This window comes from Heloderma suspectum, chromosome 1 (genome assembly GCF_057233095.1).
Source record: "Heloderma suspectum isolate Gila_16-S chromosome 1, 16-S_ref, whole genome shotgun sequence".
NCBI classification, from domain to species: domain Eukaryota; kingdom Metazoa; phylum Chordata; class Lepidosauria; order Squamata; family Helodermatidae; genus Heloderma; species Heloderma suspectum.
This window is the reverse complement of record NC_139458.1, coordinates 330,116,139-330,260,317: the sequence shown is the minus strand read 5'-3', so window position 1 is coordinate 330,260,317 and position 144,179 is coordinate 330,116,139. Positions and strand designations below refer to the sequence as shown.

General features: G+C 44.0%; 3 protein-coding genes and 1 long non-coding RNA gene across 9 annotated transcripts in view; 2 read left to right on the top strand and 2 right to left on the bottom strand.

The window, feature by feature from the left end:
- Window positions 1–2,936: 2,936 nt before the first annotated feature.
- Window positions 2,937–7,623, bottom strand: FABP7 (fatty acid binding protein 7). The gene is made up of 4 exons (XM_084827428.1): window positions 7,546–7,623; window positions 5,740–5,912; window positions 4,452–4,553; window positions 2,937–3,202 (listed from the first exon to the last, which is right to left on the bottom strand). The coding sequence occupies exons 1-4, from the start codon at window positions 7,616–7,618 to the stop codon at window positions 3,152–3,154; spliced, it is 399 nt and encodes a 132-aa protein (XP_084683554.1). The 5' UTR covers window positions 7,619–7,623; the 3' UTR covers window positions 2,937–3,151.
- A 15,654-nt stretch (window positions 7,624–23,277) lies between these two features.
- Window positions 23,278–91,399, bottom strand: PKIB (cAMP-dependent protein kinase inhibitor beta). Of its 6 annotated transcripts, none has more exons than XM_084827429.1 (4): window positions 91,254–91,399; window positions 49,540–49,684; window positions 25,698–25,920; window positions 23,278–25,270 (listed from the first exon to the last, which is right to left on the bottom strand). In XM_084827429.1, exons 3-4 carry the CDS (start codon window positions 25,843–25,845, stop codon window positions 25,185–25,187), a joined length of 234 nt encoding a protein of 77 aa, XP_084683555.1. In that variant the 5' UTR covers window positions 25,846–25,920; window positions 49,540–49,684; window positions 91,254–91,399; the 3' UTR covers window positions 23,278–25,184. The 6 variants fall into 6 exon arrangements, with proteins under 6 accessions (XP_084683555.1, XP_084683556.1, XP_084683557.1 ...); XM_084827430.1 differs by lacking the exon at window positions 91,254–91,399 and adding an exon at window positions 80,760–80,954 and having other exon boundaries at window positions 25,698–25,875; window positions 49,594–49,684; XM_084827431.1 differs by lacking the exon at window positions 49,540–49,684.
- Window positions 91,068–99,237, top strand: LOC146359488 (uncharacterized). Its single transcript, XR_014786672.1, has 4 exons — window positions 91,068–91,582; window positions 95,541–95,650; window positions 96,023–96,122; window positions 98,793–99,237. It is a non-coding gene; the product is annotated as an uncharacterized LOC146359488 (long non-coding RNA).
- Window positions 99,238–141,504: 42,267 nt separating this feature from the next.
- The window catches only part of SERINC1 (serine incorporator 1), a 14,211-nt gene continuing 11,536 nt past the window's right edge, over window positions 141,505–144,179 (top strand). The window contains exon 1 of the mRNA XM_084827427.1: window positions 141,505–141,676. Within this exon, the coding sequence (XP_084683553.1) occupies window positions 141,638–141,676 (39 nt within the window). The 5' untranslated portion in view covers window positions 141,505–141,637. The remainder of the gene's footprint in view (window positions 141,677–144,179) is intronic.

Sequence of the window (144,179 nt, the reverse complement as noted above, 5' to 3'; positions counted from 1 at the left end):
TGATTTTCATTTACCATACACGACTTAATGACTCAACAACAACAACAACAACCACCTAACCCCTGCATATATTCTTCTGAATTTTTTCAGGCAACTTACCTATGGACACCTCTACTACCATGTATGTCATGTTCATACAAATTGACCAAAATAGCTTTAAAGGCATCTAGCATAAACAATCCTATACCTCAGCCTTCCACATTCTGGGACCCTCCAGATGTTTTAGATTTCAGTTCCTATCAGCCCAAGCCAGCATGGCCAATGGTCAGGACTGTTGCAAGTTATAGTCCAAAACATCAGGTTGGGAAAGGCTGCTGTACCTATTTGTCTAAAATTTGGCAGGCTCTGTCCATTCAGAAGCAGCTACCATGCCAGCAAATTTCATCAAATTCTTTTTAAAATAAGATCTGTCTGTCTGTCTGTCTATCTCCCTTAGTTGATTACCCTGTGATAGTCAGTGGAGAGATACGTGAAGGTTTGGACTTTCTGAAGTGAGGTTCTGTTTCAAACCTAAGGTGAAGCAGGTTGTGCCTCAAGCAGTCCAACTTGACTTGACCCACTATCTGAAATGCCAAAGCAGGATCCAAACTGAATCTTGTCTTCTGTGTACACCCCTATCTTGGAGGCACCTTGGATTTTACACCAAATTATGGGCAGTCTGCCAGCGCCAATCATGTTGCGCTAACAGGAATGACCACTAGCATGACCGGAAGCTAGCATGTTATAATGCAACTGGGAACTAGCCCAAATTAGCGCTTCTGGAATGGGACATGTCAGCGGAACTCCCTTCCATGTAGGGATGTCAGAGAATTCCGCCACGGATCTCGGTGAGGCCAAATGCCAGTGCATTCGGCCCCCCGAACTCCGTGGCGGAACGGCCTGCCCCCCCGCCCCCACCGGATCCCCCCCGGGACAAGACTTACCTGGGGTGGATCTTCCGGGCAGCGGCGGCTGGTCTTCCGACCGGCTGCCGCCGCCATTTGCAGTCTTGTAAAAAAAAAAAAAAAGACATGATAGGCTACGTAAAGATTTACGTAGCCTATCATGGCTGGGTTTAAATAATTTTTTTTAAAAACGACGTGATAGGCTATGTAAAGATTTACGTAGCCTATCATGGCTGGGTTTAAAAAAAAAAACCGCGTACGCAAATGGCAGGCATTCCTTATTTTTGGCCGTCTTAGTCTACGTAAATATTTATGTAGACTATGACGGCAAAAATAAAGAGGAACGCAAATAGCGTAGCGGGCGCTATTTGCGTCCCTTTTTGATTCGCCGTTTTAGCCTATGTAAATATTTACGTAGGCTAAAACGGTGAATCAAAAAGGGACGCAAATAGCGCCCACTACGCTATTTGCGTTCCCCTTTATTTTTGTTTTTTTGTTTGTTTTTTTTCCCAGAGCCCTCTGCGGCCGGAAATCCGGCTGTGGACGGCTCTGGCCTGGCTGGGCCTGGCCGGCTGCTCTGCGGAGCTGCCGCGGAGCACAGCCGGCTGCAGAGGATTCCGCGAGGGAGGAATGAATCGCCTCCCCCACCGTCGAGGATTCCGGGGGGAGGGACGGAATGCCTCCCCCCCCATCAACATAATCCGCGGAAAGGTAAGTGACTTTCGTACATCCCTACTTCCATGAGCTCTACAGACTTGTCCCATTCTGGAAGCACTAGTTTGAGCTAGTTTCTGGTTGTGCTATCAAGTGTTAGCTACCCACTGTGCTAGTGATCAGTCTCACTAGCACAAGGGCAGCATTGGGTGCATGCTATCACAAGATTTGGGATCTCGGCAACATAGTAAATCCACTATGAACCTATTTCTAAATGGATGTGCTCACGTATGGACCCTAAGAGTAGGAAAAGTGAGAGCTTGGGCAGGCTAGGAAAGAGCGTCTACCAATGGTAGAGCATCTTTACCCATGAAAAAATTAGATATATGTCAAGCAGTTTCCCCAAAACTACTGTGGCTAAGGACTGCACATCCATTTTTTTTTTACCCATGCTATGAAGAATATCCTTAGCAACAGCAGATATTATTTGCTCTATGTCCACTAGGAGAGCTCATTGCCTTGGATGAGGGCAAGCTTTCTCTCAGCAAAGACACATAGGACTCTCTTAATCTCACCAGGTCTGGGACTGGTTGAATGTCCATCTGTTAAGGATATCCTGGCTTTGGCCTGCCCATGTCTTTTCTTCCACTGCTGTCAGGCAGGAGGATGCTGGAGAAACTCTTCCTGAAGAGCTCAAGCAGTGTGACCATAGCCTTCCCAGTTCTTCCCAACTGATGTCCCATTGGAGACATCAAGCAGAAGAGGCCATAGACGCCAGCACTGCTGCTGCCCTCAACATGGCTGCTGCCACCAACAAGTAAAAAGGGGCAGAATGCTGCAGGGAGGAAGCAAGTTCATGCAGGAGTGGGGATAAGGGTGAGGAAGACTAAGGTTAAGGGATTGGTATGTATATGAAAGATGAAGAATGTGTGTGGGGGTGACAGAAAACATGTAGGTGTTCACATGAGAGAATGTGTAGATATGTGAGAAAAAATGTAGGAAGAATGCATAACATATAGTTTATAGTTTATGAAGAATGTGTGTGGGGGTGACAGAAAACATGTAGGTGTTCACATGAGAGAATGTGTAGATATGTGAGAAAAAATGTAGGAAGAATGCATAACATATAGTTTATAGTTTATGAAGAATGTGTGTGGGGGTGACAGAAAACATGTAGGTGTTCACATGAGAGAATGTGTAGATATGTGAGAAAAAATGTAGGGGAAGAATGCATAACATATAGTTTGCCCCTTACTATGATTAAATACTGAGTAAACAGACTATCCTACTAAAATTGTTTTCACCGAACTACTGCACCATTAGTATAAAGTCATAAGAATACCTTGGTTCCAGTTTCATTAGAATGTTATAAAATGTTCAACATTATAGACAAACTTTGAAGGAGATAAGCAAGAGTTTCAGAGCTTTATTGCAAAATTTTACTTGTGGCAATTTACAGAGCAAGAATTTGCCAATTTGATGGCATACAGTTAACAAACTAGCCCTTGTTTTTTCTTCATTGTCAGCAATGTTCATTTCAGAGATGGTGAACTGAGGACAGTTCTTCATTTCATCCAGAATTATTAAAAACTCAGACAAAAGACTGTCAAATTCTATGCTTTTTCATACTGGCGAACAGCAACAATATCACCAAAGGTGAGGGTCTGCAAAGTAAATGAGAAATGGATCAATTAGGATGAGTATCATCCCTTGGCCATAATGCAAAGGACCTTGAATTTTTTTCAACAAGCCGTAGTTGTGGAATTTAGACTTCGTTGAGAAATTTGGAATTGGCCACAAAGTTTCTGCAGTATCGTTCCACTAAATAAAGACTGCCAACACAGCAAGCATTATCAGCTGAAAGAGTGCTCAATATCTATTGTGCTATAGCCTACTCTACAATCTTTAGCATTTATTGCCCAGAACAAGCTGGAATTTTCATATCTAGCCTGACAAGCCTGTGCAGCAGTCATAAGTGTAAAGACAGATGTAACATTTTAACAATAGTTGCAAGAGATTCATCACCTGCAGTTTGGGTCTGAATTTGCAAGTTGCCTTGTATGCAGTTGAGGCTGGTGACTCCAGTGCCAGTGGGGCAGCTCTGCACCTTGGATAGCTCCTTTAAAGTTCTGAGTGGTTCTGACAGAAACCCAGAGCAGATTCATTGCCCCACTGACATCAGAATCACCAGCCTCCACTGCTTGTATGCCTTTGTTCCAGCAATTTGAATTCTGGTTGAACTGCCAGCCTTGCCCCTCTCATGTTTTACAAATCTTTTAAAGTGGCATATGAACATTTATCTATTTATGGTTATCCTTTTACCTTATAAAAATGTATCATCAGTGTACTACTGTGTACTACATTATTACTTATTTCATCAACACATTTCATTAGACAATTGCATGATGATGTTCTAGTAAAGAAACATTTACCAAGGGCTAAGAAACAATGCAGAACTTTCTATGAACCAATGAAGGTTTCAGCTTTGATAGAAGATAGGGAACAAAATGTAAGTTTCAAGGGAAACTAAGGGGTGTATGTTGAGAAATCTCATTCATTTGATGTCCAAAGAAGACAAGACATTTTTCTGTCAATACAAGATTTTCTGCAATATGGGATTGCTGGAAGAGGAATGAAATTGCATTAGAACATTCCCAATCAAGGCTGAATTAATGTGGTTGCATTAAAATATTCCCAGCTAAGATGGCTGTACATAAAAGATTGTATTTTAACCCATTAAAATCATTATCACTATGCTTTATCATGAACAGTGGAACTAGAGACGTTTCTACTTCTAAACATGTTCTTTTGAAATTATAATTGCTCAGTACAGAAAAAAAAATGCTCTGTCAATATGTTTGAGACATAATAAATCCAACATGAGCATATATAAGCTCAAGAAACTTTACTTACCATGACCATTTTACCATCTTTAATTTCTCTTACAAAGTTTGTTTCTTTTCCATCCCATTTCTGTACGTGAACTAATTTATCTCCATCCATGGTCACCACTGACTGTGGGCACAAAACACACACCCAAATGATTTCACTTAAAATGGCATGATGTATCATGACGATTACACAAATAATTCTTAGCATCATGCAACACTTTCAAAATCCATTGATTATCAATAGCAGTCTGAAGTAGTGTAGATTAGTTTCAAGCAAACTACGTTTCAAATACCTCAACTATAAAAGCTAATATAAAAGCTAAATTGATCCTTACATGTGTAGTTGGTTAAAATAAAATAAATTTTATCTTGTACAAATGGGTTGTATCCAATGTTAGACCTACTTAGAGTAGACCAATTGAAATGAATGGGACTTAAGTTAGGCTGACATTGGATACAGCTCAATATGTATTTATATTGTATAATTCATAAAATGTATTTTATTTCCATTATATCCAACAAGATTTCATATTTGACCTGGTGTAGGAACCCTTTACATACTTCAGTGAATTGGATTCCATGTTTAATAGAAATATTTCAATTTAAGTCATGCAGCTAAATACTAAGGTGGAGTTACGGGTCTAGCACGATCCAGCCCAGAAACGTGGGCTGTGGTCAGGGCAGAAGCAGGACCCACTATTATCCAGCAGATTCTGGACTTTTCTAGAAACAGCAATGGAACGGGACATAATCCAAGGATGTTCTTCTGGCACACTATGCCCACCTCCTATGGCCAAAGTCCTCTGACATTCAGAGGGGGTAATGACGTGGCCACGTCCAGAGGCCCTGGGAAGATGAGACAAGCATATGATCACAGATTAACATCTCTATCCTAAATGTCTTTATTTAGAGCCAAGTCCCATTAGTTTGTATAGAACTTCCAAGGAGGTATGCTTAGGGTGCAATCCTATGCAGGTTTAGACAGAAAAAAGCCCTACAACTCCCAGCATTCCTCAGCATGGCTGGCTGGGGAATGCCTGGAGTTCTAGGACTTTTTTCTGTCTAAACCTGCATAGGGTTGTGCCCTTAGTGTCATAACTTAAATTGTAAACCAAATTAATAAAACCCTCCACCTTCATAGTTTGCAGAATAAGTTGAAGTCAAAAGTTATTACTTTTGTTTAAAATTACTTAGTGTTCCCTTCAGAGACAACAGGCAAACGACTACGTTCTTTTTCTTTCCTGTAGACTCTGGAAAGATCAGCTTAAAATAAAATAAAATAAAAAGCACACGAGCTTTTTCTTGCTTACTTTGCAGTTCCTATCATCTGCAGTAGTTTCATCAAATTCCTCTCCCAGTTTAAAGCTGATTTCTGTGTTCTTGAAGGTGCTCTGGGTCTTGATCACCATTCTGTCTCCCTCCTTGCAGATGATCACAGTTGGTTTAGTAACATTTCCCACTTGGCGAGTAGCAAAGCCAACTCCTAAGAATTTTTTTTAATTAAAGGAATGTAACTGGATTTTTTAATATATTGGATTCTGAAGGTTAAATGTAAGGAGAAAAACTTGCCTAGTCAAATAACATTTCACCTAAGAAACATTTTTTTCTGCTTATTTATTTTATTCACATCCCATGGGGGGGGGGGTTGCCATGGCATGTTCAAGAGTTAACAAAATCAGCACTGCACAAAGTACTAACACCAGGGGTTGGATCCAGGATCTGACCTCCACTTGATTTTTGAGGACCCCCTGTCCCCCCAACACCAGAGTTCACCCCATTCAGCAGGGTCTTCTGACTCTGTGTAGCATTTTCAGGGACTGGAGGGCTGCCATGAGAAGAAGAGGGCAGAGAAATCTGGATCCAACCCCAAATCATGATAAAATTATTATAACAAATGTAAGAATTTTAAGGCTGCAGTCTTCTGCTCAGTTATACAGGAGAAAAAATCAGTTGAACTTAATGGGACTTAATTGCAAGTAAACATTCAAAGGATAAGAAGACCACATGAATTGTCTACATTTCAATGAAATGTTCATTTTTCTATTTACACAGAGATTCCCTCTCTTCCAATACTGCATAAGGGTGCAATCCTATGCATGCTTAGACAGAAAGAAGTCCTACAATTCCCAGCATACCCCAGCAAGCATGGCTGGCTGAAGGGATGCTGGGAGTTGTAGGACTTTTTTTTCTGTCTAAACGTGCATAGGATTGCAATCTAAATAACTCACCAAATTGTAATAATGAAGATATAGAGCCATAAGTGCTGCATATAGTTATCTTGTCTACTGGCTGACGGCTACATGTTTACTGACACAGATTATATTTTACTCTTGTATAGCCCTGATTTGTACCGGCCTTTGTTATTGCAAGAGATGACATTTATATCCCATAAATGATAGAGCTGTACAAACTTGAGCAATGCACTTTCTCAGTGCTCCTCAGGCACTTCCTATCTAAACTCACAGAAATCATTCCCCTTCCAAAACGATTTCTCTTATACTGTTAGAGAATTAATTGGCTTTTCAATTCAGTTATGATCAGATTTAAACTGAGGCTATTTCAGTCCATTTATTTTCAATGGAACTTTGAAGTAAGTACATTTAACATCATATTGTGAGGCTATAATTCCTGAGAATATTTATTTAGAAGTAACAACCATTTAAAGAACACTGTCAATCTAATCCGAAGTACATTTATATCCCAATGCTAAATATATTTACTTTCAAGCAAGTCCACTTGGTTTAAATAAACCTCACTTCCAAGCGAGCATGCTTAGGATGAGACTCTTAGTCTAAGTCACGTAAGTTTTAATGACACTTACTTCCTCACAAGCATTTTTAGGCTCCCAATCTGTATCCACTTAAATGTAAGCAGTTTGGATGAACTAGGTCGTGGATTAGCTCATTCAGGTCTAAATTATAGTACTTGTTTCATCTTAAAATATTAACATTGTTCTTTTTTTTAGTCAGTATTACTAGCCTGACCGCACGCAAATGCATCCTTTCAAAATCCCAAACTCTCTGACCTGAACTGTGCTAAGGAAAAATGGTCAAACATTACAAGTGTAGATTCTGCCACTGACAGGACAACTTTTTAAAGCAGCGTCTTCTACATACCTAGTCCCTTCATGTACTCATCAAAGTTCTGGCTGTCAATCAACTTCCAGGTAGCACAAAATGCATCAACCATCTTAACTGCTGGATGAGACAGACAGCTGAATCGAAGCTGGTGCAAGTATAGTTGTTACTATTCCTAGTACTGTATTAAATCCTGTATGTTCACTCCAGCTCAACCCCTTCTTTACTGAGAAAAGAGGCATGCAATCCCCCAAATAACTTCAATTACAGACTCCTCCCAGGACTTCCAGTTGCAGCTTTGAGGCACAGGGTTGCGGGGGGGGGGGGATTTTCTGTCTGATGATTGGATCAGGCCACTGTGTCAACAGAGCTGGTTGGACTAACCATCTTATTCAGCCCAGGAAATTTAGAGGAGGGAGAAGAAGAGGCTTTGCTGTGAGTGAGGAGAATGTAAAAATGTGTGAGGGTCTTTAAAGTTCTGTTTGAAAACTTGGCAAGGGACATTGCAGCCTCAAAAGGACAGCCGCACAATAAGACATTCAGATTCATTTCTGCGGAAACTGCTGGTGACAATGTTTAAAAGACACTGGACTCTTAATCCCCTTGTAACCCCCCCCCCAAGCTTTAACCCCTTATCTCCAAAGAACAGCAAAGTATAAAGAAGAAGAAAAAAGCATTCACAGATACACCCCACCCCCCAAAAGGGAGTGAAAGATATCAATAGGTACATACTGAATACATATACTACATTATATATAATTCTATATTATATTTAATATATAGTAATATATATTATATATTACTATATTACTATATAGTAGTATAGTAATATATAATATATATTATATATTACTATATATTAAATATAGTAATATATAGTAATATATAATATATATTATATGTAATACATATATTACATACTGAATCTTGCTTATGGAGACACCATCTATGGACGTACCCTTTCCCCAAAGAAAATGGAGAATGTTTAAGAAGAAAACAAGATATTGTATTTAATAAAGTGCTTCACCATAGTTACAACAATGCTACTTAATGGAGTGTGCACAATATGTTTTGTCTTGTGACTGTGAACAGAAACAGGCCCAAAGGTTTGTGACTTGTTAAAACTGACTGTCTTTCATAGGGGATTGGAATGCTAAGGAAGGAAGTCAAGAAATAACCAGGATAACAGGCAAGCGTGGCCTTGGTGTACAAAATGAAGCAAGACAAAGGCTAATAGAGTTTTGCCAAGAGAACACACTGATCATAGCAAACACTCTTTTCCAAAAGCACAAGAGGCGACTCTACACATGGACATCACCAGATGGTCAATATCGAAACCAGATTGATTATGTACTTTGCAGCCAAAGATGGAGAAGCTCCATCAAAAGTCAGTAAAAACAAGACCTGGAGCTGACTGTGGCTCAGATCATGAGCTGCTTCTTGCAAAATTTCGGCTTAAATTGAAGAACGTAGGGAAAACCACTAAACCTTTCAGGTATGACCTAAATCATGTCCCTTATGAATATACAGTGGAGGTGAGGAATAGATTTCAGGGATTAGACCTGATAGACAGAGTGCCTGAGGAACTATGGACGGAGGTCCGTAACATGGTTCAGGAGGCAGCAACTCAATCCATCCCAAAGAAAAAGAAATGCAAGAAAGCCAAGTGGCTGTCTGATGAGGCTTTACAAGTAACTGAGGAAAGAAGGGAAGTGAAAAGCAAGGGAGAAAGGGGAAGATATATCCAACTGAATGCAGAGTTCCAGAGAATAGCAAGGAGAGACAAGAAGGCCTTCTTAAATGAACAATGCAGAGAAATCGAGGAAAACAATAGAATGGGAAAGACTAGAGGTCTTTTCAAGAAAATCGGAGATCTCAAGGGAACGTTTTGTGCAAAGACGGGCATGATAAAGGACAAAGAAGGCAGGGACCTAACAGAAGCAGATGAGATTAAGAAGAGGTGGCAAGAATACACAGAAGAACTATACAGGAAAGATCTGAATGTCCCTGATAGCCATGATAGTGCGGTCACTGAACTTGAGCCGGACATCCTAGAAAGTGAAGTCAAGTGGGCCTTAGGAAGCACTACTAACAACAAAGCTAGCGGAGATGACAGTATTCCAGCTGAGCTATTTACAATCCTAAAAGATGATGCTGTTAAAGTGCTGCACTCAATATGCCAACAAATTTGGAACACTCAACAATGGCCGCAAGACTGGAAAAGGTCAGTTTACATTCCAATTCCAAAGAAGGGCAACGCCAAAGAGTGTTCAAACTACCGTACAATTGCACTCATTTCACATGCCAGCAAGATTATGCTCAAAATCTTACAAGCTAGGCTTCAGCAGTATGTGAACCGAGAACTACCGGAAGTACAAGCTGGGTTTCGAAGAGGCAGAGGAACTAGAGATCAAATCGCCAACATTCGCTGGATCATGGAGAAAGCAAGAGAATTCCAGAAAAATGTCTATTTCTGCTTCATTGACTATGCTAAAGCCTTTGATTGTGTGGATCACAACAAACTGTGGCAAATTCTTAAAGAGATGGGAGTACCAGACCACCTTACCTGTCTCCTGAGAAACCTGTACGAGGGTCAAGAAGCAACAGTAAGAACCGGACATAGAACAACCGATTGGTTCAAAATTGGGAAAGGAGTATGACAAGGCGGTATATTGTCGCCCTGCTTATTTAATGTATATGCAGAGTACATCATGAGAAACGCCGGGTTGGATGAATCACAGGTCGGAATTAAGATTGCCGGGAGAATTATCAACAACCTCAGATACGCAGAAGATACCACCCTAATAGCAGAAAGCGGAGAGGATCTAAAGACCCTCTTGTTGAGGGTGAAAGTGGAGAGTGCAAAAGCTGGTTTGAAACTCAACATTAAAAAAACTAAGATCATGGCATCTGGCCCCATCACTTCCTGGCATCTAGAAGGGGAAGAAATGGAAGCAGTGACAGATTTTATTTTCTTGGGCTCCAAGATCACTGCAGATGGTGACTGTAGCCATGAAATTAAAATACGCTTGCTCCTTGGGAGGAAAGCTATGACAAACCTAGACAGCATAGTAAGAAGCAGAGACATCACCTTGCCGACAAAGGTTCATATAATCAAAGCTATGGTTTTCCCAGTAGCAATGTATGGCTGTGAGAGCTAGACTATAAGGAAGGCTGAGCGCCGAAGAATTGATGCCTTTGAACTGTGGTGCTGGAGAAGACTCTTATGAGTCCCCTGGACTGCAAGGAGGTCAAATCAGTCAATCCTAAAAGAAATCAACCCTGACTGCTCATTGGAAGGACAGCTACTGAAGCTGAAGCTCAAATATTTTGGCCACCTAATGTGAAGAGAAAACTCCCTGGAAAAGACCCTGATGCTGGGAAAGATTGAAGGCAAAAGGAGAAGGGGACGGCAGAGGATGAGATGGCTAGATAGCATCACTGATGCAATGAATATGAATTTGAGCACACTCTGGGAGAGAGCGGAGGACAGGAAGGCCTGGCATGCTATGGTCCATGGGGTCATGAAGTGTCGGACACGACTTAATGACTGAACAACAAGGCAGCCACCGTGGCAGTATGTTAGATGGTCTGTCCCATCCACCTCGATATGTTCTTTAGATGCTGACATGGTATTCTATGATACTAAATCTGGTAGCGTCTTCTTCAAATAGCCCAAGAAAATCAAGAAAACTAGAGAAGCATATGCAGTAGCAGGTATCCCATAAGTTACATCCTGCATTTTAAGGTAGTTGATCTCATCGTGTGGGAGAGACAAATGTTGTACTCTGTGCCATTGCTTACTTTAAGAACTTTATCAACATTACTGGCATTTGCATGCTCTTATTTGTTTTGGTTTTTATCATACAGTTACAAAATCACAATATTCAGCTGTTCCCCCAACTCTTGAACTCCATACCAGACAGCTAAATGGAAAATCATGATGAATGATTTAGGGTGGACAGGTGTCCTACTTTACAGAGGGCAGTCCTTTGTTTGAAGAGCTGTCAGAGGGCAGTCCTATATTTGAAGGTCTCCTGTATTTGAAGGGGCACCCTGTCAAAGTCTGGTATAAAGAACCAGAAAAAGAAAGCACAGGGGCCGTGAAGTTGCTCATCAACAGTTAACACCTGGAGAGCAGATTGAGCTGGCACACAGGTCACCTGCTCAGTGTTCTCCACTATGGTGAGGTGTATTGTATTTCTATTTACATTACAGTTATTATTTCTAAATTTGCATTTACACATATAAATTAGTGTATGTAAATATTATTCAGATTGGCATCCTCTTTTGTCCTATTTTTGGTGATGCATTTCCTGTCTTTGGCAATGTGAAATGGCTACCCTACTCTGGAAACAAGATCTTTCTGTGATGGTCAGGCCAATTCTATGGCCATGCTACGCTGGCAGCTGCTAAGCCACAGCTATGTTAGCCTTTCGATTTCGCTTGTGTAACATAGTAGGGCAGCTATGCATTCTCAGCAGCAAAACAGAACACAAAACAATACCAGTAGAAAGTTAGAAACAAGAGATAAAGCATCCACTCCCACAGCATCTCTAGCAATTCTCCTACAGCCCATCAGTCACAATGCTTCACACTGTCCTGCCTGGCCCAGACTCAGGATGACTCTTCAGATGAAGAGCCTTACATTGTAGAGCCTGAGAACCATGTGGAACCCGCCGGGTGCTAGTGCTGCCCCAGGCCCCTTCAGCATCTGTAGGAAAGCTACACCAGGCCGTTCAACAGTGGTGAACTCTGAGGTACCCATGGACAGGGTCCTTGAGAAATGTGCCTAATCCATGGTGCCAGAGGAGGAGGCTGAGCAACTGCCAAGCCTGAGAGAGCACCAGCACCAGATGGTGTAGGCACAGGCCACTACTTGGAGGCAAACATGTGTGCCTCAAGGCCCCAAACAACCAGGATCCTCAAAAGTAAAGAGCAAGAGCAAGGGTCTCCTCAGCAGTAAGGAAGCTCTGGACCTTAGACTAACAGCTTGAACTGGAAGACTGGCTATACAGGCTTTCAGGTGTGACCTGCAAGCCACTGGAACAACAACCTTATTTCACCTTCCAGTACCATGACAACTTGGTTCCTTGACCTTGTTACTGTTTGGACTGGTCTCTTGTGCTGCTGACCACTGGTCCCTGATAAGACCCTGCTTTTGGACTTCTTTTTTTGTGGTAATACAGTGCTCTTGACCTTTTGCCTGCTTTCTAACTGTGCTTTGACCTTTAGCCTGCCCGCTGACTTTGCTAAATGGATTTGCCCCATAGTTGGCCGCAGGGCTGAGGCTGTTCCAGCCATAGCAGGATACACACCAACGATGCCCTCACACTAGTCACGTAAGGAAGGCATCCATCAAAGCATGCAATGGCAAGGACATGATGACAACATCACAGAACCCACTTTACTCCTCTTCCCATACACAATGCATGTGCCTGCTCTTAGGAAGAACCCATGCACACCTCCCAGAACCTTCCATGGCCTAATAGCTAGGAGGCCAACTCACAGCTGCACCCACATGCTCTAAGGGCTCCCCTCGGAGAGAGGTCCAATTCTTTTGCAGTCCAAACACCATCTAGAAGTATTCCGCTGATAGAGCCAGGGCAATACAGAGATGAAGGGAGTGCCATTCCTATCATTGTTGTTGTTCAGTCGTTAAGTCGTCAAGTCGTGTTCGACTCTTCGTGACCCCATGGGCCATAGCACGCCAGGCCTTCCTGTCCTCTGCTCTCTCCCAGAGTGTGCTCAAGTTCATATTCTTTGCATCGGTGATGCTATCTAGCCATCTCATCCTCTGCCGTCCCCTTCTCCTTTTGCCTTCAATCTTTCCCAGCATCAGGGTCTTTTCCAGGGAGTTTTCTCTTCGCATTCCTATCATACCAGTCAGAATATTTCATAGCCTTGTTGTAGGTAGGACCCACGGGCCTCCCAAGGGGCGGGCTGGTGTCCTGCTTTGGGGAGCAATGATTTGACACAATGTTGAGAACAACACACAGAAAGTTCATACAGTGGTGTGGTGGAGCCAGCGCTCACAGGAATGCAGTATCAGCATTTTTTTTAGAAGCAGGGACACTGATGTCATCTGGCAACCCCCTCAGACTTCCCTGTTCCCTCTGAGCTTAGCTGCAATTCTCACAATAGGTAGTGGGTGGAGTGGGGGAGAACAAGGCAATGGGAAACAGGAGAAGTGGGTTTGATTCCCACTCCTCTGACTGGGGCACCAGAAGGTAAGGCCTACCTTTTTGGGAGTCCCGTAGGCAACAATGATTTTAGATGGGGAACAGGAAAGACAGAAGACCTATAAACAAGGTGATTTGGAGAGAAGTGCTCTAACCACACAGCCAAAAGAAAGGCTCATGATGGGATCTCTATCATTTCCCAATAGCTTAGCTCCCCTTCTCCCCACCCCTAACTTCCCAGGCATGTGTGTCGCACCCAAGTATTGAAGCTGTAGCTGGAGTACAGTGGAACAGCACCAATTCAGGAAAAATGGGGGCCCAGGTTCAATCCATGGCTATGAACTTCCTGGAAAAGGAAAACATATGAGAAAGAGCGATGAGATGGTTGGTTAGAGTGACTGACGCATGGACCAATAACATTGATTAAGTAACTGTCTCATAGTGTGGCCATACATCCTACTTTAAAGAGTACCATCCCCTATTGGAAAGACTTTCTGGTCCAAGTCCATTTTAAAGATCAAGACCTATAAGAAAGGAGGGCAGGGATCTGGACATTGCCCATCAACAGTTAGCACCTCGACAGCAGAATGAGGCCACCTGGTCACAGACTTCCCCACTATGGTGAGATGCATTATATTTCTGTTTAAACTAGAGCAGTTGTTTCTAAATTTGCATCTATACATATAAGTTTAAATAAGGGAATTTTATGTAAACCTATGTCCTTTTGTCCTCTTTTTTTTTTGTAATACATTTCTTCTTCTTTTGGCCATGTGTAAGTGGCCACCCTAGGCATACCTCGTCAAGGATGGTCCTAATTTTGCTCAGCCCCCTTGATCCCATCCAGCCTTGCCTCCCCCATGTTAATTTGGCTGGTTGCCACCATCTGCTGTTATCTAAAAATGATCCATTTCTAGAAAGAGAGAAATAGCTGCAGAATTCTGTCTTAATCTTGCCGCTTAAGATAAGCTCCCCAAACCTGTTTGGAAATGGCCCACTCCAAAGCATGTTTGCTTAAGCATCTGACTTGGTGAAATTCCATGGCCCAGGTGAAATTCCACAGACATAAAAGGCTAGAAGATAATATCTTAATATCAGTGGCTGTGTTGCCCCTGAAACATTGGAAGTGGGGGAAAATCCCCTCTCAGATTATCTTCATTGTCCACACAGAGACATGTGGGCTATTCCTCTGATTCACAGAATGCAACTGATATGTGGATTGTCTCAACTAAGTGAGCAAAAGCCAGACTTGGGCAGGAGGGACATATCCATCAACCAGCAATATGAGTACGGTAGTTTTGCTCCAGTGACATCTTGCTGTGCGGGTCTCTCTCCTCCCTCCCAGGGCAGCAGATCTGAACCTGTGATCTTCGGCAGTATCCAGTACTGTCACTGTGCCTCTGCTAGTTCTATTCTGTTTTCTTGCAGCACTACCTGAATATTTGTACTTGCTTTTCACAGGTATACTATTTAGCCCAATTAGAGCCTGATCCACAACTCAATAAGCCAGTTAGTTGTAGAACTATTACAAAGAAGAGTTGCATTTGGGGATCATGATACTTTTAAGACTCTTCCCAAAATTATATATTTCGGAAAGCTCTGGGAGTCTTCTGAGTGAGGTACGGAAACATGTCCTTGACTGAAGTGATTGTAGGCCTCCCATTATCTAAGCAGAGAGCTGATCCTGCCCATAAAGATAAGCTGACTACCTAAGGTGAGTCGCAGAAAACAATGAGTGAGATTTGGTTTATAGATGGGCTGCTGTCAACCAACCTAAATTTCAACAGAGGAAACAAATAATTTAGGGGAGTCTCAAGGTGCAGTTCTATGCATGTTTAGACAGAAAAAAAGTCCCACAATTCCCAGCATTCCCTACACAGAATATAGGGAATAAATATGCATCGGACTGCACCCGCAATTATGTTCAGTTTGACTTCACAAGCATCTAGCGCTCCCACTAGTAAAGCTACTAGTCTTTGTGTAAAATTTTGTGTAAAAATCGTTGGTCTTCGTGTAAAATTTTGGAGGCCAAACCCGACTCCCTGGAGGAAGCCAAGGAGGCTCCACTGGCAGAGGTCCCATATACATCACAGGTTGAACTTTTTAACATGGAAAACCGAGGCTGAATATAAAGAGCTGCCTTATACTGAGTCAGATCCATGCTCCATCTAGCACAGCATTATTTACCTTAGCCAGCCATGGCTTTCTAGGCTCTCAGGCAGCGATCTTTCCAGAATTCCAGCTCTTGCTCCCTGAGACTTCTTTTTAACCAGACACACCAGACCCGCAATCATGGCATCTCAGGTTAAATTTTCAAAACTCCTCAAAAGTGGATCACAATTTAAGCTGGAAGACAACGGAGGAGAAAGAAACTATGGCTGTGTTTGGATGATCACAGGGCTCAAAGAAGCCATCATGGTTTCGTCCCCTGCTGCCATGCATGTTGTGCGCGCAGCCACGATTTGCATAATTACCCATGATGCAGTGCAGGTTGCCGGGTCATCCGAACCTGGTGTGGTGTGTGGCAGAGGTTGCTTCTTTCCAACGCCACAGCCCCTACTACAAGCCATGGGTTGTGGTGTGGGGAAGAAACCACCCCACCCCTGCCGTGCACTGCGTTTGGACAACACCACAACGGCACCGCATCATGGGTAATTATGCAAATCCCAGTTGTGTGTGTGGCATGCATGGGGGCAGGGTGAGAAGCCATGATGGCTTCTTTTATCCCCGTCATCGTCTGAATCCAGTCAATGACAGAGTCTGCACAACACACCAACCCATGATGGGTTGTTTTCTGAAACAACTCATGGTGGGTTAGCCTGTCATCTGAACCTGGACTGTTTTTTATCAGAGTGGGTTGTTTGGAGGCTTCTTTAAAAAAAAAAAAAACATGGGGGGGATTGGGGGAGGGGGAATGTTTAATGCTCCCATTGTGCACTGGTCCTGATCCCAATTGGGACCATGTGCAGTTACATTAAAGGAAATAAAACTACCTGGCTCAGCTGTATGCAATTAATGTAACGTGTAATTTGGCCCTTAGAACTCTCTTCCTCCTACAGCTCTCTTGAAATTGTCAACCTATCCCTTGGGGAGCAGTCTCTGGTGTATGGACTCCATGGGGACTCATCACTTACATAGGTTACATATAGGGCTGTGCACCTCTTTGGCCCAAAGCCACAGCTCTGAGTCGAAGCGGGGCTCTTTGGGCTGTTTTGGGCCGCCTCCAAGGTGAGGCGGAGGGTCAGTCTGAAGCACTTTGGTGCACTTCGCCATGATCTGGAAGCCCAGCCCAGCCACATTGCTGCTGCCCAGCCCCCAGCTCCTTGCCGGGGTCCTCTGAACACGCGCCGGCAGCCGTCTTGTTGTTGCGCGGGGAGCCATTTTTAAAATGTCAACTCCCTGTATTTCCAGGAATAGATGCTGCAGGATCTATTTCTGGAAATACTGGGAGTCGCCATTTTTAAAATGGCTCTTTCCCCGGAACAATAAGACGGCTGCTGGCCTGTAGCCAGGGGGCCAGGAGCTGGCAGCTGCTTCTCCGACAGGAGCTCCTCCCCAGCAGCGTCTCCAGTGGTGGAGGTTCGGGAGTGGCAGCTCCCCCTGGAACAAGACGGCCTGGTGGTGAATGTCCAGACGGCCCAGGGAAGGAGCTGGGGGCCGGACGGTGCACTGGGGGCGAAGCGGAATTCGGATGTCCGAATCCTAGGGGTGCACGAAAGCCACTTACCTGGTCTCGCAGCTTGCTTCATGGTGGGGGGGAGGCGCTTCGCTGCTCTCCCCCCGAAGTTCAGGCCGGGGGGGGGGAGGCTTCCTTATAGCGTTGCCCTTATTTTCGCCGTAGTCTACGTAATCTTTACGTAGACTACAGCGACCAAATAAGGAACGTGAATGGTGGCTCCCTATGGGGGCCGCCATTAGCCGTACGCACTTTTTTTTTTTTTTTAAGTCACCCGTGATAGGCTACGTGACTATTTACGTAGCCTATCACAGCTGACTTTGCAAATCTAGCCGTGATAGGCTACGTTAATCGTCGCGTAGCCTATCACGGGGGCGTGGGGTTTTTTTTAGTTTTATTGGAATGGCGGCGGCAGCAGCCGGTCGAAAGATTGGCTGCCGCCCCTGCCCCTGACGAAGACCCGACGAACCGCCGCCAGGAGGGACATTCGGGAAAGGTAAGTGGGGGGGGGGGTGCAGAGAATTTCTCCCCGAAACGTGTTCGGGGGGCCGAACACGTTGGCGCTCGGCCCCCCGAAGTTTCAGGGAGAAATTCTCCGCCAACCCTACTGAATCCTGCTTCAGCTCCAGAGGCCAAAGTGGGTCGGGACCCTGAATCAGCCCAAAGTGAATCAAGCCCCTCTTGGAAACCCCAAAGCATCCCCTGAAGCAGATCGGGGGGTCCATGCACAGCCCTAATTACATATGTCTTGGGAGAGCCAGTGTAGTGTAGTGGCTAGAGTGTTGGAATGGGAGCCGGCAGATCCGGGTTCTAGTCCCCACTCGGCCATGGAAGCTCACTGGGTGACTTTGGGCCAGTCCCAGACTCTCAGTCCAGCATACCCCACAGGGTTGTTGTTGTGAGGATAAAATGGAGAGGAGGGGAATTATGTATGCCACCTTGGGTTCCTTAAGGAGGAAAAAAGGTGGGATATAAATGTGATAGATAGATAGATAGATAGATAGATAGATAGATAGATAGATAGATAGATAGATGATTAGTTCTTCATATGACAGAACTAACAAGCAGTGAGCTATGGATTCTTCTGTAGTTGGAGGAATCTAGAGAAATCCTGGCTTTTGATGAGAACTCTTTTTGATGAGAAAACATGACTACAAGAACATAAGAAGAGCCATGCTGGATCAGACCAAGGGTCCACCTAGTCCAGCATTCTGCTCACACAGTGGCCAACCAGCTGTTGACCAGCAACCCATAAGCAGGGCATGAGCACAACAGCACCCTCCCACCCATGTTCCCCAGCAACTGGTGTACATAGGCTCACCATATGAGGTAGCACATAGCCATCAAGACTAGTAGCTGCTGATAGCCTTTTCCTCCAGGAATTTGTCCAACCCCCTTTTAAAACCATCCAAATTGGTGGCCATCACTACATCGTGTGGCAGGGAATGCCATAGTTTAACTAAGCACTGTGTGAAGGTCTTCCTTTTATCGGCCCTGAATCTCCCCCCAGCCAGCTTCATAGGATGATCCCGGGTTCTAGTATTTTTTGAGAGAGGGAGAAAAATGTCTCTCTATCCACATTCTCCACACCATGCATAATTGTGTAGACCTCTATCATGTCTCCCCTTACCCTCCCTTTTTCCAAGCTAAACAATCCCAGCTATTGTAACCACTCATAGGGGAGATGCTCCAGCCCCTTGATCATTTTAGTTGCCCTTTTCCAGCTCTGCATTATCTTTTTGTAGGTGTGGTGACCAGAACCGTACACAATATTCCAAATGTGGTCGCACCATAGATTTGTATAGGGGCAGTATGATATTGGCAGTTTTATTCTCAGTCCTTTTCTAATTATGCCTCATGTGGAGTTTGCCTTTTTTACAGTGGCCACACACTGGGTTGACATTTTTATTGAGCTGTCCATCACAACCCCAAGATCTCTTTCCTGGTCAGTCACCGCTAGCTCAGATTCCATCAGGTTATACTTGAACTTGGGATTTTTTGCCCCAATGTGCATCACTTTACAGTTGCTTACACTGAACTGCATTTGCCATTTTGATGTCCATTCTCCCAATTGGGAGAGATTCTTTTGGAGTTCCTCAAAATTGTGTTTTATTTTAACCACCCTAAATCATTTGGTGTCGTCAGCAAACTTGGCCACTTCATTGCTCTCCCCTAATTCCAGATCATTTATGGCCACAGCATGAAGAACTTCATCAGGAGGGTTTTAAACTGAATCCTATGGGGCAGGGAGACATAAAGTTGGGGGTAACAATGGACAAAGGCTTATGCACCACAACGGAGAGAACATCTCTAATACAGCCCAATAATAGTCTTCCAAAAATGTAGGAAGAAAGCCAGACTATAAAGCGCATGGTCTTCAATGTCTATATAATAATGCTCAGAGTATGGGAAATAAACAGAACAAACTTGAACTCTTGATACAGGAGGAAAATTATAACTTGATAGGTGTAACTGAAACTTGGTGGGATGACTCCCATGACTGGAATACAGCAACTGAAGGCTATAACTTGTTCAAAAAGAACAGAAGGAACAAAAAGGGAGGTGGAGTCACACTATATGTTAAAAATACATATCTCTGCACAGAAATACAGGAGGATGAGCTTGGTAGCCCAGTCAAGAGCATCTGAGTTAAAATAAATGGAGCAAAGAGTAAAAGGAACATGGTGGTCGGTGGTCAAGATGAAGCTGGACAGCCATCTGTCAGGGATGCTTTGACTTGGATTCCTGCATTGAGCAGGGGGTTGAACTCAATGGTTTTATAGGCCCCTTCCAACCCTACTATTCTAATTCTATGAATAAGTTAAACATTGGTCCCAATACAGATCCCTGTAGGACCTACTGTAGGACCATCCCTCCATTGGGAGAATTTACCATTTATTCCTACTCTCTGCTTTCTGTTCTTTAACCAGTTACTCTTATTCTCCTCTTATTCCATGACTGCTAAATTTGCTCAGGAGTCTTTGGTGACAGACTTTGTCAAAAGCTTTTTGGGAGTCCAAGTAAACAATTTCTACTGGATCACCCCTGTCCACATGTTTACTGACACTCTCAAAGAACTCTAAATGTTAGTGAGTCAGGACTTACCTTTGTGGAAGCCTTGTTGATTCTTTTTCAGCAGGGCTTGTCCTTCTATAGGCTTACCAATTTTATCTTTAATAATGATTTCAATCAATTTATCCAGAACAGACGTTAAGCTAACTGGCCTGTAATGTCCTGGACCCCCCTGGATCCCTTTTTAAAAATTGGTGTTACGTTGGCCATTCTCCAGTCCTCTGGTACAGAGGCTGATCTTAGGGATATGTTATGTATTTTTGTTAAAATATCAGCAATTTCATATTTCAGTTTCTTAAGAACTCTGTGATGGATACCAACTGGGCCCGGTGATATATTGATTTTCAGTTTATCGATAAGGTTGAGAACCTTTTGTCACCATTGTTTGCCAGTTCCTCAGACTTCCTTCCTGAAAACTGTTTCACTGCTCTCTTAACTATGTGGTATTCTTTTAATCTCCAGATATCCTAAACCAGATTTTAAATGGACTTCTCTTGATTTCTGGTGTTAATATTATTCAGATTATTTATATTTATCTGTGTATCTTAGCAGACCAGCCTGAAGGTCCATTCCAGCTCACTCCCTTTTGGCCAAATGCTGAGAATTCCAGTTCACAGCCAATTGTTCATGAAAGCTATTTGTCTGGATGTAAAAAGCATCTGAGAGGCAGCTCCATATGTGTTTTTGCATGACATTGTACCTGGGATATCTCCCTGTGTAGTGTTTCCTACAGCGCAAGAGTGTCTGTGAAGTGTGTTGCTGTACATATGGATTGCCCTGCAGCAATGTGCTATGTGCCAGCACTGTAGCAGCTATGAGGTCTTGGCAGACCCCTGTCCAACATAGGTTCTGTTCCTCAAAAACCTCAGCTAGTATAGGCTCTGTCCATTCCAGCTGATGCCTTGAAAGAGATCAGTCTATAGCAGATTAAACAGCGGCATACCTGCCAACTCGTATCAAATGGATGCAGAGTGACACCTACTGGTTGCAGTGAGCAATAACAAGTGTATTATCTGTTCTCTAAAAGCAAGGGTTGGCCAAAGGCAAATTCCAAAGTCCGTCATTAGGGCGATATTCTTTATCAGGCCAACTCAAGGCTGCAAAATAATGTGCAAACTTATGAGTTCTTTATATGATAAGATGGTAAACAAAAAAAAATGTTGGGAGGGGCTGACGTTCAAGCCATGGGATCTAACTAAATGCACTCTAAAGATGGGATGTGGGAAGAAGCTGCAAGATTCAAATAAGGCACTACCAGGTGCTGAGGTAGTTTCAGGCTGCACCTAGGACTGTCCCAAGGGCTGCTGGGATGAAGAAACAAACAAACCATGCCTGATCCCCTGTTTGTGAAAATATATTCCAGCTGGTCTCTGCAGCACTGCACCATATTGGATCAGTAAGGCACTGGATCAATAAGACCGTGGAAAGCAGAAAATAACAGGGTTATTAACCCATGCAAAATAACCCTGCGTGACGACTTCCATATCTGACACTATTAAAGCACCATATGTATATACTCCAGTTCATACCATTTTGTCTTGGAAAATACATAGAAACAATAACTGACATCCAGAGCATCAGATGAAATTATGTGGGGTTTATTTTTAAGTTCTTTGAAGGAAATGTGACCTTTCTGAGTAAATTTGAGAAAAGTATTATCAGAATAGCAAAAGCCACATAATCTATCTCTGTCTCTCTCACACACACATCTTCTTAAAAAAAAAAACCCCAGTGGTGGACATAGAAGGTCTTAGCGGTATTAATCATATGGTACGAACTGTCAGACCTGTGGTGGTGCATGCAGAGGGCTGAATGCAGTACCTGCGTGCTGAAGGAGCAAGAGCAGGAATCCCCGCCTTAGCCACAGGGCACTGTTTGGTAGGGAGTGGGAGCTGCATGATGCGATACAATCTTCATATCGGGGGAGCAGCTGGCAGTGCCGGGCAGGAAGGCCTGTGCTAACAAGTGGGAAAATTCTGTCACTTTTGAGCCCATTATCACAGGCGATTGCTACTTAGCCAGTCTGTACAATTTTTCCAAGGTAATGTTCAAATGTTCCTTAACATCACACTTGACAGATCTCACCAGTTTCGACACTGTGTGACAGGTTTATATGATGCTGATGATGCACCACATGTAGCAGGGATGGTGATTTCTGGCACAATTGCCCCAACCCATCATGTTTTGCAACTGTGGTTACTTGAGCCAATTGTTCAGGCCAAGCAAAACCAGAGGGTTCTGGGAGATAGAGCCTTCCTACATGAGGCTTTTATTGTGAGCTTGTGATTCCTCATTCACAGTAGTTTGTGGGTCCTTTGCTTGACATCCTCCTCCCGCAGAGCCTCTCCTGTACCTTGCAACCATTATCACATTGTTGTTGCTTTCCTAAACAGCAAAGTCTGGTATTTCTCTGAATGGTGTTATAGAACCCTCATGTATTTTCACAATTCCTCTATATCACAGCACCACCTAGTGGTTGTATAATGGAACATATAAAGTGGCAGTGAAAGAAAGCCCCCAGAAAAAAACACATGTGAAGGAGCCAAACTTAATCCCGCAAAGAATCTGGAAGTAGAAGCTTCGGTAAAGGTGTGGGTTAAAAGCCTTATCTAGAAAATCCCAAAGTTGTCATTGCACCCCACTGAGAAAAAAATTAGATTGGATACAAGCTTAGTAATATGTTGAAATCCATGGGACTTGGGTCACTCATGACTAACTCAAGTCCCATAGATTTCAGTAGGTCTGCTCTCGTCTGGATTCAACCCATTGTTCTTGGTGCAAGAACTTACGGAATTGGGCTGTGAAATTGTTGTAGAAATAATATATACAGTTTATTTTAAATAATACAACCTTTATTATAAAACATGGATCAATCCTTTGGTACAGGCAAAATATATCAGGAAGAAAATGCTTTAAAAATCATGATTTTAACAGGATCAGTTATGAGCTGGTAAACCTACACCCTGACTCAAATGAAAAACTTGTGTCCTCAGTCTGCTGAAGACATGACTGGTGAAAGACATCATAGCCAGCCTCCCCAACCTGGTGCCCTCCAAAATTTGTTGGGTCTGCAACTACTGTAACTCCCATCATGGGTGTTGCAGTCCAACACATCTGGAGGGTGCCAGATTTGGGAAGGCTGCCATTGACCCAAAGAGATGATCACCAATTTCATTTTTCATGCTGAACATAAAACAACATTTTAAATCAGTTACAAATGCCACGAGAGAACCTCAAACTCAAGGACCCACAACAGTGTTGAGATCACTGAAGAAGTCAGATTTGAGAAGGGGGGAGCAGAGGATGCACTCAAAAGGAATGCAAAGTCCGAAGTGATCTCAATGCATCTTGACATTTTGAGGTGCAAGGAAAGAGCATTTTTCTTTTTTCTCTGAACAACTCTAGGTAGAGTCCAGACTTCAAAAGGGCATCATGAGGTTATAGATAGATGACATTCCATTTCCTTTAAAGATCAAACATACACAGGTTCTTATATAGCCCTAGATACTGGGGAAATTAAACTTTGATGTCGGGGAGGGTGGAGGAGGAAGAAAAAAAATGTTACTTTCAAATCAATAAAGTAGGGCCTTTGCAGACAATAGCACAATACATGTGCAGTTGTTATGAGGGATCCAGAGATCTTTCCTCTGTTTCAGGGAGAGCCATATTCCCCAGACTCAGTCTTCAATATTTCATTGCTGGAAAAATGTGTGACTCCAGCCAGCCTGTTGCCATTGTGATTACTATGTGGACGGTGGTTGCAATGAGAGCCACGGACACCTACCAGATTGTGCCCACGATGCCTTCTAATGTCCCCATGCCTGAAACATTATGTGAAGATATTGTAGGATTTATGCATTAAAAGATCTCTGTCTAAGGCCCTGGAGAACCTCTGCCAGTCAGAGTGGTCAATACTGAGCTACATGGACCAACAATCTGGCATAGTATAAGACAGCTATCTATGGTTGTCTATCTGTAACATTTTTAGAACTGAGGGCTTCTGCTGACTGTGCTGCTGAAGTGGTGTGGGGGAGTTCTCATGAACCCCTTAACCAAGGCCAGTCCAAGACGTTTTGCCACCTGAGAAGCTGACCAGACTGGCAGGTAAATCTAACTTCAGTACAGGTGATGGGGTAGCAGCATGTGTTGCCTGAGGCAACAACCTCATTCTGCCTAATGGTAGGGCTGGCCCTGCTCTCAACACAAAAAGCAGTGAACACCAGCAAGGCTATCTCCAACTCCACCTCAATGTCCTTCCATTGTGTAACCCTTTGTCCTTTTAGAAGTATACTGTTCTTTCAGGGCATCATGCTCACTTTGACCAAGCTGGTATGCAACAAGGCAAACCCTACCTACGTTTCGTTGGTATACTGTGCCACTGCCTCTGAATCAGGGCTAGTAATTTTTGTGTAAAAGAAGGACAGAGGATATATATTTATCATCTGTAAAGAGATTAACCAAACTGCAGTGTATTTTGTTGTACTTGATTACTTACACGATCCAAAAGGATATGGTGGAATGATTTTATTACAGGACTGAAAAAGGTCTAAAACTTTATATGCCTCTCCAGATATGGTCTGAGATTTGTACACAAATAACTTGTTTTCTGATGGACTAGGTAACATCATTGAAAACGTTCAATAGCCCCTTCTCCATGTCATCCAGCTACAAGTATTGTATAATTCAGAATCCTGTACACAGTGGGAGTGAAATCTGTTGGTATTTACCACAAAGCAAGCATTTCATTAATATTAGGAATCCATACTCTTTCCTTCTCTTTCTTGATTTTCCATTGTGGTGACAGAAGATGATGTTTCCCCACCTTCAGCTCCTTCATCTAAAGAGATGTGTACATGAGAAACAACATATTAGATTTACACTGAATAGTTTGGTCAAAGCAATCAAATCAGCAGGAGTTTGGATAAACAGAATTTTGAATTAATGTGTTGTTATGTTAATCTTGGACTACACAGAATTCTGAGAAATTAGAGGTGCTATAGGAAGCTTTGGATAATGATACCACTTCCAATATCCAAAGCTTACTGTAAAACCTTTCAGAAAAAAGCATGTGCCGAAAAAAATGCATATATTATGCAATCCATCAAAAGTAGTGTGCTCCTTTTTGGTTGTTGTTGCAAAGACAGTCGTTAGGAAATTATTTGTATATTGCTTTTCAAATAAAATTTCTCAAAGTGGCTAAATAGTAAAACCCTTAGCAAGCAAGGATGCATAATGCCCGGTTCCCAATAATTTGAAGATATTACCTTCTGCCACAGAGAGCTCAGCTAATTTGTGCGGCAGGTCCGACGTCCCAGGCCCAGCGGAAGAACCCAGGATGTCTGGTAAGGCATTTCGGCGGCCTGCCCTTCCCGATGCTGCAAAATCTGTGACCACGGGCTCCACATCAGTCATCTCTGAGTTCTTTCCTCATAGCAACATCTACTGAAAAACACAGGGAGTCCAAGGAAGATTCTCAGCTTCTATAGTCTAGTGTCGGAACATGAAAAAAAATCCTGTTATTTAACAGAGGAAGGCAGTTAGTCTTTTGAATGCCAAATGTCAGTCAGCTGAGGGAAGCACTGAACCAGTTGTTCCTTAGTAAATGTCAGAGGTTTCAATGCACCAACACCAAAATGTTATCCCAAGAATCTATTTCACTTTCCCCACACACACACTTTCCATTGATATTGCAACCACCAGTACTGACCATGCATAACAGGAAACTTCAGCATTAATGAATAGTAGAAAGAGAAGTACCCAGAGACTTCCTGAGAATCGAACTGTTTCTTTCTGTGAGTTTTGTGAGACGTTTTACCAGTCAGTAGGAAGAATGCTGACAATCTGACCTTATTGTCCTACCTCAGGGGAGCATCGCATGCACAGTTTTTAAGCAGAAACAAAACCTTCCCACAATTTGAAAGAGATACAAAAAGAATGCTTTGTTTCGAATGCATGTCCCCAAGATCAAGGAGCTAGCTAGTTAGTTAGCTAGCTGCAGGCACTTGACATAAGAAAATAGGTACAATAGGTTTTATGTTATATGAATGAGGGTTTCGTAGTATGGTAATGGTAGTGAGAACTGGTGGTCTGCCCTATGAAAGACTTCTAAAAAATATCAGTGTTAAAATAGATATTGTCTCGACAATATTTTAGATCAGCCTCCTCCAACCTGATGTCCTCTATGCCTTGCTCTCTCTATGGCTAGCTCTCTGCCTCTCTATGCTTGGAGAAGAGATGCCTTCACTCAACATCCAGTCATATGGTTAGGCTTCACAAGACTGTCACAGTCACAGTAAGAAACCCATAATGATATATTGTTGTGATGTGACTATCATAAGGAAAGTTAAGGTTCTGCTGTACTCAATATACTTGTTAAAATGCTTTAGCTGAAAGCAAGCCATAAGCCAAGGGTGGAAAACCCCTGGCCTATTGGCTGAATTTGACCTACAAGGCCTCCCCAGCCAGCCCACTGATGTTCAAGGGGAGGCCTTTTCCCCTCCTCAAAACCCTGCCCTTCAGAGAAGGGTGCTCCAATTTTTTCTCTGTGCACAGAGAAGTGGCTGACCAGAGAAAATGGAGCAATCTGATCATGGAGGAAGAGATCTAGTCTCTTCCTCCATCCCCAGATCACTTGCATGTCCCTCTGCACAGAGAAAGGGGCTGGCCCTTTCTCTGTGCAGAGAGACATCTATGAATGGTGTGTGTCAGAGAAACGGGGGTGGCCCCACTCAGTTTGGGCTGTAGCTCCCCCCACGGGATGCCATATAGCCCTGGAAGGTGTCTTGGGAGGCAATACAGCCCTTGCGCCAGAAACGTCCCCCACCCATCATAAGCCATAAGAGCATTTTGTTTTAAATTCGGAGTCGTTCAAGGTCTTACAGTGAGGTCCTATGATGTTACTCAGATGTCCCACTGAGTTCAGTGAGGCTTACTCCCAGGTAAGTTTGTACAGGGTTGTATCCTTAGGGTGGGAGTAAGCATCACTGGCTACAATGGGACTTGCCCCCAAGTAAACATGCACAGGCCTGTGCTGCAGAACCAGCAATGGCAAGGGCAGGATAGTGCAGTTAGGATTGGATCCAGAGTTCTTGTGAGATGAACTGCACTCACAGGATGCTCCTGCTGGAGGAAGGAGGAGGTGATTTTCCCTGATTCCTCCTTCCCTTTGAAAATCTGTCCTGGAGGGTTGGGGATCCTAAGAACAGTGTGAGAGGTGGTGTGGGGAGGCTACAGGGGAAGGGGGAATTGGTGAAAATCACCTTTCCTCTTCCAGCAGAAGCCTTGACTGGATCTTAGGCCTGATCTACATGAGCCTTTTACTCCGGAGCAGCTGCAAATCGAGGTTCTTCAGACATGTGACACGGTTGCCACTTCACAGCCATCCATGGGGTTCTCCCAGAAAATGCGGATTTCCAAGGAGGCTTTTTGCTGTGATGTTTTTTGTTTGCTGCTGGTTTCCCCACGCTTATGAGCCGTGTGTCCCTTCCCCAAACTGACTTCGCATTTTGCAGTAGGTGTGATGTAGGCATGAGTAGTGCTTGCATCGCTCTGTGACGTCCCTTTACTCCCCCCATCCTTTCACAGCTGCACAGTTACAGAGGCACAGAGAGGCGTTTTCATTTATTTAATCACACTTTTCCACATTTTCGCAGTTTCATATCTTCGCAATGGTTGCTTTTGGACTCAGTGCCCAAGGGCCGGGGGAGGGGGTTCTTGGGGGAGGACCAACTTCCCTCTGGCCACCATTTCGGAGCGATGGCTGGCATGTACCTCTCACACCTTGGGTGAGTACGAACAATCTTGAGAGTCTCAGGCTGGGGAACTGGCAAACAGTTGGTGTGGAAATGAAGGAGCACAGAACACCCACATTTTGCCTAACGAGGGACAAACAGCCACTGAAGTGTTGCACCCTCACACTCATGGGCCTGCACAGCTGTGCATTAAAGTATAATGGCAAAAAAAACAAAAAGAGGGCACGGTGGAGTCTGTTGGGGAAGCCTGCAGTAAATTGAGAGTGTATCATAGCAGAAGCTAATTCGAAGCTGCAATGTTGTGCAGTTGCGACAGAGTGAAGGGTGACAGCGGTGCCATGTAGACGGGGCCTTGGTCCCTTTCATGAATAGAAGGAGACACCTTGTTTGCAAAAGGGGCACTCTGGATCCACTCTGGAAAACCCAATTTCAAGTACAATTGTTTGATGAAGGTTGGGATGGGTTCCAGTTATGAGCCACTACCTCAGTTCAGATCAAGGGGAAGGGCCATAACTCAGTGGTATAGCCCCTGCTTGCATGCAGAAGGTCCCAGGTCTGATCCCCGTCTTCTCCAGATAGGGCTAGGAATGGATCCTGCCTGAAACCCTGGAGAGCCGCTGCCAGTCAGTGTTGACAATACTGGGCTGGAAGGACCAATGCTCTGACTCCGTGTAAGGCAGCTTCCTACGTTCCTAAGCTATTTTGTTTACAAAATGGGGAGGGGGGAAGAGAACTCTGATAGAGCAAAAACATTTCCTTTGTTGCATTTGAAAGGTTAACAGATTTTTAGTGATATGAATTTTATGGACTAAATCCCACTTTGTCCTATATGTGAAGTATTATGTTCGGTTAGCACACTCCCTGCCATATCTGAAGCCCTTCCTCCTCACACACTATTCCCAAGGCTCACCCAACCCCCAGGATCAGATTTCCAGGAGGCTAGGTGGATGGTGAGAAAGTCCTGTTCTGTGAACATGAACTCTGTTCCATTCACAGAAGGAAAGTTGGGATCCAAGCCATTATTTGCATGCACTACTGTATCTTAATTTAATATCATTTGGATAGAGAAAATGACGCTGATTGATTGACCCTTGCAAGTAGCACTAGCTGAACTTCCACATCTGCATGGATGAAAGTGGAGGGGGTGTGGTAGGATGAAAGGGTGTCCCTGTGTTCAATTCACCCACCTCCCAACAAGTGACTGGTGCAGAGCTGATGGCAACCATCTTAATTCAGCAAGCAGCCAGCACTTGGAACCACTTTCCAGCAAGGGCAATCTAGATGTGGATTATTACTGTAGACTTTAACTGGTTTAATCGATCACTATGTTAAAAGCAACCTTTTATGAGGAATGAGGAAACCTTTAAAAAGAGTCAGTAGTCCTATGGAGCAGTGGTGCTTTAGGAACTGAAGTCAAATCACATAAGGTCAAAATAAAGATGGAACTGGTAAATATTGCATTACTACTCTAAGCACTCAACATTTTCGTGGGAGAAAGGAACTTAGAGGCTGTAAATAGGATCAGGAAGTAGCATAACTCCACTCAGGATCTTCCTTTGTTATAAAGTTGTTAACATTTGTTAGCTGGTGTCACAGTGGCATGTTTTTCCCTTCTTGATTCTATTGGTCGGCTTGTGGTCATGGTCTGTTTGGCTGCAGTGAGAGAGTTCTTGTTTTATTCTTGCTACTTTTGTCAGTTTTATTTGGTTCAGACAATGTTATCGGTGTTCACTGCCATTTTAGAGATGATTTCTGTTTCACACATTTATGGTAAACCTTATCTGGGCACAATCTGGCAATCTTTAAAATCATGTCAGTTGAAGCACTAATAAATTCTTAAAATCCTATGTTGGCTAAGTCACCAATATAAGTAAATGCTTTGCACTTGTCTTTGGGATTTTTTTAAGCCTTTGGCACTCACAGAAGTCACAGCAAGGTTTTTCAGAGATGGGAACATCTTTTTTTAAAAAAAAAATTAAGATTTTCCCTGTCAAGTTGTGAGACATAAAGATAAATGCTCAAGAATTCACTGTCAGTTGTGAGAGTTCTCAATCTTTCCAAGGGGCTTTGATTGTATCTAAAGCATTTTTCTTTTGCAGAGTATCAGGGCCGGTGTATAAACTTAAAAGCGAATAGGAATTGCCTATCTGGGAAAAGGGTGTTTACATCATACTGTAAGATTTAAAATAAAACTTCTAAAACCGAATAAACTTGTAAACATTTGTCACAAAAACAAGTCTTTTGCTCCAACTGCCACGAATGCTTTGTATGAGACTATAGTTAATGATTTGTGGTGTTATTACGCCAAATACACGTTCAGGTCACCATTTCATTTTGACCCAGCTATGGCTCGAACACTTAGGCCAAATTATGGCGGGAATACAATACGGAGAATGGGGTCGCTGTTTCTTTTCTGGAGACTGTGGGACTACCTGGGTAGTTCCAGTGCTAGCATCAGGATTGTGCTAAACCAACGCTTGTACAATGTCACTAGTGCAACAGGAAGAACAGCAATTTCCCACAGAAATTTGGCAGCTTTTCTCCTTGTTGTGCTACTTAGGTTGCGCAAGCATTGGTTTACACTGGCACAACGTCATTAGCATTAGTGCTGGGACACCATTAGATACTACCCTCTTTCAGCAACATATCCCCACTGCCAGCTTAACTGGGGAATACAAGTCACAGGCAATTAATAGAGTTCATTTTAAGCAAATAAGAACCAAAAGGTGCTGCCAGATGAGGCTTTTATCCTACAGGCGACCTGCCATCATTCACAAAATTTCACAGGGGGTCCAGACAACATTGTAACTATCCTCTGTTTTTCCACTGCCTCTTCCATCTTTTTTGTTGTTGTTGCTTACAACAGCAAATCTATTACAGAGGGAAAGACTGAATAGCTGCACAGTGCCTTTTGACTGGTAACACTAGGAGACATCTGTCTGGAAGCAGCCAAAGTCTCAGGGCATCTCTATGCCAGCCTAAAACTGTGCATTTAAAAGGGGGCTTTCTGCTTCCATTTTAAATACAGGATTACGAGGGACTCCTTTTACATGCACTTCCTTCCCCCACCCTTTTCCCCTGCCTTCTCCCCTTTATCTGAGTCTTCCATATGTTTCATTGATCTCGCCACCTTCTTGCGGCGTTTCCTTCTTCACGGAGGGAACTCAAGTGAAACACAAGCAGGGTAGTTCGATACCCCATTATCTCCGATCCTTTAAAAAATGGAATAACGGTCGTTTAGTGCAGGAGACACCCTGGAGGTTAATGACGTCATCTAGAGGGCCCGCAAACTTCCGTGACCGAGCAATCTCAATAGCAGGATAAAAGCTCTGTGTGAAGAAGCCCTCAGTATCAGAAATACTGATACTGAAATCTTAGAGGATGCAAGTAGAGGGTTCTCCAATGAAGACTGTCATGTCAGTATGCCATCTCTCCCCCTCCATTATGATGAAGTTTGACATACATTTTCCACGTTACTCCCTCCCTCTGTCGCTCTTCATGTTCCCCTCCAAATACAAGCCTCGTACGCCTGAACACATACTGCTGGTGGGGAGAGATTGATAAAAATGCACCTGGGATAGTAAACAATTCCTTGGGAAATGTCATACAGCTCAATTGCTTCCACTCTACGCAGGATGCTGAAGGGGAAAACATCACTACTTGTTGTTTTTAGATTGTTCCGGTCCTTTTTGAAACCTTTTCTCTCAGTTCTAAAGATGATGCACTGTTCCTGAACCCTCAAAGAGAAGTCGATGTTTACATATGCAAAGGGCAGAATTTAGGCAAGATGGCAGGGCAAACATTTCAGATTGCAGGGGCGGGGGAATTCTCAGCATAGTTTAAAGACTCATTCTTGCATATATTCAAAAAAGCAGGGTTTTTAAGAACACATGTTATGATTAATTTTAACCGTTCATAATAATATAGGAATGTAATCAGCATGGGTCAGTCACCTCCCCTTACTTTTTTTTTTTTTTTTAAGCAAAGGGATTTGTGCCTTTTGACATGCATACCTAGTACAAATAGGCTCATTTACCCTAACTGGTGGCTCTTATATATGATGCCAGCTGCCTGCAGCATCACCCAAAAACAGTGGCAGTACTCTGTTCTGTTCAGCTGCTGTATATTTAAAAGATTCTTTCCTGGGTAATGTATGCATCCACTGCATGTGTATAGAGAGACCAACACAGAGGGTAAAACCTCTTAAGCACTACACGAGTCACATGGAGTTCTCCCATGGATTAGGAAGATTTTTGATGGCTGAACACCAAAAAAAAGTCACATCTAATTTAGGTTTTACACCTAAATTAGCCAAAGGAGAGAAATTAATGCCTACTTGTCCCAGCCTAGTTTCTGGCTGTATCTGTCAGTTAGCCATCTTTCTTCTGGGACAAGCAGCTAATGTACATGCACAGTGACCCACAATAAAGTTGAGATTTCAGAGCAGAAACCTCAACCAAGTGCCTCATGTCTTCTTTTTCATGATGCAGCAAAAAGAGCAACTTCACACATGCCTCCTCCTCATCCCACAGCCGTCCTAGCGGAGCCAAGGGCTGGATCCCTATGCTCCGTTTGCAATAGGTCTATTTTAAGGAAGCGTCGCCATGTCAGTATTATTCAGTAACACTTGAAACATCTTGTGGAAAGATAATTGCACATAATTTTTTCATCATAATGCCTCAATGATTCTTAAACTTCAATGGGCAATGTGACTCACAGGAATACACGACTGATTTGCAAATGGTTACATTTCGTAGTCAAAATCAAACACAGAAACCTGAAAAAAGCTAGGACTGTGCATGGACCCCCTGCTTCGCTTCAGATGCTGCTTTGGACCTTCAGAAGTGGCCCCACTTCACTTTGGACTGATTTGGACCCCATCTGCTTCGACTCGGATCCAAATCCAAAGCACTCGTTTTTGGCGTTTCCCCATTGACTTGCATGGGAAAACACAAACGGCCATAACTTTTTCACTTTTCATGAAACATACATGAAATTTGTATTTGTAAATTTGACACTTTTCATGAAACATACATGATTCTCAGCTCCCCTGGAGGGGTGTCCACCTGCCAAATTTCAGGCAATTTGGCCTGAAGTAGTTTTTGCGCTAGGCACAGGTGAAATTTGTTTTTTTCAAGGAAATCTCTCAAAGCAAAGAGCTATAACTTTTTACTGCTTGCACAGAAGTGTATGAAAGTTGGGGAATGCACAGCCCCCCTGGAGGGCATTCCACATGCCAAATCTCAGACAGTTTGGCCTGCTAGTTTTTGTGCAAGGTGCAGGTAAAATGTGCTGTTCTCAGAAACTCAAACCAAAGTCCATAAAGGGATAATCAAGTTAGGTGTTGAAGTGGTGAGGAGGTCACTATCTCTAAACTCTGCTGTAGGTTTCTTCAAAGTGCAAATAGTACTACTTTCCTATTCACAGTCAATAACCTCAGGGTCTCTTTGGCTGAATTGCCTGGGAAAACACAGGCAAGAATCAAACAAAAAAACAAAATTGCCTGGGAAAACACAGGCAAGAAGCAAACAAAGACAACAACCCTGCCGGGTGGGCCCAATGACTTGGACGAAGAGCAACAATAGTTGTCTGCTGGAGTGTCAGAGGCAGAAAGCAACACAGCAACCCTGCCAGGAGGGCACAGCAACATCTTGCCCACTTCTGCCCCTGCCAAGACCTTGAAGATGCCTTATATTGGGCTTGCTTGCTTTGCAACACACAGTGTAGGATTATATTATTTAAATAATAGCTGTTAATGTATGTAGTCCTTTGCCCACTGCTTTTGGAAATATGGACTGTGTGTACTCCTTTGACACACACTGTTTGCTTGTCCACACAGCACAAGCGCACACACGCACACAAGAGCAAAAGAAAAACAAACACTAAACTACAAGCAAAGGGGTGATGGGACTAACTATATTCCTAACAGAAGAGAAAGGGATTTTTTATTAAAAAAAAAAATTAGGGAAAAGAGATCAAAGATGGGAAGGAAAGGAATACAGGAATTGAGAAGGGGAGGTGGAGGGGAGCCAAGAACAAGGAAATTGAGTGTGTGTGTGTGTGTGTATTAGACAGAATCAAAGTAAGGACAAACTAATGGCTGAGAGAGAATTAAAAAGGTGTGTGTGTGGGCGGGGAGAGATAAGCAACTACAGTGAAATTTTCTGGAGTTTTAAATGAACAGACAGCAAGAATGAATGGTAAAGCTATTACAGAAGGGTAGGGTGGGCTGGGGAGACACTAACACAAGTGTCATAGCATGTGCTTTCTTCTCGGCTTCGTTCTGCCAAAGGACAGCGGGAAGGGTTAAGGCTTCCTCTGCCATGCCTGGCAGAGACTTGGGCTGTTGCTCTTGGTGGCCACAGCAGAGGCAGGATAGGACTGCAGCCGAGAGAGAAATGCCACAGAGCTTCCCTCTCAGCTCCCGTCCCATCCTACTGCTGCTGCGGCCGCAACCACCATCATTGCACACAATGGCAGCTCGTCAGGGCAGTGGGAGGCTGCTCAATTATCAGGTGGCTCGCACCCCCCAATGGTTCATCTTGCGCCCCCTCCTGGGGTGTGTGCACCCCACATTGGAGACCACTGCTGTAGCCAAATAATGTACAGACAGTCCTCTCCTCTCCAGTAACACCACCTCTCTCACAATGAGGAAACGGAGGCTGACTCACAGCAAAGCTCCCTCCCTCCTCCTGCTCTGCCTCCTCTCCCCTTCCCCCCTCCCTCCTCATCTTCTGCCCCTCCTGGTGGCTGGATATCTCTCAAATTGATACATTTTATGCCTCTGGCATGATCTTTCACAAGTTGATACATTGTCAGGGTGGAAACTGAGCCCATAGGGCCCCAAAGCAGTTCTGATTCTGAGGAAGGGCAACAACCCATGGGAGAAGAGCCAGCTCGTCTTTCAGAGGTGCAGCTGCAGGGAGATATTCCACCTGCCTGCATTCCTGAGATAGTGACCCTGGCAGTGAAAGAGGTGTTGGTGGATACTTGGTGCCGACACAGCGAGAGGCGCCAAATGGAGGGCGCCGAGAGGAGGCACTTTGCCCGCTTGGCGCTACGACAACGGTCGCGTCCCAAGGACCCATGGGTAAGAGGGAGGACCTCTCCATAGCCCATAAGTTCAGAGTTTTCCCGCTCTACTCCTTCAAATGGGGACCAACTGCCTTACCTGGAGCTTAGGCTGCTCTGCTAACTACCCCAGTGCAGTTCCTTGCTTAGTTGCTGGAAATTAGCATCTGAAAGAGTCATTAAGCTGTAATGGAATAAAGTCTTGGAAAGAATCCCTTTCGTCTGTGTCTTGAGTTGGCTATTGGAGGGGACTTTAAGGGGCAGCTAGGGCGCTCCTGACATACATTTTGGAGACAGCCTCTCTAGGCTGCTCAGAAGGCATAAGAAGAGCTCTGAATGTACAAGGCAGACTGAGGCGTCTAGTAGGGTAACCCACTTCAGTTTGGGGTGCCTCAGTGTTCTGAACTGCTTCATAGCAAGAAGAGGCACCTCCGAATCAGCCCGCTTTGCCTCGTTATTCAGGCTTTGGACCAAAGCAGTGCACAGCCCTAAAAAAAAAAAAAAAATCATTCTCAAAATCACATGCACCTGAATGGATGCTGAATGGCTAGCCCTTCACTTGCCCTGTCCCTCTGGGCCCAACCTGTACAACATTTGTCCAAAGGGAGAGCACAAGGCAAGTGAAGGATGCTGCCCTTTCTCCTCATACTTGTCCGTACTTGCAAATGAGGGCAACTGAGCAGCCAGTGACAACAAGGAGGAGGAGCAGCAGGGACAAGATGCTTTGGTGATAGGCAGTGACCCCCCTGCAAGAGTCAAGCTTCTGCAGGTACCCTAAAATACCTGCCCCCATGCCAGCAATAAGTAGGAGCCAAATACAAAATCTTGCCTAGAGAAGAATCCTGTTCAGTTGAAAGGTTATTCTATCTTGGTGATACAGATAGTCCATTAAAAGAAAGATCAGAACCCTCTGTGATTCTATCCAGGAACAAATGCCACTACTTTTTATCTTTCTAATGTTATCTATCCATTGGCTCATCATTTCTTATTCATGCAACTTGACTCATGTCTATTTCCCTAGTAAACCATTACACTCCGAAAAAGACATAACAACTAAAGCCGACCACCAATTCTTCTGTTTCCAGCCAACTGCTCTCTGCTGCAATAGGTTATTAGAACTGCTCAGGATCAACTGAAACATTTGCCCTTTTAAGATATGTTTGCTCGCTGTAATATTGGTTGGGTTTGTGCAAAGCATTCTTGTTGAAGTGATCTAAAAGATTTCATTTAATTGTTCTTTTAAAAAAAGATGGCAAAAGTTGGCTAAGATAAAATGGCAGAAGAGCTCGCGTTGCATTTCTGATCAGGATATTCACTCAAATGTATAAACAGCCAGTAGTTCTGGCACCTTGAGTGATCTGAGCAACCAAGATACCTGCTAGGATCCTAAGAATAAGAGATTGTATGTTTCTGTAAAGACCACAAATTTGTAAGTGAACAACAAAACTCTCTGGAGATAAAAAACAAAACAAACCACCAAGGGCTATTCAAATTTCTAGGAAATTTCACAAATTACCTGGAGTGTTGCTACAGAGTGATGCTCAACAAGAGAGCCAGTGTGGTGTAGTGGCTAGAGTGTTGGACTGGGAGACAGGAGATCCGGGTTCTAGTCCCCACTTGGCCATGGAAGCTCACTGGGTGATTTGGGGCTGGTGACAGACCCTCAGCCCAACCTGCCTCACAGCGTTGTTGTTGTGAGGCTAAAATGGAGAGAGGAGGATTATGTACGTCACCTTGCAAGAGGAAAAAGGCGGGATATAAATGCAATAAATAAATAAATAAATAAATAAAATAAACAAGGAGCTGCAGCCAATCAGCCTCCAGATAAATGTACCTCTGTCAAACACATAAACACATCTTTGTTCCATTTACACTTTAGATGCTTAAGTGTTTAGCTGAAATGCTTTAAGTGTACACCTAAAAGTACAGCACACGAAATTACCTTATAACTATATCTGTGTTTTTGTTTTCCAAATCGACAAGTTACACTGTGCAAAGAATTGTACAAAATCATAAAATGGCCCTGAGTTTGTGTGACAAAGAAAAGGAAATGGGAAATTAGTCACATGTTTTGGAGGCAGTAATGTTACGATTTTAAACATGTTTATTCATAAGTAAAGTATAGCGGACTGATTCCAGATAAGGGTAGCTCCCCACCCCACCCCTCATCATGTTGCATTACCACATGGAGAATTCTAGTGCGAATACAGTCTTTATAAGGGGACAGCTACAGCCATTTCTGTGATTGCCATGAGTTGAAAAAGGCCAGTTATACTCAAGCAAATGGATGTGGACGCCCAGGGCTGCAATCCCAGAAGTCTCACTGAAGTAAAAATATTACTTCTGAGTAAACATATACAGGATTGGGCTGTAGTTAACACTAAGGTTTTTCCATATGATCTTGTACCCAACTATGTGATCATGTGGAGAAAATGAGCACTGCTTGTTGGTGTGAAAAGGTTAGGGAGGCTCACTAACATTTATGTAGCTGAATCATGAAAATGTAATGCTGGTTGTATGGAAATCCTGAGCAGCATGTTGACATAACTTGTATACATTTTCATTTAGTACGAAATCATAATGTACATTTACACTTCATTTAAAAACATATTTTATGTCTTAACATGGCATTTTCTACATTTCATCATTTCTTTTTTCACATATGGCATGAATGCTCATCAAATACAATTTCAACTCTTTTATGTATTCTTCTAATACATGCCCTCAGCTTTATCTCCATGATGTTGTCCTGCTTTGATGATTTAAAAGAAATTATAAACAGAAAAATCTGTCTCATGCTAGGGTGACTCACTATAAAATTCAATTTGAAATGCAATTCTTATTCAGAGTAAGCTAATTCCTTACTATGCCTCTGTCCAGGGTCTGGTAACTGGAATCCAGATAGCTTCTAGTTCCCAATATATGAATTTTTATTTTTTGCATCTGGATAGTTTTGGGTGACCTGCCAGACCTACTGCAGTGCAGAGTGCAAGAAATTCAGGGCGGATCTGGATAGCTCAGCGCTGCTTACCTCTAAAAGCAGTGTACACATGGTGCAACATTTGTGTAAAATAACAATATAACAATAGTAATAATAGGAGGAGGAGGAAGCAGCAGCAGCTGTGTTGCTTACTGCCTCTGACACTCCAGCAGACAACTGTTGTTGCTCTTCATTCAAGTCAATGGGCCCACCTGGCAGGGTTGTTGTCTTTGTGTACAAGGGGTCAACTGCATTCCTGTCTGCTTCCTATTCCAAAAAAGGCTGTAGCAACAAAGTGCCCCTGTGTACAGCATAACAGTTTCCCCTCTGCTGATTTAGTAACTTCCTTGTTTACAACAAGGAAGGCATTCATCCCAGTAAATACAGAGAGACCTGTTTCAGATGTATCACACAGCTCCAGTGGCAGAGGTAGCTGTCTCTGAGGGTGTTTCCAGATGAGTCCTTTATCACCACCACCACCCTTTGAATTTAACATCTAAAAAGGACTTACGGAGCTGGAGCAAACTGTACTGTTGCCATGGGGATGCAGAGGGAAATGGACTCCCTGTGGTCAGTCATCCCCAACTAGGCCATACCCTGCAGGAATAATTGTGATGCATACGGGAGCCATCAGGTTGTCAGTCTCCTCACCTCTACCAACAGCCCCTGAGAACAATGAATGGGGGATGTGACGACTCACAACACAATGGTACAGATCCATGTGGCAAGTACTGCTACAAACCACAGCCAGGTGGAAATGATTTGCTAGTAGAGATTTGCTAGTAGAAATGATTTGCTAGTAGAGATTTTTTCCCCTAGAATCTATATGTACAAACCATTAGCACTGATGGAGGCTTCCCTCCCAAAGCAAATAGCAACTTCAGGGGACAATTTTCATCAGCACCATGGAAGCAGGGAAAGTGTTTAATTCTCCCTCCCCATCTGCTGCAATCCTGATGCTGCTTAGGCTTCCCTATGATTGCTATTGACTTACGCCTGTGGGAATTTTTGAAAGTACCACTCAGTTTTCAAGTTGAACATGGAATTTTCAAACAGGGCTGAGAAGGACAGCCGCTATCGACCTTCACTCTGCATTAGGAGAGCCTTTTCCTTCTTGCTGCCCCTAGAAATGTGATGCATTGGAGGCAGTGGTGGGTTTTTCTGTATTCTTTCCCATCCTTCGCAGCTTTCTCACAGTACATCTGCCTGTGCTGGTGAAGCAAGTGAGGGAAGAGATGGTGAACACACAGGTGCTCACAGATCTATAGAACAATATATGCACTTTTTGTATTACTTGAATTTGTATCAGTAGTTCATTTGTATAGCTGTATCATAAAGATACACTGCTGCATTGGACCCTTGTCTGATCCAGCATGGCTCTTCTTATGTTCATTCATTGAGCATTACTACCCTTTCCTCTGTGCTGTAGATTGATCTCATTGATGCTCAGCATCACAAATATGCTATTCTTTTGCTGTCCTTCCCCCCACCCACCCACCCACACACACTTGGGGAGCGGGGGGCTTGGTTGGACTACAACTCCCAACATGCCTCATCCAGCTATTCTGCCTGGGGCATGTCGTGGTCCAACCTATCTGGAGGGCACCAGGTTGGGGAAGGTTGACTTCACTTGGGTGTGTGTATATACATACATATATATACACACACACACACACACCCTGCAAAGTCTCTCTTCTCCAGTATTTTCTTATCTCTCTGTAACTCCTATCAAACATTCCCTCTCTCCTCCTGCTCAAACAGATTTAGGCTGCACAAACACAGTCATTTTATTTATACCCCAGGCAAATCCAAGCCCCCCCCCCCCCCCGTCTTGTATCTTCCCTTAAAAATCCAATCTCATATTTACTTTATCGGGTGCTTGCTGAGCTATTACACAGAGTTGGCATGTGATTTTATATTCAATTATTTCAGTCATAATGTCTTTCTTCTCTTCCTCTCATTAAAGTAATTTCACCTTCCAATTTTGTCTATTAGTCTTCTTTTGACTTTGTCATTATGTTTCTCCTCTTCTCTCTATCTAAATTTATAGTTCTGCTTTCCACCTCCATTCATTCTCATCTTTTATTTCATCCTTGGGTCTCCTTCATACCAGATCCTCTACTTTGCAGTTAATTTCAACACCGTTACTGTGAATTGCACCTCCACCACTACATAGGTGTTGTCCCTATTTTTCTTTCAAATAAACTTGTCAATGTTATTTGCCTTTCCCTACAACATCACAGAGAGGAAGGCCAGGATCTCTTCTCGATCATCCCAGAATGCAAGACACGGAATAATGGGCTCAAGTTACAGGAAGCCAGATTCCAGCTGAACATCAGGAAAAACTTCCTGACTGTTAGAGCAATACAACAATGGAACCAATTACCTAGGGAGGTGGTGGGCTCTCCCACACTGGAGGCCTTCAAGACGAGGCTGGACAGTCACTTGTCAGGGATGCTCTGACTTGGATTCCTGCACTGAGCAGGGGGTTGGACTCGATGGTCTTATAGGCCCTTTCCAACCCTACCATTCTATGATTTATTATCTATAATGCAGTTAAGAGTCCTCCTAATTCTCCTTACATGCCTTTTTGCCAGCCTATTTCTATCTTCCTCTCCACAAAATGCCTGCTGTACAGCTTACCGATGAAATGATAAGAGTCTTATATACGGGCTATTTAAAAATAAAGTCTGGAACCTATGCAGTGTGCATTTGAAATGGATGAGGAAAATAAGTGACACCAGCATTTGAGATGAGTGTCTTTAGGGGTATTACTGCCCCCTGCTGCCTCCCAACTTTTTAGTCAAGTTCTTACATCGGATATTTAAAAGATCATCTCACAGAGAGAGAAAAATGTCTTCACTAGAATTCATCCAGTCTGAACTCAAACATCATGTTTCAGTTAGAGTGCTATGAAAAGATTCACCGTTATGACTGTATTTTGTAAAAGAATGCAAGATACATAATTTGCACATAATCAATAGAATATGAAAGTACCTTGATTCAGGATAAACAAGTAATGAAGTTACTTTACAACAGCTCCTTCTTCTTAGTAAAGAGGCAAATATGTAGCATCTAAGGCAGGGATGAGCAGCCTGGTGCCATCCAGATGTCTTGGACTACAACTCCCATGAGCCCCTGCCAGCATGGCTGATGGGCAGGGGTTATGGCAGTTGCAGTCCAAAACGTCTAGAGGGCCCCAAGTTGCTTACTGCTGATCTAAGGACTGGGGAATTGGCATGTAACATCATTGTCTCTATACTGCTTTAGACATCATTGCTGCCATGAAGAACCAGAAGTCACAGAGTGCCCAGCTGCCCAAGAGAAGTTGGCTCCAGCTCCAGGGATAAAATTAATTATGTGTGGATGTGTGCACATGTGTATAGAGGGGCACTGCGTAACCTTGGAAGAGCAACATTTGGTGTGCAGTACCCTTTGGAGCATCTGGAATTTCAGTTTCCATAGCCTTTTTATCTTATGTTGATTGTGTGTAAATTTTCTTCTGCTGTAAGCTGCATTGGGGCCCACTGCCAGGCAGCAAGATGGAAGATATATTTTAAATAAATATCTCTGAATATGAGAGCACATAGGTAGGAATTCTCAGTGAAAACTAAAAAATGAATCCCGCAAGCTAATCTGATCGCAGATCCAAACAGAACAAACAGTGCCACTGGAAAATGATGAAAGAAGAGTATATATTACACTCATATACAAGGTATCTATAAAAGTAAAACCCCTTAAAATTATCTTTAGCTTCAGTAGAAACAGGCATAGACATTTTTGTTTACTTTTTTATTTATACAGATCGACTCAGTTGAGATGATCCTGAAAATGATGGGCTAGAGAACTGGAAATTAGCTGCAGGCTCATGTGTTCCCTTCTTCCCAGGAGCAGCTTACCTCTCCATTTTCTATTTAGTGCTAACCACAGTTTGCCAATGTGGATGTCCCAGCAAATTATGGTTAGCATTTGCCCTCCAAGCTAGAATTGAAGCCCACATCAAAACATAGGGTTCAATTCTGGTTGAAGGGCAAATGCTAACCATAGTTTGCTAATTCAGAGATCAAGCTAAACAGGGAGGGAAGCCATGCACAAGAGGCAAAGTGAGGAGGCAGTGCAAAAATCTACAGCTTGTTCATGATTATTCAAACAATTAATGGAATCTGAATGTTTTCACTGGTTAATGTTTGTTATATTTGTTGTTAGTTATCTCTGTTACTTTACCTGTGCAATAAATACTATCTATATTTACGAAGACTGCTTGTTCATCAGTCTCTGCCATGATTATCCTTCAGCCTCTCCACAGCCTGTGCTCAAACCAAGATATTACTTAACCAATCAACTGTACCTATGCCAACAGATGGCACAATAACTGCTCAGTGCTTGGATATTAAATTGTTGCTTTTTCTACCTACTTTACCTATGACCTTTAATACTTTTTCTGTAGGGTCCATTTCATAGAGCTGCATATTGATTTCTCATATTACTTATGTGCAGCTCTGGTGAGACAGGTTGGTTTTCATTGCATTGCATTTTATTTTATTAAATAAATACAGGAAGGAAAAGTGAGCAGAGAGATCTGCATAATCAGTAAATCCTTCTGTAACCCAATACTTGTGCTTTGATATATAGACTGGATCTGTGCACTGCGTGTTTTGAGGGACATCTGCTGAGAAAATAAGTTACACAAAAACCTCACTTTTTTACCACGAACACCTTGGAAAGATTTACCTTAAAAATAATAACAAGAAGAAGGTATAGATCTATCATTCTAGTTTCACATGTATAGAGATGCTTATTAATGGTAGCTTGGAAATAGCCACTTGCCTGCTGACCTGTGGCAGGTAAGAATAATCACCAAGCAACCAGGCTAGGAAGTTATTACAAACTGAAAGTGTTGATCCTTCCCCACCTCCTAACCCCAGGTTGTCTGTGTGCCAAAAGTTACTGATATAGGTATGTGTGGAGAGGTAAACTTTAAAAAAATATATATTATGGGCTAGTAACTTTTGTGGACTATTTCCAAGTCTGGGCTAATGCAGTATGCTATTGAATAATACATAGAGAAAGTTCAGATATCATGCCAAACAATGGCCTCTCATGAGTTCTGAACCAACATCATGCACCAAACTGTAGTTTAGGCTTTACATCTGAATGAAGAAATGAGAGTTTGGAATGTCACCCTAAACACAACAATATTTAGACAAGTGAATGATTGGGAAAAGCCAGTGTAAACAAGTCACTTTTTAATAATCATCTAAAACACGTTTGTCAGTGCCTGGTGTTCCACAGAGGGGGATTCATCCCAGAGGGTAGGTGCCACCAGAGAGAAGGCCCATTGCCGTGTTCATGCCAGATGGGACTCTGCAGGACGTGGCACAGACAACAAGGCCTCTCCTGGAGATTATACTGGTCTAATAGGCCTATAAGGGAAGGTCTAAGGGAAGATGATCTTGAAGGTAAACTGGTCCTAAGTTGTTTAGGGCTTTATATATCAATAATAATTCCTTGAGCCTGGCTCAGTAGTTTGGATACTGAGCAACAGCCAAGACCAAATAGAAGAAGTTGGGTTTAGATTTGGGAACAGGAACTGAGAATAATTCTTACAACTTCTGTGCTATTCTGGTTTTCTCAGTTCTTTATGATACCCACAAAATATTATATGACTTGGGAAAGAGATGTAGGTTTTATACTTCCTTTTCATAATGAAAACCCATTTTAAAAACCCTCCAACAACAACAAAAAGATCGCAGAAACCAACCCTATTTTCCTTAGTTCCCTGCACTTCAATTTTCTAATGGGAGTGGAGAACTGCTTCAATCCTGCGCCATTAAAATGAAGGACAAAACTCCCATTCATTTTTATAGGAGCATAATTGCATCCAAAGAGAATTATGGAGAGTGCTGTCCTAATTGCTCCTTTCAACCAGTGGTCTTCAACTTATGAGTTGCAGCCACAACTGAGTTATGACTTTGCATAAAGAAAGGTCACACTGAGATGCTCTCATGCCCTTTTGGAGAAAAAGATGAGAAAGACCAGACGAAAGATAAAACTAATAGGAAAGGTCTATGGACTCACTTGCTGGAAAAAGATGCCTTTAAACAACCAGGTAGCACTAGTTATCATGTACTAAAGTGAAACTGCACTCTGTCAGTTAATTTTATTATGGACTAAACAAACTAACAAAAGTCCCCACTAAATGCCAGACAGGGTTACAATGGATTGGACCTAACATAACTCTCCTGGCAACGGACAGGTTCCTTCCATTAGCAGGAGGTTTTTGATCCAGCAGAGCTTTGTCTGCAGGCTGAACAGAGGAGGAGGAGCAGGAAGCAATCTTTGCCAATGACTCCCTTCCCCCTGCAGTCCTGTATGTTTCTCCAAAAAACTGCTCTCACAGGTAGGGGGTTCTCTAGAACAATGTGGGTGGTGGAGCTAGCGGCTGCAGAGGGAAGAACGATATCGCCGAAAATCACCTTCCTTCTTATGGGAGTGTTCTGAGCTAAATTCTGCTCAGGGACATTCCTGCTGGCCGAGTAAAACTGGATCCAGCCGAATGTCCAGTACACAACAGCACTCCTAGGCATAAATAGGAATATTTCAACAGGAGTACTTTCTCTTCTTATCATGCCAAGGTTTTATGAGGAATGGTAGCTGCAAATACGTATCAGGTTGCATATACAGAACTCCTCCCTTGCAATAGCACAGCCATCAAAAGCCTCTGGACTTTTGTTTAAATATGGAATCTGAGAGTCAGTATGCTATCTTGGTTTGAATACTGACTTTCAGTGGTGCTGTCAGGGCAGGACTTTGGTGCAGAAGTCCAGGGCCCAGGGAGGAGAATGAGCAGGCGGACACCCAAACGCAGCAGGGCTGGCTTACCACATTAGGACATATGTGAAGTAACAGGAGTGAGCAAAATGTAAATCTGGATTTACCGGTAGATGTGTGGGCAATTTGCAAGAGCTCAGCAAAAAGTTCCGACTCCGAACTGTTTAACTACAGCAGCAACAAAAAGACAGCCGCTGTCCCTGCCAGAAATGCTACTGCTGAAATGAAGAAAGCATAGGGTAACCGGGAGTGAAAATTGTGTGGAAGGACTGTGAGCTCTGTTCAGTTCTAGTACAAAAACAAATTCCTAGGCTCAGAATTCTTTAATTCTAAGAGTCTGTCTTTTGTACCAGGGGGTTTGGGGAGTTCTAGTAAAAAATGAAGGAGATCCTGCAATCATGTAGTCTGCCCACCCCTGGAAGAGCATTAAGTCCTGAGTCTAAAATCACCTAACTGCAGTACTGCTGACCTTTGTCCAGGGAAACCTGGGTCCATATCCTTGCTCAGCCATGAAGCTATATGGATGACCTTGGACCAGTAATTTGCTCTCAGTTGAATCTAGCCAATTGGGTGGTTTGCCATTCACAGCTCTTTGGAAGAATGCAATTATTTATTTCTCATATCTATATACTGCTTTGAGTACCAGCACTCTCAAAACAGTTCACACTGAAACAATCATAACAATCTACAACAATAAAAACTAGACAAGAATTAAGTTGCCTCCTAAAATCCAGCAACCATTAAACACATAGCAGCAACGTTAATGTTGTGGCAAGACAAATGCCCTCTGGAAAAGCACACTTTTTGCTTGCAAATGGAAGAGGAATGTGAACTGTATTCATAAATACGGAAATAAATAACACATTGAAGGCTTGGGCTATTTATTTGCTTCTAACACCCAGCACCTATAACTTTCTTTATAAAAGCATTTGCCAAGTGTTGCCTTACAGACTAATTGAAAAGCGACTTTATTTTCATAAATTTGCATGTCATTCAGTAGTGTTTGCTGCAAATGTTTTTGCTGCTATCCTGAGATCCAGTCAGGACACCATCTTCATTTATTTTCCAGATATAGTTAAAAAGCAAAATGCAGAAAGAAATGAGAACACCTTCTGAGGAGATGTGGGGGGAAGGACAGTCGTACCTATGGAAATTTCACAGTTATACTGCATTACAGGAAAGCTAGCGGCCTTGCAGCCAAGAAACTGATTGATTGGTTCTATCAGTATTTGGAATTCAGCTCTCGTCCCCCTAACCTGCCTCCTGCTTGGCTCTCATTTGGCCCCTTAAGATCATCAGGTCACAACGCTGCAGTGATAATAAAAGTCATAATTAACAAAACTCCCGCAGTGTAACTCTTAAAGCAGGGTTGTGGAACCTTAGGCCCAGGGGTCCCCCAAAGGACTCATTCCCTTCCCCTGGCCTCACCCCCTTCATCCAACCACCAATCTTTGGTGGTTTCCAGTCTTTTGTACAGTTTTTTCCCCATTCTAAAAGTTTTAAATGCCTATCCTGTTGCTTTAAGCTACAACAGGCTGGTGGGTTTGTGTTTGTTTGTTTGGCGCCCTGCCCTTTTGCCTGTGGCTCCACCCCCTTTACTCTGGCCCTGCTCACCACTGGAATGCAGCCCCTGAGAACTTCTCCAAAATGGAATTTGGCCCTCAGGCTGAAAGAGGTTCTGCACCCCCGTCTTAAAAGCACAGCAGTCCTGTTAGTTAAGGTAGTAGACCCAAGAAACCCTATGTTGCCTTCACTCCCACAGTTCCCAACCTTCTCTTGCTTGCTTGCTTATTTCCTTACTCCCAAGGGTGCAGAGACCCTCTTATTCCTACTCCCCCTCCCCCAGTGAAGTTGTTCCTCTGTCCTACTTTCTCCATGGTTCCTCCTTACCATAAGCCAATCTCTCCACACCCATGGTTTCCTTGCACGTCTCTTTTTCAGCCCATTGTCTACTTTGCCGCACTTCCTTTAGCCAACCTTTTTCTTGGTCAGTGTAAAGTATGGGAGAGGGGGGTCTCAAACCAAGATTCCCACAGACGGTCTATGGCATCTTAGTGACTATGTCCCTAGGGCTCTGATTCTTCACCAAATCTGGCATATCTCTATGGGTCAAGGTTTCAATACCAGCCTGAATACCGTGAGCTGACCCATCAAGCCAAACTAGACCAACCAGACAATATATAGCCCTGACCTCAGCTCCTCAGTCTAAATGACTATCTGCTGAACAGACTCTTGCCTGGGCTGGATCCTGACCACTGGCCCATCTTTGTCCATGTTATCTGCCCCTGGCCCTTTGGATGCTGGTCTGCCTGTGCTGGAACTGGACCCTGGCTGGCCCTGGATCCTGAAGCCTTTCTCTCAGCCAGACCCCCCTGAACTCCTGTTTTCCCCACCCCTGTAGCATTCAGTTCCTTCTGACTTAAGTGTTATGACCATTAACTGTTCTTGCCTCAGTTCCCTGTCCCTTGTGAAAACTGTGACAGCAGTTGTTTCCTGGATGGTTTGGAATGCCTGTGTGGATTGTTCACACTAGCTCAGCACCAGTGTGAAACGCTTCACAGTCACAAACACAATACAAAAACAGGTAGATATATCTGTTTTAGGATCAAAGAGAAAAAGCTTCAATCCAATGTTGTATTATTGCCTCAGTTCTGATATTTTAGGCCACCCTTGGAATTTGGTTGCTCTCCAAATACATTATGCAAAAGCCTTGCACTCATATGGTTTCCATTAACGTTTCTCTGAAGGAAAGATTTCTTTACCTGTTACCACAGCTTCTAAAACTATGACTCACTGAGGGCAACTCTACATTTGAATAATTTATCTTGTATGCCTGTGCCACGGAGAGAAAAGCTGGTCTAGGAGTCAGTTTCATCACAATGCAGTAAACTAAATAGAGTCCCTGATTACATACAAAAGTCCAAAATTGATGCCAAGATACAATCCTGAGATTGGTGTCAGCCTTTCTACCAGAATAATGTTCTTAAAAACAGCTTTCCTGATTCTTACATTTACTAAGCATATTCCTCAGGGCTGGACAAACCTACATGCCAAGGTAGAGAGAGTCAAGCAGCCAGCTGCATGCTGGATATTTCAGCCCCTTAATCCTCCCCCAAGCCAAATGCAGGGCTGATTTGCTAAATCTGGGAGAAGAGGAAGAAGTACTTCTTTGAGTAACAATACAAGACTCATTACACTACACCACGCTAGGAGCAGATGTGCAACTAAAACAGGAGAGCCAAAAGCATTATACCTGTATTTTAAATTGAACATATCACTAGGTATTTTAAGCAAGTAATGATACAAATAAGCTCCCTCGTCAATTTCCAAACAGTGGACATGAGAAACAACCTGAGTCTTTATTTAGTACCTTTATAGGTAAAATCATCAACATTTATTGTAGTTCTTTGCTTCTTTTGTTAGCTTACAATTGTCCCTTGCCTTATCACAGGGAATCAGTGAGGTGACGTATCTCATTTGTGAAATGACCCAGGAATAAGTCCAAGTACATTTTCATTACCTTGCTGGAGAATTTGTGAAATTGCCATTTGGGGCATGTAACGTGGGAAAGGCAGCTGCTTCATGGTAGAGCACATGCTTTACATGTGAAAGGTCCCAGGTTCGATCCCCAGTATCTCCAGGTGGGGCAGGAAGATCTCCTGCCTGAAACCCTGGAAAGCTGCTGCCAGTCAGTGTCAACAATACTGGGCTAGATGGACCAAGGTCTGACTCAGTATAAGGTCATATGTTCCTATGCTACTTCCAATCTATTCATAATTGCAACAGGTGCTGACAAATCACACAGAAGGTTTTTACCCTAAAAAGGAGCTTAAAAACAGATTATTATTAAATCAATATTAAAAAGTTACTAATAAATAAGAGTAACAGTAGCAGGTAAGGATATAGCAGTTGCTTTAATTATTCCTTCTGACTTTCTGGGGCCCAGTGCTTGCTGTTCACCTGTCAGTCTTACTAAGCAACTAATACATCTTCTGTCTTTGACTAATTTGCCATTTCCAGTTCAGTTGACACTTCTGGGATGTTCTCGTAACATTCCATCCAGCTTTCATCTCCGTAGTGTCTCCTGCCCACAGATAACTAGTAGCTGGGTCTTAACTAGGGGTGCTTCAAGTCAGAGGGGTCCTAGCTTTAACAGCCAGAAGGTATTGTGTAGGTATTCCACTTTTTTTTTTTTAACTTAACGGAGTTTTTGTGGTTGGAAAAAAGACAGAAGAAGTAACATGGGATGGTTACAGCAGGAAGACAACATAATCTGGAACCCTCATAAAATTCCATAAATGAGGCAGGGTGATAGTGCCATAAAAAGCCTTGTCTAGTACCACCCTAGGTCTTAGATAAAGTAGGACGAGCAATAAATCAATAAACTGGCTTTTATTGAAAAGGTTGCCCTTCTCAGCAATCGTAGTGGTTCTAGAGACTATGATGGCAACCTACAGCCATCAAGTTGGTTACCAGAGTTTAGTTTTAGGGTGTTGGAAGATGGGTAGGAGCATTCCAGATTCTTACATCCTCTGTCGCTGTTAATCACAACCTTTGCTGTCTACTTCAGTTCTGCTGGACCCTCTTGGAGCTGATGTGGCTGCATGTCTTCAGCTATCTGGTCAAAATGAAAGATTTCGTTATTGCTTGGCTTCTAGGTACTGTAGATTCAGACGTGTATAATAAGAGACAGAAAATTGGATCCAAAGTTGCTGCTCTGTTCACATAAGGTGGGCCAATTTCTACAAACTCCCCCTCCATCTGCAGCCTGTGCACCATGATTCTCAATGATTCTCCCAGTTCCCAGAAGCAGATTTTCAGGGGCTGGAGAGAGAAGGGGAAGTGGGAAAGCCTTATTCTGTGAACACTCTTCTATCTATGGAACAAAAATTAGGATCCAAGCCAGAACGAAATAGTGACAAGTACAATAATAGTTAAACAAAAGTTATCTATTCTCTTTAGCAAGTCACTGGAGAATAAAAATAAAAAGGTAGCCATCTTGGTTCATAAGAACAAATACAAAAGTAACAGTAGGGTTATGTGACATTTTAGTTGGTCCTAATGAAGATATGATCCTACCAGGGAATAAGGTAAACACAAGAACGTCAATGGGAAAGGCTTTATCTAGTACAGGACATGCTTTGCTTGCAGAAGCTTTCAAGTTCAAACCCTAGGAGTGCAAAAAAACCCTATCTGAAACCCTGGAGAGCCACTGTCTGACTCAATATAAGGCAGTTTCCTGTGTTCCTTTTGGCCACAGCCTTCCTCTCTGGTTTTCTAATAAAGGAAGGCAATAATCCAACTCAGTTGCCTATCATGGCTACAGGGCCTTCGGAAGCCTGTTTTTATACAACATCTTTCACTAATGCTAAGGTCGGAACAGGGTGTTTTGAGTATTCAGTAATGCTGAGCTGGTTTCTGCCCTCAGATAAAGGGCATTATTCATTAAAACAACACAGAAGAGAACTTTGTTTCCCCTCCAACCTTTTTCAGTGACTGAAGTCACAAATGGAATATAAGCCTTTGAAGAAAGAGAGAGTGTAATTACTTTAAAAGTGGTAGGATGAGGAAAATGGAGAACTTGTTTCCTTGCTAGTTATTATCCTGGGTTTGGATGCTTTCCTAGTACAAATATACTTTTGTCATCTTATTTAAGAGATAAGTTACTATAGCAACTCTTAAATTACCTTGCATTGTACACCTGATACAGTCTTAAAAAAACATCTTGGGTGTGTGTGTGTGTGTGGAGAACTGCATGAGACCACACACACTCACAGTACTACGGTGGCCGCCATTTGCATTCCCTTTTTTTGCCGTGATAGGCTACATAAATATTTATGTAGCCTATCATGGGCTCCTCAGGGACGCAAATGGCAAAAATAGGGAAGCGAATGGCAGCCACAGACACGGCCGCCATTCGCAAAGCGGCGCGAACAGCACCAGGTAAGTGTCCCGTTTCGCGCGCCTTTTGTGGGGTGGGGGGGGTGGGGGGCTTCGTTCTGCCAGGGATTTTGGCGGGCCGAATGCACTGGCATTCGGCCTCACTGAGATCTGTGGCATAATTCTCTGACATCCCTAGGAGCAGTGGCCTCATCTAGCCAGGTCTCTGTAATACATGCCATGTCCACACCTTCATCCAGGATCATGTCATGGATGAGAGATGTTTTATAGGCAACGGACCTGGCATTACACAGCAGCAGATGAAGGCCAGAGGATGAAGTCACGCATCCCACAGCCATCCTTCAGCTCTGGACAGGCCCGGAACAGGGGACAGATATTACACATCTCTCCTCTGTTCCCCTTAATCGGCATGGCCTGCCCCTAGCGCTCTGCCAGCATCTCTGCCCAGCCTCGGTACGTTCTGGCCCCCAGAACTTCCCCCACTGCCTCTGCCAGGTAGACACATGCCTCCCTCACTTCCACCTATCAGGTGGGCACCCCACCCCTAAAATCACAAACACAACCTCAAAGCCCACCACCCACCCACAATTTTTAAAAACTACAACCCAGGCCCTCTGCTCCCTTGTGGCTCCCTTGAGTGGTCCAACCAAGTTATAAGTCTTTCGGGGTCAACCAAAAGCTGTGTGATCTTTCAAACGATGAACGATTAAACAAGTAATTTATTAAAGGGATATTTTGTACATAAGCACACTGTTGCTGTTACAAGCCTCTAAGGACTGCTTTTACCTCGGGCCAAATTCCCTATACCTCCACCCCAGCCAAATACCCTTACAACAATGTCCAGCTTCTGGGTACAGTCTTCCTCTGACACCAAAGCTCCTCCTGTTGTATTTCTGGCTGCTTGGACAGTTTGTCTGGGTTTTTACTGCCTGCTTGTATAACCTTTCTCTGGCAAGATCTCAGGGTAGCCTCTTGGCATAACACAGCCATCTGCTCCCTACTCCTGCTTTTCACCAGCCACGTATGGTTATCCCCCAGAGAAAGAAGAGCTTAATATTCAGGCCTTAGCTATTCACTTTCTCCTCAGCTTTCTCCTAGTCCTTTTAAAACATGCCACGCCAACCAGCAGACCTTCTCCCTCTCTGACTACCACAGACTGACTGACTCTAATGTCAACTCTCATACCTTAACTGTCATTTCCCAACCACTCTTTCTACCTAGTTAGAATCCCCAGCCAATCAGAACTCAATTTACCTGATCCAGGTCCCATATAACAATAGTCAAAGTGATTGTCTCTCTCTCCCCCTTCGGAATTGTCACTCAACAACTACTACACAGCAACTGCTTTGACAATAACAAAACAAACAAGGTCTACACAGACACACTATAGCCTCACAGAGTAAATGTAAACATTACATGCCACCAACAGTTATAAACAGGCATTTCTTCACATGGGGTAGGGGGAGAATGGAAAACCAGGGTGGAAGAGGAATACAATAGAGTATCCTGGAAGAAGGCATGGCTGGCTGGCACCCTGAACAGGAACACTCTGCTGCAACATTTTGTCGTAGTTCCCACTTATATACTTTCCACAGGAATATATAATTTACTATCTTTCTCTTCCTGTTCTAGTGCAGCCTTCCCCAACCTGCCCTCCTGATGTGTTGGACTACAGCTCCCATCATCCATGGGCATGCTGACTGGGGATGCTGGGAGTTGCCATCCAAAACATCTGGAGGGCACCAGATCTAGTGATGCTCTTATTTCTAGCCATTTCCACCCGTGAACAAGCTTGCAAGAGATAAAAGACACAAAAAACATTTGACTGTTTTGAATATTTTTAGTAGTAGTTTTGCCTTACAAAATAATGAAACAATGCCCTTTTCTCATAGCCTTTATGTCAAAAAGGTAGGATTGCTTTCCAGAGAAAGTACTTCACAAATGTTATCATACAGTCATGCAGTATTCTTATTTTATCATACAATATTACAATTGTGTAGAGGAGAGGGGGGAACTAGGCAAAGACACCAATTGCATGCCTGCTCCTGGAGTAGGTGGATGTCCCTATCACAGTGGCCATCCAAGGAAACCAGTTGTTGTGTGCGAGAGGAAGGGAGGCAGGCAAAGAAGCCATCACACAGCTGCTCATGGTTTTGTTTTTTAACTAGAAATGTTATATTTTATGAATGAATTGAACTGCTTTGAGGACTCTGGTCAAAAAGGGGGATACAAATCAAATAAATAAATGCAGTTAATTCTTCTCCTTATTATCGATAGTAATATGGTTCCATATCTTAAGACAGCAATCTTAAGCTGCCTTCCACACTGTATGCAGAAGTCCTGTGCTCGGTTGACTTCATGCAGACATATTGTGCTTTCAAATGCTTAAATACACGCACAATGATTAGAGGTCCCTTATCCCCTCCCTTCTTCCCCGAAGCCTCTTCATTGGCTTGCTTTCCTTATTCTCCTTCTTGCATGCCACGTCAGGACCATGACTTCAAGATGCTTATTGTGCAGAACATTCTGACACAATCAAAGAATGTGTCAGCAAATTTGCTAGCAATTGGGGATTCTATCACCTTTAGAAGCTCATTCCCCACAAATATATTTCCCTTTGTTGGAGCCTCTGTCTTAGAAATGAAGACTTTTGCAAATAACCACACCTGCACAGTTACTCACTCAGCATTTCATTCAATTTGTGCACTGATAGGTAATAAATCATTTCCACTCCCAACGTCCAGTCTGCTGTGTTATTCCAGTGCTGGCGTAATTAAACTTATGAATCCCTGTATCAAGCCCATCCTGGATATAAACACCACCTGCTTCACATCAGCATATCAATTTATTATGCTATAGAAATCCACAAGGTGAATGTCACTAGAGACCAATGAAATGGCAACATATCTTCTGAATCCACCATGATTCAAGCCATCAGCACTGTCTATATTCAATAGGACTGTGCACGGACCCCCTTCCCCAACCCACTTCGGAGGCCGATTCAGAGCTTTGGATTTTGCTCTGATCCACTTCAGACCGATTTGGACCCGATCTAACCTCTTCACACTCCGGATCCAAAGAAAGATTAGCAAAATCCAAATTATTCTGATTTTACATTTTCCCATTAACTTGCATTGGAAAACAGAAACGGCCATAACTTTTTTAGTGTTTATGTTAAATACATGAAATTTGGAGATCTGGCAGCCCCTACAGAGGTGATTGAACCTGCCAAATTTCAGACTGTTCGTTTTAATTTCAAATTTCAGATCAGTGGCTTTTGTGCTGCCACAGGTAAAATTGGCTTTTTTCAAGAAAATCTGTCAAAGCAAAGAACTATAATTTTTTGTGTGCTTCCACATAAGTGCATGGAATTTGGGGACCTGGCAGCCCCTATAGATGTGACTGAACCTGCCAAATTTCAGACAGTTAGGTCCAGTGGCTTTTGTGCTGGCCATGCATAAAGTTTCCTTTTCTCAAAAACTAAAACAAAAGGTAAAACAAAAACAAAAAAACAGTCAAGCCACAAAGGGGATTAGAGATGCTAATCAGAAGGTGTTTAAGGTGCCAATTAGGAGGTCACTATCCCTAATCTCTGGTGAAGGTTTTTTTGAAGTGCAAAATAACCACTCTTCCCTAGTACTTTCCTTTTGTCTGTCCTGAATCTGCCACTATTCAGCCTCACTAGATGACCTGATGACCTGTGCAATACACGTTACCTGGGAGTAAGTCACACTGAATTGAAAGTGAGTAAGCGTAACGTCATTGTTTTTTATTTAAGGACATGAACTTTGAGGACATGGTGTTAGCCCTTCAGAAGTAGCTGACAACCCTGCCAGGTTTCACAGTTAGGTCCAGTGGCTTTTGCCACAGGTAAAAGTTTCCCAGTGTTTCTTAAAAGAAAAAAGGAAAAAAAAAAAAAAGGCCATCTTACAGGAAGCTAAGTCATAGCCACCAGCAGTACCAGCCAGCCTCCACTCAAGTGGGCATGTTCAAGGCTGGCACAGACCCCCTGGCAGTGGAAGAACCATGCAGAATGGCATGGATGGAAGAACCTGGCAGAGGAGGAGGGCAGCAGCAGCAAGGAGGGCGCCACACAGGCACTGGGCAGGCAGGCTGGCAGAGAAACAGAGGCACCCTTGCAAGGCTGGCACAGTCCAACTGGTGGTGGAGGAACTGTACAGGACAGGCTAAGCTGGTGGCACCCCGAGATGCTTCATATTATGTACTGTGTAGTGCTTTGACCCACAGTATATATTGGGCTGTGTATTGGTGTACTGTTTTGGCCACACACAGTTTTCTTGTGCACAATAATGTGTTTACTGCACTCACACAGTGTACACACACACAAAAGACCAAAAGAAAAGCAGATATAGAAAAAGAAACCTACCTACACAAGCTAAGGGGTTGGGGGAAGGGGAGTACACTAACATTAACTATCGATCTGAAGTCTAACAGAAAAGAAAAGGCTGGGTTGTATTTTTTTTTTGGTCCACCACTCCTCCTGTCCCCCTCCCTAATCTTAAGCAAATTGTTACATTTCCCAGACAGGCTGTCTGTGCTTCAGAATCATCTGGATCGATCCAAAGTGCTTTGGATCGATCCAACCCACTTTGGACCAATGCATATCCGATTCAGATTGGATCTGATTCAATTCAGTCGAAATCACCCCACTTTGGTTCAGAATTCAGATCCAGAACTAAAGTGGTGCACAGCCCTAATATTCAATTATTTTTTTTAAGATTTGGTTTAACATGTTGTGTTAACGGCTTTCCATGTTCACTCAAGCTCCAAAATGCTGTGAGATAACTGTTAAGGGCCATGCCATGCCCATACGAGATCTTCCCCGTGACCTGACACAACAGTTTCCCAAAAGATGCAGTACAAACAGAGAAACTGGCTGATAAATTTAGCCCCAGCAAAGTCTGTGGGGAGGAAATTGACAATACCTGTCAAAATGTTGGAGTTCACTCATCAAACTTTAAATTCCTATAATTAAGCCATCTACCTCAAAATCAGCATGGACCATACCCAAACCAACCTCTCCTACGCTGTCCAGTTTCAATTCCCTCAGCCATTTTCTGAGTATATGCCACAGAACCTACTGCCTCCCTGATTTCTGCTTATAAGTGTGGAATATTATAACTCCCCCTCAATATAAGGCCACAACTGTGGCCCTATAATATGTGAACTTGACAACTGCAGTATTTATCTCCCTTTTTGAAAGCATGAATACAACCTCCATTAGCTTGTAACCCTGTATGCACTTACTGGAAGCTTTGCCGAGTTATTTATATCTCATTCTTCAAGAAGCACAGAATAGCACACGTAGGTTTTTTCTCTACCCTGACGCACATCCCTGGGTGGTAGATTAGGGGCTGGCACACACAGGGGCTGGCACACACACAGCCCTGTCTCCCTACATGCTTTGACCCCTTATGCATTCAGGAGAATGCCAGAAGAGGCCTCAAGTACTTGGGTTCTTGTGTGGCCCAGAGTCACACAATGAGCTGGGTAATTTTGAACCCAGATCTCTTTGGCTAAAAAGCCAAAACAGCCACTGCACAGTGTTGACTCTCATAAAAAGCAACTAACTGGCTCATCCTAGCAAGCTACTGACACCTGTTACAGCCTGTCATTTAATCTGTTGTCTCCAAATCTATAGCTCCTGTGCTAAAATTAACATAATGCAAATGAGCTTGGCTGCAGCTGATACTCGCACAGATGCATTTCTATGAGAAATGGAGAACCTTGGTTGCTTACCTTTCTCTATCATTTGTTTGTGCACTACTTCCCTTCTCTCACCTCCATTCTTGGAGAAACTCCAATTGCACAATACCCTTATTACCATCCAAAACTTCCTAAATCATAACTTCCTAACAAGATAATTTGCCACCATTCTATTGAACGTAATTGACAAGATGTTATCTTTTATTATCCACTTAAGAAAGCAAATTGAGACAAATAGCCAAAAAGAGTATCTCAAGACATCTTGGATCAAAGAGAAAGAATATATTTGTCAATACTAAACTGAAAACGTGCTTCAATTATCCATCTTTGGCAAGCATAAATGTCAGGAAACCATATAAGGTTCTCCTTCACAAGGTATTTGCAGTGGGAGAAAATGATAGGTTCACAAACATTCCATGCAAATCCATTTTGTTCTTCTTCGGGGGAGGGGGGATAATTAAAAATATTCATACCTTTCCCTTTTAACCTCTCCCACCAAGATAGCTAACAACAACACAATTATAAAATGTTGTAAAACCATTTTTAAAGTTCAGCCAAAAGAGAATAAATTACAGCAGCAAAACATCAGCAAAAGAGCACTAAAAAAATCTGCTTGTACTATATAATAGCCCAGTTTTGCCCTCTAAGAAGGGCATTCCATAACCACAATGAAAATGCCCTGTCTTATGAAACCACCTGTCTTTATCTTACATGATGGTGGCGTGGGGTGGGAGTGGAGACACATGGAGCAAGGCCTGTGGCGTCCATCTGAATATTTGGTAGGCAAATATGGGGCCCACTGGGCTCCTGAGCAAGTAGCCCTAGAGCTTACGAACGTAAGATGAGCCATGCTGGATCAGACCAAAGGCTATCTGTTCCAGCATTCTGTTCCCACATTATTTAACTTCATCCCCAATGGGAAGTCCACAGCAGGACATGAATGTGAAAGCATCTTCCTGCTCATGCACCCCAGCAACTGGTATACATGAGCGTATTGCCTCTGATACTGCAGCTAGCATACAGCCATCATGACTATTAGCCACTGATAGCCTTATTGTTGTAAGGATACATGGGGCTGTGGAACTAGGGATACCACTCTGAGCTCCATGCAGAAGTTTGGCATAAAAATGTAATCTGTTGCATCCAACGGTGGTCATTCCACAGCTGGAAGGCATCCATCAGTGGAACAGGAAGGGAGGCAATCATACTTCTTCAGTAACAGTCAATCCTTATTATCCCTGACTAACAGTCTCTCTTTCTGCATGTTGTAACAAGGATCCTGATGGCTGTCTTCCTTTGCTCCTTAGGTGCTCCCACTTTATCCAATGGAGAGCAAGTGGTTATTTTTGTCCAAAATGTTGTTCTTTTTCATTCACATCTCACTTGTAAAGTTGATATAGCTATTAATGTGTATTGTAAACTTTGGTATAAGGTATCCTAGCCAAATGGTGATTCTTGCAGTAATTACGGAGTCAAAATCCAGTAGAAACTGATTATAGATTATCTCAAGATAAGAAATAGATTATCTCAAGATGTCCAAGAAACAGTGGCCTTTGTGGCAATCATGTTGGGATAAACTGCCATCAGCCAGGGGACCTAGGACCACTGGAAGGCTGCATCTGCTGCTTCCCAAGAATAACATAAAACCAGGGGAACACCAACCTAGCCCATCTATCAGTCAGAGGAGGATCAATTGCAGAGGGCTCGCTTTCCCCTCCCTGTCAGAAAGAACACTCAGTTGGAACTGACAGCTGCCCTGGAACTGCAGAAAGAAGGGAAATGAATACCCTGGCCCCATCCATTGGCCAAAGGAACCAGAGTCTCATTCAAGCAAGAACAGTAAGAGAAGATCAACTTGGCCCAAAGTACATTTAAATGCCTGTTTATTGCTCACCACCTTGTTCTGGCCTTGAAAACTGATCTCCCTCCTCTTCCTTTTCCCTCCACTCTCCTTCCCTGGTGCGTCTTGTCATTTTGGTTTGTAACCCTGATGGCACAGCCTTTTTTTACTGATGTGAACTGCTTTGTCTGGAAAGTGGGATAAAAATGCAGTAAACAAATAAATAAAACATCTAGTTTGCTGAAAATAGGGTGGCAGCAAAGTTTCTTGCACACCAAGACCCTTCAGACAACCTACAACTTTTGAATTCCGACTATAGGTCAATTGCAAGAATCCATGCAATTATGGTATGTGGGTATGTAAACTGTAATGTGAGGTGATTTGAAAGTAATTGGATGAAGAGTGAGGTTAAGCTCATTTTCACCTAGTGATAGTAGCAAGATTAACAAAGGGCAGAAAGAAGACTTATTGTTCAGCAATGGTTATACAAGTCCTGGGTGAGAAATGAGTCACTGAACTTAGCTTAGGCTGCAACTCTAAACATACTTCCATGGATGTAGGTATCATTGAGTTCAATGGGGCTTACTTCTGAGTAGGCATGCATAAGAATGCATTGTTATTGTATGATGCATAGAAAGTGCAATGTGCAATTAATTATGTGTTTCATATTCAAACATGTATTGTGAATTTCATAATGGAAACAAAGACTAAAGCTGGTCATAATACTTAATATAAGTATGACATTTATACAATTTTTAATTTTTCTGTAGTCTTTGTTCTAAATACAATTATACTGAAATGGGGAATAGTGATTAAAATTATAAATCAAATTATGGAAGAGAACTACACTATCACTTGATAACTGCAACTGTTATACAATAACATGGTTTTTAGAAACAGCGATCACAGTAAAAAATGGTATTATTGTCTAAACATGCTACCTATCAATGGAAGCAAGGTTATCAAGTGATACTCTTGCCATGGTAACAACCAACCATCATTACAAATGATCAAGTTAAACAGGCTTTATGCAAATTTGGTAAAAGATGGGATGGATGTCTTCAAGTGTGTAGAGAGCAGGTGTTGTATAGGATCTGGGTATTGAAAAATTGGCAGTATAGCATTCCTGCCCCAACCATTGAGTTACTTACTGCAGAGGAGACTATAGATAGGTAAAGTCTATACCTTCATTATTTTAGCCAGGTGAAAATGAACCAGCAAAGGTTTAGAAGTGGAAGACTACTTGGTATTATAAATACATGCGCAATAAAGAAGAAAGCTAACAAAATGTAGAATTATGTGATAAACAAGAAGGTATTGATTTCTCAGAGTTTCACACAACAAAAAGAAATGCCTGCTCAGGGAGAGGTATATTTATGAGCCTGTAATGTTGGCTTGCTCGTTAGGAAGGCTGAAATACATCAAGGGAGATGACAATATTTTGCTATCCATCAAATAAGGAAAAAGAAGCACTGCACAGCAGCATGTTTGCTTTCTAGTTAATATATTATTAATGCACTCCAAGAACTCCCAGGTATTGCAATATGTTTAGCAATACAAATCTGGTGCAATTGAATTTAGGGCCCTTCACTTTTTCAGGTATGTTTGCATCTCAGAGCTTTTAAAAGGAACCCTCTTTATCTATTGCAGGCAGCTTCAGACATGATGGTGTTTGTATAATTTGGCAGTACTGTTGATCCATGCTTCTTCAGTAATGTAACAAAAAAAGTCAGTTTTGTCCCCTGCTTTCCTGACACACACACACATTTCCAGGCTGGTGGTGTGAGGGAGGAGATAAATGGTATCATTGGGGTGGAGATAGTTGTGTCTCTACTATAACTGATGCCAATAGCAAGAACACTTTTTTATACATGTAGCATATCCTAAAAGCAGTCTTCAGTCAGCAGTATTAAAATACTGACCCAGGGATAATTTAGTAAGGGTGCAATCCTATGCATGTTTAGACAGAAAAAAGTTCTACAACTCCCAGCCATGCATAGGGTTGTGCCCTAAAGTATAATCCATTCAACAGACAGCAAATCATCACTTTCAGAAAAGGCACATGATACCATCCATTTGAAATAGTACCACTTCAAAATGCAGGTAAAAAGATCACGATTGAATGCTCCTCTCCATCAATAATAAGTATGTTCAGACTGTAAGATCCACATTCTGCCATATGGCTAATTCATATAAATGATAAAAACACAGCTGCTACTTTACTGAGCAAGGACTGCTGTTTGCTCACAGCAAACAAGACGTGCAAGGGCTCTGCCACAGCTCCAGAGCAACTCTGCAAACATTAGTACAAACCATCCATGTCAACCTAACACTTAAAATGGCTAACTGATAATGAAGGTATTAATTCCCAGATTATTCAATAAGGTTCTTTTGTTGTTTATTCGTTCAGTCGCTTCCGACTCTTCGTGACTTCATGGACCAGCCCATGCCAGAGCTTCCTGTCGGCCGTCGCCACCCCCAGCTCCCCCAAGCTCGAGTCCGTCACCTCCAGAATATCATCTATGCATCTTGCCCTTGGTCGGCCCCTCTTCCTTTTGCCTTCCACTTGCCCTAGCATCAGCATCTTCTCCAGGGTATCCTGTCGTCTCATTATGTGGCCAAAGTACTTCAGTTTTGCCTTTAATATCGTTCCCTCAAGTGAGCAGTCTGGCTTTATTTCCTGGAGTATGGACTGGTTTGATCTTCTTGCAGTCCAAGGCACTCTCAGAAGTTTCCTCCAGCACCACAGTTCAAAAGCATCTATCTTCCTTCGCTCAGCCTTCCTTATGGTCCAGCTCTCGCAGCCATAGGTTACTATGGGGAATACCATTGCTTTAACTATGCGGACCTTTGTTGTCAGTGTGATGTCTCTGCTCTTCACTATTTTATCAAGATTTGTCATTGCTCTCCTCCCGAGAAGTAAACGTCTTCTGATTTCCTGGCTGCAGTCAGTGTCTGCAGTAATCTTTGCGCCTAGAAAGACAAAGTCTCTCACTGCCTCCACATTTTCTCCCTCTATTTGCCAGTTATCAATCAAGCTGTTTGCCATAATCTTGGTTTTTTTTAGGTTTAACTGCAACCCAGCTTTTGCACTTTCTTCTTTCACCTTCGCTATGAGGTTCCTCAGCTCCTCCTCACTTTCAGCCATCAAAGTGGTATCATCTGCATATCTGAGATTGTTAATGTTTCTTCCAGAGATTTTAACTCCAGCCTTGGCTTCATCAAGCCAAGCACGTCACATGATGTGTTCTGCATACAGGTTGAATAGGTAGGGTGAGAGTATGCAACCCTTCTGTACTCTTTTCCCAATCTTAAACCAGTCCGTTGTTCTTACTGTTGCTACTTGGTTGTTATCCAGATTCCTCAGGAGGCAGACAAGATGACTTGGTATCCCCATACCACCTTGCCAGAACTTGCCACAATTTGTTATGATCCACACAGTCAAAGGCTTGAGAATAGTCAATAAAACAGAAATAGATGTTTTTCTGAAACTCCCTGGCTTTCTCCATTATCCAGTGGATATTGGCAATTTGGTCTCTAATTCCTCTGCCTTTTCGAAACCCGTCTTGTACATCTGGCAATTCTCGTTCCATGAATTGCTGGAGTCTACCTTGCAAGATCTTGAGCATTACTTTACTGGCATGTGAAATAAGTGCCACTGTTCAATAGTTTGAACATTCTTTGGTGCTTCCCTTTTTTGGTATGGGGATATAAGTTGATATTTTCCCATCTGTTGGCCATTCTTGTGTTTTCCAAATTTGCTGGCATATGGCATGCATCACCTTGTCAGCATCATCTTGTAAGATTTTAATCAGTTCAGCTGGGATACCATCATCTCCTGCTGCCTTGTTATTAGCAATGCTTCTTAAGGCCCATTCAACCTCACTCTTCAGGATGTCTGGCTCTAGCTCACTGACCACACCGTCAAATCTATCCCCAATATTATCCTTCCTATACAGATCTTCCATATATTCTTGCCACCTTTTCATGATCTCTTCTGCTTCTGTTAGGTCCTTGCCATCTTGTTTTTGATCATACCCATTTTTGCCTGGCATTTACCTCCGATGTTTCTAATTTTCTGGAAGAGGTCTCTTGTCCTTCCTATTCTATTATCTTCTTCCGCTTCTGCGCATTGCTTGTTTAAAAATAATTCCTTATCTCTTCTGGCTAACCTCTGGAATTTTGCATTTAATTGGGCATATCTCCCCCTATCACTGTTGCCTTTTGCTTTCCTTCTTTCTTGGGCTGCTTCCAGTGTCTCAGCAGACAGCCATCTTGCCTTCTTGGTTTTCTTTTTCTTTGGGATGTGTTTTGTCACTGCCTCCTGAACAATGTTGCAAACTTCTGTCCATAGTTCTTCTGGGACCCTATCTACTAAATCTAGTCCCTTAAATCTATTCTTCACCTCTACTGCATATTCATTAGAAATATTAGTGAGCTCATATCTAACTGATCTGTGGGTCTTCCCTATTCTCTTTAGTCTGATTCTAAATGGTGCAATAAGAAGTTCATGATCTGAACTACAATCAGCTCCAGGTCTTGTTTTTACCGACTGCATAGATGTCCGCCACCTTTGGCTACAAAGGATAATCAGACACCAATCTGATTTCGGTGTCGACCATCTGGTGAAGTCCATGTATAAAGTCGTCTCTTAGGTTGCTGGAAGAGAGTGTTTGTTATGCACAGTGAGTTGTCTTGGCAAAATTCTATCAGCCTATGTCCTGCTTCATTTTGTTCTCCCAGACCATGCTTGCCTGTAATTCCAGGTGTCGTTTGACTACCCACCTTAGCATTCCAGTCTCCTGTAATGAAAATAACATCTTTTTTTGGCGTACTATCCAGTAGGTGCTGCAGATCCTCATAGAACTCATCTACTTCTGCTTCTTCAGCATCTGTGGTTGGGGCGTATATTTGGATCACTGTGATGTTAAATGGCTTACCCTGAATCAAATTGAGATCATTCTGTCATTTTTTGGATTGTATCCAAGCACTGCTTTAGCCACTTTATTATTATGAAGGCTACTCCATTTCTTCTGTGGTCCTCTTGTCCACAGTAGTAGATCTGGTGGTCATCTGATGTGAAGTGGCCCATTCCAGTCCATTTCAGTTCACTGACACCCAAAATGTCTATATTTAATCTTGACATCTCCCCAGAAACCACATCCAATTTGCCCTGGCTCATTACATTCCAGGTTCCTGTGGTGCGTTGATCTTTAGAACATCGGATTCGTCTTTCGCCACCAGCACCATCGGCTGCTAGCTGTCCTTTCGGCTTTGAGCTAGCTGTGTCATCACATCTGGGGCTAGTTGAACTTATCCTCTGTTCCTCCCCAGTAGCATTTTGACCATCTTCTGACCTGGGAGTCCCATCTTCCGATGGTATACTGACATATCTCTGGTTGTACTGATCCATTTAGTTTTCATGGCAAGAATACTGGGGTGGGTTGCCATTTCTTTCCCCAGGGATCGTATTTAGTCTGACCTCTCTGCCATGACCTTCCTGTCTTGGGTGTCCCTTCACGGTTTAACTCATGATGGCATTGAGGTGCTCAAGCTCCAGCACCACGACAAGGTAACGATCTCCTCTGCTGAAGCAATAAGGTTCTACTTATCTGTAAATAAGTCTACAAACATACATAACCATTCCATTGTTACTGAAGATAATGATTTCTCTAAAAAGGGAAATTAAGTCTGAAATGACCTGGGGTAAGGGAATAAAACCTGAAGAATTGCACGGCACTAGTTCTTCAGCCTTGTTAAAGAAATGGGAAAGAAGCAAATGAACTGCAATAGAGGCTTGGAGAGGGGTTTGATTTTTTGGCCACTAACAAGCATGCTTCTTCATACATCACATTCAGCAGACATCAAATAGCTCCTGTGAATCACTCCTGTGTTTACATACATTCATCAACTTTACAGACCAATGCGTCATAATGCACACAGGATAAAGTGCATATTTACTGTAGCCACAGAACTACGCAAAAGGCTCAAGGAATGCAAGAAAGAATTCTGTACAGGGAACACAGTATATTCAGAAACAGAGTTACACACACAAAGCTTTGAACTGGAGGTGTGCTTGATATAGACACAATACTAGAGGTTTTTTTCCTGGAGATTCAGGCTACTTTCATCTTGCAAGATTAGTATGAAAAACAGATGAGATAGAAATACATAATCTTTTACATTATGTGTATGGAGCACAGGGGGCTAAAATTATCTCCAGTTTCCTGCTAAGGTGCTGGTTTTAACCTGTAAAGCCTTACACGACTCAGGACCACAATACCAGATGGAGAACCGCTCCTGACATGAACCTACCCATACACTACATGCATTATCTTAGGCCCTCCTCCAGGTGGCTCCACCAAGGGAGGCTCTGAAGGTGGCAACAAGGGAGAAGGCCTTCTCAGTAGTGACCCCTCAATTATGGAATGATCTCCCCAACACCGACGTTGTTATATGGTAAGGGTTAAGACCCTTCTCTTCACTCAGGCATTCAGCAGCATATGATGAGTTTTAATCAGGTCCTGCATTTGTCTTATGGGTGACTGTTTAAAATTGTTTTTAGATATACATTGTCTCTGCATGTGCTGTCTGTTATATGTTTTATGTAAATGGTTTTATACTTTGTATGATGTAAGTTTTATGCTTTTTAATCTTTGTAAGCTGCCCAGAGAGCTTAGGCTATGGAGAAGTATAGAAATGTAATAAATAATAATACTAAGTATACATATAGGGTAGTAGTCTATTGTGTCTGTGCACGCGTGTGACCCACCAATTGAACAACAGGGCTTTTGAGGTTCTAAAGATAGCCAAAACTAGCCAAAATGCTTGTTTCTGGACTGGGGCAGGTCAGTGGAGCTCACAGAAGAGCTCAGGGAGGGGGCAAAGCGGCCCCTGGACTCCCCAAAGTTGCCCACCCTTATTATAGGAAGAACCTTGCTATGGGTAGTGGTGGGAGGGTAAGGATAGCCATTTTCAAGGCCAAAGGGTGCACTTGAACTACTATTTCTACTGTGTTTGAAGTGTGGGATTACAACTGGTTCCAATGACAGTTGCCCTAGGAAAAAAGTCCTTTTAACATCCTAAATATGCTTGAAAGGGGTGACTATGCGACATGTTTTTGTGGCGAAGGAAGCCTTGATTATAGAGCTTTATCAAAATATCCCATTGGTTACTTTCAATGTAATTTGCCATATAACCTATTAACCTGATTTGTCCTTGAGTTTTATGCACAATAATGCATCCATGTCCTAACCAAAAAAATGCTTTGGTCACAAACACGCCCTTTTCTGATTTGGAATGTTATATAAGCAAGCTCAGACCCATAGACTCCCTGATCTCAGAGGTTTGCAGAAGTACTTTACAAGTAGTAATCCCCATCGAAATACAGACTGCTAAACTGATGCTCAGTTCTTGGGCCTCATCCAGCAAATCCACACCACGTGCATTTCTCCGAGCAATTGAATAGTGCCACTGAACTAGACAAGCCTACTCACATGCTACAGTACACTGAAGCATGGGCCTTTTGTCCTGAGAGCCCCAATTCTTGTGTTTACTGCTGTTACTTGAGAGGTTAGCACTATTATTATGCATTACTGAATATGCACACATCTGGACACATGTACAAAACTGTGCATGTTGTCATGAGACACACATTTGCTAAAAGGGACCTTTTAACACTGGAAAATAGAGTGTCGATGGCTAAGAAGACAATTCCCACCCCCAGAAGATCCACACTCAAAAACAAGATTAAAGGCGCAATCCTATGCATGTTTAGACAGAAGAAAGGCCTATGACACCCAGCATGCCTCAGCACTGCACCCTCAAGAGGATAACACCGCTCTGGCATGTTTGTTGATTTTCCAGTGTTCTGGCTCACATGGAAAGCCTTCGCGGAGAGAGAAGGCTCTCCTGTTCAGACAGTGACACTCCACGAGAGAAGGTGTGCTCTCTCCTCGTAGGTTTGCCCTGTTCATATTTGCTGTAACACTTAAATAGGACTTTACCATAAATGTACACATTGCAAAGGCACAGAAGGAAACTTAACCTACAGGAAAGCAGCCTCCCACAACAGAGTGACGATTTCTCTTACAAGCCCTCTTAAGTCACATGTACCTACTTTCTGATGCAATTGGCCCTCAGTTATAAAATGGAATATTAGTGGACCTCCCCTCCCTATTTTTCTCCAAAAGCAAATAAATGTGGTAATTATTTAACATTCATTCTTATTTTAAAAGCTGTATCAAAAATACCTAAGGCAATAAACATAGAAGGCATTCAATTTAATTATCCTGCTTCCAGATGAAATATATATTTAAATACAGGTCTCCATTACCTCTTAACTTCATGACTTTGTTCACTACAATTAACACATCCTTTTCCTTTGAAGAATACTTTCTTACTATCCACAGCTTAATGCATTATAATGCCTTTTGTGTAAAGTACTAGCTTTTGAAAGTCTTTTTGTAAATACAGTTGCCTGCTAAGTGACAGCCTTCCACTCGACATGTAATTAAGAAAGCTGCACTTATCCCAGTAGCAGGGCCTCTACAGCTTCCATCTGCAAATGGTTAAATGGTGTGAGTGCATAATTTCTCTGAATCACAGGGCTGTCTTCGGCTCTGTCTCACTGCCTTCCACCTGAACATATATATGAACAATGCTGGAGAACAGATGGGTTGATAGGATGTTGCTAATCCAAAAGAAAGCCATAAACCTACTTTCCACTCATTCATCTCTTTGGGTTTTAACACTTTGCCTTACTGGCTCCCCATTTCATGATAGTCCTCAGTGTTTCCCAAACTGTGCTTCACATCACATCACCTTGGTTTGCTAACAACACTGTTCCATGATAGAATAGCACAAGCGGGACCTGCAATAAAACGTTGCAGTGTATTATCACCTCTAACAGGATGACTCCAGTTCAGGCTGCACTCCTCCAGGATACTAAAAGCTGTAAGGAGCTGATGCAGGACATTCTATTTCCCTTCCTCTGGTTTTCTGGTTTTGTTTTCCAACAGACACCCAACATTCTGAGGCTACTGATCATGCTCAGTCCTCAGCAGGCTGTTTGGGTGGGGGCGGAGAGGTTGTCCCTTAGGCTTTTTTTTTTTTTTTTAATATCTTTTGTACCTCTGCAAACCTTGAGGTTCCTCCATGCATGCCAATGCCTCCTTCTTGTTTCTCAAGGGCCATATTTTGGCTCCATTTCTGTCAACACTCACCACATGAGTTCACTGTTGAGCCCTCTTTTTCCTGTCATCTCTTCATAAAGACTTTGCAACACCAAAACCTTTGAATCCAACATTAACTAGGATGTAGGGAAGTTCTAGCTGTAGTAGAAAGGAAACAGAAAACTGTACCTCCTAACAGCTCTGGTAGAAGAGTCTGTCTGACATTTACTTAGGTCAGGGGTGGGCAGACTTCAAGCTTGTGGGATCTATTTTGTGTTTTATTAGAATGACAAGGTCTACCAACCAGAGCCAGACACAAAATGGTGGCTTGCAAGGGGCAGCATCTACAATCTACACGAACCATATAAAGGTAAAAGGTGTCCCCAACCAGTCATGTCCCACTCTAGGGTGCGGTGCTCATCCCCGTTTCTAAGCCGAAGAGCCAGCGCTGTCCGAAGACGCTTCCGTGGTCATGTGGCCGGCATGACTGAACACCAAGATGCACGGAACGCTGTTACCTTTCCCGCCGAGGCGGTACCTATTTATCTACTTGCAATTTCTTGCTTTCGAACTGCTAGGTTGGCAGAAGTTGGGATATATATGGTTGGCCATATATATCCCAGTATATGGCATGAACCATATACTGGGATATATATAATCTACATGTGACTTACCATAGATCAGGGATTCTAATACTTCACTCTGAAACTGTCCAGAGATTTTCACTGGAAAAAGGACTGAGGGAGAAAGGGTTAGACCCCTTCCGCCAGTGCCAAGTTTTCAGCTGGATTCAAAAGCCTCCATCATTGCTATTGAACTTTCTAAAAACAGTGAAAGATCTGTTCACAGATCTCCCGCTGCCACTTCTAGTTGTGCACCAAGTATGTAAATGGAGTTTATGAACATTGTGTGGTATGCAAGTTGGGACTGAGTATGAAGAAGGTATCTGGTCTGGCCCAAGAGCCACTGTGAAAAGTGGAGAGCCTGAACCCATAACAAAGCCCCAAATAGTTTGTGTAAATTCAGTGGGGAGAACACCAGCATTGGTAGTTTTTAGGGCTCTAGTGAAACCTCTCACTTAATATACAAAAAAGAAAAACTAAATCTGTCCTACAGCTCTCTCATTTATTTAGCTATGTTTGTTCTCACTATCAGTAAAAGACCTATAGGGTTTGACGTGGTGAGGTAAAGCTAAAAGGGAACCACAGTAGAACCATCTTGATCAAAGTCTCACTGCTCAAGTACACTGTTGACTCCAATCATTCCCTAAGTTTGAAGAGACATCCAGAGACAGACACAGTCAGCAGACAGTGGACGTGTAACCAGCTGCTGCCTCAGCTTCCCCCAGTTTCTGTATTGGTTAGGCCAGGAAAGTTAAGCCTTTCCCCCTCCAGATATATGCAAGACAGAACAGCATATACTCATACTTTCTCTTGATTTCCAGAGTGAGGCAAACTCTGTTTCTGTAAGCTTTTTTGTACTTTCCTAAGGTCCCTCTACTAGAAGGTTATATTTCATATTAACTACAGGGTTCATTTTACAAACAAGAGAGATTAAGCCTTGTCTGGTGTTCACATAATCCACCTCCATTCAATCTTTCTCACTGCCATTGCTCCCACACTTAGAGGCTGAGTCACCACTACCAAGCAACCCACTTGCCTTTGGCCTCTCTTGGGCAGGCACACTATGACAGGTTTACATCCCTGATGTCATGACAAATCTTTCAGTGGAGTGATGGCTGTTCCATATATATGGAAGTCTGTCTTTGCCTTTCCCATGGCAGTATGACTTTGTCAGAACAGGTTTCAAATATACTTTCTTGATGTTTACTTCTATTTCAGCTGACCGAATTTGGGAAACCTAAGAGCCAATCTGCTTATTTATGAAACCACAGTCTCACTTGAACAAAGCATTGTGCTTCTTCTTTTTTAAATGCCTCTGAATACCAGTTGCTGGTGAACAACAGTGGGAGAATCCTCCCTGTGGGCTTCCCATAGATATCCGGCTGGCCACTGAGGGACCCGAGAGGAATGTTGTCCTGACCACTCAGTCTAAAAGTTGTTCTACTGCTACATTTGACAACGGAAAGAGACTTGGATGTATTTTGTTGTGAATGTATGTATGTATCTATCCATCTATCTATCTGCCGTTTTATTACGGTGTTTATTTTTTAAGTTATTTTTAAAATATTTTTTTCAGGGTTTTTTCAACCCCTGACCTCTTTTATATTGTGATTTGGTTACTGTGGGAAACAGGATGTTGAACTAGATTGGTCTGGTTCAGCAAGGCTGTTCTTATGTTCTTAAATACAAGTCTCTGCCAACCATTTACAATCTAGCCAGCAAGCCACAAAAGTGAAGGGGAATGTGAAAGCACAGCCTTTGGGATAGAATGGGAAGACACATAGGGATGTCAGATAATTCTGCACAAATTTTAAGTGGGATCAAATTCTGACAAATCCAGTCCACAGAAACCTCCTTGGAACAGGTCAACCTGGACTGGAGCTCACGTGGACCCTTTTTTTTTTGTCCACTGAACGGTGGATTTTATGAAAATAATCATGAAAATAAATCCGTACATTGGAAATGGAAGAAGAATGTGAACGGCTTTACCCTTTTTACGATAGCCTTTTCCCTGTGACCCGAGGCTTTCTTTCGCTGGGGCTGAGTCGCAAAGTCCACGGAAATCCTCCATCTTTTCTATTTATTGTCTGTGGAGGTGAGGTCAGGTGAGGTGAGGTCAAGTGACCGGAAGTTATGTGGGGAATCCCCATGAAGGGCTTTATCCTTTTTACGAAAAGAAATAGGCATTTTCCCTGTGTGACCCGAGGCTTACAGAGACTGACGGCAGGTGCACGAAAAGGATTTTTCGGCGGTACTTACGGAATTATTTACGTAAGTTCGGGTAGCCCCCCAAAAAGGGGGGTAATCCAGAGCATGCGGACGGCAGAACGGGGCGGCCCTTGGCTCTGCAGAATCCTCACAGAGCGGAGCTGCTCTGCAAGGATTCCAGGGGGAGGAACGGATTGCCTCCCCCCCCCCCCGCAGACTCCCCACCGGAACGAATGGTGGGGAATCCATACATCCCTAAAGACAACTTTTTTTAATGGAGAATTCATAAACCTCTTTCTCTCTGCCTATTGTTCTTAATACTCTCCTACCATAATGGCTCTTGAAAACCTGAGATCCAGCTTCCTCTTTATGGGAGACGCTTTTGTTCAAATGTTTATGTCCCATCTAAAGAGGGCTCCATGAGTTTGCAGCCTAATTTGTAAGGATGCTTGACTTTTATACACGAGGCTAAAGAAAAATGACATACATGGAGAAGTGTCACTCAAGGCTGCAGCTAAAAGGTTATTTTCCTATGCTTTTGCTGCATAGGTTCTTTGTCACATATTATTCTTTTGGCATTTGCTACTAAAGTTCTTAAGGATAAACACTTCACAAAACACTTTAAGCCCACAGCAGCATATTTTTGAAATAGTTCATGATGCCCCCCACACGACCGGGCTAATAAGTTACTGTGCATAATCTTAGTCATCCCCCCAACCTCTGTCCCGCTGCATCCTCCTGCCCAAGCAGTGGTGCTGTTTTACCTGTTAACAGCATCGCAGCAGCCTGTTTTAATTTTCTACAATATCCCAATGAGAGGGGAGAGGTGTGGGGTGAAGTACAGGGGCTTAATTCAGTGCTTCCAGCATCACCCCGACAAGGGGGTGGTGGCTCTAAAGCACTGGACTTCTGCAGCATCAGGACCAAAATTCATCTACAGCCTCCCCTAGTCGGGAGCCCCCAACACACCATCAAAACTCTGTGTAATTAGTCACAAAGGAGAGGAAATCCTGTGTGCACCAAAAAAGGGGTGGCAGTTTGCAGGATCAGAACCAAACTTCATACTCAACCTCTCCTAGTTGAGAGGCATCCAATGAACTATCAAAACCCTGTGCAATTACACCCAGAGGAGCAAAAATCCCAGGTGCACCAAAAAGGTGGTGGTGGCTATAACACCTTGGGGGTTAGCAGGATCTGGACAAAACCCTCAATTGCACATTTCCCCCCATAGCCATTGCTGGTATAGATGCCTTTACTGTCCAAAATCAATGGCAATAAAGTGGAGTTGCACATTTCACCACCAGCCCAGACATTGCTGGCAGAGCCACTTCTGTTCACTATGGCATTTTAGTGCTAAAGTGAAACTGCGCCAAGGCAAAATTACACAAAAATGCAATTGCACATCCTTCCCGCCCCCCAGCCATTTTGCTTCTTCATGGAAAAGTGCACATAACAGGAAAAAGGGGGTGGTAGGCATAACTCCCTGACAGTTTGCTGGAATGGGGTGACATTGCACAGGTGGGGTGCTCTCATGGGAAGCCTCCAGATGCTGTAGTGGATTACTACGGAACTGTGCTTCTTCATGGAAAAGTGAACAGTTCTTTCCCTATTCCCCTATTTCCCAAGTTGTGCAGTCTCAAAGTAGCGGTCAGGGAAGCCTGTCGTTATGTAACTTCACTGTGGTGGGGTAGTGCGATAGCACAAGGCTGTCACTGTACTTGGGGAAAGCTGTCATTTTGTAACTGTAGCACAGTATCAGGGAAGGCTTGTCTGGCTGTGGTTGTCCCTCAGCTGCTTGTTAGATCTTGGAAAAAGAGCTGTGCAGGCTGGAGTAGAACGGCCCCAATGGTTTTGGCTGCTCTTGCCAGGCAACTCTGCAGGAGATTGAAATAAGCCATGCTAAACGCCAGACAACACAATTACCTACAGTGGGTTAAATCACCCTTACTGCAGATCGTGGGTTATCAGAGTGGCTTGTTTTGGCTCAATAAGCCACTGTGGATTAAAAAATTCTTGACGGATGACATGATAACCAATGATGGGTTAACTAAGCCATCGTAGCTTATTTAACCCAATGTGGGTTATTGGGTCATCTGAACCCAGTCAATCAATCAACTTGCATTTAGATACATAGCAGAGAGATTTATCAACTGACCTGCAATTGGCTTACCACTTCAACTGTACCTGAAGAAAGGTGGATTCTTGATTCCTAAATGTATCAGGCTATATGAGCCCTCCTACAGAAGGCAACTATGGTGAAAAGAAAAAAAAATGAGGGCGGAGACTGAGGGCAGAGGACAACTTACAAAGAGAATGCTGACTTCTTATAGTTTTAGATGGCAGTATAAGCGTTGAGGTAAATTGTAAGATATGGAAATTGTGCAGAAAATTACATATAGTCAAATCCAGCCAGTCCCATGCATTTTAATAGCGAGAGTGAAGCACCTACTCATCTCTTCCATTCAAATTAACTGGATGTAAGTGTGAATGGATCATGCCCAGTGTATAAGACTCAATAGAGATTAAAAACTTAAAGATCTCTTAGTGACGTTGTTGTTGCTATTGTTCCTTTTTAATGGCTCTGACCCAAGAGCTGCTGCGATAAGTTGACAGCCTGTGTCAACAATGAGCATGGAACCAGGACCCCAAATTGCTTCATTAGGTAGATTCAATGGAGAAGAACACAGCTGGTCGCTTTTAGGACTATAATGAAACCTCTCACTTAATATACTGATACACAGCAATGGACTTGCATTATAAGTCAGGGCTTCAGAAAAAGCACCCCACGAATCAGGCCCCTGTTTGAACCCTCCTAGAAAGAACTGAGCGTTCCCGAGCTTCCCTGCTAGCATTGGACCAGAGAGAAAAGAGGGGGAAAGTGCACCTTAGTTCTGCTTCACAGCTAGTATAAGGGGGACCAAAGTAAACTGAAAGCTTACAACATCTCAATTCCTCTTTTGTAGGACACCACTCCCGGCACTGGCAGGGATCTACACTGCACGCAGGGCCAAGCTGTACTTTAAAGGCAACATGATAACTGTTTCAGAAGAAAGATAATAGTAATTGTGTAGCATCATGGTGAATGGGAGAAACACCTGTGTGTTTAGCTAGAAGAAAACAATCACCAAATAGCTTTGTGGAATTAGAACTAATTAAAATCTAATCTTTATGTTTTTAAAAGGCATGATGTCTTTTGTTTTGTTTTAAATTAGTCTGATGAACAAGTAGGGATGTGCAAAGAATGGCAAGGAAGGAAGATTCGTTGCTTTTCTCCTGCTCTTCCAACGGTTCCCCTCTCTTTCAGGAAATTTGGGGTTGAGGTGGATATGTGCAGGTCTGGTATGGCCCTTCCCAGAAGCATAACCCACACCCCTGCTGTACGCTTCAGAGGTGCCTATCCCCAGAGGATACAGCAGGGGATGAGACCAGGCAGGTCTGCTCAACAGCCCAATTAATTATGGAGAAAAACAAGGGAGGGAGAATGATTTGTGCCAGCAGGAGGACATCAACTGCAGAGGCTTTGCTTGTGGTGACTTTGAGGAATGTGGCCCGTGGGGCTACCACACTTGGCAGAGCCTTCTCAGTGGTGACACCCCAGCTCTGTAACTCCCCCACATTTAGGCATCAGTTAAAAACTGAGCCTCCTTGTGTGCCATTTTCTTGGATACAAATCACATACATAAGGGTGCAAATACATATTTATTCATATATTGGGTGCAAATACATATTTGTACAAGCTTTGGGGGTATAAGCAAGTGGAGGGGGTCCCTCCTGGTGTTGTAGTGATGGTTGCATTGTATTTTACTGTGTATTTGCACTTTTAGAGTTATGATTTTAACAGTGTTCATGTGTTGCATAACTCTCTGGAAAAGACCCTGATGCTGGGAAAGACTGAAGGCAAAAGGAGAAGGGGACGGCAGAGGGTGAGATGACTAGATAGCATCGCCAATGCAATGAATATGGACTTAAGCACGCTCCGGCAGAGAGCACCGGACAGGAAGGCCTGGCGTGCTATGGTACATGGGGTCACGAAGAGTCGGACATGACTGAACGACTGAACAACAAATGTGTTGCATTGTTTTTATATGGGTTGCTAGCTGCCCTGGGCTCCTGCAAGGAAAGGCAGGATACAAATATAAATAAATAATAAAATAAAATAAAATAAAATATGGAATGGTGTGCTCCTCCTGACCCACTCAACTAAAGTCCTAGCAGCTGAGTTTGGGACTGGGCCCCTGAACTGAACTATAGGGTCTTCTGTTGGCCTATAGGCCACTTGCCCATCTTAGGCAACACAATCCCCTGCAGCTCAAAGCGCCAGCAAATTGCCCTTGGCTAGCAGGAATCACCCCTATTTGAGGAAAGTTCACATGCACTACCTTCTTTCTGCAGGTATTTTCTGGAGTCTGGCAGGAGGCAAGGCTTTGATCTGATTCCCCAATATATTTTTTCCCAGCTGAAGGATATCACAACCTTCCTGTCCTACACCTCATTTGGGAGTATCTGCATAAGGCCATCCCATTTTACTACATCCAGGTAATGATATAGCTAAGTGAGAGGGGGAAAACATTGCCCTGCCTTAAGTAGTAACTACTACACTGTGCACCTGACCTTCCACTGCTCCGGCCAGTAGGTTTCATAGCTCCTTGGGATATGCAAAGAGAGCAGGGCAGAGGAAGTTTGGGTGAGTTGCACTTCTCTCCCCTGTTGCTTTTTAGAACACTCCTAGACAAGCTTTTTAGAACTTAGTTTAAAGAGCTATTCTTTATTGCAAAAGAAAATAAAAAATAAAGCCACCATTAAAACATAAAGAGGACAGCTATGCCATAATTCTAGACACCATGGCCCAACATTGGTCCTCCTAAAACACCCCTGGCTCTATCATTTAAATATGTCATATTTGGTGTGCTTAATTTATAAACCATTAATTTATACCAAAAATGGAATCTTGATCAATCCGTTATTTCAGGAAGGATTAGATATGAATGGAGCTTCAGAAAACAAATAAATGAAGAATAAAGGAGAGAGAGGCCATCTGTTTCTCACTGAAGACATCCTATTCACAGCCACAGCATATTCTGTTGACATTTTCCTGGTAACCACCTGTTCAGGTGCTTTGTTTGGATTAATAATTCTAAGCTAACACACAGAATGAAATGAGTAGATCAGAAATGTTCTAGGTTTCTTAGGGAGAATCAATATCATTCATTCACAACATTTTGCAAAGGCAGCACAGAGAAAATCACTATTTATTCAAGATACGTGCACACCCTACAAACCCTTTTAAGCTTTTAAACTCCTCCAAGGCAAATAGCTAAGGGGGAAAAAATTTGTAAGCAATGGGAGGGAATATACCCTGCTTCTTAAATGCAGATTTTTTTAAATATACAACTCAGCGAACACATGTTCATTCTTAAAAAAACAAAAACTAGCTGCATTCTACAACTTTAAAGCAGGGAAGAGCTTCCCACCTGTTTACACAAGTGTAGCCAGATCAGTAATAGACACAATCCATCTTAAACAAATCCTAATAGCAGATTAGCAAAGAACTTCCATCTCCTCTAGAGACATCATTAGCATGAGCTTTCAGGGCACTCTCCCACTCGAGAAGCCATTTAAAGGCTGTGTGTTAAGAGCAAAGCACAAGAATGCTGGTGCTGCAGAGTTTTTTATATTTGCTCTGGCAGATATTTTTTTTGAGCCCTCAGCTCATAAGAGAAAGGTCTTTTCAAAATGTACAGATAAGATGCCATTGTACTTTATATAACATTGTTATATTATTCAAGCCAACAAGGTTTGTTTTGGGTATCTCTGTATCAAAAGGCAAATATTGACTGCCTACCCAGAAGCAAGCAAACGGTGGTGGTGGTGGTGGTGGTGGGAGCAGAATCTTTTACGTGCTGAGCATTACTTTTGAGGAATGCTCAATGCTAACTTTAGTAAATAAGACTGCAAAATACAGAGCATGCTCGTTACAACAAAAATACAGACATCGGTGGTTTGCTTTATTTCAGAAACAGAGTGAGTTACTCCTCGGGAATAATGAGTTCTAGCATTGCTATCCATGTTCAAAATTAATGAATCAGTTTCTCCAGTCATGAGCTGGCTGAGAAAAAATGAGAATGATAAAAGAATACATTTGGGCTATCTGCTTTCTGAGCTTCTTGGATAACCTACATTATCAACTTTCTTTATAAATGTGACAGATAGGCTCTTTATTTTATTAAAAACAAAACAAAATAGAATTTGCAATTCTCCCATCTCGGAAGGGACTGAACTAGTGGGTGTGTACTTTCCCACACCTTGTAACATGGAAGCAACAGACTACAACTGGACCAGAAAGACAAACTCTGCTGTGCAAACATAAAAGGAAATCCCAGTATGAAACAGACCTAGAACAAATCTTTCTTTTAGGCACTATGTACATTTTTTATGAAAATGTTTTCACTGATGAAATAAAGAGGGCAATGTGAGAATCCATTTGAACAATAATGTTCTTTAAAATATACTATGAACTGTCACTTTTACAGCCTATTACATCCTACCCATTTTTGTTACTCATTTTATCTCTGATTTTCAATTATGTGCACTTAGGACAACCGCCCTATGTCCAAATGACACTACTGTAAAAAGCAAACCATGAAACTGCTACCCAGGAACTGGGTCCACTTTGTTGAACCCAATCTGCAAATAAAAAAGCAGAATTGTCTGCCTTCTTCCTGCTTATGACTCATGATAGGCCACAGTACTAAATAAATGTTCCATGAGTCTCATGTGATTTCTGCATTTTGCCACACAGGGGGAAAACAAACAGAAAGATAAGGCAATACATTTTATTAGAGGAACTTGGGTTGTGACATGAGTTTCAAAGAACCAGAATAACTGAACCACATCCAAGTGTACAGCTGGCATAGAAAAAGATTTGGGAAACAAATGCCAGTTTTATATGTAGTACAATATGACCTGGTTCAAACACAAGGAACAATCCACAGTTAAAAAAATATGAGTTGTTTGGGAACGTTGACTCACGACCACTTGCTCACTTAGACTGCACTAAACAATCCATGAATTGCACTAAACAATTCCATGGTTGTTCTCTGTGACATGCAACCCGGAACTCTGGGTTGTCGAGGAAGAAACAACCCATAGTTTTGACCCAAGAAAAAACCATGGGTTCGAATTCAGAATTGTTTCTCCCTCAGCAACCCAGACTTCTGGGTACCCACATCACAGAGAACAATCCAAGGATGCTCACTCACTCCCACATGCTCCTGAACATGTTGCATACGAACCAGGTCTATATGTTCCACTACTGAATCCCTATCTTGCAGGGGCTGTTCACACAACACGCCAGCCCACACTCAGTGGTTGAGTGTGGGTTGTTTTGAACTGTGGGTTCTTTGTTGAACCATGGGTTAGCATGTTGCCTGAACACAGCCACGGTGGTTTGTTAACCATGCAGTGTGGCTTATTTTCTTGAACAAGCCATCTTGAGAACCCATGGTTTGTTCTTGGGTTGTTCAGGGTGGTTAACACATTACACGGCATAGTTAACAAGCATTCCTGGCTGCGTTCAGACATGATAACCCACCCTGTGGAAAACGTGCTGCATTCAGACAATACATTAACCCACAGTTCAACAAACAACCCACGGTTCAAAACAACCCGCACTTCACCACTGAGTGTGGGTTAGTATGTTGTGTGAACAGCCCTGCAATCTTGGCTGTAAGTGTTACCTTTGTAACAAGGAAATTACAAATATAAATTAAGTCTCCAGTTCAGAGAATTGCAAGACTTACTCTTGCAATCCTATGCAAGTTTACTCAATCCTATGCACACTTACCTGGGAGGAAGCCCCACTGAACACAGTGGGACTTTTTTTCTGAGTAAACATGCACAGGTTTAGGCTGTGAGGCTGTTATCCTAAACAGCTGAAAACAGTGGGACTTAGACCCAAGTAGACAAACATAGGGCTGTGTTATCCATTCCAAGGGCTCAGCAAATATTTTTCACTTTTTTCCAAACAGCAGCTGCCGCCGCCTCCAGCACTAGTCACACACTTTCCATAGGGCAGAATTCCAAAATCTGTCATGTGGCTTGAAAGGTTGTTGAAGAAAAGGAAAAAAGTCAGACACATGTCCAAGCCTTTAGAAGTACCAAGTACAGGCTTTAGGTTTTGGGGGGCCCTTGGGCAAGACTCCTTCAATGGGCCGCCTCCCTCAGTGTGTCTGCCTTATCATCATCACTGTTACCAGCTCCTATTGCTCTTCATTCTCTTTCCCATCACTTGCTTGCTTGACAGGCAGAAAGCCAGTGAGTGATTTACTGCTGATCCTTCTCACCACCAGCATTCCCTGGGCCAGAGCGACAGGCAGGTGAACAAGCAGGCTGCTGTGGTGAAGAAGAGGAGCAAGGCCTGGAGGCTCTTGTCAGTAGACCACTGCTGGGGTGTGGGCCCTCGGCAGGTGCCCTAGCATGCCTACCTTGATGCCGGCCTTGGGAGTACCTAAAGGAACTGACTGGATTATGGCCTCTATTTGCAGTTTTAGGGAGCGATCCTATGGGAAACGACGGTCACCTCTGAGCCCGGGGGCAACTGCCTATCCAGTGCAGGGCGGGAGGAGTGGCGAGGAATGGATCTCCTCCTCGCTCCTGCCACCCTGTTTTCATGGCTAGGCAGACGATTTCAGCTATCTAGCCACAGGACCTCAGAGCGCATCAAGGGGCAGCCGGACGACACATAGGATGTGTCGTACCATCATTTCTGACCTCCCTGCCCTGGCCCACCCCCGGGAATGCCCCATTTCCCCCACTCTGTACTGCTCATCCAAGCGTGGAGCACGGGGCGGATCCGCACTGTCTACGAGGTGGCGCAGGAGGGGGTGGAGGTCAGTTCTCCAGGAACCGACCTATCCTATGGCTGTCTAGCCACTGATAAGTGGCCATAAGATTGTTCCCTTAATCTTCAAAGATTTGGGGTATGAATATGCAAGGGAGAAAGGCATTTTTAAAATGCCCAATTCTGCCCGCCCCCGCCCCATGTCAAGCTCTACCCTCCTTTTCTAATTAAAAAGGAAAAAAAATCCAAACCAAAAAAAAACAATTTCCTTTTTTTTAAGGCCTACTCCATAGGACATTGAAACTTCGATCTAAGTTTTTCTCAAGTTTTCCTGTCCCTTGAAGCAGACATAGATCTTGCAGACTGCAACTGAGTAGTAAACATTGCTAATGACTTGACAGCTCATGTAAAGATCTGAATATCTCCAAGTGCCCAACTCTTAATGCCTATCAGATTCAAGACTGCATACCATTAATTGTATAGGCTTGAACACTAGAAAGCGCTTTAGTAGAGACAGAAAAACACTGAGAGATTAAAACCTGTGAGAGCTATTTTTGGTTCATTTGTTAATCTTTGCTAACTACTCACTTAAGAATATTATCACTTCTTGTCCAGGTCAATCCATGTGAAAGAATGGAAATGTGGCTAACTTTGTGACTTTCACTCCTCTAGCAAAACAGGTTATCATCAGTTCTATAATCAGCCATTTCTAGATCCAGGTCAGGCTCCTCGTTCTGTTCTGAGGGCTCACAGGAAACAGTCCGGAATCTGGGGTTTAAAAATTATTCTTAATCATGGTTCACCAGGAGTAGAAGGAGCAAGGGAAGGAGTGTTTCAGAGTCATTTTCAGAAATCAGCATTTTGGGGCTATGTATTGCTTTCCCATTTTCATAACTCCCTACCTCTGAGATGGTACAGTCTAATGACGCCACTGTTTTTTGACTTTGGACTGTGCTTTTATGGCATAATCTCTCTCAATAACATGATGCTAATGACGTTGTCAAGGAAGGAGAAGGAAGGAGGATCCCTACTGCCGGAACCGGCTCCAACCTCCTTGCAAGGGAGAAGTGGCCAGGACCCAATCCCGGGATCCCCTTCCCAAAAACAGGACTGGCCTTTCAGTCCCCCAAAATACCCAGTAGCCACCTTCATAAGCCAAGAGGCACTGAAATTAGCACTGAGGTTATGCAGAGAGATCACACCAACTAAAGGTTCAATAAAGGTTTATTAAGATCAACATAAAGGGGTAGAGGGAAAGGGAAGAATGGAAGTAGCACATTACACAGAGGGTACAAAGCTAAATCACTCAACTATAAACAGAGAGCTTCATGAATGCACACCCAAGCCAAAATAATAAATCTACCTGGCCTACCCTTACATACCTAAGCATGGATCTCCCCGGATAGCAACCAGCCGTCTGCAGGTCCTAGACCACCAGGATGAAGGGAGACCCCATATCTCGACCTCAGTCCACTTTTAAAGCCCAGCCCTGGCAACCCAGGGCAGATTTTGCCTCAGCCAGTCACTGGCTCAGTCCCTGGGTGCGCTGCCCTGGCCTTCGAGAGGCTGGAACTCCCCACCACCTCCAGCTGTTGGCACTTTCTGGATAGCAGGGGCTGCGTCTGGCCTTGGGCAAAGGGCCGAGGAGCCTCTAGATTACAAACCATTCCAGGTGGTTACCTCCGACGTGACAGCCTGACCCGATCTTATGGCGGAAAGCAGGCCGTTATGCTTGACAGACATCAGCTCAGACACAAAGCATTATTCATAAAGTGATTTCCTTCATTCACACTCAACACCTGCCAGGCTGCGTAGTGTTTACTGCAGAAGTATTTCTGTGGGCTCCCCCCTCCTTTGTATATTACTGTGGCATTAACCCTGAATTAGCATTGGTAGCTCAAAAACTGCATAAATGTGATGGACAACTGAGATCAAGCCACCCCTTTCCTCAGGATCAAGACAAGTCAAAGGAAGGGTGAAATTAACTAGGATGGGCAGTATGGAGCTCCTGGTCTGCTCAGTTTCATACCTAAAGTGTGTGTGTGTGTGTGTGTGTGTGTGTGGGGAGAGAGAGAGAGAGAGAGAGAGAGAGAGAAGTAAATGTTGAATGGGGCATTACATTTTGAGAGAAAGAAATAGCCTTGCACTGTTTTTCCCCTCTGACCAGTACTGACCATTATAACAGCAGTATCACAGTCTAACTCAGGGTGGGCAACCTATGGCCCTTCATATGTTATGGGAGGGGCTGTGGCTCAGTGGCAGAGCCCTTGATTTGCATGCAGAAGGTCCGCAGTTCAATCCCATCTCAAGGTAGGGTCAGGAAAGAATCTTGCCTGAAACCCTGGATAGCTGCTGCCAGTCAGTGTCGACAATACTGAGCTGGACGGGTCAACGGTCTCACTCTGTATAAGGCAGCTTCCTATGTTCCTCTGTTGTTGCACTGTAAAGTCTATCAGCCCCAGCCAATATCAACAATAGTTGGGAATGATGGGAGATGTAGTCCAACAACATCTGGAGATCCACAGGTTCCCCACCCCTGGTCTATCTAGCCATGATAGTAGCATGTTCCACTAGAATATGAGTTGGGCTAAACACTTAGAAAGTAGGAGCTGAAAATAACTAAAGCTGGGATGTGGCAGCAAGCCAAAAGTTGCTGAGCCCTCCCTGGCCCACATCTTTACCCCAAAATCAATTCCGTGAACTGGTTTTCTCCCTTCAGTAGTGGGGCCATTCCTAATGCATGGCTTTAAAAGCCTAATGTATGTCTGACCCAGGTTGGGTAACGACCAGTCACCTGCACAATTCAGCAATTGATACGAAGTTTTATTTGAATATATCAGCATGACATAATAAAAAATATTCAACTCCTGCTTGCTGGAGGGAAACACAGCCACGATCAAAACTTCTACTTTGTCAAAAGAACTGGGAGAAAGATTTGAGGTGGGGTATGAGCAGGCTATAACAGAAAACTAGAGAAGAGCGCATCGTTTTAACAACAAGAACAAAAGCAAAGAACAAAAATCCTCGCTATCATAAAATGCCAGAAGCATGTCAACTCCTCTCCTCAAATACTGAGGAAGAAAAATCACCAAATATCTAGGAGATTTCAAAAGCATCAAAAATAAGCAAAATGGGTTTCCAGAAGACAAATCCACCCAGACAAATCTGACACATTTCTCCGATTCAATCAAATTAGGAGGAGGTGGGGAAGTGGTAGATATATTGCATTTAACTTCAGTTAAGCTTTTGATTCAGTGCCTTAAAAAAGCCATTCTCTAAATCTAACGCTAATCAGCTTGGCTACAGCTGCTGTCACATGGGCTGTAAACTGGCTGATAAACCATAAACAAAGATTTGTGATCAAAAGGCAAAGTTTCATAATAGAGGAGGCAACCTCTCTCCTAAGGTTGGTCTTACTCCTTTCTTTATTCAGGTAGACAAAAAGAGGAAACTTGGAAATGACACTGAACTATGAGGAGGCAGAATATTGTCACAAGAGATACAGCTTTCAGAACTAAAAGCTCTGGGGTTTTACCACTGGCAGAAATGCACATCCGGACATTAACACCTAAAGAAAAGGCAATTCAATGCACTTTTATCCATTCAAAAACTCAACATTTATTCAATCACTAGTAGTGCCATGACAATACAAATTACAGTTCCAGGGGTGTAGAGAGGGGCAGGAAAATTTGCTGGTACTAATTTTCCTTTATCACTATTTTAAGGCAAGCCATGAAACAATATGCTTGTATTTTGAGTTAGAAATTTCAATACATTTCTTTTCTATACAGTGCCTTTTGTTAAACTTTATTTTTTCCCACCACCGAACATCTTCCAAAATAAAGCTGTTTGCTTATTTTACTATTGTTGGGTTACAGTAGGGTACTTCTACACAACAAATTTAAGTCAATTTAATTGATGTGCCCAAAATAACTATGGGAATTGTGGCCTTGAGAGACTAATTAAAAATCTTTGGTAACAGTTCCCTCATCCCCTTATAGACCGGCAATTCTCAGAATTCCTTGGTTGGGATCATGTCAGTCTAAGCAGGTTAGAATCAGATTTAAATTTGTCATGTTTGTCATAAAACATTATTTTATGTGACATAAGGCTGAGACAAACTTACCACTGTTGAGTGCCTTTGGGGGCGGGGGAATAAACAACTCCCTAATGAATCTCTTAAGATTTGGGGTTTAGAATCCACTGTAAGAGAAACCGAGGGAGGGACAACAATAGGCCAAGACCAGCTTATAAGGGGTGAAAGGTCAATGTTTCTGATGCCCAGAAAAAGAACAAGCTGAGCTTGCTTATGGCAGTTTCTGGGATGCAGTGGGGCTATTAAATCCAAGGGGTCACCACTATAGTATTCCCTTGTCTAGTATTCAGGCTCAGCTAAAAATAACCAATTGTGTTTATAACCAGTACAGTGGTAATTCAAACCTTTGGTACTGTTTTCCCGAACAAAGGGCAGTTGGTTTAAATTGCAAAGAGGTTATGTTCAGCATAAAATCTTCCTACCTGTAAGAACAGTTGGCTAGTATGCAAGTTGACTGATATTGCTTAATATCTCATTCCTTAGATGTCTAAGAAGATGGATAATCCTTTAAGAGACATTGTTACATAACTAGACATAGATATATCAAATCCTGCCACAGTACATGGGGTTGATTAGATCATCCTTGAAGATACTTCCAAATTGGCTACAATGGTGTATTTGTAAGACCCCTTTTTAACAACTTTGTTTTGTTTTCCTTGTATTTTATCAAGAGTTTTGTCAACAACCTTAAGTAAAATATTACTTGAACACCATACACATTTGGACTTTGATTATCAGCTGCAGTGTTTTTGTCTACCAGTAAAAGAAGTCTAAAAATGCAAATGCAGCAAAATATTAAGTCATGTCAGAGGGGCATCACAAATGAGAAGCTGAACAGCAGCAATGCTCTTGAAAGTAGCACACTGATACAGTATTAAGGCCAAATATAATGCAAGAAATGGGCCATGCAGAAAGCACTTGCCTATTATGGCATTTCATGCAACAGTCATCCTGTTTAACAGATAGGTGCACAGGGCCATTCGTATGCTGTGTTATCTGTCCTTCAAGAAGAAAACCCACTAGCTACAGCGATGCTGCATGCAAATGGTCCAGGATATGCAGTAACAGGGATGGGTGAGATTCATTCTGACATGTTTTGCTTTTTAAAAAAACAAACAGATTCACCCTATTCACACCTCCTGAGCCTTTCTACAAGTCAAGACAGAGTTGTGTTCTGAAATCCACATTTTTGCAAGCTGTCCAACGCAGCTCATCTTGCAGAAAATGCACACAAGAATGTACATAGTAGGGGAAAGTGTGCACAGAATGCATACATTTTAGAAAAGTGCGCACAAAGCAGCATGTCAGCAATGTAAAGCACTTGGAAAAATGCCTCCTTTTAAAAATGCATACATTAAAGTACACATTATGAAATATGTGCAGAAAAGGAGTACACATTTCTGAATGGATTTTTTAAATAATAATAAATGCAAGCTCGTGTGGGAACAGGACAGAACAAGCTTGATCTCAAAAAAGCAATGATCCTAATAAAACCAAAATCTACAGAGCTTTCCATCCCTATCGTAAATATCTATTCAACGAGCAGATGTTTGGAACACCTAGACAGATAAATGCTTTTGACTCAGCTTCATCATGTTTCAGTCAGAGCTCAGTGTAAAGCTCCTAGAGAATGTAATCAATGTATTACATTTCAGTGATTCACTGTAGGTGAATCTTAGAAGAATAGTACTGCTTTTTTCAAATTCAATTGTTTATCAAAATAGGGCTTATGGTTTTAGGATAAACAAACTGCCTGCCACCAAGGTCATGAAACCATGGTTGTGCTAATAGATCTTTTCAGGTGTTCCTATCTAGACAGTCTTTCTATCTATGAAATTAAACTTATTATCACCGAGAGCATTGATACCTATCCTGTTAAACAGCTGGACATGTTCATTTTGTTTTCATTCATTTTGTGTATTCAATTTTTTTTTAATGCTGCCTTATAAGGGAAAAATTGATGATTTCCCCAGGAAAGAACATGCAACTGTCATTTCAAGAAATTATTCTGAAATGTCCATGCATTGATTCTCTTAACTACTTTACATGAAATGAAAATGGTTCAGAGGCATGATGACTTTCCACCATATGGGAAAAGCTTCCCTTTTAGGAATGCTTTTGAGCCATAAAAATGGATAAGTCTGCTTGTCGTTTTACTCTGCTGTGAGATGCCTGATATTCAGTTTTGATGCTGTCTCCGTCTGGCTCTTGTTTTACTTGGTGCTTTTAATTCTTTTAATTTGCCACATCTTGGCTTTTAACTCTGTTTTTAGTTGGGAGATTCCACTTTATCCTGACATGTTTTGGAGTTATTAGCTGTCTTGGACTTCTTAAGGAAAGGTGGGATACAAAGCCTTCAAAGAAATAGACACTGAATAGCAGTGTTGCTCTGAGGAGCAACAATGAGAGAAGGCTTTTGCCTCCATGTCCTGCTTGTGGGTTTCCAGGAGGAATCAAGTTGGCTGCTGGGAGAAACAGGATGCGGGACTAAACAGGCCTATCTGCTTATGGAGGAAGGATGAAGGTCTGTAGACTGGGTTCATCCAAGGCAACAAGGGGAGAAGAGGGGGCTCCTTGAGCAAGCAGAGGTGGCACAATATATACAGAGCATGGAACACCAGTGGCTAAATGAAAAGGATAGTTCACTGTCCCTAGAAGCTGCCCTTTGCTGTACTGGAGATGATCGCCTTCCATTCTGTAGAAGCAGCACAGCTGCAAACATCCAACACAGGATTTCTGAAAGCTCATTTATTTATTTTACCCTATATTTCAGAAAAAATAACATATTTTTGCAGGACTCTGGGTTTTGCAACTCCTATAAGATTAAGGGCGCAATCCTATACATCCTTACCTGGGAGTAAGTCCCATTGAACTCAGTGGGGCTTACTTCTGAGTAGACATCCATAGGATTGCGCTGTAAATTGGTGTACAATATCCTATAACACTTAAAACTAAATCCTAGAAATTGTTGCTTTGTTTAAAGAACAAAGCCACTTGTTTTTACGTTGCATTAATAGATTTGGTTTGAGGGATGTGTAGGTGTGGGGTGGATTTCTTTGCATATTTTAAAGAGCTTTTATCAGTTACATACAACCCTGTTTTTCATTAAGGTCAAAACGTATAGGGATACTCCAGTGACTTAACTTAGCCATTTCAAAAGGAATATTAGCAATTCAAATAAAAAGGAAGTCAAGGGAAGCTTCATCCCCAAGGCATCTGTGCTAGCAGAACACATTAAAATTCTCAAGGCACTCTATAAACTGCAACAGGCTTTGCACATATGATTAACAAGTTGCTATACATATGGATGGAATCTTAATACAATGTTTATCATGACATTACTAAATCTGATAGTAGTGTGTATTATTCTGTAGTGAGGTTGAAGTATAAATTGTGGTTTTAAATCTCCTCTATAAAGTACAAATATTAATGATAACTTCGTAAAAGCAAACTGAGTATGCATTATTAAAGGTACAGTACAGAGGACAGCACTCTCTCCAACACGGCTGAAAAGGTATTAATATCTGTTTTCATTTATTTGAGCATCTTGGGCAAATAATAAATGTTTTAACATTTTAAAGCAGGGGTGGTGGTGGAGGAGGTATTCCTAGGTAATCCAGAACAAATATAGCCCAATCATCATATTGTTCAGCAGAAAGCCATTCTGAATAACACAACAAAATATATTTTGGAGAAATACATTGGCCTTGACCCAATCCACTGCAGGTGCAAGGGATCCTTATGGCAATTCACAGAGCCCTGTTTCCTCCGTGCTCCCTCTTCCTGGTGTATACAAAGATGCCAGGCCTTCATAGGGAATGCGGGGACCACCCAGATCTACATCCAGCATGCTCCTCCTTCCACTCAGTCATGGAACAGAAGCTTGAAGCCTCCCATTCCCTGACAGTAAGAGCTTTAAGCTAAGGAATTTTCGCCATTTTTAGAATGGAGAAAATGCTGCACAGAAGCCAGGAAACTGCACACACAAAATAGGTGGTCGGGAGAAAGGGGTTGGGGCTAGGGGAAAGGGCATGGTCATTTGGGCAACCCTGGAGGACTGGACTGGGACCCCAGAAGGGCCAGATTTGGCCCTCAGACCTGAGGTTTGACCCGTGCGCTACCCAGAAAGGTGCTAGATCCATGGTGAGCTTGATCAGACCCACTGGGTTATTTTATTGCTGTTTATAAACAAAGCACAGGAAATGATGTGCTTCCTTTGATTCAACTGATCACAGAAGAGAAGAACTACTTGAATTTCAGCTGGATAAGAAGATCAAGTTATGACTACAATTTTTGAAAGGAAAAACACTCATTACGATCAATACTTTGCTGGGCAAACAAGAAGTTGCTTTTGAAAGGAATGTCTGAGCGCACATTTTCCCAACTGAGCAAGGGAGGCTTGTCTGCAGAACTAGGCTTATCTCTGGGTGCGTACATCAGGATGGGTCTTTTGTTTTGGTGATTTAAATCATGCATGATTACAATCACCAAGGTGCAAAAAAAAAAAAAAGTCAGACTCAAATTTTTGATTAAAATCAAGTTTCATATTTTGTAATTCACATATCACCTAAAGAAGAATGCATACTGATTGATTGCAGAATCAATTAAAACATCAAAATGGAACCTGTAACAAAATGTTGCAGTGTGGCATGATCTTGTTCAGGGTGCCAGCCAGCCAGCCATGCCCTTTTACAGGATATTCCATTCCATCCCTCTGCTTTTCTGTTGCCACCCCCTTCCAAACAGTCAGCCCATTCTGTGCCCTCTGAGCATGCTCATTTCTCATTGGGGAGGGAACCCCCACCTTAGGGCCCACCCCCTGAAAAATGTTGTGGTGTTGTTTTGGTACTTCAGCAACCCTTGGGGTTCCTGTTATGCACAGAGGTGCTATTTTGGCTACATAACGATTGACACTTGGATAATTGAGTTTGCTGTTAGTATAAATGATTGGCTTAGACTCTAAGCCTTCGAAAGCATTTCTGTGCCAGATCTTGGAATGGAACAAATGAAATAAAGCAAAGAAGAGCCTTTGAGCAATAAGAAACTTCCTTTCTCTCACAACTCAGTAAATATGGTATGGTTGTAACTGCTGTGAACTGCCCAGAGAGCCTCAGCTGTTGGGCAGGATATAAATGTAATAAACAACAACAACAACAATAATAAATAGAACTGGCCTCCATTCTGGGATAAGGGTTAGAGAGTTTCCAGACACCGGTCACCTCTCCTAACCATGGAACACATCCCAAAGCAGCCTTTCTGCAACCTACTGCCCTCCAGATATGTTGAACTACAACTCCCATCATTCCCCAATGGCTGGGAATAATGAGAGTTGCAATCAAACCCATTTAGAAGGTACCAGGTTGGGGGAGACTGTACCTAAAGAGTATTGCAACAAACAGAGGCCTGCCTGCCTTCCCAAGCCTCACTGCTGGATGACCAGCTGAAATCCTCTAGTTAGTGCTGATGGCAATATAATTCTTCTTCCCTGCTGTGACAACGTAATGTGCCAAAATAATTATGTTCTCCCTTCTACTTATCTACTTATCTTCTGGGCTGAGGGAAGCCGTGTCAGTAGCATTGGTGCTGGTTGTGTGGCTGCTTCCTCCCCTGCAAGGAATAACACCTCAATGGAGAGCAATTTCCCCCGAAAAGACATTATTTTGTCTGACACACAGCACCCCCTGTGAAAGGACCCTCATCAGCATGACCATGACTGAAATCAATGGAACATGTTTTTTTAAGGCAGTGACCAGGGAGGGCTGGGGAAAGTACACCAGCCTGCAAGAGCAGGACTTAGGAAGGGGCTGACTGCATGCAGAAGAAATCAAAAGGCAGCCCAAGGTGACAACAGCCCCATGTCCTGGTAATCAACTCAGTAATTCTTACAACAATCCTGCAAGGCAGACCACTATTATCACCCCCATATTGTAGATGATGGAAGAGGAGCTGGCAGTATTTGCTTAAAGAGCTCATAGCTGAGAAGACATTTCAATCAAGAGTCTTCAGCCCACCTTTTAGCAAGTACTCCACATCTGCTCTACCACAATCTGGTGTTCAGCAGGACTCAAACCGTTTTCAGAACTCTGTGAGATTATCAAAGAGGGCCTCTGATCATGTGCAGAGTCTTTTCCCTTCCCCACGAAACAACAGCAGCTGATAAAGGTTGCCAGGCTGTGACATCCATCATTCGCGAGAAACAGGAATGTGCCTATAATTCTAGAAATTAAGCTAAAAGGACAGACAAGTCACTATCTCTCAGCCTAACCTACCTCACAGGGTTGCTGTGAGGATGTACTGTAAAGCAACTTTTTACTCCAGAAGGGAGTACAGGAATGAATATTAAGCCCCCAAGACCCACCGAATGGAAGAACACCAGCAACGGCACAGTCCTTTGCATATCTGTTCAGAAGGAAATCCCACTAAGTTCAGTGCGCCGTACTCCAGGGCAAGCATGCATGGGGCTGTGGCCAGCACTGCCTTCTTGTGGGATTTAGCAAAGGAGAATTTTGTGAGGGAACCCTTGCTGGCATTTACACTTCCAGCGCCTGCCGGTACAATACTTCCACTGTCTAGAACACTCATTCCATTTAAAAACAAGGCTAGATCTACACTTACACGTCCCCTGGACTACAAGGAGGTCAAATCAGTCAATCCTAAAGGAAATCAACCCTGACTGCTCATTGGAAGGACAGATACTGAAACTGAAGCTCAAATATTTTAGCCATCTAATGCGAAGAGAAAACTGTCTGTAAAAGACCCTGATGCTGGGAAAGGCTGAAGGCAAAGGAGATGGGGACAGCAGAGGATGAGATGACTAGATAGCATCACCGATGCAATGAATATGGACTTGAGCACTCTCCGGGAGACAGCGGAGGTCAGGAGGGCCTGGAGTGCTATGGCCCATGGGGTCACGAAGGGTCGGACATGACTGAACAACAACAGATCTACACTAGTGCTTTTTACTGGTACTGAAGTGCGCCGATAACCGTTGGGGCACATTACACACCCCATGTACCACTTTTGCAGCGCTAGCTCCCACTTTTTATTCCGTATTATCCAACAGATCACAGCAGACGTCGTTGTGTGCGCTACCAGGCATAAACGGGCAAGAGGGAGATAGCGTTGCCATGATGGGATCGTATCAGTTTGACACGAGGTGTCGATCCGGCGCCGGTCCCTCTTCCGCTTTGTAGTCAGCATTAACAACATTCACACGTGCACGCAAAAGGCGTACAAAGGAGACTTCGGGAGGAGACATCAGGACTGACCCAACTTCCCCCCACCCCCGGTCGCGCTCGACACGTAGGCGGGGGCACGCTCCCCCCAGCCCCCGAAGTGGTTTGCCCCGTGCCACGAACTTGGAGCAGACGGACCGTCCCGAGGCGCGTCCCCTGCGCCTTTGCGCCAGACGCAGGAACCCGAGAAGCGCTACTCAGACGGACGGGTTTGCACGGAGGAGGAAAGCCTGCGCCAGGAGCGCCCGACGCGCTCGGGCGAGCCCTTCCTTGCCAGGGCGAGAGCTCTCGGGGGCAAGAGGGGAGGGGCAGGAACCGCGAAGGGATCTCCGCAGGCGCTTCGCACGTCCCACCGGGAGGAGATCGGCTGGGCCGCGTAAGCGCAGCAACAGACCGGGGCGGGCAGAGCGGAGACCTTTCTCGGTGGCGCCCCCGTTTGCGCGCCTGAAGCCCCGCCAGATCCGCGCCATCGCCTAGTCCGGACCGCGAAGGGAAACTGCGACCCGCCCCAGCCTCTGGGCGACGAGCCCCGGTCCTGGACTTACCGCACGTACGGAGGCGGCGGCGGCGGCGGCGTGGGGCAGCCCCGAGAGGCGCCGGCAGCAGGGGACGCCTCCCCGCCCGGCCTCGCCTCGCGTCGCTCTCAAGCTTCTGGTGCTGGCGGCCCGAAGAGCTAATCTTGCCATCTGCCAGGAAGGAGCCGCTCAGAGCGCGCCCGGCTGCCGGCGGCAGGGCTGAATGAGGAAGCGCGGGAGGAGGCGGGAACTCGGGCTCGGCGGCTTCTTTGGGAGATCCTATGAAATCCTTCCTGGCCGTCCCCGGAGGGGAAGGAAGCACGGGCTGCCCCGGCTTTCCCGCGCTCGGCACGGCCGCGGTAAAAAGCCGCATGCTACAGAAGCTGGATCTCCTGGAACCCCAGAGGAGGCGGGAGGGAGGGGGGGGGGAGAGACCCAGGCCAGATCTCCACCTCGTGTCGGATCCTTATGATCCCGTCATGGTAGTGCTATATCCCCCTCACGCATTTCTACCTCGTAGGACACACGGTGATATTTGTTGCGGTATTTTGGATAATGTGGGATAGAAAGCAGGAAATGGCACTACGAGAGTGGTGCACTGAATGTGCGATGTGCCCCGACCGTTATCAGAGCACTTCGATACTGCTGTAAAGCAGTAGTGTAGATCCTGCCCCAAAGTTTCCTTGTCCTTTTGTGTAACTGGTTTATTGTGAGCCGAATTCTCTCTCAGTCTTGCCCCTCTGTTGCTGTCGGTTAGTAAACCCTAGTCGGTTTCTGGGCCGGATCGTGCAGAGGCGGGTTACTAAGAGTATTTAAAATACACGAGATTACTGGTTGTGCGAAGATTCTATACTCTAGCACTGTGGTAACGGGGAGAACCAATCAAATGTCAAACAACAGGAAGACCGATCCATTAGAGCCTGTGTGCAAGAGCTGGGTTGGGATGGGTTGGGTTTCTATGTCTTTTAAAGCAGGCATGAAATGTGTAAACCTTAGAGCATAATTTGAGCCAGGCATGAAGTTGTTCTGTCAGTAGCAGGATTCTGCCATGGAACAGGTCAAGTCGTCATGAAGGTTTCGTTCCATTAAATAATCTTAGGGTGCAACCCAAGGCATGCTTTGACTGAAAAGAGTCCTACAACTCCCAGCATGGCTGGCTGGGGAATGCTGGGAGTTGTAGGACTTTTTTTGTGTGTGGTCTAAATTTAGGGAGCAATCCAATGGCCATAGGATTTTTCAGTTTCTGGGATCCGAGCTCGGCCCCAGCACTCCAAGCTCAGTTCCCAGAAATCCAACTCCCCACCCCCACCACCTCACAGGAGGCGCGGTTCGTCCCTGGCTCTGCGCTCGTAAGAGCAGCACAGAGAACCGAAAAGCGGGGGGGGGGGGAGGAGAGGACCACAGAATCACCGGTACAATGCTTTCTATGTGCCATCTGACCTCATCCCCTCCCCCACTCCAAGGTACCCCAGATAAGATAGCCAGAGTCAGCTGTCTGGCCATAAATGCAGGGTGGCCAGAGTGCAGAGGAGAGGATCCACTCCGTGCTCTGTCTACCCTGCATTGGATAGTCGGGCGCCTCCAAATTCGGAGACAGCCCACTATCCCCATAGGATTGCGTCAAGTTATTTTATGCTGCAATGCTATACACAATTACCTGGGAGTAAGTAAGAATATTACTGGCTACACGTGCATACGATTTCAGTCTTTAACCATATAAGTTTTGGTCAGTAAACTGATTCAGTTCCCATATGAGTTGAACAATAGTACTGAAGCAAAGAGCATGTTTTGATTTTAGATTGTGTGTGTGTGTGTGTTGTGAATGTGTGTCATAGAGGCCTAATCTTAGAAAAGATGTATTCCCTCTTGTGTAAGAGGGAATGGACAATCCATCTTTTAAGATGGTACTTGCCACCCGACAGCATGTTTATAAGTAGTTGTATTAAAATAATATATTTTCCTAAAAAATAATAATATACTGCCTGATTAATTGGGACACCTTTTCAGTCAATCAAAAGTGTGTTTAACCGATTAATTTACCTGAAGTATCAATTAAATATTGCAGTCCTAGAGATCGTAGAACCACTTCTGAGTATGAACAAAGTGCCTTTGCTTATTTATTTATTTGTGTCATTTATGTCCCGCCCTTTAGTCAAAAAGGCTCCCAGAACAGCTGACAAAGATAAGTTCCTGCCTGTGGGCTTACAGTCCAGTTGTGGTGCAGCCAGGGCAGACTTTGGGGCAGAAGTCCAGGGCCCCCAGATGTAACAAGGCTCTGGTTGACCTCATTTGGGGAGGGGGAGTTTTTTTTTAAATATAGATACATAAATTTGTATATATCCACAGTAATGAATACATATGAAATGCATATATATGAAAATACAACTTACTCGCAATTATACATAGGCTTCAACAAAAACGGACCAGATACCCAAATAAGTACCTATTTGAAGATGGCATCTATGTGCCAACTGTTCAAATGTTGAAAGCATTATAAGGTCCTCAATCCATTGCATTCTAAGGGGGGAGTGTTTATCCTTCCAATGTTGTACTATCATAGAATCATAGAATAGTAGGGTTGGAAGGGGCCTATAAGACCATCTAGTCCAATCCCCTGCTCAATGCAGTCTTTTAGCTATCAAAAAAGTGCAGAGAATCCATTTATACCGGCCATTCATTAATTTCCATGAAGCAGGTTAAGAAGTTAAAATGGCGTGTAAATCAGTGAATATTAAAGACTGATCCGGTACAAAATTTATCTGTATAATAACCTCCTTCCCCAAAGAAGCAACTACTGGACATTGCCAAAACATATGTTTAAAAGAAGCATTAGCTGCATTGCGCTGCCAGCAATTAGCCGAATTAGACAATCCCTTATTAAAGAAATGTTGCGGTGTCCAAAAGACATGAAACAAAAGTTTTTTGCTGAATAAGACTCAGCCTAAGATCCATAGACATGATAGGTATAGATGCCAAAGCAGCAATCCACTCATTAGGCAGAATGGGACAATCCAATTCCCTATTCCGTTCCTGTTTAAAACCCTGTATATCATATTTATTCAACAGTAACAAGTATTTATAGACATGGATCATGGGACACTTTGCATGACTAGCCTCAATAAGTACTTCCAATAATGACAGAGAGTCTGATGCTGTAAAAGCATCTGGGCCAAATGTAGATGCTAATAAATGCTGCAACTGCAAGTACTGCCATTCAGCCATAGCTGGCAAGTCATATTTGGCATGCAGGACAGAAAATGACAAAAACTCATCATCAGCATGCACCAGTTGATCCAAAATAAAACTTGCCTTATCTGTCCATGTCTGCCACAAAAATATTTTCTTACCAATGTTTAGATCTGGATTGCCCCATAAAGTTAATTTAGTATGAGAAAATAAATCAAAGTGTAATTGAGGTGACATTATATGCCACACAACTCTAACTGTAGAAACTCTGGGAGGAACCTTATGTGTTCTTGTATGTCTAGAACTTTGTTGTTGTTGTTCAGTCGTTAAGTCGTGTCCGACTCTTCGTGACCCCATGGACCATAGCACACCAGGTCTTCCTGTCCTCCGACCTCTCCCGGAGTGTGCTCAAGTTCATATTCATTGCATTGGTGATGCTATCTAGCCATCTCATCCTCTGCCATCCCCTTCTCCATTTGCCTTCAATCTTTCCCAGCATCAGGGTCTTCTCCAGGAAGTTTTCTCTTCGCATTAGGGGGCCAAAATATTTGAGCTTCAGCTTCAGTAGCTGTCCTTCCAATGAGCAGTCAGGGTTGATTTCCTTTAGGATGGACTGATTTGACCTCCTTGCAGTCCAGGGGACTCATAAGAGCCTTCTCCAGCACCACAATTCAAAAGCATCAATTCTTCGGCGCTCAGCCTTCCTTATAGTCCAGCTCTCACAGCCATATGTTACTACTGGGAAAACCATAGCTTTGATTATATGGACCTTTGTCGGCAAGGTGATGTCCCTGCTTCTTACTATGCTGTCTAGGTTTGCCATAGCTTTCCTCCCAAGGAGCAAGCGTCTTTTAATTTCATGGCTACAGTCACCGTCTGCGGTGATCTTGGAGCCCAAGAAAATAAAATCTGTCACTGCTTCCATTTCTTCCCCTTCCATATGCCAGGAAGTGATGGGGCCAGATGCCATGATCTTCGTTTTTTTAATGTTGAGTTTCAAACCAGGTTTTGCACTCTCCACTTTCACCCTCAACAAGAGGCTGTTTAGATCCTCTTCGCTTTCTGCCATTAGGGTGGTATCGTCTGCATATCAGAGGTTGTTGATAATTCTCCTTGCTGCCATCCATTTAGAGAGAGGAACCGGACAAGAAGATTCCAAAACTGACCAAGGTGGAAGATCCGATGCAGACGGGAAACACCAAAATTCAGTGAGAGTCGGCAGATAAGCCCAATGATATAAGGCAAGATCAAGAAAACCAAATCCACCTTCTTTAATTGGAAGTTGCATCCTTGTCAGAGATAATCTTGGCAGAGAGGAACACCCGAAAAATTTACGAAACAAAGCACTGATTTTCTGAAAATGTTTGCCAGGTATAGATAAGGGAATCCCATATAGTATTAGTCTTATTTTCCTTACCCCACAAACTTAGTTTTGGGGCAGAAGATCAGGAACCCCAACTGTGACAAGGCTGGCTTACCTCGTTTTGAAGTAAGTGAAGTAATATACATTACCATGTAAAGAGTCAAGCTCCTATAAGATGATTGACAGTGCAATCCTATGCATATCTACTCAGAAGTTACTTATCCATTTATTGATTTTATTACTTTTATAGACTGCCTTTTCCCTGGAAGGAACCCAAGGTGGCTTCTGTGGTCCTTATCCTTTCCATTTTATCCTCACAACAACTCTGTGGAGTATGGGCTTACTCGCAAGTAAGTGTGTATATGACTGCAGCCTTAGTCCCATGTCTAAAATTACCCAAATTCATAACTGTTTCACCAGTGATTAATCATGCTATTACCCCCAAACTCCCAGCACACAGGATTAGGATACAGAGAATTAAAGATCAGAGCGTGTGACTTCTGGGCAGCATTGAGCAGTCCTGGATGCTCTTATTTCAGAATTAAGGACCTGCCATGACAATAGATGGACTTCCCCTCTGTTATTTTAGCATTATATTGTTATGACTGCCCCTCTTTCTTTCTTTCTTTATTTATTTATTTATTTATTTATTTACAGCATTTATACAACACTCCACATCTAAACAGATTCCAGAGTGGTGAAGAATAAAAGTTAACATGATAAAAAGATTAAAGGACATAAAACATCATATTAAAATTCTGGAGAGCCAGTGTGGTGTAGTGGCAAGAGTGTTGGACTAGGAGCTGGGAGATCCGGGTTCTAGTCCCCACTCGGCCATGGAAGTTCACTGGGTGACTTTGGGCCAGTCACACACTCTCAGCCCAACCCACCTCACAGGGTTGTTGTTGTGAGGATAAAATGGAGAGGAGGAGGATAATGTAAGCTGCCTTGGGTTCCTTGCAAGAGGAAAAAAGGTGGGGTATAAATGCAATAAATAAATAAATAAAATTCGTTATTTTTAAAAACAAAGTACTGAAAAAACTGTGCCTGGTCAGTCAAGGAAGGCTTCCTGGAATAAAGATGTTTTCAGGAGGTGCCAGAAACAACACAGTGTTGGCTCCTGCCTGACCTCCAAAGGCAGGGAGTTCCATAGAAAGGGGGCCACCACACTGAAGGCTCTTCTCTGGGTTGACTCCAGTCAGGCCATAGGTCCATGTGGAACCACCAGGAACATGCCTGGTGACTTCTCTGTGGTGAGAAGTCCCAAGGCCAATATAATCCAATAATCCCATTGTACTCAATGAAGCTTACTTTCAGTAAGTAGGTATAGGATTACAGCCTTAATTTGCACAGAAACTAGGATCTTGTAAGGGGCTCTACTTTGATCTGGTTGCTGTAAGTGTCAGGCTTAAGGGAGAAGAGCAGAGCCAATTAAACAATGTTGGCAGCTCCAAGAGGAAGAGATTATTTTTCCTTTATTCAAGCAACTGTTCAAAGTACACACTTCAAAAATTAGCTCATTCCATTCTTCTGTACATATTTATGGAAAGATCAGAGCACAAGATGGACTTTGGACTTTGAAGCAGGGTGGGTTAGGGTATTTTTTTAAAAAAAAATTTATGGTAAAATTTTATTGTTTTAAATTGTTTATGGTGGGTTGTACATCGCCCAGAGTGGCTGGGTGACCAGTCAGATGGGCGATTAATAAATTTAATAAATAAATAAATAAAGAAACGAGGGCACCCTTTTAGTAATGGGCGAACCCTCAGCCCTCACCCTATCTCTTTCCTAAAGTAATTACAAACATTCTCGGCAAGTATTTGGGGAAACTTGCCTATTTTCTAAGAACTTTTTCTTGTTCATAATGTTGGCACATGCATGTTAACCTTATTGTATTGCCCCCTGGGAACTGTAGTTCCCAGCACCAGCCCAGCTGAAGAAAGTCAGTTGCACATCAGTGAAGAAGAAACGGTTTAAGATCTAGATGGGGAACAGCATACAACATTTGCAAGAAACAAGGATATTCGGATCATCCAGTCAAGCAAGTAAAGGCTGCTTGACTGGATGATCTGATCATATGGTTCAGGGGTGGGCAACTTGTGGCCCTCCAGATGTTTTCGCCTACAACTCTCATTGGCCCTAGTGAGGGATCATGGGAATTGTAGGCCAAAACATCAAGTTGTGGCCCTCATCTCAGAGGGAGAGGAGCAGGGCCAGCCCTCCCATGAGCCAGGGTGAATCCCCTGCCTCAGGTGGCAGAGCAGGAGCAGGAGCAAATTGCATTCTCCACCCTCATCAAGAGGGCCCCCCATGGGTGCAGCCGAGCAAACATATATCCGCATGGGCAGGTGCTCTAGAAAGCTCTACCAATTACTTTCCTGTTGTAGCATTTGCCACTGTGGGAGAGTGGAGCGGACAGGGCTCTCCAGACCTGCCACTTGGTGGCACTGCAGCGGGTGCTCCAGAAAGCCCTGCTGGCCCCGCTTTCTGACTGTGACAAATGCCACAGTGGGAAAGCAGCTGGTGGGGCTCTCCAGAGCAGCCACCACTTATCCTCTGGCTTGCTCTGTGGATTCTTTTAGGGAGGTGGTGGGGGGAGATCCAGCCAGGGGTGGGGGTGGGGGAGAGACACAGTGGGTTGCTGGGAGACATGGCAAGTGGGTGAAGGGAGATGCAGCAAGCAGGTAGGGAGAGGTGTGGGTGGTGGGGAGACACCGTGGGGGTGGCAATGAGGGTGGGCCGATGCAGCAGAGGCGTGCATCTTCTCTCCTGCCTCAGGTGGTGGGACAGCTTGTGCCACCCCTGGAGATGAGAGGGGAAACGGAGTCATTCCACCAGCCCTGCTGAACAGCGTCCCTCATGAAAGGTCCTCTTCCCTCACCAGTCACCAGCACCAGCCATCCCAGCCAGGTGTGCAGAGTGAGAGAAAAGGGGAAGTGGAGCCATTCTAGCAGCCCTGCTAAAAAGTTTTTTCTTCTTCCCTTCCCATTCCTTTTTCCTTGTATGTCATGTATTTTTAGATTGTAAGCCTGCGGACAAGGACTGTCTTGTTTTACTGATTGCATGCAAGCTGCTCCAAGAGCAGGATAAAAATATTTCAATAAATAAAATAATGAGATTTTTAGCAAGAGTAAGATGTTTTATATTCGGAGCTGGAGAACAGTATTATTGTCATCATCACCTTCATCATCATCTTCATCATTACATTTATTAGGGGAAATGGTGCTTGATTTGTAATAGAGCACAGCATTGCTTGCTATCCCACTTTATTATCTGGATCATCTCTAGCCTGGTTTACCTCCACCACGATTCATTTGCAAAGCCTTTTAAAAAAATGTATTCAGCAAACTCTTGGAGACAAGCTGACTTTCTTCCTCCTTGATGTTTCCCCCCTCCTCAGATTTATTAATGTTCTTGCCATGGTTTTTCTTCACTAGCTAATTTCCATAAATTCACTCAACCCAGCTTGTGTCTCATGTGCAGTTTTTGAAAAGAATTATGTAAGAGCAGTCAGAAATTGGGAGAAGAATTTCCAGAAAGAAGCAACATATCAAATAGTGGCTTATGAGAAGCAGAATATACATCAAACGGGGACCAGTAGAGGAAGGAGGGTCGGGGGAGGTATAATCAAGTTGCAAATAACTGATTGTCATAACATGCTTGACATGCCTCTGTCTCACCATCTACAGCGTGGCTATGCATCTGTCTTGGTTATGTTTCTATCTCATCTAGTACTTTTTTCAATTCATTCTATGAAAAAAAAATGTTTACAGCACAACAATAAGCCGAGGGCTGGCTCCAGGTTTGAGAGGGTCCCTAGCAAAGTGCTCGTCCCTTCACGATCAGTGGGACCCCCCCTTGCTTAGCTGATGGTAGCAACCGCAGTGGATCATAGTGATGCTGTGATGGAGCCACCGTTTTAATTTCCACACTGATGCAGGAGGCAGTGTGGAAAACTAAAATGACTTCTCCCCAGCCCAACTGCCCGGCATTCATCAGATCAGGATGTTGGTTAAAGGGGGGACCAGAGCAGGCATTACCCAGAGGCCCTGCCAAGGTATTAGGAGCCCCGCAGTGGCCCAAGAGCGCTGCATATTGAGGTTGGGGCTGATGGAACCTATTTACTCCCATTTACATCAAATTGAGTTCAACAGAACTGACTCCAAGTACGGGTGTTTAAATAATAAGAAATATTTCCATGACTCTTGGCAGGTTGATAGTGATGCAACTGAACAGTCGGCTCTCGTGTGAAGTTTGTCTCCATGGCATGAGTTCGTGCAGTGCTGCATACACGTGAATATTTGTATTCCGAGGTCCGGGTCACTCACGCATGTGCATCTTCATTTCACCACACGTGGAAATGTACAGGTGCATGTCTATTTGAGCAATGACTCCACTGTGAATGCACAGTCACTGCATTTTGGGCACACTCATCAATAATCTCTTCCTCTAGACCACATAAGGGCAACCCATGGGCTCCAAGAGTCCCGTGGCTGCTCTCCGTGTGGCCTGCAGAGCCACAGGGTGCCTGCACCTGTCTGGCCCCCACCCAGCTGAGCAGCCATCAGTTGTGGGGAGCAGGAAACAGATTGCTGTTTCTCTCCTGTTAACATGGGGAAGCCTCTCCACCTCCCAGCAATCCTCGTACAGATCACTGTTTCCCTGCTGCTCTTTGCAGCGAAGAAATGGACATCTGCATCAGGATTGCTGCGAGGAGGGTGAGGTTAAAGCCTGCCCCTTGTGCCAGCAGTCCTGATGCAGAGATCGCTGTTCCCCCACTGCAATTAGCATTGAGCTTTTCTACATGAGGCATTTATTGTGCAGTCGTCATTCCCTAATCACAGTTCTTTATGGGTTCTTTAGACGACGTCATGATCCTCCAGTTTCGCTTCTGTTTTTAAACAGCACTTTTGGCAAGTATTTTTTAGAGCAGGGGAAATGCGGTATTATTTATGAAAGCCAAAGAAAATGCCTTTTCTACTTGTGTAATTGTGCTACTTCACTATACAACAGTGTCACCTACAGGATATGTAGTGGAAAAGCAGGAAAAGAAATGCTCCTCGTGTAGTGCTTGGATCTCAGTTCTGCGACCAAACCGAAAGCAGATACAGCCAATTAACAGCCTTGTGTAGAAAAGGTCATTGAGGAAACAACCTGCAGCAGGATCAGTGGGGTCCGGAGGGGTGATCGGACCCCTCAATCCCTTGCCCTTTCAACCTCCCCAGCCCCACGTGCTGAGATATGTGTACACCCATGTGCACCCCCACCTCACCACCTGGAACTGCATGTGGCCCTTGGGGCTAAAAAGGTTGCCTATGCACCCTCACCCTAGACTCAGCTCAGCAGGACTTGTTTCGCTAATTCGCAGCCGGTGGTGTATTTGCATAGTGCTGAGTAGCTGATCAATCACAGAAGCACTTTGTTTTCTAGACTAACAAAATGTATTACAAGTTGTTGTTTAAAGGACGGAATTTGTGACTGTGAACACGCAAGGTGCTTGAGAAAAAAGGTGGGGGTGATTTAGCTTATCCAGCGGAGGCTGGTGGCTCTGATGTCAGTGGGGTGGTGAATCCACTCTGGATTTCCGTCAGAACTCTAAAGGAGTGTCCAAGGTGCTGAGCACCTAGCACCTGGAACCTAGAGCGGATTCCCCACCCCACTGACATCGGAGCTACCAGCCTCCGCCGAGCCTATCTAAAGCAGGGTGATTGGCCGAAGAACCCCGATTCATTCCCTGGTATCTCCAGGTGGGGCTGGTAAAAGACCCCTGTCTTAGACACCCTGGAGACCTCTGCCAGTCAGTGCCCTAAACTGATATAGGAAGAAGGAGACAACTGTATTTTGCAAGGGAAGAGCAGTATGTCTGTCCACCTACATGCGTCTATCAACAGCGTCATCTTTTTGGTGGCAGGTTAAGACTTTCCTCTACTCCCAGGCATTTGGCAGCCTGTGATGGCGCATTTAGGCCAGTTGTTTTATCGGGTCCTGGTATCTTGTTGTAACTGGTTTTTAAGCTATTTTTAATTGTTGTTTTTTTTTTAAATTTGTATGTTAAAGATTTTATATTATGTTTTTATTCTCTTGTATTTTTGTGTTGTAATTTTTGTGAACCGCCCAGAGGTTGGCTATTGGACAGTATAGAAATGGAATGGATGGATGGATGGATGGATGAATCTACTACCTGAAACATCTTGGACCCCAATTCAGCTAAAGTTATGTGAGACTAAAGGCGCAATCCTATGGCCACTAGACAGTGGCTAGATGGCTGTAGGATTGTTCGGTCATTGGGAACTGACCTTGGAGCCTGTGCTCCAAGCTCAGTCCCTGGAAAAATCTCTCCTCTGCCACCTTTACTTACTTACTTACTTACTTACTTATTTATTTATTACATTTCTATACCGCCCGATAGCTGGAGCTCTCTGGGTGGTTTACAAAGATTAAAAACATAAAAAATACAATATACAGAGATTAAAAACCATTCACATAAAAACACATGAACAGACAATATACACAAAAGAAACATATATCTAAAACAACTTCAAACAACAATCTCAAGAACAAACAACCATGACCATAAGACATTCCAGGATCGATTAAACACTTATCAAATACTGCTGAATGCCTGGAAGAAGAGAAAGGTCTTAACCTGGTGTCGAAAAGATAACAATATTGGTGCCAGGTGGGGCTCGTTGGGGAGATCATTCCATAATTTGGGGGCCACTACCAAAAAGGCTTTCTCCCTTGTCGCCATCCTCCGAGCTTCCCTTGATGTTGGCAGCTGGAGGAGGGTCTTAGATGTTGAGCATAGTATATGGGTAGGTTCGTGTCAGGGGAGGTGCTCCATCAGGTATTATGGTCCCAAGCCATGTAAGGCTTTATAAGTTAAAACCAGCACCTTGAATTGGGCTCGGAAACATACAGGCAGCCAGTGCAAGCAGGCCAGAGTTGGTCTTATATGTTCGGACCTTCTGGCCCCCGTTAGCAATCTGGCTGCTGCGTTTTGCACAAGCTGCAGTTTCCAAACTGTCTTCAAAGGCAGCCCCACATAGAGTGCATTGCAGTAATCTAACTTGGAGAATACCAGAGCATAGACAACTGAAGCCAGGTTATCCCAGATAGGGGCATAGCTGGGCCACCAACCAAAGTTGGTAGAAGGCACTCCGTGCCACTGAGGACACCTGAGCCTCGAGTGACAAAGATGGCTCAAGGAGAACCTTCACGCTACAGATCTGCTCCTTCAGGGAGAATGCAACCCCATCCAGAACAGGTTGAGCACCCTCCATCCGGTCAGCAGAACCACCCACCAACAGCATCTCAGTCTTGTCTGGATTGAGCTTCAGTTTATTAGCCCTCATCCAGTCCATTGTTGCAGCCAGGCACTGATTCAGCACATCCACAGCCTCACCTGAAGAAGAAGAAAAGGAGAAATAGAGCTGCGTGGCATCAGCACACTGATGACAACGCACTCCAAAACTCCGGATGACCGCACTCAGTGGTTTCATGTAGATGTTGAATAGCATGGGGGACAAAACTGACCCCTGTGGAACCCTATATTGGAGAATCCACGGGGCCAAGCAGTGTTCCCCAAGCATCACCTTCTTGAGCTGACCCTCCAAGTAGGAGCGAAACCACTGCAATGCAGTGCCTCCCACTCCCAGCTCAGACAATCGTTCCAGAGGGATGCCATGATCAATGGTATCGAAAGCCGCTGAGAGGTCAAGGAGAATCAACAAGGTCACACTCCCCTTGTCTCTCTCCTGACATAGGTCATCATACAGGGTGACCAAGGCTGCTTCCATGCCAGAACCCGGCCTGAACCCCGACTGAAATGGATCTAAATAATCAGTCTCATCAGTGTCTGGAGCTGGCTGGCAACCACCTGCTCAAGAACCTTGCCCAGGAAAGGAACATTTGCCACTGGCCTAAAATTACTAAGATTTTCTGGGTCCAGGGAGGGTTTCTTTAGAAGTGGTCTCACTACTGCCTCTTTGAGGCAGCCTGGGACCACCCCCCTCTCACAAAATCACCTCCCTGGCCCAGCCAACTGTTCCTTCCCTGCCAGTTTTTATCAGCCAAGAGGGGCAAGGATCCTGTAGGGAAGTGGTTGCATGAACCTGTCCAAGCACCTTGTCAACGTCCTCGAGCTGTACCAACTGAAACTCATCCAGGAGAACAGAACAAGGTTGTGCTCTGGATACCTCACCAGATTCAACTGTTATAACACTGGAGTCTAAATCCTGGTGGATGCAAGAGATCTTATCCTGGAAGTACCTAGCAAATGAATTACAGCAGGCCTCAGAGGAATCTACAGTGTCCTTAGGGCTGGCATGTAATAGCCCCTGGATGACTCTGAAAAGCTCCGCTGGGCGGCAGACAGAAGATTCAATAGATGCAGCAAGACGATGTTTTTCTGCCACCCTCGCTGCCCCTGAATATACTTTACCATAAGCACATACCAGCATTTGACTGCATTCACTAGGAGTTCTCCCTCTGTACTCAAGCCATCTCCTATTTTGTTTCATCGCTCTTAGCTCTGGGGTATACCATGGAGCAGTTCGAGCTTTACTCAAGAGAGGGTACTCAGGAGCAATCATGTCAACCACCTGGGTCATTTCTGCATTCCACAGATCAACCAGGGTTTTGACAGGAGAGCCCACCATATCAGCTGGAAACCTCCCCAGAGTCCTCTGGAAACCATCCAGATCCATTAGCCTCTGGGGGCGGACCATCTTAATAGGTCCCCCACCCTTGCGAAGGAGAAAAGCTGCTGTAAGTCTAAACCTCAGCAGGTAATGATCCGACCATGACAAGGGGACTGATGCAAAGTCCTCCACCTTCAGCCCACCATCTCCATGTCCAGTTGCGAAAACCAAGTCTAGAGTATGCCCCACTACATGCGTCAGGTCGATGACATGTTGGGATAGTCCCATGGTTGTCATGGAAGCCATGAAATCCAGACAAGGGGCCATCAGCACGAATGTTGACATCCCTCAGAACCAACACTCTGGGGGATCACAACAACGCACCTGAGACAACCTCTATCAGCTCAGATAGGGAGTCTGTGGAGCAGTGGGGTGGGTGGTACACAAACAGAGTCCCCAATCTGTCCTGCTGGCCCAACACAAGGTGCAAACACTCCAGACCAGTAGTCACACGGACAGGGAGCCTGCAGAGGGAGATGGATAAACCACAGCAACTCCCCCTCCCCTGCCCTCAGGTCTTCCCTGATGCTGAAACAAGTGCTCCGGTGGGCAGAGCTAGGAGACACTAACTCCTCCCTGCTCACCCACCCAGGTCTCGGTTATACATGCCAGATCAGCCGCCTCATCCACTATTAAGTCATGGATGAGGGAGGTCTAACTTTGAACTGATCTGGCATTTAAAACCAGCATCCAGAGACCCGAGGGCAGGCTGATAGGGCAACCACCATGCCTGTGGTTGGGGGGAGGGCTGGAATATGGCACAGCCGTTAACTGCCTGGGCCGTGTTCCCCTAACCCAGCTAGCCCTCCTCCCAACACCATATCTCCCTTGACCTGTAACCACACTAATTGGACCCCCTTCACGTGCCACGACTTGGCCATATATCCTCTCACCCAGGCACATATTAGGATCCTAAGCAAAACAGACACAAAACAAAACAAAAAGCAACAACAACTAACACCCACACATAGAAGCCACAAGAGCCAGTCAACCGCATCAGAGCTGGGCAGATAAGAGCCTTCCCAGGGAGCTCAGGCCCAGGCCCAGTCAGCTCGAATCAGCCATGATTGGCCCAGGGCAGTTTTTTCTTTCCCTCTCCAGTTCCAGCCAGGGGGCTGGATTCTCACTGGCAGCAACACAGTCCCAGCCAGGGCCAATAAGGTGGTGAGCTACCTTGTAGGCAGCTCGGATCGTCCCCAGGCTCCACGCTCAGAAGAGCAGCATGGCGGAGAGTGCAGAAGTGCCAGTAGAACACTTCCTATGTGTTATCCCCCCCTCCCACCCCAAAGTCCCGTGGCTAGACAGCCAAAATTGGCCATCTAGCCACAAATGAAGGGCGGCCATAGCGTGTAGAAGATCCCCTCTGCGCTCCGCCTGCCCTGCATTGGATGGGCGGTCGCTTCTGAATTCGGAGGCGGCCGCCTATACGGATAGGATTGCTCCCTAATGGCACAATCCTATGCATACTTTCCTGGGAGTAAGCGCCATTGAACACAATGGAACTTACTTCTGAGTAAACATGCACTTACACTGACTGCATGCTCTATTGAAACAAAATCAAGTCAAAATTTGAAACAAGTCAAGTCACTTTCAGTGGGGCTTAGTGATAACTAATTTTAGCTGGATCAGGGCCTCAGCGTTAATGATTATTTATGGCATGAACCTGGCCCTGATCAGGGGATGCCTGACAGTAGGCATTCCACATGCAAACATGTCCCCAGTGGTGAACAGGCAATTACAATGTCATTTGGAAGAACAATTAGAGATAAAGACATGCATTTTAAATGATTACTATGATGAAGTGCCAAACAGATCCTTTGATAATTAATATAATCACCACCTCACCTCAGTCATACCGACAAAGCGAGGATATCACAAGGTGGTGGAGTGATTTATTTTTGCTCTTATTGTTTCTCTCCTACTGAATTCTGATGAATATAAAACCAACTGGGATTAATTAGCTACAAGCATAGCTCCGCAAGCTGAATACACTATTAAAAATGGCTGCATATTGCTTGATTCTTCTTGATAATAAGCAAAGTGTCAAATAATTTGAGATAAATGTATTTAAATATATTCATGGACCTCTTATCAAATCTGCTGGGTAAAGAGTTTATTAAAAGTCAGAGTCCATTAAACAAATGCGTGTGATTGCCACATGCACATCTCCTCGGGTGGTTGGTAATATGTGTGAGACATGAGACAACGTGATCAGCTGAGTTGTTAAAAATGCTCAACTGACTATTGCATGGCTGAAATATCTGAGCATTGCAAAATGCCAATAAATGGAAAAGGAAAATAAGAGCTCACTTACACACACTCAAAAGTGTGATGGTGCAAAATGGAGAGCTGTTAGCAAGTGGTGGAAGAGACACAGGGAAACAACTTAGGAATTGCAAATATGAACATTACAACTTAACATTCCACAAAAACAGAACTATAGTTTGAATGTATACCCTTGAAATGTAAGTTTTATTGTGAAATGATCTGAATCAGTGTGCCTTCTGTTTTGGCTTTCTCAAAAGTGTGAACATCTCCAATTTGAGTTATCTTCCATTTCAGCATTGGGTATAATCCCTGTGCCTTGCAGATATAAATATATTGGTTCAAGGTTAATGATACGACAGAACAGACTTGCAACTGGAAAGCAGCTTATCTAAGTGGTTGAGTTATGATTCTTGATAAAGAAAGATTGGGGACTATATTCAAGAATTCTCAAAGGGGCCAGCTGCAAAAAAAGAGATCTGCTTTCAAAAAGCCTTGGTGGCAGGCCTTAATCTGAGCAAAATTGCAATCCTGAACACAGTTATAAACACACACACACACACACCATGTTGTGAGTCACTTTGGGCACAATCTTGGGCAAAGGTGACATACAATAAATGGATGATGACGATGATACTCTCTCTCACACACACACACACACACACACACTGGACACAATAGGATTTAGAAGTAAGAAGGTATAAATTTGCACTGTGTCAAGAATGACAGCCTGCTTTTCCATCATAAGACTAGGCCTGGGTGTCACACCTCGAACCATGTGTTATCAGGAAGCTCCTTGGCCCTGCTGTTCAAGGCAGGCCACCAGGGTACAATGATGATAAGCCAAGTGTTTTGATGGTGAAAGTGGAGAGTGCAAAAGCTGGTTTGAAACTCAACATTCAAAAAACGAAGATCATGGCATCTGGCCCCATCACTTCCTGGCATATGGAAGGGGAAGAAATGGAAGCAGTGACAGATTTTATTTTCTTGGGCTCCAAGATCACTGCAGACGGTGACTGTAGCCATGAAATTAAAAGAGGCTTGCTCCTTGGGAGGAAAGCTATGGCAAACCTAGACAGCATAGTAAGAAGCAGAGACATCACCTTGCCGACAAAGGTCCGTCTAATCAAAGCTATGGTTTTCCCAGTAGTAACGTATGGCTGTGAGAGCTGGACTATAAGGAAGGCTGAGCGCCGAAGAATTGATGCTTTCGAGCTGTGGTGCTGGAGAAGGCTCTTACGAGTCCCCTGGACTGCAAGGGGGTCAAATCAGTCAGTCCTAAAGGAAATCAACCCTGACTGCTCATTGGAAGGACAGCTAACTGAAGCTGAAGCTCAAATATTTTGGCCACCTAATGCAAAGAGAAAACTCTGGAAAAGACCCTGATGCTGGGAAAGACTGAAGGCAAAAGGAGAAGGGGACGGCAGAGGATGAGATGGCTAGATAGCATCACTGATGCAATGAATATGGACTTGAGCACGCTCCGGAAGAGAGTGCGGGACAGGAAGGCCTGGCGTGCTATGGTCCATGGGGTCACGAAGAGTTGGACACGACTGAACGACTGAACAACAAACATGCGATAGAGAAGTTGCAACTGGGGAAACATCACAACGAATTTGGACAAGAAGTGAAGCCAATAGTGTGGAAACACACCCCTGGTTTTTACTGCCTTTCTGGCCAAAAGGCACTGAAATTAGCACTGAGGTTGCCCAGAAGGAATCACAACAACTTGGGGTTGGATAAATGGTTATTATAGGGAAGGGGATAGAGGGAAAGGAAGAACTGGAGGTGGTAGAGGGCTGTGTACAGAGGGCTACAACGCTGAAATACTCAGCGTCGACTAATCAAGGTCTCCTTTCTTATGCTCTGTCTGGTTTGGGGGGGTTTATGCTCTGTTCAGGGCTGTGTTTCCACCAGTGATTTACTCCAACCTAGCTGCTGAGTGAGGTCTCTGTGTTTCCATGATGTTGTGGCCATTCAGCCCCAGTGCCGCATTTTATTGCTGAAAAACCATTTCTTCTGAGACTGCTTATAGTCTGACTTTTCTAGCTTACCACGGCTCCATTACTGACCTGTTTCCACAATTGCACTGGGTCTGGTATCATAGTCCTGCCCATGGAGCATGTAGCCCAGCCTTTGTGGGTGTGTTGCTCTGACCTCAGTGACCCAACCCTTTCCCTCCCTGTTTTCTGGAAGTTTCATCGCCATTTTGGAGCAGGATGCTGAGGGATCAACTTTTAAAAACAGGGACCAACTATTTTAAAAAAAGAGGGACCAACTTTTAATTTTTTTTGAAAATAAGCACTAGAACACAGCCAATGACCAGCCTTCTGGTTGCCCTGTCAGCCGGCTACCTTGGGGAGTGGTCCAAGCCACCCACAGAATCTTTGCCTACTCCTTTGCAATGCCAGGTCAGTCCGGAATAAGATTGAAACTATCCATGATTTAATCTTGGATGAAAAGGCTGACCTGGTATGCATTACAGAGACTTGGCTGGGGGAGATAAGCAGGCCTGTATGGATGCAGCTTCTCCCAGTTGGGTACTCTGTGGTAGAGCAGGTAAGGAGAAGCGGATGGGGAGGTGGCGTAGCAGTGGTCCACAAAGATAACATCCCCCTGACCAGACACACTGTGAAGGAACTGGCTCACATTGAGTGTGTATACCTCAGCCTTGGGACGAGGGACATACTGGGAATTCTGTTCGTGTAACAGCCACTCTGCTACCTAACAGAGTCCCTAACTGAGCTCACAGAGCTGGTCTCAGAGCTGGTTTTGGAGCTGCCCAGGCTTTTAGTCCTGGGCAACTTCAACATCTCCCTTGGGTCCAGCTTGCCAGGTGCAGTGCAGGAGTTCATGGTGACCATGGGCCTGTCCCAGGTAAGGGGCTGACACATGAAGCTGGTCACATGCTCAATTTGATCTTTTGCTCCAATCAGGAGAATGATCCGTGGGTGGAGGTTTTGTCTGTCTCCACGTTGCCATGGATGGATCACTGTCTGGTCAGGGCTGGTATCACGGCTACTACCCACCACTGCGGGGGTGGAGGACCAATTAAGATGGTCCACCCCTGAAGGCTGATGTATCCATTGTGATTCCAAAATGTCTTGGAGGGTTTCTTGGCTGGTGCCACCACCGACCCTGTCAAGTCCCTGGTCTCTGTGTGGAATGAAGATCTGACCAGGGTTATTGACATGGTTGCTCCTAGACGTCCTCTTCTACCCGCTTCCAAACAAGCTCCATGGTTTACAGAAGACATGAGGGAGCTGAAGCGACAAGGATGACAACTAGGTTGCCAATGGCAGAAAACTTGACTTGAATCTGACAAGACACGTCATAGGGATCATTTGAAGACCTATGGGGTGGCAATGCATGCAGTGAAGAGAGCTTTCTACTCTACATGTATCATGTCTGCAAACTTGTGCCAGCTGAGCTGTTCAGGGTGGTTAGGGAGGAATTAACATCTGTCCCTTTGTCATGGTCAGATCACTTCCTGCTGAGGTTTAGACTCTTGGCAGCCTTCCCCTTCTGCAATGGTGGGGGACATATTAAAATGGTCCACCCCCCGACGCTAATGGATTCTGATGGATTCCAGAGGGCTCTGAGGGATTTTCCTGCTGGTATGGCTGGTGCTTCTGTCGAAGCCCAGGTCGCTCTGTGGAATGCAGAGATGACTCGGGCGGTTGACACGATTGCGCCCAAGCGCCCTCTCCCTCTGAGCAGAGTCTGGCCAGCTCCTTGGTATACACCTGAGCTGAGGGCAATGAAGCAAGAGGGGAGACAGCTAGAACACAGGTGGAGGAAAGCTCGTGCTGAGTCTGACCGAACACAGGTAAGAGCTCACTATCGAGCCTACTCTATGGCGGTGAGGGTGGCAAAGAGACAGTTCTTTTCCACCAGCATTGCATCTTCTCAGTGTTGTCCAGCGGAGCTTTTCTGAGTGGTTTGTGGCCTGTTACATTCTGGGCCAGGGAGAGAGACTGTGGAACCCTCAGTTGCATGCTGTGACGAGTTTGCACAGCACTTTGAAGATAAAGTCGCTCAGATTCGTCATGAATTGCACACCATGATTAATGCAGTTCCATTGGTAGAGGCATTCAGAGCACCGTCTGGTCCAGTTTTATTGGATGAGTTTCAGTTATTGAGGCCTAAGGATGCAGACAAGGTGCTTGGTCAAGTCCGATCGACCACTTGTGTGCTTGACCCTTGCCCTTCATGGCTTATCACATCCAACAAGGTGGGGATGTCTGGCTGGTTCCAGGAGGTTGTAAATTCCTACTTGAGAGAGGGAGTGGTGCTGGCCTCTTTAAAAGAAGTGGTAATCAGATTACTCCTGAAAAAGCCTAACCTGGACCAGGAGGATGTTAACAATTATAGGCCAGTGGCCAACATGCCCTTCCTGGGCAAGGTGCTTGACTGGGTAGTTGCAGGACAGCTCCAGGCACTCTTGAATGAAATTATCTAGATCCATTTGAATCGGGCTTCAGGCCTGGTTTTGGAACAGAAACTGCCTTGGTTGCCCTGTGGGATGACCTCTGCTGGGAGAGGGACAGGGGGAGTGTGACCCTGTTGATTCTCCTGGACCTTTCAGCAGCTTTCGATACCATCGACCATGGTATCCTACTGGATAGGTTATCTGGGTTGGGAGTTGGAGGCACTGCACTGCAGTGGTTCCGCTCCTACTTGGATGGCTGATTCCAGAAGGTGGTGCTGGGGGATTATTGCTCTGTGCCATGGCAATTATGCCATGGGGTTCCACAGGGCTCTGTTTTATCCCCCATGCTGTTTATCATCTACATGAAAATGCTGGGGGAGGTTATCCGGAGGTGTGGGCTGAGGTGCCATCAATATGCAGATGACACCCAGTTCTACCTCTCGTTCTCATCAAACCCAGGTGAGGCAGTGGCTGTTCTGAATCAGGGCCTGGGAATGGTAATGGATTGGATGAGGGCCAATAAACTGAAACTCAATCCAAACAAGACAAAGGTACTGTTAGTGGGTGGTTCGTCTGCCTGGCTAAGTGATATTCAACCTGTTCTGGAGCAGTTGCACTCCCCCTAAAGGATCACGTTCATAGTTTGGGGGTGCTCTTGGACCCAGAACTGTCACTTGAGGCACAGGTGAACTCAGTGGCACGGAGCACTTTTTATCAACTTAGGCTGGTATACCAACTACACCCTTATCTGGACAGAGATAGCCTAGCTACAGTTATCCATGCTCTGATAACTTCTCGTCTGGATTACTGCAATGCGTTATACGTGGGTGTGCCTTTGAAAATGGTCCAGAAACTTCAGCTAGTCCAAAACGGGGCAGCAAGATTGTTAACAGGGACTGGCCAACAAGATCACATTACGCCAGTACTTTTCCAGCTGCACTGGCTGCTAGTCCATTTCCGGGCCCAACTCAAAAGTGCTGGTATTAACATTCAAAGCCCTTAATGGTTTGGGGCCAGGCTATCTGAAGGATCACCTCCTCCCATATGTGCCTGCCCAGACCCTAAGATCATTGTTAGCGGCCCTTCTCCGTGAGCCCCTGCCAAAGGGAGTGAGGCAGGTGGCTACTAGGAGGAGGGCTTTTTCTGCTGTGGCACCCAGGCTGTGACATGAGCTCCTTAGTGAGGTTCGCCTGGCACCTACACTGTATTCTTTCCGGCGCCAGGTGAAGACCTTTTTATTTTCCCAGGCATTTTAGCATTTTAACTTTCTAGACTTTTAGCTTTGCTATTTTAAATCTGTATTTTAAGTCCCTGCACTACTGCTAGGTTTTATTCTAGTTTTATTGTTATACTGTGGTTTTAATGTTTTATATATTTTAAATTGTTTTATTGTGTGTTGTTTGGTTTTAATTTTTGTGAACTGCCCAGAGAGCTTTGGCTATTGGGTGGTATAGAAATGAAATGAAATGAAAGAATGAATGAATGAATGAATGAATAAAATAGGGAGCTGCATCAGCCCCCCCCCACACACACACACACATTGAATCTGATCTCAGAACATTTGGTAGCTCGCTGTGACACCTTTAATGAATTTTTTGTGGGTGAAATCTCTCTGATATGAGCTGACTTGGACACTGTTGTGGGAACAGAAATCAACAGTGGGGTGTCCAGCAACTCTGCTTGCATAATTAAACTAGATCATTTTCAGGTTGTGACTCCTGATGATGTGGACAAGCTGCTTGGTTTGGTCAAGAAGACAACTTGCCCTCTCGATCCCTGCCCATCCTGGCTTGTAGTCCAGGGAGGGGAGATGGTAACACAATTTTTGCTGAATATTATTAATGACTCCCTAAGGGAAGGTAATTTTCCATCATGTCTGAAAGAAGCAATTGTTAGACCGCTTCTGAAGAAGCCTTCCCTTGACCCCCTGGACTTCAATAATTATAGGCCAGTAAGTAATTTACCATTTGGGGGCAAGGTAATCGAGAAGGCAGTGTCTATTCAACTCCAAGTAGTCTTGGATGAAACTGATTATCTGGACCCATTTCAAACCAGCTTCAAAGCAGGATATGGAACTGAAACTGCCATAGTTGCCTTGGTGGATGATCTTCGCCTGGGAATTGATAGGGGGAGTGCATCCCTGTTGATTCTTTTGGATCTCTCAGCGGCATCCAATACCATCGACCATGGTATTCTTCTGGATTGCCTGAGAGAGTTGGAGGTTGGGGGGACTGCTCTGCAGTGGTTCCACTCTTTTCTCTCAGGACAGTTCCAGATGGTGTCACTCGGGGATAGTTGTTCCTTGAAAAAGGAACTATTACGTGGAGTCCCTCAGGGCTCCATTCTATCCCTGATGCTGTTTAATATCTACATGAAACTGCTGGGAGAGATCATTGGGAGGTTTGAGGCTGGATGTTATCAGTATGCTGATGACACCCAAATCTATTTCTCCTTAACATCTTTATCCAGGGAAGGCATGACTCCTCTGTGTTCCTGCCTGAAGTCGGTAATGGGCTGGATGAGGGAGAATAAGCTGAAGTTGAATCCAGGCAAGACAGAGGTGCTCATCGTGAAGGGTCCTAATTCACGTACTGAGGCGAATTCTTTAGGATTGTCAGGAAGAAAGAGGTGCACTAGGAGGCAATCTCAGAGGCATTTCATTTCCGATTTGAGATGAAAGGAGCGCACACTGCCCTTTGCTATCAGCCAGGGTCACTGGGAAATTGCACCCCCTGGTTCCCAAGAACAACATCACAGCAAATAGAAGACCAGCCTGGCCTCATCCATCAGCCAGACAAGGAGTAGCTCCGTGGAGCTTGCTTTCCCCTCCCTGCCAGAAAGAATATTCTGCTGCAACTGCCAGTTGTCACAGGACTTCCGAACTGAAAGGAAGTGCACTTTGGCCCACTCCATTGTCTAGGAGACTAAGGGCTGCTGGACTGTGTGGGTTTGGGGTTTGTGTTCATGTGTGTGTTTGTTAGTCCCGTTAAGGAAATATCCAAGGCAGGTTAGGTTGAACAGTCAGAAATTTATGACAGCACCACACAGCTGTGGGAGTCAGCTAAGAGCTGAGCCTGCTCAAAAAGAAAAACAGGGTATCTTTATACATACTAAAACTTGGAGAACAAAGAAAACACACTACTCATGCTCAGAAACCAATTAATACTCAGTAACAGTCTTATCAGTGCAGCTGCATTATTATCTCTTACTTCTAAGGTCCTAAGCTACTCCTTAAAGAGAATTTCCTGTCTATAATGAGCAACTTACAATTACTTTCTCATTGTCAAACACACATACAGTTTTCCAGTCCCATCAGGCACCTGGGTTGGTTGCTTGAACCAAACTACTCAAGAGGCCTAGTCAGGCCTACCTTCACAACTCCCCCCTTTGATCCTATCAGGCTCACCATCTATGTTTGTACTGTCATCAGTCGTTCAATCTCTTTATCTCTCTCCTTCTCTTCTTCCCACATCTCTCTCTGCAGTCTACTGACCGGTGCAGTTCAGCTTTATTTATAGATTTAGTAGTAGATTTAATGCAACATTTGATCAAGGCAATGATTACATGGAATGCAACAATACAAACAACCATAATACCAATAATGAGCATGATAATTTGCACTATTTTTGCTCCCCAGCTTCCAAGGCTGAATCCAAACCAAGACCAGAGAGACCACTGGTCTTCTTGCTGTAGCTGGGCAGCTACTTTTTGAATGTGAGTAGCTTGATCAGATATATCTTTTGTATTATCAGAAATGTATACACAACATTATTTCCCAATTAAGGCACATACTCTACCTTTGCTGGCCAGGGTAAGATCTAAAGCCATTCTATTCTGTAAAACCATTTGTCTTATGCTGCCAGGTTCACTGTTAGTCTTCAAACCCTAAGGCCGTGGAGTTGTTGGCTACTTCTTCAAGCACAGCAGATAGTTTTTGTATTTCTCTCATTGCTTTAGAGGCTCCATACATTGGAAACCAGGTTCCAAAGAGCCATTGGGTTTCTGTGATGGCGAAACTTGCCTTTAGGCAGAGTTTTGAGCACTCTATAAGCAGGTATCACGGCTGCCACATAGCAGTTCCCACTACACACACTAGGCAGATGCTTATAAGCTTTATTTTCACAGACAAAATAATGGCCTGCAAGGGCAGTAAAAGGCTTGTTGCATCGAGAGGACATCATCCATTGTTGGTGATAATCCATGAAGGAAAGACTCATGTCTTTCATCCAGGTCTTATTTGCAAAATATGATCCATTGATTTTAAAATCAGTCTCATATCTGCTATATCCTAACATAATTCTGCTGCCATTACACTGCCAACAATATTTGCCCAAAATATCAAAGGAGAATTTCACATAATCAGATCTATTACATTGTACATCTTGCCAGGTGGAGGTTCCTGGTAGATCTACGTAATTGAGTTTAGCCATTTCAGTCTTATTCAGTGGGATTTGGATCATTGGTATGCCTCCATGAGCATGGACTGGCACATGGCTGCAGATCCAGCAGGTGGATACATTTACGTCTATTTGAATCTGGTCCACCACTTTCAGGAAAGTGTTCTCTGCTTTCAGACCACCAAAGATGCCAAGCAGCAGCAGGATACAGGTGGGCCACATCATGAGAGTGTGCGCCTGGTGGATGCTGAAACAAGTCTTTCTTCACTAACAGGAGCTAGGCTCTCTGCTAGGCTTATGCTCACCTCGCCAGCAAGTACTTATCTCACTACTAGTCCCTGAGAGGTGGCTATTTTGTAATCCAGAGGAGGCCAAAGTGCCAAACGTCTAAGAAGATTTCACACGATAACAGGAAAAAGGGCAACAGCCAGTACCATGATGGCAACCAGAGACATTCTTCCCCTTTGGGTCCCAAAATGACTCAAAGGACTGCTGAACTCTGTATTAGGGCACATTCAGGGTTGTCTGGTTCTGGGGTACGTCGTCTCCAGGGGGCAACACTTTCTTGCAGTGGGATGCATGGTTCCAGGTAGGCCATCTTTGCAGCTTCACGGCAGTGTGGGTGGTCAACACCACCTGATGGGGTCCAGTCCAGCGAGGCTCAAGGGAAGACTTCCTGTGATGGACTGTGGTGTAGACCCAATCTCCAGGCTGCAGGTCGTGGCACTGTACTGTAGGGACATCTTTAACCTGTGAATGAAAGGCTTTAACACACTTCATGAATGCCTGGCAGTAATTCAACACAGTCTCATCACTTAAATGCAGGTTAGTAAGATGTTCTCTAGTAGGTGCTGAAGACGGGAGTCTTATAGGTCTTCCCATAAGAATCTCATGGGGACTAAGTCCAGTCTGTCAGTGCAAAGTGGCATGCATGCTCATCAAAGCCAAAGGCAGAGCATCAGGCCATTTAAGTCCAGCTTCCACACAAATTTCAGCTAGTTTGTTCTTTAAAACTCCATTTTTCCTCTCCACCAGCCCAGCTGACTGGGGGTGGTGAGGACAGTGAAAATGCTGTTGGATTTGCAGGGCCTTACATATCTCTTTCACAATCTGCCCAGTAAAATGTGTCCCCCTGTCGGAATTTAATGACAAGGGTATCCCAAATCTTGGAATAAATTCACTTAACAGTCTTTTACTTACTGTAACAGTATCACCTTTAGCACATGGATAGGCTTCTACCCATCCTGAGAAGGTACACACAATTACAAGCACATATTAGTAACCACAAACCTTCTTCATCTGAATAAAATAAACCTGAATGTTAATGAAAGGTCCCCAGGGTGGGGGATGTGCTGCTCGCTTTGTCTTCACAGGCTGCCCAACATTGTGGGCCAGACAAATTGGACAGGTTTGACAACAGTGTCGGGCTATAGTCGGGAAGTTTGGAGCAAACCAATCTTTTTGTATGAGTTCAGTCATCCCACCTTTGCTCACATGGGCCACACCGTGGGCCAGGCGAGCAAGGTAGGGGAGCAAGACCAGGGGCACCACCAAGTGGCTGTCTAGGGAACACCACGTCTGGTCTGGGTACAAGGTGCACCCAGCTTGTGTCCATGTAGCTTTTTCTGCATCAGGTGCCTGAGTTTGCAGAGCAGCTACTTCAGCCAGTGAAGGAGGGTTGGACACAGCTGGTGGCTGAGACACAAATACAGCAGTAGCCCTGGGCATAGAATCATAGAATCATAGAACAGTAGGGTTGGAAGGGGCCTACAAGGCCATCGAGTCCAGCCCCCTGCTCAATGCAGGAATCCAAGTCAGAGCATCCCTGACAGACGGCTGTCCGGCCTCGTCTTGAAGGCCTCCAGTGTGGGAGAGCCCACCACCTCCCCAGGTCATTGGTTCCATTGTCGTATTGCTCTGACAGTCATAGAAAGTGCTGCAGCTTGGGCAGCAGAGTCTGCCAAAGCATTTCCACGAGTAACTTCATCATGGTAGGTAATCTAGTGTGCCGCACATTTTATAACAGTGATAGAAGAAGGTAAGAAGGGGGCATCTAACAGGGCAGTAACATGGGGGCCATTCTTAATAGGGGAGCCAGAAGAGGTCAGGAAACCCCAGTGTTTCCACAGTTGGCCATAGTCGTGAATGACACCAAAAGCATACCTTGAATCAGGGTAGATAGTAACAGATTTAGAAGTGGCAAGAATACAGGCACGTGTTAAGGCAAAAAGCTCAGCAACCTGAGCAGATCAACAGCTAGGAATTGGGTTGCTTTCTAAAATTGCATGAGAGGAACAGACAGCATAGCCAGAAACAAGTTGGGCCAAGTTGTCTCGTTGACAAAAGCCATCCACAAACAAAACCATATCAGGATTTTGCAAAGGCACATAGGGATGGCGGAGAATTCCGCCATGGACCCCAATGAGGCTGGATTCCAAAGCATCCAGCCTCCGGAGTCCGTGGAGGAATGGAGCACTTACCTCTGCCTCCCTCCGGAATCTGGTCTGAGCTGGCTCCTCTGTGCAGCGATCCCATGGAGCCGGCGGCCAGCTCCACAGGATCACCACACAGAGGAGCCAGCTCTGACGGATTCCTAGGGGAGAGATGGATCGCCTCCCCCTGCGGGCAGATTCCCACCCGGACCAGCAGGTAGGGAATCCGCCCATCCCTAAAGGCACATCAAAAAGGTCCAAGCAAGGCTTGGTGACAGTGGAGGTGACAAACAAATAGTCATGACGTTCACCATCAGTGGGGGAGGGTAGAAGGGAAGCAGGGTTCAGGGTGGGGCTTCGGGAGAGGGTAATGTGAGGGGCAGATAGCAGGAGAAGTTCATACTTGGGGAGCCTGGCATTAGAGAGGTGCTGAGTTTTAGATTTCAAAAGCAGAGCTGCAACTGAATGAGGAACTGAGACAATGAATGGAAAGCTGAGAACAAGATTTTCTGCAGGTTCAACTAAAAGAGCGGTGGCTGCAATAGCCTGTAAACACGGAGGGCAGGCGGATGCCACTGCATCCAAAGCAGAAGAATAGTAAGCCAGAGGGTGGTGTTTATCACCCTGCATCTGAGTAAGAACCCCAAGTGCAAAGCCATCTTTCTCATGGCAGAAAAGAGTGAAAGGTTTAGAATAGTCTGGAAGACCAAGAGCAGGAGCTGAGGAAAGGGCTAGCTTCAGAGTGGTAAATGCAGTTTCAGCTTCAGGACTCCAGGGGAGGGACTCTGGAGTGTCAAGTTTAGTAAGGTCTTGCAGAGGCTTGATAATTGCAGCATAGCCCAGTATCCACTGGCGGCAATAGCCAGCCATGCCGAGAAAGGTCCTCATCTGTGAAATGCAGACAGGTCAAGGGACTTTGAGGATGGCTTCTACCCAGGATGCAGACAGATGTCTTTGTCCCACCAAAATGTCATGCCCCAAGTATCACACTCGCTGCTGACAGAGTTGGAGTTTCTCTTTTGAGGCTTTACAGCCTTTCTCTGCAAGTGCCTTATAAGAGTTAGAGAATCATGTTTTCAGGCTGCAAGGTTAGGTGACGCAAGCAAAAGGTCATCTAAATACTGTATGAGGGTGGAACCATGACAAAAGACTACAGAATCCAAGTCCTTTTTCAAGATTTGAGAAAAGAGGAAGGGGCTGTCAGTATAAACCATTGGTAAAGTGGTATAGGTCAGCTGACGTCCTTGGTACGAAAAGGTAAAAAGGAATTGAGAGTCAGGATGAACAGTATAGGTATGGGGGTGGGGAGGAGAACAGAGATCCACAACCATAAAGTAAGTAGCAGAAGTTGGAATACAAGACAAAATGGTAGCTGGGTTTGGGACAACAGGAAAAAACGGAAGAACAATTGAATTGATGGACTTGAGGTCTTGGACAAAACTCCAATGGTTTTTTTTGGGGGGAGGCATGGGAGGAGGGTTGTAAGAGCCAGGCAGGTAGGGTGCCGTCGCTGGCTGGCCAGGTCGGGAGGGACACTCATTTTTCCAGTGACCAAGCTGGCCACAAAAATGAAAGCAACCAGTCTTTGCCTGACTGGCATATTCCCCCTGTCCCCCACCTCTCCCACCCCCACCTCTGTTTCCACTCCGGCCGTGGCTTCTCCCTCGTCCCCTCTGAGGGTTAAATGCTGGAGTTGAAGGGCCATCAATTTAGTCTCGTCTGTCTTTCTCTCTCTTTTTGACCTGACACGCAGTACAATGGTTGGCAACACTAACTACATCGTTAGGTATCTTAGTTTGCCAGTCAATACAAATTATCTTAAGATGATCTTGTATTTTAGGTTGCAGCCCTTGAACAAAAGCAGCCACCACAGCTTCTGGGGCATTATTAAAGGCATCTTGCATTCCAGAATGTTTTTCAAAAGCTTCTTTCAGTCTATGCATATAATCGGCTGGAGGTTCTCCATTATTTTGTTTACAGTTATTAATCTTGCTCCAGTCTGCTCGCTTTGGGCAAACCTCCTCTATGGCATCTAAAATCATCTGGCGGGCTTCATCGAGGTCAGGCACTTGTAGGAGTTGGGCTGGCTAATTGGCTTTTACAAGGAGTCTGGTTCACACCTCATTTGGCACAATTACATGGAGCAATTGATTGTCAGCCCAACTGGAGTTGTAACAGGTTCTAACAGTTTGCAGTTCCTCACGGAATTTGTCTGGTTCTTCCCTAATGCTAGGAAAGTTCTTAGCTAAATTAAGGTCAGTAGGTGTCCAAGGACTTCCACAAGACCTTGAGGTCCAGGTACTTGTCGCAGAGGTGCAAGGAGATTACTGGCATTAGGAGAATTCATAGGAGACTTGGGACTTGCGCCAGACCCAATGCCCCTTACAGCTGAGGCGGCTTGGGCTAAAGCCTTCATCAGGGTGGTAGCTGGAAAGTGGCCATGTTGAGTAGAACCTGCAGGTTGGACCAGGGTAACCACGTCAAGGGCATGCGGGGCTGAAGCAGGAGCAGGAGGAGGTGCTTGAGCCTCTGGATGTTGGGTGTTAAAGGGACAGCCAAGATGCTCTATGATATCTTCTTGTGGTGGGTCTGTTTCAGTTTCAGCTGGCAGTTGGGGGTAAAGAAGAGCTGTTGGACTAGTCAAAGGTGGTACACGTTGTAATTTTAAAATGGCCAATTGCCCTTTCAATTTTGTCTGTGAGTCTTTAAGACTTTGTTCCCAGGACTCATAAATCCTTTTAGAAGCTTCTGCATACCAATAAAAAAATGCCTCCCATTGACCCTGTGCCACCTTGGATTCCCCAGATTCCAAGGCTTTCCTTAAATGCACAGTTTTGTCCAAATCAAAGGTCCCAACCAAGGGAAATTGTTTGGAGGGGTCATCCCTAGTCAAAAAATTCTATTCATCCAAAACCTTGCAAGTCTTTGGTCCAAAATTATTGTACATGTACACTGCAGGTGTCCCTTTTGGGAGCAGCAGAGCCTCTTTTGAAGCTCCCGACCCCATTCTCAGTTCACACAGGGACACAAAGGAAAACAATCAGGAGGTCTCCACAAGTTGCGAGAAACGAAAGGCACTGCCAAATTCCGAGGTACAGTCAGAGACCGACTCTCACTGAAATGGGAGGCACAATCAATAACTCACAGTCCAGGGGGCTCATACTATGGCAGGGAGTGAAGGAAAGGTTGGGTCACTCACTGCAATCTCCATTCATACAGGAAGGGCTTATTCAGGAGGTCCGGAACCTCGGCAGCCGGCTCATACCCTGGAGGGAGGGGGGAAACTCACTCCCACAAGGTTCCAGCAACTATTCTTCCACCATGCACCCCCGCCCTCGAATCTCACGACAAGCGGAGGCCCAGAGTGGTGGCCCAGCGTTTCAGAATTTGCCCTGGTCGTTTTTCCTCAACTCACACAAGGCAACCTGACACCATATCCCCACAGAGCTCTGCAACCAAAAACAAACACTAAAGAAAAGTTTTACCAAGTGCTTAAATTACTGACAATTCTTTAAAGGTGGTATCCCGTCAGCCAAGGCAGAATCCTCCCACAGGCAGCCCCACACTGAGTCCCAGACTTAGAGATTTCAAAAGGTCTCAGTGTGGGGCTGCCTGTGGGAGGATTCTCTTACCTCGGTGCGTGCTTCTGGGATGTTCAGTGAGTGGAGGTCCAAATTGGTTCAGTCCTCCTCAGCATTTGGGATCCGAGTCACAGCACCAAATTGTTAAGGAAATATCCAAGGCAGGTTAGGTTAACAGTCAGAAATTTATTAAAGCACCACACAGCTGTGGGAGTCAGCTAAGAGCCGAGTTTGCTCAAAAAGAAAAACGCTATCTTTATACATACTGAAACTTGGAGAACAAAGAAAACACACTACGCATGCTCAGAAACCAATTAATACTCAGTAACAGTTTTATAGTTTGTTGTTGTTTATTCGTTCAGTCGCTTCCGACCCTTTGTGACTTCATGGACCAGCCCACGCCAGAGCTTCCTGTCGGCCGTCGCCACCCCCAGCTCCCCCAAGGTTGAGTCCGTCACCTCCAGAATATCATTCATCCATCTTGCCCTTAGTCGGCCCCTCTTCCTTTTGCCTTCCACTTTCCCTACCATCAGCATCTTCTCCAGGGTATCCTGTCTTCTCATTATGTGGCCAAAGTACTTCAGTTTTGCCTTTAATATCATTCCCTCAAGTGAGCAGTCTGGCTTTATTTCCTGGAGTATGGACTGGTTTGATCTTCTTGCAGTCCAAGGCACTCTCAGAAGTTTCCTCCAGCACCACAGTTCAAAAGCATCTATCTTCCTTCGCTCAGCCTACCTTATGGTCCAGCTCTCGCAGCCATAGTTTACTATGGGGAATACCATTGCTTTAACTATGCGGACCTTTGTTGTCAGTGTGATGTCTCTGCTCTTCACTATTTTATCAAGATTTGTCATTGCTGTCCTCCCAAGAAGTAAACATCTTCTGATTTCCTGGCTGCAGTCAGCGTCTGCAGTAATCTTTGCCCCTAGAAAGACAAAGTCTGTCACTGCCTCCACGTTTTCTCCCTCTATTTGCCAGTGATCAGTCAAGCTGGTTGCCATAATCTTGGGTTTTTTGAGGTTTAACTGCAACCCAGCTTTTGCACTTTCTTCTTTCACCTTCGTTATGAGGTTCCTCAGCTCCTCCTCGCTTTCAGCCATCAAAGTGGTATCATCTGCATATCTGAGATTGTTAATGTTTCTTCCAGCGATTTTAACTCCAGCCTTGGCTTCATCAAGCCCAACATGTCACATGATGTGTTCTGCATACAGGTTGAATAGGTAGGGTGAGAGTATACAACCCTGCCGTACTCCTTTCCCAATCTTAAACCAGTCCGTTGTTCCATGGTCTGTTCTTACCGTTGCTACTTGGTTGTTATACAGATTCCTCAGGAGGCAGACAAGATGACTTGGTATCCCCATACCATCAAGAACTTGCCACAATTTGTTATGATCCACACAGTCAAAGGCTTTAGAATAGTCAATAAAACAGAAATAGATGTTTTTCTGAAACTCCCTGGCGTTCTCCATTATCCAGCAGATATTGGCAATTTGGTCTCTAGTTCCTCTGCCTTTTCGAAACCCAGCTTGTACATCTGGCAATTCTCGTTCCATGAATTGCTGGAGTCTACCTTGCAAGATCTTGAGCATTACCTTACTAGCATGTGAAATAAATGCCACTGTTCGATAGTTTGAACATTCTTTGGTGCTTCCCTTTTTTGGTATGGGGATATAAGTTGATTTTTTCCCATCTGTTGGCCATTCTTGTGTTTTACAAATTTGCTGGCATATGGCATGCATCACCTTGACAGCATCATCTTGCAAGATTTTAAACAGTTCAGCTGGGATACCATCATCTCCTGCTCCTTGTTATTAGCAATGCTTCTTAAGGCTCATTCAACCTCACTCTTCAGGATGTCTGGCTCTAGCTCACTGACCACACCGTCAAATCTATCCCTGGTATTATTATCCTTCCTATACAGATCTTCCGTATATTCTTGCCACCTTTTCGTGATCTCTTCTGCTTCTGTTAGGTCCTTGCCATCTTTGTTTTTGATCATACCCATTTTTGCCTGGAATTCACCTCCGATGTTTCTAATTTTCTGGAAGAGGTCTCTTGTCCTTCCTGTACTATTATCTTCTTCTGCTTCCGCGCATTGCTTGTTTAAAAATAATTCCTTATCTCTTCTGGCTAACCTCTGGAATTTTGCATTTAATTGGGCATATCTCCCCCTATCACTGTTGCCTTTTGCTTTCCTTCTTTCTTGGGCTGCTTCCAGTGTCTCAGCAGATAGCCATCTTGCCTTCTTGGTTTTCTTTTTCTTTGGGACGTGTTTTGTTGCTGCCTCCTGAACAATGTTGCGAACTTCTGTCCATAGTTCTTCCGGGACCCTATCTACTAAATCTAGTCCCTTAAATCTATTCTTCACCTCTACTGCATACTCATGAAGAATATTCGTGAGCTCATATCTAACTGATCTGTGGGTCTTCCCTATTCTCTTTAGTCTGATTCTAAATGGTGCAATAAGAAGTTCATGATCTGAACTACAATCAGCTCCAGGTCTTGTTTTTACCAACTGCATAGATGTCCGCCACCTTTGGCTACAAAGGATGTAGTCAATCTGATTTCGATGTCAACCGTCTGGTGAAGTCCATGTATAAAATCGTCTCTTAGGTTGTTGGAAGACAGTGTTTGTTATGCACAGAGAGTTTTCTTGGCAAAATTCTATCAGCCTATGTCCTGCTTCATTTTGTTCTCCCAGACCATGCTTGCCTGTAATTCCAGGTGTCGTTTGACTACCCACCTTAGCATTCCAGTCTCCTGTAATGAAAATAACATCTCTTTTTGGCATACTATCCAGTAGGTGCTGCAGATCCTCATAGAACTGATCTACCTCTGCTTCTTCAGCATCTGTGGTTGGGCCGTATATTTGGATCACTGTGGTATTAAATGGCTTACCCTGCATTTGAATTGAGATCATTCTGTCATTTTTTGGATTGTATCCAGCACTGCTTTAGCCACTTTATTATTAATTATGAAGGCTACTCCATTTCTTCTGTGGTCCTCTTGTCCACAGTAGTAGATCTGGTGGTCATTTGATGTGAAGTGGCCCATTCCAGTCCATTTCAGTTCACTGACACCCAAAATGTCTATATTTAATCTTGACATCTCCCCAATAACCACATCCAATTTGCCCTGGCTCATAGATCTTACATTCCAGGTTCCTATGGTGTGTTCATCTTTAGAACATCGGATTCATCGTTCACCACCAGCACCATCGGCTGCTAGCCATCCTGTCGGCTTTGAGCTAGCTGCGTCATCACATCTGGGGCTAGTTGAACTTATCCTCTGTTCCTCCCCAGTAGCATTTTGACCATCTTCCGACCTGGGAGTCCCATCTTCCGATGGTATTCCGACATATTTCTGGTTGTACTGATCCATTTAGTTTTCATGGCAAGAATACTGGGGTGGGTTGCCGTTTCCTTCCCCAGGGATCATATTTAGTCTGATCTCTCTGCCATGACCTTCCCGTCTTGGGTGTCCCTTCACGGTTTAGCTCATGACGTCATTGAGGTGCTCAAGCTCCAGCACCACGACAAGGTAACAATCTCCTTTGCTGGAGGTTTTATCAGTACAGCTGCATTATTATCTCTTACTTCTAAGGTCCTAAGCTACTCCTTAAAGAGAATTTCCTGCCTATAATGAGCAACTTACAATTACCTTCTCATTGTCAAACACACATATGGTTTTCCAATCCCATCAGGCACCTGGGTTGTTTGTTTGAACCAAACTACTCAAGAGGCCTAGTCAGGCCTACCTTTACAGTCAAATGCATTGTAAGCTACCCTACAAATCATCTGATCAAAATATAAATCTAATAAATAAATAAATAACTCCCATATCTTAACTAGTATTTGGAATTAATAGAGGAACATTTTAATGACCACAATACAAAGTTCTTGCTCAACTATTTGCCGAGCAGAGCTTTCAACTTTCCCCACAACCCCACAAAGTCTTCAACCCTCTGCACTTCAGGGCAAGCTGCTTTTGGAACTTGGAAGAGTTTCTAAAATCAAAAGTCAAATGTCTTGCCGGGTTCACCCTCTTGAATTCATTTCATAGTGTTCCATAGCTGGCCTGGCATGCTTAGATTTTGGAAACACTTTACTTTCAAAATATGTACATTTAGCCTGGGGTGTTGTAAGCATCTAGTTAGCCAACTTGAGGAAACAGATTGATTTGAGTACCATATGGACTTGATGTTTGTGTATAAACTCACCTTTGGTGATCACACATAAAACTGCAAGGCTATTTAGATTTAGTCTTGGCTACTATTTGACCTATTAAGCCATAGCCAAAAATATCCAGATTCCACAGCCTATTTTTAGGTGCATGCCTTTGTCAAATAAAAAAGCTTGTTTGTATAGAAGATACAACTAATCTCTTAGCATATGTTATCACATGCAAGGTTCTCACTTCGGATAAATAAGTGGTAGAAGTATCCTGCCAAATCTATGCCAACCAGTCACTTCAGGATGACTCACCATCATACGGTGTTTCCAGAAAAAGCTTTTATTATGCAATAGCCCTGTCTTGTTCACAGAATTTTTCTGGGGATCCAGACAATGTTGTCTTCCATTTGTAACCCTCCCATGTTTTCCCACTGCTTCTTCCGTCTTTTTTCTTTCCACAAAAAAATCCATCAAGGAGGAAAAGGTGGACTAACTGTACAATGTCTTTTGATTGGTAGTGCTAGGAGCTGTCCATCTGGAAGCACTCATATTGTGCTGTTAACATGTCAGTAGCCATGTGTAGCCATCACAGAATCGTATATCAAAATAAGCTTCCCTCCACTTAAAGTGGTAGGTGGTACCAAACTTACAACTGCTATGTATGAACTGGCAGTCTATTCACTGCATGGCGCCTTAGAGGCCATGTGTGTGCATTTACGCATCCCCTCCTGTTCAGAGACTGACAGGGCAATCCTATACCTGTCTACTCAGAAGTAAGCCCCCCCCCCCCGAGTTTACTGGGATTTATTCCCAGGGAAGTGTGTCAAGGATTGCAACACTAGCTGCTAGAGACTGGAGGGAGTGGGATGACTCTTAAGAATGACAACTCTAGAAACTCTCAGTCACAACATTTTAATAAGGCATCACCAAAAGGCAGAAATAAGGGGAAGTGATTTACCAGTAGGGGTGGGAGACCCAGAGATTTTCAAGCTCACCTAAATTCTCTGAAAATCACTTCGAAGCTCATTATGGCTCGCTCCTGTTTTTGTTTTGACCTGTTATACAGCTCGTTCAAACTGGAAAAGTATGCACGTGTTTGAACGGAGAAAGTGCATGTTTCTGTGCATATTTTTCAAAAGTGCACACTTTCCCCCATTGATTAAAGCATCAGAATGCACATTTTTTTAAAAAATGCATTTTTCAAATGTGATCACAAATGTGGGAATTTTTAAGCATTTCTTGAGTGCTTCTGTTTGCATTCAGGTTTGCAAATGGGACATATCTGTATGATTTGTGAACAGAACGAAATGCTCATACATCCCTATTTACTTGAGACAAGGGCTAGAAAATAGGGACTGTCTCTGGTAAACAGAGATGGTTGGAGCATGTAGATTTGGGAAGAATGCACTGGGGTTGCACTGAAATCAATTTTGATACTATTGAGCAGTCTATTCGGAAAACTGGCAAATACTTTAAAGCATGGTGACATTTTTGTCATGTTTTCTTAGTTTTGGCTGAAAGGTTTGGCTTTCTGTTCCCCATCCATCATGTTTCTATCCTCTTCGTGGCTCCCACCATGTATAATTGATGAAATCGGGAGGGGTGTGTGTGTTGGCCTCTACCATCTTAAACACCCCGACCTTCAGGCCATTCTTTGCTGGTTAAAGAGATGTCTCCTGTTCCAACTCAGCCTCCCACGTCCCATCCTGCACCATGCCCTTAAACTAAATCATGGTTGAACTCAGACTACAGAGTCCTTTCTTCAAATCCTCACTCAGCCAGGAAGCTCCCTAGATAGACTTGGGCAACCCATTTATCTTCAGCTTAACTATTTCACAGATTGTGAGGACAAAAGCTTATGCGAGAAGGAAGGGGTATAAGTGTGATTAATAAATAAGCAAATTCATTTCAAATAAGATTGTACAGAAGAAGGCCTAGGTAGAGGCTTTGGATGGTCTATTAAGGAACTATATTATAGCTACTGTAGTCACTTCCTTAATTTATGTACTTATATAACTTTTTTTTCCTTTCTGCAGAGTGCATCCATCATGCAGAGTGGCAGGCACGTAAAGTGTGCTGTCATATGTTGCTCCAGTAGAGCATTTCCCCATACAGTGCCAGTTAAAAGCACTGTGGCAATGGGTTGTCTTTTGCACACTTAAGCCCCAACAAATGTTCTGTACATAGGTTCAATAAATGGATATTTTGCTTCACAGAATATAGTTTATTTATAAAGGTGTGGGCTCCATGGTTTGCCATTTTCAAGCAGAAATAATAAGACAAACACATTATTATCTCATTTCACAGGTTCTGGGCTAAGCCACTAGCATGAACAGTTTCAAGGGTCCAGCCCCGGTCAAGTCAAGCCCTGGTTAGTCCTCGTAACTGAGTCATCCTGGCTAGGTTTGACACTTTTTAAACTGTCCCTTGAATGGTTGCCTTAGACACAGGAGTCTGGCAGGGGACATTTTCCCCATCACTTCTGTCTCCATACCAGGAAACATTTGCCCTGCTAAATTTTTGCATACCTGGCCTCCTGTTATATTAAGGGTACAGTAGCAGAGCCAATAAAAGCGTAGCAAGTTCGTCCCTAATCCTGGCATTTGTGTGTGAACAAAACAGGTCCTACCTCCTTTGCCCATTCCCCCCTGGAATAAATGGATTGGAAGAACATAGAATACACGAGGAACCGTCTACATAAAAAATAGCCGTGAGAAAGGGAATGACTTATGGATTACTGTGCTTGAAAGTACATTCCTTTATTCTCTTACTGGTGAACTACTTGGTCCTATACTACTTTTATACTTGGAATAAAGATTGAAATGGCTGAGGCAACCTAAAGGCCTAAGAGCACAATCCTATGCATGTTTACTCAGGAGTAAGTCCTGCTGTGTCCAATGGGGCTAAGCAACAGCATGATCCTATTCATGTTTATGCAGCAGTAATTCCCATAGAGTACAGTGGGATATACTTACAGTTTATAGTCTAACAGTGCAATCCTATACATGTCTACTTGGTAGCAAGTCACAATGAGTTCAGTTGGGCTTACTCCTGAGGTAAGTGTATAGGATAGCCGTCTAAGGGCACAATCCTATGCATGTTTAGACATGGCTGGCTGGGACATGCTAGGAGTTGTAGGACTTTTTCCTGTCTAAACGTGCATAGGATGGCACCCTAAGTCTTCCAAAGAATTCACAGTGGAATGTTGGCTCTATTTGGACATATTGCAGGAAATCTTTGCAGAGTCAATACTTTAATCATAGCTTCTGGCGTGGCTATTAAGTAAACACACATTGTAGTATGATTTAAGTCTTTTACATTTTTGTGCAACTGCCTGTTGGATTTATTTATTTTTTATTTATTACATTTCTATACTGCCCAATAGCCGAAGTTCTCTGGGTGGTTCACAGAAATTAAAACTAAAAGTACAGCATAAAAACAATATAAAATATAAAAGCATTAAAACTGCAGTATAAAAGTAGTATTGTACCAAGTAGTTCATCAGTAAGAGAATAAAGGAATGTACTTTCAAGCACAGTAATCCATAAATTGTTCCGCTTCTCAAGGATATTTCTATATAGAGACTGTTTCCTGTGTATTTGTACGTATTTCCAAGTTAGAATAAAACATACTGTATCTGAACCCATTTAGCTTTTAAACAATGAACTCGTGGCTTCATTTATATTTTAACAGGAACATTTGTTTGCTGGACAACACAATCCTAACCATGTCTACTCATAAGTAAGTCTTTTTGGCACCAGATTAAGACTTTACTCCCATGTGATGGCATATGATAAGGTTTTAACCAGTCGTAGGATTTTTTTTTTATGTTATTGTTTTAAATTGTTTTTGTATGTACATGTTTTTATATTATGTTTTATATTGTATTTTTAAGGTTTTAATATTTGTAAACTGCTCAAGAGAGCTTTAGCTATTGGGTGTTATTGTTGTTGTTCAGTCGTTCAGTCATGTCCAACTCTTCGTGACCCCATGGACCATAGCACGCCAGGCCTTCCTGTCCCGCGCTCTCTTCCGGAGCGTGCTCAAGTCCATATTCATTGCATCAGTGATGCTATCTAGCCATCTCATCCTCTGCCGTCCCCTTCTCCTTTTGCCTTCAGTCTTTCCCAGCATCAGGGTCTTTTCCAGAGTTTTCTCTTTGCATTAGGTGGCCAAAATATTTGAGCTTCAGCTTCAGTAGCTGTCCTTCCAATGAGCAGTCAGGGTTGATTTCCTTTAGGACTGACTGATTTGACCCCCTTGCAGTCCAGGGGACTCGTAAGAGCCTTCTCCAGCACCACAGCTCGAAAGCATCAATTCTTCGGCGCTCAGCCTTCCTTATAGTCCAGCTCTCACAGCCATACGTTACTACTGGGAAAACCATAGCTTTGATTAGACGGACCTTTGTCGGCAAGGTGATGTCTCTGCTTCTTACTATGCTGTCTAGGTTTGCCATAGCTTTCCTCCCAAGGAGCAAGCCTCTTTTAATTTCATGACTACAGTCACCGTCTGCGGTGATCTTGGAGCCCAAGAAAATAAAATCTGTCACTGCTTCCATTTCTTCCCCTTCCATATGCCAGGAAGTGATGGGGCCAGATGCCATGATCTTAGTTTTTTTAATGTTGAGTTTCAAACCAGCTTTTGCACTCTCCACTTTCACCCTCAACAAGAGGCTCTTGAGATCCTCTTCGCTTTCTGCCATTAGGGTGGTATCATCTGCGTATCTGAGGTTGTTGATAATTCTCCCAGCAATCTTAATTCCGACGTGTGATTCATCCAACCCAGCGTTTCTCATGATGTACTCTGCATATAAGTTAAATAAGCAGGGTGACAATATGCAGCCTTGTCGTACTCCTTTCCCAATTTTGAACCAATCGGTTGTTCCATATCTGGTTCTTACTGTTACTTCTTGACCCTCATACAGGTTTCTCAGGAGACAGGTAAGGTGGTCTGGTACCCCCATCTCTTTCAGAATTTGCCACAGTTTGTTGTGATCCACACAATCAAAGGCTTTAGCGTAGTCAATGAATAAATACTGAGTTTGATGGGGCTTATTCCTAGAGAAGAGTGTTTAGGTTTTCATTTCTTCCTCACACAATATAAAGGTAGTTTGCGAAACCATAGTTCGTTGTTGTCATGGAAATGTTAGAAATATTGGCAGTTGGCTTCACTGATGCATTTAGAAAAGAGCTGTTGTGTATGTGCAGCTTCCATATAACGAAATGGCATCTAAGGAAATAGCCGGACACAAACACATCCTAGGTAATGGTGGTAATGTTTATATTAGATGTCACTTTCTAAAATTAATATCCTGCATTGGGGAGGGTGGGGTGAGGAGTCTCCTTCAGACTGGGGAGTTGGTCACCTACGTGAGCATAGATTTCTTGGCTTATACTTAGGGGGCAGGACTACACATTATGAAGAAAACATACCATGGCTTGTGATTGTCTTCTAACACCAAGCCAATACAGGGATGACAGGAAAAGTCACATTTGAAGGGGAGAATCAGGGGTGCTTCTCTCTTCCATACCTACTGATTTGTTCCCTGCAAATGCTGCTCCTAAGGCTGTTTAAAAAGTCTTCCCCCCCCCCCAGCTGGGGTCCAAGACTTTAAAAAAAAACAAAAACCACCAACAGGAGAAAACACTATCAGGGGCTGGCAAGCTGCCGTGGGGGGGGGGTGCCACTGCACTGCAAAATTTCAGCAGTGCAGGGACACCAGCAGGGGTGGTGGGGGCTGTTGGAGGGACTAGGGCCATGAGTCACTTAACCTGAGCTTGAACGGTTAACATGTACCTGAGTGAGGTGGGAGGGGATCTCTGGGAGGTCCTTTTGCTTTTTCCTTGTCTCCTCCCTGTGCTCTTCTATCTTTTTCCTTCCTCTTCCTGCAAGTGATGCTGACCATGGGGCTGACCTCAGCCAACTTACCTTGAGATGTAAGTTTTCTATATCTCCAGTAAAGTCTGTTCCTAACCCACCACTCAAGTGTGTTTTGTCTACATCCGTGGCTACTGACGGGGGGCTGATTCAGACTTTAGGGGCCATGCTCAAGGCTGTTTTCCCACCCCTGCCTTTGTGGGATAAGTTCATTTGGAAGTGCACCTGTTGGGAAGGGGAATTCAGGCAGTCGGCCAATTGTCATCTTTACACTGATGCTTGTTACAGTGACCTGGATCTGACAAGGGTGAGGGACCAGAACCGCCTTTGAACGAAGTGTCTGGGCCCTTCCTGTGGCTCCTTGCCCTCCCATGCATGTGGGGGTGGCAAATTCCCTGGTGCATGTTTGTTGTCCATACAGGTTGTGGGGCTCTGTAGTTAATGGTTGCAATTTTTCATTGCTTCTGTTAGCGTAGTTTTATGTTGCAATGGCCTGCTGGACAGAGAACAGCCAGATCCCCACACTATTCGTCTGCACGGCTTGCTACACTATCCACATGATTAACATGTCCCTAAGCATGGAGACAGGGCTGAGCCTGGGATGGGGTCCTGTGAACAAAACACCTAGTTATAATGAAGGAATCTTTAATGGAACAAGGGATGACTTGTGGAAGGGGCTACCCCACTCTTCCTTCCTTCCCATGGTTAGTAAAACAGTTCCCAGTGCAAGCATTTTTTGAGTGCAGAGACATGAGGCAGCAGGGTAACCAAGGGAACTCTGATAACACAGGTGTTACAGTGCTGCCCTGGCTTTATTGCCCTTGGAAAGTGTTAGCGTGGGTAGTCCCTTTTGTACTTTCACCATCAGTTTTCAGCACCATTCTTTTGGCTTTCCTTCTGTTCCTACCTTGGTTCCTGTTGGCAGCACTTTTTGTTGGTTCTCTTTGTTTCCTGTTTGTTTGAGAGCTGTGTTCATTGATGTACAGGCTTGAATCCCTTACGATTGCTTATTTATTTATACTTACAAAATATAGAAACCACTTATAAAGATGCTGGGAGTTATAGAACTTTTGTTGTCTAAACATGCATAGGATTGCACCCTTAATCACTTTTATTCTGTGCGTGCTTGTATGCATAGGTTTTTGAGCCACACAAAACTCTGTGCAATCCTATCAGGGGGTGGGGGCCATGTGTCTTGCCATTACAGAGGACAGTCCTCTATTTGAAGGCATCCTTTATTTGAAGGATGGTCCAGTCCAAGTCCACTTTATAGACAAAGAACCCTAAGAAGGGAGAGGAGGGGCCTTGAAATCACCCATCAACAATTAGCACCAGGACAGCTCAATGTGCAGCTATACCTATAAATTAGCATGTGCAAATGTTAGGCAAAACTGTGCCTGCCCTTTTTTGGTGATGCATTCCTCTTTTTTAGCGATGCATGCTAAACTCTATACCTGTCTACTCAGAAGTCCCATTATGTTCAATGGTGCCATGCTAACTCCCTTGTATGCATAATTGCAACTTTAATCTCGTCCTATCGGGGCGACATCATGGAAGCAGGGGTGCAATCCTATGCATGTTTAGCCAGAAAAAATACTACAACTTCCAGCATTCCCCAGCATTCATGGCTGACTGGGGAATACTGGGAGTTGTGAGGCTTTTTTCTGGCTAAACATGCATAGGATTGTGCCCTAAAGCCGCTTTCCTTTATCTGCTTCTTTGGCTTGAGACAGTGGTAAGTGGGACAAGATAGATGACAACCCTACCCACCCCCCTCCACAGGGATTAGCTGATCAAGGATCCGCCCACCATGACTTTCTCCTTGGCCTAGGCCTCACTTATGTTAATGTCAGCAAAGCTTATGTCAGCAAAACTTCCAACAAAGTGCCCCATGATATCCTGATGAGCAAACTAGCTGAAAGTGGGCTAGATGAAACAACAATCCGGTGGATCCACAGTTGGCTACAGAATCGGACTCAAAGAGTGCTTATCAATGGGACCTTCTCAAACTGGGGAGAGGTAACGAGTGGGGTACCGCAGGGCTCAGTCCTGGGCCCAGTGCTCTTCAACATTTTTTGGAATGACTTGGAGGAGGAGGTGCAGGGAATGCTGATCACATTTGCAGATGACACAAAATTGGGCGGGATAGCTAATACTTTGGAAGACAGAAACAAAATTCAAAGTGATCTTGATAGACTGGAGCACTGGGCAGAAAACAACAGAATGACATTTAATAGGGATAAATGCTAAGTTCTGCACCTAGGAAAAAAGAAACCAAATGCACAGTTACAAGATGGGCGATATGTGGCTCAACAACACTACAAGCGACAAGGATCTTGGAATTGTTGTTGATCACAAGCTGAATATGAGCCAATCATGTGATGTGGCTGCAAAAAAGGCAAATGCTGTTTGGGGCTGCATTAATAGAAGCATAGCTTCCAAATCCCGGGAAGTACTAGTTCCCCTCTACTCAGCACTGGTTAGGCCTCATCTGGAGTACTGTGTCCAGTTCTGGGCACCACACTTTAAGAAGGATGCAAACTGGAGAGCGTTCAGAGGAGGGCAACAAAGAAGATCAGGGGACTGGAAACAAAGCCCTGTGAGGAGAGACTGAAAGAACTGGGCATGTTTAGCCTTGAGAAGACTGAGGAGAGATATGATAGCACTCTTCAAGTACTTGAAAGGTTGTCACAGAGAGGAAGGCCAGGATCTCTTCTCGATCATCCCAGAGTGCAGGACACAGAATAACGGGCTCAAGTTACAGGAAGCCAGATTCCGGCTGAACATCAGGAAAAACTTCCTGACTGTTAGAGCAATACGACAATGGAACCAATTCCCTAGGGAGGTAGTGGGCTCTCCCACACTGGAGGCGTTCAAGACGAGGCTGGGCAGCCATCTGTCAGGGATGCTCTGACTTGGATTCCTGCATTGAGCAGGGGGTTGAACTCAATGGCCTTGTAGGCCCCTTTGTTCAGTCATTAAGTCGTGTCCAACTCTTCATGACCACACAGACCATAGCACGCCAGGCCTTCCTGTCCCCCGCTCTCTCCCGGAGCGTGCTCAAGTTCATATTCATTGCATCGGTAATGCTATCTAGCCATCTCATCCTCTGCCGTCCCCCTCTCCTTTTGCCTTCAATCTTTCCCAGCATCATCTTTCCCTGGTCTTTTCCAGGGAGTTTTCTCTTCACATTAGGTGGCCAAAATATTTGAGCTTCAGCTTCAGTAGCTGTCCTTCCAATGAGCAGTCAGGGTTGATTTCCTTTAGGATTGACTGATTTGACCTCCTTGCAGTCCAAGGGACTCGTTAGAGTCTTCTCCAGCACCACAGTTCGAAAGCATAAATTCTTCGGCGCTCAGCCTTCCTTATAGTTCAGCTCTCACAGCCATACATTACTTCTAGGAAAAGTATAGCTTTGATTAGACAGACCTTTGTTGGCAAGGTGATGTCTCTGCTTCTTACTGTGCTGTCTAGGTTTGCCATTGCTTTCCTCCCAAGGAGCAAGCATCTTTTAATTTCATGGCTACAGTCACCGTCTGCAGTGATCTTGGAGCCCAAGAAAATAAAATCTGTCACTGCTTCCATTTCTTCCCCTTCTATATGCCAGGAAGTGATGGGGCCAGATGCCATGATCTTCATTTTGTTAATGTTGAGTTTCAAACCAGCTTTTGCACTCTCCTCTTTCACCCTCAACAAAAGGCTCTTTAGATCCTCTTCACTTTCTGCCATTAGGGTGGTATCGTCTGCGTATCTGAGGTTGTTGATAATTTCCCCAGCAATCTTAATTCCGACCTGTGATTCATCCAACCCGGCGTTTCTCATGATGTACTCTGCATATAAGTTAAATAAGCAGGGTGACAATATGCAGCCTTGTCGTACTCCTTTCCCAATTTTGAACCAATCGTTTGTTCCATCTCTGGTTCTTACTGTTGCTTCTTGACCCTCCTACAGGTTTCTCAGGAGACAGGTAAGGTGGTCTGGTACTCCCATCTCTTTATGAATTTGCCACAGTTTGTTGTGATCCACACAATCAAAGACTTTAGCGTAGTCAATGAAGCAGAAATAGACGTTTTTCTGGAATTCTCTTGCTTTCTCCATGATCCAGCAAATGTTGCCAATTTGATCTCTAGTTCCTCTGCCTCTTCGGAACCCAGCTTGTACTTCCAGTAGTTCTCGGTTCACATACTGCTGAAGCCTAGCTTGTAGGATTTTGAGCATAACCTTGCTGGCATGTGAAATGAGCGCAATTGTACAGTAGTTTGAATACTCTTTGGCATTGCCCTTCTTTGGAACTGGAATGTAAACGGACCTTTTCCAGTCTTGTGGCCACTGTTGAGTGTTCCAAATTTGTTGGCATATTGAGTGCAGCACTTTAACAGCATCATCTTTTAGGATTTTAAATAGCTCCGCTGGAATACTGTCATCTCCGCTAGCTTTGTTGTTAGTAATGCTTCCTAAGGCCCTCTTGACTTCACTCTCTAGGATCTCCGGCTCAAGTTCAGTGACCATGGCTTTCAGGGACATTAAGATCTTTCCTGTATAGTTCTTCTGTGTATTCTTTCCATCTCTTCTTAATCTCATCTGCTTCTGTTAGGTCCCTGCCTTCTTTGTCCTCCCGTCTTTGCACAAAACTTTCCCTTGAGATCTCCAATTTTCTTGAAAAGATCTCTAGTCTTTCCCATTCTATTCTTTTCCTTGATTTCTTTGCATTGTTCATTTAAGAAGGCCTTCTTGTCTCTCCTTGCTATTCTCTGGAACTCTTCCAACCCTACTATCCTATGATTCTAATGTTTGAAGATGGAAGTTGAACTTCCTCCTTTAGGTTTTGTTTTTCCTTTCCCTGCTGTCACTGGGAAGCAGCACATAGCCCTAGGGGAGGGTGGGGGAGAACACAAGCAGAAGCAAAGAAAGACATTTGTAGTCTTTCTAACTGAGGTCTTCTTTAGGGTGAAAAAGAGTGGAAGAAAGTAAAACAAGGATCCATGAAATCAAAAAGGGATCCTCATGATTTCATATGATTTTTAAAGGAGGGACCCCCCAAACCACCATCCAATCACAGAGCACATCTGTCTCCATAGACTGAACCAGAAAAAGCGTGGATCCGCCACTTGTGGGCACAGCCACAGTGCAAAAACATGAATCCTTGGCAGGGATCCTCTTGATTTCATATGATTTTTTACAGAGCAAATCCCCCAAACCACCATCATATCACAGAGTACATCTGCCTCCACAGACTGAACCAGAAAAATCATTGATGCACCACTCGTGGGTGCAGCCATGGTGCAAAAACAGGTTCCAAGGCAGGGATCCCCAGGGATCCTCATTATTTTTACAAGAAAAGATACCCCAAAATGCCATTGTAGCACAGAGCACATTTGCCTCCACAGACTGAACCAGAAAATTCATGGATCTGCCACTCATTGGCACAGGAACGTCACAAAAACATGGATAGGAATTGTATATGGGATCGACATAAAGCCATGGTCAAATTATAGCTCACACGGATGCCCATGTACTGAACCAAATTACTGATCCTGTACTTGACCATTCCACTACAGTGCAAAAACATTGATTCAAGGCACGTATCCTCAGAACTGAACCTTAAAAATCCTGGATCCTGTAATCACTTTTTTAAAACCCTAGGTTTTTGGAGTGAGTGAACGTGGTAGTGCACGCTGCCTGATCTCCTGCTGTAAGTGAGAGCAGCTTAAATAATCCAGGAATGTTCCGTCCTTGGGTTGTTTGTCATGATGTACAAACAAGGAAGTCTGGCTTGTCCCTTCCAGAACAAGCCTGAGAAATAACCCCAAACCAAACCGTGGCTTATTTCTCTGGATTGATCGTGAATAGGCAAACCAGAGTTCTTGGTTTCATGTCACAACAAACTAGCAAGGGGCCAGAACATCCCTGGGTTGTTTTGGTGTTCGCACTCACAGCAGAGGCGATCAGGCAGTGTTCACCAGCACGCTGCCACACTCACAACCCAGGATTGTTTTGATATGTTTAAGTTTCTTTCTCCAAACCCATAATCAAATCAGCTCTCATCCTTCTATATTTGCTGGGCTCCAAAAAGCATGTATCCATTGGAGCAAGGTGTTCCCATGCAACAACAACAACAGGTATATGAGGAATGGATCCTCATGAATCATCTTAATAATTTTTACATGGATCACCTAAAATCAAATGTTACGTCACACTTTACACCCTTATCTATGGAGTGTACCATAAAAATCAGCATGGATCCAGCATGCTGTGCCACGCCATGCTGCACAAGCTTTGATCAGAAGCACGGTCCTCATGATTCTTGCACACAAGCCCCACCATGTAATCAGAATGATATAAAAACCTATCTCTGAGATATGAGAGCTAATGGATCTTCATGGTTTTTGGAGGCATGATTACTTTCTATGAGAATTATCTTCCACTTGTGCAAATGCACATTCTCACTAACGCTCATGAGTGCTAATGTGAATTAATACGTTATTGCAAGTATGCATTCACACTAATGAGCAGTAATGCAAATCTCCCCCAAAAGTAAAAGAATGGTCTGGAAGTCCACAGAATCCATGCAGAAGAAGCTGGTTCGCAGCAGAATCCGCAGGTCAGATAAATAGAAATCTGAACTCATTTGAATCCATCGCAGATTTTGCCAACATCCCTAACTAAAAGTATGTTATTTTATTTCTCTGTTCTTTTCCTGCTAAGAAGTGGCAAGTCAGTTAGCAATACAACATAAATTAGCAACACAACCTCAACAATTACAAAATAAAATAATAATATACAAAATAGCACCAATATATTATTGTATAATAATATACAAAATGGCACCAATGTCTGTAAAGAGAGCGAATACACAGATTCAGGGGGATAAAACTGCAGTTTCAATTATCATTAAAAGCCTAGTGAAGAAGGATGGTCTTCACCGTTTCTCAGAGGCTGGAGAATGAGAGGAGGCCAGGCACATCTCCCATGGGAGACAGTTTCAAAGCTTTGTTGCCAACACAGACAAGGTCCTGTCCATTGTACCAATGAAACTAACCTCAGACTGTGGCAGAATGTGAAGCGGAACCCTCCCTCCAAATTTTAAACAGGTGATCTTGATCACATGGAGACACATGGTCCTTCACATAATATTGGTTGAGGCTGGTAATGTTTCAAAGATGAAGACCAGCATTTTGAATTTGGCAAGGAAACATACCAGGAGCCAATGCAGCTTAAAAAACATAGGAGCAATTTGCTCCAGAAAATTGGCTCCTAACAGTAGCCTGAGTGGCTACTAGTTCAACCACAATATGAGAGGAAGAAGAAAAAAATCAATTGACTGTTGGTATTCTGCATTTTCTAATTTCTACATGATCAGAGGCAGAATCCAATGCAGCCCTTGTGTGTGCAGCCAGCCCCGCCAATTTTGTTCCACAGGTGGCCACTACCAGTGATTTAGTGCTTCTGGGGTCAACCCAAAATGAGCGGAAATGCTCATTTCTGGAAGGGGGCAGATCAGTGGATCAGGCCTAATGACTTTCTGTGGTTCAGTCTCTGGACACAGACATGATCTGTGATTTGATGGTGATTTTGGAGACATCCCCATAAAAATCCAGGGGAGTCATGAGTATCTATGCCTCAGGTCCACGTTTTGCAGCATGACAGCACCACAAATCAGTGGATCCATGATTTTCATAATGCTATCCATGGACACAGAAATATCTGTGATTAGCTGGTTATTTTGGTGGCATCTTCTGTAAAAGAATAAAAATAAAATAAAATCCATAGAACCCATGCCCCAAATCCATGTTTTTCTGCCATGGTGGTTCTATGAAGCATGGGAGTGTGATTGTTATGGATTCATGTTTTTATATCACGCTTGCTCCATGAAGTACAGGATCAATAATTTTAATACTTTGTTCTGTGGCCATGGAAATGATATCTGATGTAATGGTGCATTTGTGGGGACGCTATATTAAAATTCAGAGGAGCTATAAGGAACTACATCTTGAATCCATTTTATTTCTTGCCATCCTGGATCTGAGAAATATAGGATCCAAACCACTGACATGGACTTGCTTTGTGAATCCGCTATGATTTTGGATACACTACATATAAAATCCAGATGATCCATCAGGATCCATGCCTCACATAAATGGTTCATACCATTTGAGGTGAAGCAGATCTGGGATCTACTGGGAAGCAGCAGATCTGGGATTCTTAGCGGGCATACTTGGACAAAGATGAGTTCTGTGCTTTGATGGGGGGGCCTTGTGGGGAGAGGCACCCAATGTAAAAATTCAGGGGATCTATATTGAATTGTGCATTTTATCCATGGTTTTGCAACATGATGGTGCTATGAAGGCCCAAATTCATGTTTTTTGTCACTCATTCCCTGGGCATAGATGTGTTCTGCGATATGGTGGTGTTTGGGGGGCCTTTTCCTTTAAAAATCATGAGGATCCCTGCCTCAGTTCCATGTTTTTGTGCTGGGACTGTGCCCACGAGCAGTGGATCCCTGATTTTTCTCCTTCAGTCTGTGGAGGCAGATGTGCTTTCTGATTTGATTGTGGTTTAGGGGATTTTCTCTGCAAAAACCATGAGGATCCCTGCAGATCCCTGCCTCTAAACCATGTTTTTGTGCTGTGGCAGAGCCAACAAATGGCAGACCTGATTTTTGTGGTTCAGTTGGTGGAGGCAGACATGCTCTATGATATGATGGTAGTTTGGGGAATTTGCTCTGTAAAAATCATATGGAATCAAGAGGATCCCTGCCTCAGATCCCCGTTTTTGCACTGTGGCTGCACCCATGAGTGGCAGATCCGTGATTTTTCTGGATCGGTCCATAGAGGCAGATGTGCTCTGTGACTGGATGGTGCTTTTGTAGGTCTCTGCTTTAAAAATCATATGAAATCATGAAGATCCCCTTTTGATTTCATGGATCCTCATTTTACCCAGTCCCCCTAAAAGTGTCTGCTTGGCCTTTTTAGATGTCAAGGCTGCAAGCCTATCCACTCTTCCCTGGACTCAAGCCGTATTGACCTCCATGGGGCTCACTTCTGAGTAGGCATGTCTAGGACTGTTAATCTTTCCAAATTTCCCTGCAGTTGCCAACGCCAATCCAGCCCATTATATCTGTATGTCGGACGGCACACAAAGGTCCACTGAAATTGTAGCAAAAGTCAATCTACTTAAATTCCCCCTCATACCCCTTCCAGTCCAAATCCAGTGCTCAAGTACATTCAGAAGCTTTGTGCTCTATTGATTTGCATCTAACCGTGTTGCGATTTTAGCAACACGGCTGGATTTGCCCAAGTGTGTGTGTGCATATATATAAAGGTAAAGGTGTCCCCAAGCAGCCATGTCCGACTCTAGGGTGCAGTGCTCATCCCCATTTCTAAGCCGAAGAGCCAGCGCTGTCCCAAGATGCTTCCGTGGTCATGTGGCCGGCATGACTGAACACCGAGGTGCACGGAACGCTGTTACCTTTCCCGCCGAGGCGGTACCTATTTATCTACTTGCAATTTCTTGCTTTCGAACTGCTAGGTTGGCAGGAGCTGGGACTGAAGACGGGAGCTCACTCCGTCACGCGGCACCAGGGTCTCGAACTGCTGACCTGCCGACCTCCCGGTCTACAGTTCAGCGTCTTAACCACTAAGCCACTACATAATTAGAACATGAACTCCTCTTTACTGCTAGCTTTTTTTTGTTTAGGGGGAGGACATGCTGCCTGGCGCCTCATCAACTGCGCTGCTACCCCGGCGTTCTCCACCTTTCTATGGGCGGCTCTCGCTTCCCCCACGGCGAGGATGCGCCTATATATGGTCTACAAACCAGCCGGAAGCTCGAAGTTTGGCGGTAGTGACGCTATTTCCTCCGTCAACCCGGAAGTGACGCGCAATTGCTGTCAACGCTCGCGGCTGCGAGTGAGGCGGGCTGGGGAGTAAACAAGCGTCGGCTGCTCCGCGTCGCCGTCTCCGTCTTTCAAGGGCCGCCGCGCAGCTCGCCGTCCTGTGAGGAGCGAGATGGGGGCAGTCCTGGGCCTCTGCTCCATGGCGAGCTGGGTAATGTGGCGGATTCGCGACACCTCCTGTTTCGTCTCTTTCCCTCAGGGGCCCGTCGCGGGGGGGGGGGGGAGCGGTGACTGGAAGCAGAAGTACCTTCAGAGGCGCAGGCGCACTGAGGGGCTCTTTGGCTGCGCCCTGTTCTTTTCGTGCTACAAGGCAGTCCGCTCCGCCCCCCCCCCCCCCCGGCTGTGGAGAGTCCCGTTCTTTGTTTAAATAACATTTAAAAAATCTCTGACTTCGTTCCCCCCTCCCCCGCTATCTATCGCCCCACATCCTGGTAGGCAGTTCCTGATCGTTCTGCATTGCATTTATTCCCTCCTTACAAACCCTAATTAGGGCTCTTAACGTTGCAGATGCAATAAAAATATTGCAATAAAGCAAAAATAAACCCTTATTAGTAATGAAAAAGAATGGATTGATGAAGCTGGCCCCTTTTCAGTTCAGCCCCATAACATCGGTCAGTTCGCCTTCTTTGCTTTTCCAGTGAAAAAATATGTGGCATTTGGCTGCACTTTTTGTGATCTCATCAGATTCTTGGACCACAGGCTTCTTCTGTTATTTTTTTTCTACTCTTATCTGCATGGATAGCTTCCCAAAAGCTCAAACGTGACATTTTCTAATGTTGCAGGGGCAAAACTAAAGGGGCTCTAACGTTATGATGTGAAAGCTGTTTTCAGCAGAGGTGCATCGCCTCAGATTTTTTTTTTTTTGCAGGTTCATTTCTTATTCCAAGATATCTGGCAAAAGTTTGTACCATCTTATACTGCAGGTGGGGGTAATAATGTCATGCATGTACCAATTCTCTGAGCAGAGAGAAGTTTCAGGGATGTGGTGCATGGTTTGGTTTTCTTTGGATGGTGGTTGCTGGAGGTTTATAGCATTTTGTAATATTTGAGTTTATTTACAAATATTCAGGTGGAGGTACTCTGACAAATATCTGAAAGTTCATTTTTTCCACACCACATTTTGAGGGGAATAGGCAATAGCTCAAAGATACGTCTGGGGCTCCCCAAAACCTTAGCCCTCTGACTCTTTTCTAGGTTACTTTTAAGTTTTTACACCCGAACACACACGTTAGTGACTTCATCTCCAGTCAGGGGAAGGGAAGGTGAGTGAAGAAAGACATGCACTCTTCTCCAAAATAGCTCTCCCCTTCAGGCCATATCCTAATCATTGTGGGCTATTGCGTAATAGAGGGCCAACTAATCTCCTTAACAGAGGGGGTATCTGCTAGGTAACAATAAGTGAATCTCCCTAATGTAGGGGATATCCCATTGTGGACCTGGCCAAACTGGGTTTTATTTCTTAAGCTCCTTATGCAATCACAGGATTGAAAGGGATCCTAAGAGGTCATCCAGCCCAACCCCAATCCTATAACCCTATTAATTGATTTATGCAAAGTCACCATTCTCTGTGGATCCATGGGCTGCTTGATAATGAGGAGCAAAGTCAGTCTGGTTTCTGCCTCTTTTTGACAACCCCTGCGTTAAAGTAGTGTCATCCATATGTCTAAGAGCCAGATCAAGATTGAGTAAATGTGGTCTTCTGGGAGAAAAAAAGATTTAAAAGTATGTTGAGCAATAGTGAAAAATCAGTTCATTGTATGGCTAGAGTGAAGTAAGTATTAAAAGACTTCTTGCTTTGTGGGATAAGTTCGTGCTGTGGGAAGATAAAACAATCAGACTGGGAAACATAATAGAATGTTGCTTAAGTTTTTGCTGATGCTAACATTTCAGTCTTGCTGAAATCTGAAATACTGCTCAATTAGGGTGAGAGCTTGTCTCGGGCTGAAAAACCTCTCAAATGTGTCTGCCAAATATGTATGTATATGTTTTACTGTAGTCTGTATTCAGTAGTGGAATTATGGAATAAAAAGTTAATGTGTGCTCTTATATACTAGGATTGCAGTTGGGACTACTTCAGCTAAAGTTGAGGTTATGACAGATGGAACATGTTTAGGGTTTAGCTGCAAGTTTCTTTCTCTCTCTTTCCCCAAGGCACTCTCTAATTCTGCAGATACAAAAGTAATGTTTGCAATTCAGGTTGTATCCTTGAAAACAGGCATAACATAAGGACATATGTACCCCAAACTGGAAGCCACACAGTGCTAGTGTTGCAGCTTTTTTGTTGGCTGTGGTGTTGTATATCACTTTGAGCACTACTTGCAGTGAGGAAAATGATTAATAACTTTTTATAAATAGTTTGTTGCTTTCCTCGCTGTACATGAGGGTAAGTACTGAGTCACTTGAGGAGTAGTATTGCAACATCATCTCTGTTTTGTTAGAGGACCTGTTCCGTGCTTCTGATATAATGTTATAGCACTGAATCAGGAGCCTAGTAAGCTCTTATTCAGAAGAGCATATATATTTTAGTACAGAAACTCCATCCCTTGAAGTAGTAGCCAGACAGAATGAAATAGCATAGGATGTGCAATCACAAAAGGTATTTAATTGATGGGGATGTGATCCTCAAATATTGTGCTACTGGAATCAGTAGATAA

Bases quoted from the DNA above. Each gene is read 5' to 3' on its own strand.
- FABP7 (XM_084827428.1), bottom strand. From the start codon at position 7,618: ATGGTTGATGCATTTTGTGCTACCTGGAAGTTGATTGACAGCCAGAAC. The intron at 5,913-7,545 runs GTATGTAGAAGA...AAAAATTCTTAG, and splicing joins TGAGTACATGAAGGGACTAG to GAGTTGGCTTTGCTACTCGC. The intron at 4,554-5,739 runs GTAAGCAAGAAA...TTGTGCCCACAG, and splicing joins CAGATGATAGGAACTGCAAA to TCAGTGGTGACCATGGATGG.
- PKIB (XM_084827429.1), bottom strand. From the start codon at position 25,845: ATGACTGATGTGGAGCCCGTGGTCACAGATTTTGCAGCATCGGGAAGG. The intron at 25,271-25,697 runs GTAATATCTTCA...ACATCTCTTTAG, and splicing joins TGAGCTCTCTGTGGCAGAAG to ATGAAGGAGCTGAAGGTGGG.